Source organism: Larimichthys crocea, chromosome II, assembly GCF_000972845.2.
Source record: "Larimichthys crocea isolate SSNF chromosome II, L_crocea_2.0, whole genome shotgun sequence".
Taxonomy (NCBI): Eukaryota; Metazoa; Chordata; class Actinopteri; family Sciaenidae; genus Larimichthys; species Larimichthys crocea.
In genome coordinates, this window is record NC_040012.1 from 12,724,414 (window position 1) to 12,868,592 (window position 144,179).

At 40.2% G+C, this 144,179-nt stretch overlaps 1 protein-coding gene across 1 annotated transcript; it reads left to right on the forward strand.

The window, feature by feature from the left end:
- The first annotated feature begins 41,300 nt into the window (after positions 1–41,300).
- Positions 41,301–98,922, forward strand: cdh2 (cadherin 2, type 1, N-cadherin (neuronal)). The gene is made up of 16 exons (XM_019262207.2): positions 41,301–41,666; positions 43,504–43,612; positions 76,408–76,628; positions 80,219–80,386; positions 81,354–81,509; positions 82,771–82,915; positions 83,231–83,403; positions 84,718–84,855; positions 85,333–85,518; positions 86,122–86,375; positions 87,219–87,361; positions 88,430–88,663; positions 89,470–89,703; positions 89,940–90,079; positions 94,468–94,632; positions 97,360–98,922. Exons 1-16 carry the CDS (start codon positions 41,607–41,609, stop codon positions 97,564–97,566), a joined length of 2,733 nt encoding a protein of 910 aa, XP_019117752.1. The 5' UTR covers positions 41,301–41,606; the 3' UTR covers positions 97,567–98,922.
- The last annotated feature ends 45,257 nt before the right edge of the window (positions 98,923–144,179 follow it).

Genomic DNA, 144,179 nt, shown 5'->3' on the forward strand with positions numbered 1-144,179 from the left:
AGGGCATAGATTTGTTTCTCTGTAACGAGAAGTTAAACTCCCTTCCACATCACTGTACTTACAGCAGAGTTGTGTTCATATGGAAAAGCATTGGCCAAAGGTGTGTGGTTCTGCTGTGTCCATGGAGCAGCTAAACTTCAGAGTAAACTGTCCTTTACGTGAATGCTAAATGATCTGTTAACCATTATCACGCTGCTCCATCTCTCCTTTGTAGCTCTCGCTTCTTTTTGAACTGAAGGTGCGATACAAAATGTGTGGTATCTGTCAAGGAGGAAGGTGTTTATCTTAAAAGGGATTGTGCTGGGAAGAAAAAAGGTTTAAACTCACAAACCTGAGGCGCAGCGTGAACTTTACACACACATCTACACTCATCCTTTGAGAACTGTATCAACAAAAAAACACTCTGCTCTTGTGTTACTAAAGCCTGACCCTTAGTCTTATAAAAAAAAAACTAGCCAGGTGGGCTCAGTATGAAAGCAAAAGAGGATTTTGTGTCCTGGAGTTGCTACAGCAACACTGAGCTTTAGTGATTAGTGATTAATATACCTCCCACGGTGTGCTCTCATTTATCAGACAGCTTGTGAGAACCGTGGGAACCTCTGTGATTCGGTGCTAAAGTACCGCACTCGTCTGAGTGTATTTTTACGCTTACTGTGTTAACGCACCTTAAGTCCACACTGACTAAGACTTTAAATATACAACTTTTTTGAACTGCGTCACACACAGTAACCTGTAGCTAGGTCAGTAGCTGTGTCAGTTTAAGCAATAAGCCCCAAGAGGATGTGGTTAACACTGCTTTTAGGACGTTGTTAAGCATGGTGTAAAACTGTTTTCGCAGTAGTGTAACTGACAGAGAGTCTTGTTTTTTTTCACTGTTATGAATTTCTATAACATCTATTTATCTTCTTTCTTTTTTTATATTCCTCCTCCGTCCTTTTCATCTCTTTCCACCACTCATTTAAGCTCAGCCCACTCAGAAAATCAAAAATTAACAACATTTTCCAACAATTTGTGCTTCGAAACACAGCTCAGCCAATCTTAATCAAGAACCAAAAAAAATTTATAATTGTAATTTTCAGTGTGATTACACTGGCTGAAACTGAACTTAGTCTAAAATAATCGCATTGGGAAATGTATTCCTCCTAATTATATGAAAGTGATGGAAACTGTAAGTCAGTGATTCGCACAGCGGACCTAAAACAAAGGTTATTACCTTGGTAGGATTGCCAAACGTGGAGTCTAAAACTAGGAGCACACCAATCTGTACAAGGAAGTTTCAGTGAAATGGAAAAACACTTGTTGGCTGGCTGCTTGTGATCCAGCTGACATCTGCTGACAAAGAGACTCGAGCTGACACCGGACGTCCACACATTACACACCAACACTTACTGATAGCACCTGATAAACGGCCAGGAGTTTTCTATTCTAGCTGTCTGAAGGAAACCGTTGTGGTTTGTATTATTTGTGGTGAGAGCCTAGGTTGGGTAATTAGAGTAAGATGGTGCCAGGTAATATATTGTGGTATACCCATTAGAAGCCGCTGGTAACTGATTGTCTGATAGGAGGCTGATGCCCTGGAGGACTTCACTCCTAATAGGATTGGCTGAGTTTTCTATACCCTCACAATGTGTGTGTGCAGCCAACACTCCACAAGCTAAGGACAGCCTTAGACTTTTGCTCCTTCAAATACACAGCCAGTTGACAGGAACGGAGGTTAGGGAGGGAGAGATGTAATTAAATAGATAACCATGGATGCAAAATGTGGAGGAGCAAAGGATGTTCGGGTTTGTTGATTCATTGACTGCCCCTGAGTTTGGTGTGTGTGTATGTGTGTGTGTGTGTCTATGTATGTGTGTGTGTGGGTGTGGGAATGTGTTGCCCCTGAGGATGATACAGTAACATAATCTGTGATTAAAAGTTCTCTGAAAAGTTACTTTATGCTTTTGATCAGAAATATAGACAAACACTTAATCCCGAGAAAATGAAGCAAAAATTTTAGATTGTATTATGGAAATATTCCCACACCTAAGGGGACATAGAGCTAATTAAAACACAGCCACGTTTGGAAAAGGCGACAGAAATGCATTTATTGCGATATCAGTGTGTGTGTTAATTTTATACCCCATTTACATGAATAGTTATGATATCAAAAAGCCAAGTGTAAGTGCAACTAAAAGTGTTTTTACAGACTGAAATCCACCTCAGGATGTGGTTTGAGATAAATTCTAGCCAGATGTTTAAAAGCTGTCTTTTAATGGACCCATATTTACCCATATTTATGACCCCCAAATGTAACTACAGTCCAGTAGGTCAGTAAGCAGAAGGAAGCTGAGGAAGTAGCCACGCAGGCCCATGTAATAATGGCAATTGAAGTGACACTGAAATTACACTGACATTAGCTATGATTCGTCTTCCCGTAAAGCATCAGGAAAAAAAAGCAGCCTCAGTGATTTCAGCACATGCAAACACAGACTGAGTTGCTGCTTAAAGTGCACAGGTTATTCATCTTATGGTGTTCTTCACCACCCTAACCCAATCAGAGTTTTGATCTGTCATATGGCGATACATGTAGAGTGTGTTGAACATACATAAATCTTAAATCACATATAAAGCTCAGTTTAAATTTAAGATTAAATGGAGTAAAAACGGTGAAATGTTCCGTTCTCATTTCAGGTATTGCTGGATTACATAACAACCTAATTTAGCCTTTACACAAGACTGAAAACGTTTCACACCATTGTTATTAAACTGTTATTACACTATTATACTATGTTAATAAGTATCTATAAAGCACCCAGAATCCATCTTTAACTGAAACCAGAGACACTATTACTGACACATCATAATAACATGTAATAACACCTTACTAAAGCCTGCGATGAAAGACTATGTCTTCTAAACTAATGTCAGAACGTCATAACAGGCTTTAATGAACTTTGCGCTGAAAGTGACGCTGATAGCCATCATAAAGTTTAATTTATGTTCGTGTCAGTGTGTCAACGTAATGACAGCATTGGCAGCTTTATGCACGTCCCTTCAACTCAAGTGTTACCCAACAGTTCAGTGCTTAAAGCTAAAGGCTCCCACCTGAGCCAGAATTTTTATTGCAATTCTAACAAATCTTTTCCACGGCGAGAGAGCTGTGTGCAGTTTGTGCTGATATATTTGCATTTTCATACATCTTCTGACAAATCCTGGGGGATACAGGCCATTAGGAACCTGGGCTAAAGGTACTATACATGAATGCTAAATGAGCTGTTAAATAAAATCACCCTCCTCGTATTTCCTATCTAGGGAGCTTGGCAAGCCCTGTCCTACTGCTAGTAGTGACATATTGCTACAAATGTGAGTGAGTGGAACATATGTCTCACTTTTTAGAAAGCAGGGAAGGTATCGCTTGTTGTCTATGTTGTGCATACATTATCTCTTAAAGGTACAGTGTGTCAGATTTAGGGGGCTCTACTTACAGAAAGAGAAGAAATGGAAAATAATAAGTACAAATACTTTTTATTGAGGGTATAATCACCAGAAAATAAATATTATTATGCTTTTGTCACCTTAGAATGAGCCTTTTAAATCTATTGATGCTGTGGGTCCTCTTTCATGGTGTCCACCATGTTGTGTTGGCATGTTTCTACAGAAGCCCAGAACGGACAAAATAAACACTGGCTCTAAATAGAGTTCTTTGCTCCTTCATGCTTGGAATAGGAGGGCGAGTGGAGGGGGTTGCAATCTGCAATTACACACACATAACACTACATATCCCTTCCTATGATCAATGTATATTAAGAGATAATGCTTGAAGTGGTACTGTACAATTTCTCAACCAGCCACATCTCTGTTAGAGGCTATGTTTTTTATAAATAAGATCCATGTTTTTCTTCTCTATCAAGAATCAAAGCATCAGAGAATAGCTTGCACTGCCTGTTGCGTATGTATTATTACTATTTTGATGTAATATAAATATATAAAAGAAACATGAATTTTGTCCCGCACGTGACTTTTTAAAAATTCAGCACATTTCTGAACTCTCTGAACTCACCATGAATCTCCTGATCAGCGTGACGTGAATCTCTGTGAATCCTCGTCCAAACTTCTGAAACAAAACACACATAACTTTGGTTCAGCCCTGATGCATCCCTGTGAGCTTGCCCTTGTTTTCATTGTGATCAGTATCGGTTGCTAAACATCAATAATTAAAGGTTTATGAAAACGACCTTTGGCGTGATTAGACTTCCTTAGTACTGATGCGATCTCCAGCGCGATTTCTTCAACGCTGTTCTCAACCTTTTCCTGAGCATAAAAGTGTAAATTCTAACTAACTTGAACTTGCTTTCTCTCTCTCTCTCTCTGTCTACGTCTCCTGTCTACCAATCTAACCACACATCAAAGTGCAGGCTGGAAAAGCCCCGTGGTGAGCACTCAAGAGGCCCAACATAGTTCATGTCCACTGAGGTGTCTGTATGTTCGATAAGTTTAGAGAATCACAAGGACTTTCAAAAACTTAAAATCTTGTAAAAATGGGATTATGATTCCTGATTCTCTTTTATATCCTTGAGTTTGACAGCGCTGTTGGCCTAATACCAATCAAAACAAAGCAATTGTTGAGTCAACGGACAACTTCATTCTCTAGGCGATATCACAGCCTACTAAGGAAACTGCATTTGACAGAATTTTCCACAGAATAAAGCTTTTCAGACACCACTGCCAGGGGATGCAGGTTAATAGTAGCCAGGTTTATATCATTATATTTGTCAAGGGGGTTAATAAAATATTTTTCCATCACTTCACATCGGCAGCTTGTCTTTTGTACACACATTCTGTACAGGTTGGTGCAGGGTTGTGTATTGAGAGGTCTTTTATTCTTTTATTTTGTCTGTTACTTGCTAAAAGAAATGTCAAACCCATCTCTGCTTGAGGCGATTCAGAAAGTGTTTCGGGAGGAAAGGACCTCAAGACAATTGCATTTCAAAATTGCATGCAGATACAAGTAACCCGGAGGCATCAGAACATAGTGTAAGAAACATACAACAGTATGAGGCAGCATTATGAAGATGGAAAACAGGATATTTTCTTCAACAACACATTTAAGAGCTGCACTGATCATAAATAAGCCAACATGCAGGATATGTTATAGTCTTTATTATATGGATGTTGACCATTATCATACAATGTATACTGCACAATAACAATGTAATGTTTACATTTTTCTAATTATTGTAATAATCTTGACATGGTGGGTATGAAAACATATACAGGGTAAAACAAGAGAAACAAGGGAGGTGTTAAAGCCCTCGTGTGTGCCTTGAGGCTTGCATAATTTTCATCCATTTTGAAATATTCTGTTAATTGTGTTTCATAAGCGTTTTTCTGCCGGCCACACACTGGCAGAAGACAAGAGGAGATTTAATGTATTCGCTATAACATACATTTCCGCTTATGACGCATATTATTGCACCATATTCCAAATAGACACATAATAGCACCTACAACGCCTACATACATGCGATGTTTTGCTGGATTAAAGCATATAGTAGGTTACGTTATGATGTTATAGCGATAGCAGGTAAGCAAAATACAAAATTGTGGAATATAAAAATATATGCATGCATGGTCTTCTGTGTACTCTAAAAAGCATGTGTTTGCTGACCTACATATTGAGTTGTTTTGCTACATTTGTAAGAAAAACATCAGTTAGGATTGCATTTGCTTGTATCTTTAGACAAAAGTAGCCAGAAAATGCCTTTCAGACCTTGAAAAGCCCCCAGGAATAGATTTTTTATTTTTCATGAAATATGTTTTCTCTTTTTCTGAGAAGCAAGAAAAGGTAAATTATCTAAAAGATACCAAGAGCGACTGTGGTTGGCTCATATATTTTTCATGGTGGTTATCTTGGGCTTGTGTCTTAATGCTGAGGGCGCTGCTCTTGTAGTGACCACAGCAGGTTTTTCAGTGTCTGTCCATGTGTTTTATTGCTATGTCTTTTGTGTTATTGATGTTTTGTTGCTAAGATAAGTTCCCCTAAAAGGGATAATAATAGTACGGTGGAGTAAAAAAGAACTACTTAACAATATCTTTAACATTTCATAATGTTATCATGGTGCGATGATAATAACATGATGAAGTCACAACTAAAATAAATTTGAATTCAAAGCCAAGCTCTGTATCAGATGGGCATCTCTCTACTCAAGTTTAGTTTTAATGAGCCAAAGTACCGTTTCTGACTTTACAACCTGAGTGTGGCTGTTTGTTGTGACTTATACAGTTTATTTTTCAGTCCATTTTCTCAAGATTATACTTAAATTTTATCTCTATCTCAATATAAAAAGTAATTGTGTGTGTGTGTTAAAAACAAAACCACTTTGCTCCATCTTCAACAGTTCCTTTATTCACCCAACAAATTTAAGTATTTAGGCCACATTATGCACCATATTCCCAAATTTCCCTGCAGGGATTGTTAAAGTTTAATTGAATTTAGTCTCAGATGGTTAGGGGAAATCTGTGAGACGTATATAACACAACAAAATGTTAATCTGCCTTTCGAGTATTTTAGAGTTTTAGCAGTTAAACTTTCAACATGTTGACTATTAAAAGTCCTCCATTAATAGACTGCATTCAAATGGGCATTATATGTTCTGTTAACAACTCTGGACACAAAATAAATAACTTTGTTGTTTCTTTGTTTCTTTTTCAGCAGGCATAATGTTGTGTGTACTGTAGCATGAAATACATCACAGAGCAGATTGCTGAAGAAGACAGATATAATTACCATATAATCCCTTCTTATTAATTCATTACATTAAGACTTTTCATGAGCCAAAAGTATCACCTGTGAAGCTCAAATCAGATTTTTTTCTGATGCTCTCATCACACTCAAAATGAAGACAGACGGATTCATTTATTTGCATAATTTATTTCCTATACTAATTTGTTATTCGTTGGATACAGCAAATTGGCATGTGTGTTTCCTCCTCTGTCTTCTTCAGATATCGGCATTTATAGCTCAAGTGTTGCAGATGTCTTTCACATCTTGACAGAATGAGTTTTTATTTTGAATTTCTCTGAAACTGACAGGTCTGTCATTGGTCCACGTTGGTCCATTTCTACCAGCATTTTTACTGAGAAATTATGCAAAATGCCTGTTTTTAGGTGCTCCCCAGCTTCTAGTTCATGAACCTCAGCAGAGGCGGCTCAGATGTTTTTTTTCCCCTCTGATATTTTCTCTCCATGATTCCAGGGATTGAACAGAGTGAAATGATAGCTTTTACTAAAATAAGATTTGACTGGAGATGTGCTTGTCATGACTCAATACCAGTAAAAATCACTGTGCTTAAGGGGTGTCAGCCACCATGACTAAATCACTATGACAGAGAGAAAACTGTATTTAGCAGTGTTTATATGAAACAGATCTAGTCGAATCCTTGTGCCTTTTGGAGAAGAACTTAAAACATTTCCTAGAAAATGAAGTGGGGGCCTTTAAAATTAAAATTAAAATCTATAACAAGACCTCTTTGGCGAGAAAAGGTGTTACAGAGTGCATTATAATTTAAACAACAAAACACAAGTGAAATGGATGCATTCTGCTGTATGCAACATATTTGTGTTTCAAGTTTCAAAGGTTAAAAAAAATAGGCGAACAAGTGTGAAAGCATATGCAGAGTCACCTCAGTCTTTGTGTGAGCTTATTTTCATCTGTTAGATTTGGTGCTAGGTTCACACCAAATGAATTATCCAATTCTGGGAAGGCTCTGAAAACGTGGGTTTGTGTGAGAAAAAGAAAGTCTTCTTCTCCTTTTCCTCGTGTAATGCAGATAAATACCCCCAGAAGGATAAACAAAATCAAATGAAATCCAGGTACAGTAGGCAAGTGCCCATCTTTTCACAGTTATAATTCTTCACTTCATCCACATCAGAGCACTGCCTCAGGGGACCTGGATGGGAAACACAGACAAGTGCCTGTGTAGTTCTGTTAGTGATGGGTAGAGAGAACCTGAAACTGACACATAAATCATGGCTTGTTTTTTGTGCACCAATATGAAGCAGTAAATCACACTGTTACCTTTCAGGAGAGACAGGCTTTGCACTTTTATACTAACAATACAAAAAAAAAGATCACCAGCATCTAATATCACCATGATACTCATGGTATGTATTCGACAATGTAACACTTGTCAGTTAAAAGTCCAGTTTGTACGATTTAGGGGGCTCTATTAAAAAAAAAAAAAACAGAAATCGATAATAAACTAAGTTTTCATTATAATCACACATCCTACCACTAAAGCCGCTCATTGCTTCTTCAAGCAGGTCTTGTTTCAAGTATTCCTTGGTTAAGACTCATCAGTAACTTTGTCATTACAACTATAAATAGTGGATACAAACTCTCTAGCAGTCAGCCGAAGAGTCAATCACAGTGGATGGCAATAGGAGGTTGTAACACTGTCTGGTTTGAAATTGGTTTAGCCGACACTCATCACCAGAGCAGAGAGCGTTGGAGCAGCCAACAGACTGGAGTCACGCTTCCCTGCATCGCTGTACATCGTCACGCTGCCCTCCGCTTTTTATCACCTTTCTGCGCTTCCATCACAGTTAGTGTTGAGGTTTGTGGTCATTTTAAAACTTGCTGTGTAAAGCTTACAACCTGCTGTGCTGTTGCTCCTACATCGCACTGTGAGTGCACTGATCTGATTGATGAGTTGACTCAGTGTCTCTGCTCAACTGATGACTCCAATCATTGACTTTAAGGGCATCAGCTTTAATTTGAATGACTAACTAAGTGGGCGTACTTGACTAATGTCAAGTACACTGGTAACATTTTAATAAATGTAGTCTAAATTGCTAAATAATTTTCATGAAAATGAGCCAAGTTAATAGTGGACTTTTTGTAAACACATGCAGCCGCACTTTTATCTACGATTGTTCCATCTTTCTACGGATCATGTAATTCATTTTCTTCGATGATTTATCTGATTCTATTCTTGTTTCTACATAATTCTATTTATATAGGCATTTAAAAAAAGCTTGAGTTTAATTGAAAAGAAATAATTGCAATCATAGCCTTCAGAAAGATCACAGTGCATGCAGCTTGCAAGTTCTTTGATACTCTTAAATGAAAGGTCCACTTTCTGGCACAAAAGATTTCTATATCTATAACAACTATTATATAATAGAAACTGTATACTGCAAGGTAACTGCGTTAATATTATGCTAAAGCTTTAGTTCCTTTGTGCTGCACACACACGTCTAACATATACAGCTTTTGAAAACTTTTTCCAGTGTTTTAATTTTCAAACTATCTGAATAAAATGTTATTTTGTTTTAAACGCCTATCATAGCATCGATGAAAGAACACAATATTTGACATTCGAGTGGTAGTTTTTTAGCATTTTAAATTTTGGTGTAATGAGTCATGATCAAAAAGAAAGAATCTGTCTCTATTCTCAAGGATTAGTGGTGAATAAGAGTTTTAATAAGCTTTTGTTGCTGCCTTAAGATTTCTATCCACGTCCCACTCAGAGCAATGGACATCATCAGCACTGATTCAAGGATAATTGTTCCATATAGTCATCTCTACTACTGGTTATACAGACCAGTGGTTTAATATCTAATCAATCTGAATGAATTATGAGCTCCTGTCAGCCTTATTACAAATACAGACTTGACCATTACATTTTTAATTAACCCCAAGTACAACATATTGGAGAGCTGTCGCAGATGTCACCATGTATAACTCTGGGTAATAGAATGAAATGGCTTCACATATTTCACATACTGAATTTGAGATCATATTGGAAAGTGAATGACTTTGGTCAGACAAGAGCAGAGTTTGCACTACTTATCAAGTGATTAAGGCAATCTCTTTATTCGACTCTAGTTTCCATGGAGACGTGGCTTGATTTGAAGAGCACAATGTGTGTGTGTGTGTGTGTGTGTGTGTGTGTGTGCGTGTAAATATGTTTATGTGTTTTCTTTAATTTGCACAAAAGTCTAAAGCAGGAAAAGAGATACAGATGAAAATAAACCCCAAAATATTTTCTTAGTCTAAAATGCACATTCACTACGAAATAAGACTTTAGGGTCTCAGTAACCATGGAAACTAGATATAATGAACAAATACATACTCTTTAAAATTAAAGGCAGCATGACAGGTCTAAAATAGAATAGTTTGTTCAACTATTTACCAAACACTGCAATTGATTGAATCTAAACACAATCTGAATCAGCCACATGGCGTAACTCGCCCCAGGCGATACACAGTGTCTGGAAAGCCAGATGTGTTTTAAGTGATAGAGATTTTCAGGGGTACACAAACAAAAAACAACTCTAAAAGCTGCAGGGAAGAGAGTTTTACCAGAGGCGAGTCTTGTTTGATGAATAATGCAGTCATCTATGATCAAGAAACATGCAGAAATCCTTACCGCACATGTTTAGACATGTTTCTTTCACCAATCCTCTCCAGATCATAACCTCCTCTTTGGTTTCTGCTCTCATGCCAGTTCACTAACTCTCCTTTCATTTCACATCCTGCCTCTTCCTCCTGTCTGGACATCACCCCAACTCCCCTCACCTGGTTTTCATGTTCATCTCCTCTCCTGTGGCTCCTTCCCCCATTACCCCTCAGTACACATATCAGTCCCCTTTCACTTGCTCCCTGCCAGATTGTCTCGTGTTTTCAGTCTAGCTATCCAGTGTTACCTTGTCCTTGCTTGACCAGCTGGTTTTGAACCCATTTGTTGTTTCCCATGTTATGGATTTTCTATCCTTAGGTTACACAAGGTCACGTGTGGGCCTTGAGGTCCTCAGCAGTATTAGTTGTTTGGCTTTGGTTGGGAACAGTAGGTGCCAGCCTATCTCAACACTGTGGTGTCCAGGGTCGAAGAGACCTATTGCTGCCTTCCTAAACATAATAGATAGCTTGCCATTGACGTTCCAATCTGCGTAAACAGACATCTGTGTCTCCAGACTAGAAAATGCTGACAATAACACCTGCATGAATAAAAACATTCTCTTTGACTTATTCTGGGCGTATAGTATTCGTGGTGTTATCTTGGGGTTTAAAGTCTATCCACCAGGATGAGTTGGGCAGAATGTGAGACGGATTTTGTTGCCATCTTTGCCTGCCCTGGAAGAAGCTTGGGCTAAATACTGGACTGGACTTGTAATACCACATCTTACCTCTAGGTGTCACATGTGACTCAGCCACTTTCAAGACGAACGCAATTATGAAAGTCCTGAACGAGAGCGGCATTGCAAGTTGCACACAGCAGGCTATCGCAAATATTTCACAATAACGTTTTTTTTTTAAATGGGACTAGTGGGCTTTTAATTTGAAACAGAAAACTGTGCTGCAGACAGAGAGTGTTGGGGGGCTTCTTATCACTTTTTAATATGCCAGAATGACTCGTAATGATAAATAATAAATGCAGTTCTAGTCGACCTGAACAAAATCAAACTGTTGGTAAAGTCGTACACTGTACCAGACTGGTAAAATTGGGAACAGACCCAAACATTCTTGACCAGTGAACTGAACTTCATTGCACATCTCAGTGTTGTGCTCCTGGGTTCATATCTGGCACCTTTCTTACAGTTTCTCATGCTTGTTGTTGATGCAGGTCCATCACCATTTTCATTCACGGGGAATGTGAAAAAAAAAGTGTTATCAGTGTGTTGGTTGTGATAAATTAGATAAATTTTTCATTAGTTTAATCAATCAAAGGATGTTTTGTTGTTAATAAAACAATGACACACCTCAAAGTAAACCATATATATTCATGTATAGAACCATATTCATGTATATACATAGCAAAACAAACTTTTTCTCAGACTCACACACAAACATACTGTACTTGGGCTCACATGCTCCGGACTGGCTAAAGGACTACGAGAGAAATAGGGGACTGCCTGAGGAGCTACTAAATTCGCCTGATCCTAATTGCACTGTCCTGCTGGGGAGAAAATGTACATCATTATACCCATTAGTTATAATCATAGCCGATTAAGGCCAGAGCTAGCATGCACACGAGCCAGCACATATCAGCTAACATGGATTGGAGCTGGTTGTACAACCATCATCACCATGTGATGAGCAGCGGCACCTTGGCTACTTTCAATGCCTCTTTTTAGATGCTTCACAGCACCCAGTTCAGTGACCATTGTGATATACTTCTGTTACTTGTGCATTATAACAATTCAGAGGTTGATGAAACTCAGATGTTTGATTCCACATAACAAGTGGTATTACTTTTGATTTATACCCCCAAATGTTTTCTTAAAGCGACCTGTCCAGAAAAGGAAGGCTGTGTGTTATACAAGTGACATGTAAGACCGACATAGACATATTAAGCTCACCCAGAAGTGAGCCACTAGTATTGTCATTTAACTTTAGGGAGCGAGGCTTGTTATGAACTTAACATTACCCACAAAAGAGATGTAGATTTTGACATTAATGCTGGCCCACAGACAGGTAAGACAACTAAAAATTATGCATTTTTTCCTTACTTCATCCACTCATAAAAATTGGACAAGGCTTGCCTTTGTTATCCTAGGGGGAAAAAAATCAGCTCGCAGAACACTACTGAAGGATGTAAATCAGAGAGGATTCAGAAGCGGATAGAGCCAATTCTGACTGAAAAATAAGTAGGTTCCAGGAACCGGACAAAGAAAAATTATAGTGAAATGATACGCAGTAACTATGACAACCAGAAGCATTTACTGTGAAGAACAAATCCATTCAATGCAGAATTTTAGCCAAAAATAAAGGCGACTCCTTGGTCGCTTTCACTGGGCGATGTGACCACCTGCTTTCTTTTCTTTGCTCCCATCATGTGGGATTGCATTGTCCAGAAATGGCATTGTTTCACGGGACAAAGTGATTTATGACAGGGGATGATTGGTAGATGGTTGCCACGTGTCACAGGTTAATGACCACGTATGATGGATAGCGACAAAGCTGGGTCACTTTTCCAGAGCTTAGAATTGAAGAGCTTTGCGGCCATACCGATTGGATACAACCTTAAAAACACTGTATCTTTTCTTTACCGTGACCAGGTGTTATCTGCAAAAATCACATGCCGGCTTTAGTTGCAACAAAAGAGCCTCGACTAATCCTCTGAGCACATCCTTCCTTCCCTGGTACATCTATTACACTCTGTTCTCTCGGGGTATACACAAACTGCAGCATTAGAGGTCATCTGCAGTTCACTCTGCAATTAACTTTGTGCAATTAATTGCTGATTTCAGAAGAATAAACTGCTCTGAAAAATAAGGCACACTGTGGAATTTGGAAGGCTATGGTTTGATTGGCTTTCATGGCAGCTTAGGCTGAAACGTTTCATGCATAATGGCTAACACTGCGCATTAGTATGCCATTAGGTCTCCTTTTGCATATGGGGATGAGTATGCATTTGGCAGGAATATGTAATCAAATGTGCCTTGTGTGTTTGAATTACTGTGGAATAAGAGGGCTCTTATTGTATTATTTGTCCAGGTTGCCCATTAGTTATCCTTGACTTTCATACAAATTAATTTAGCCTTCAGCACCCAGAGGAAGACATAGCTTTTCAGTATGCATTGCCTGTTACATTATGATCGTACAGTTTGTGTAATAGCACAGGTCAAAAGTGTAGGGCAATTAAAACTTCTAGCGGCCAAGTGTTTTTGCCCTGGGTCAACCTGGGTTTGATCTCTAGAGCCATGGGAACGACAGGGAAGAGAGAAGCTGCCTGTCACAGTAAGGTTTGTGATCCAAAAAACAGAATTAATCTTTAGTCTATTGAATGGAAAAGACTTTGAAACGAAGCCATCTCTTTACAATTATCCCAAGGTCTGGACCTTTTTTTTTTTTTTTAGCAGAAGAAGAAATGACACTGTTGATTAATTTAGACAGAAAAGAGTTTGCGGCCTATGAACCATTTTAGAAATGACATGGAAGAAACTAATCACAGAAAATCCAGCAGCCTCAAAGACAAGAGAATAGAAATGACAGGCTAATTAGTTTGGTTCCAGCCTGGATCAGGATAGAAAGTACTGATGCTGTGCTGTGAACCACGGTGTAATGATGAGAGAGCTGGAGTGTGGGGCCCTGAGACCTAGACGTTTCGTGGGAGGCAGCCAAGCACTCCCCCCATGACAATGTTTGTTTCTCTATCTGATATTTGACGTAATGAGCAAAAAGTATGTGTGCTGGTTTACTTGTGCATGTGTGCAGGCTAGTAATTATTAGTAAGCATAGCTTAGGAAGGTGGTAACAAATGGGAAAAAAGAAACTGAGTGCTACGTCTGGTGCTTGGCACTGCAACTTCCCCTATCAACAATCCCTTAATCACTGGAGACAAGCTCTATTAAAGGACACAGACTGAGATGTCCAACCCTCACCAGAGCCCCCTCTGAGTGCAAATCATACTCTGTGTGTTAAATAAAGAGATAGCTGCGCCCCCTCTCTCATCAGCACAGGTCATTAGCCAGTGTAAATATGTAATGCTGTGACATTTAGGCTGAGGGGTTGGGTGTAACAAACTTAAACATGGATAATTAGGAGTAAGAGAAATGCTGGAAAAAAAATGTAATGAAAATGACCAAATAAATTCATGTTTACCGGTTCAGTAGAGAGAAGAAGCAAATCTAATTTAACCTTAAGCAATAATCGTCTTAGAAAGATCTGAGAGGTATAATCAAATTCACAAAGGTCAAATAGGATTCATAGTAAGTATTTAATTTCTTTTTTTTTAATAATTTGTCACATACCTTTAATTATGATAACTGGTGTCGAATCATTAAACAACAAGAACAAGAGAAACAAGGTTTGTATGTGGCTGCTAATTTCACACTGGTATAGATATTGCTGCTTTAATTTGAATATTTTTGTGATTAAAATGATGTGGCTACTTTTTTATAATACGTAAATATTATAAATATTGACTATACAGAAGTGCATGTGATAGCTGTTTGTCAATCATCATGTCATAGATAGAAAGAAATGATCTCAGCCAGTCCATAAAGAAATGTACAAAATACCTTCAGTGTTATGGGAAAGAAGGGAAAATATAGCTTCAACCTCTTCCACTCCACAGGGATGTCAATGTCCTCGGCCGACATTACAGTCTGCCAGAGGCTGGAGCAGGCCATCACTTGTACCAACTAAGTAACACTCCAAAGTTGGGCAAAGTTGTGGAAAGGTAGAGGCACGGTCATTTAGAAGGGGCTGACCTCTCACCTCAAGATATCTGAATGAAAATGGATTCTGTGAGTACCCCATGAGTCTTGCCTTTACAGACACTTTATACTAATCCCACACAGCTTTGGGTAAAAAACACACACACCTTTTTACATGCAGTATTAATGTGCTATTTTAGCCTAGGGTATTTGAATATTTCTGCATACAGGGGTCCCTAAACAGTATTAGGAGTGCATAAATTGGGTAAGAATGGAAAGCAGATTGGATTCAGTGAGCCAGCTGTATTCCTGTGTGATGATGTCCCATAAAGTAGCCATTTTACTGTAGTGAGGTCATTTTATTTAAAACTTGACCTGACTGTATAATATGACCTATAGTGACCTCTTGGATAGTCACAGCCTCACAAACTTCACAAACAGCATTTAGAGGCCATGTGGCTTTGCTAGATATGTTAACAAAAAGGTTTTTTTTCTAAAAGCAATTCCCACAACTCACGATCCAATCACAGAAAAATGCAATTTCCACAGAAATTTTGACAGTTTTTTATGGTGTTCCTGAGGAGTTTGTGATAATTTGGGGGGATATTTTAACCATTATAATCAATTTTTCAAGAGGTCGCCAAATCTTGTGGTGGGGGTGATATCAAACTGCTGTAGCAACTTCTGAGGAATTGCCATAATATATTTCAGCCATAATGTGCTAAGGCCTTATATACTCTAAACCTTCAATATTTGAATAGGCACCTAAAAAAAACACAATTCTATTTATTTATTAGTGCCAAGAAAAACTGAGCTGCATCTCTAATTAATCATCAGGTTCTCTCACCACACTTCTACACTGTGTATACAGTTGACATGCAACCTCCCCCTACAACATCCCCTAAAAAATATGGGTTTATTTTAATCGACAGAGTGAAAGAGATAAATATTTCCTCTGCAACACATGGACCACAAGTCATTCTGTGGATTTCACATCAGACACAATGTGCTGTTTTTAAAATTTACAGAACAGAAAGCAGGAGACAGCAGGAGACTGAGCCAGAGGAAGAAAAAAAAAAGATTTGATTGCTTTCCCTAAGTTGGAGTTAAACTGGGATTTAAAGATCTGGTAATCAGTCATTCACACACATACCCCTCACTGCTTCACAGCATACTGCCGATGGCATGCAACCGTACGAGAACAGACACCGAAAGCAAAATGGAAAAAAACATTTCTCTTAATAATCAAGGAAATATACAGAGCTGGCAAATTCTTCCCAGTGACATTGTACAATGCAAAATCGTTCTTGATAAGGAGGAACCATGCTGTCATTGTACATCATTCCTCTGTAATGTTACGTACAAGCTAATGCCAATTTGAAATCTAAAATAAAAATATATATTTGATTGATTGAATCTGATATGATCAGTGAAGAACTGTACTTCCAAAGCATCAGTATGGGTTTGTGTTTTCTCCTCTCGGTCAAGTCTTCCATTTAATCTAGAGAGCTTTTACTTCAGGTTAATGTGTGTTGTTAAACGTAAGAGCTTATTGGTTTATGTGTAAGTGGATTTGGCCGCGACGATGACCAAAGCTCAGCACCAGAGACCTTTCAGACAACACATTTGAGCCCAGCGAAAGCCAGCTCCGACCGCCTGTCAACTTAAAAGCCATTAAAGCAAACAGCACGGTGAGAGATGCAGGGAGAATATTGACTTGTACTTTTACCCAGGGGATGGCAGAGCAGAAATAGAAGAATGTCAAAGAAATCTGAACAGGAGAGACACAGGTTGTTTCCACCAACTGAAATACTTTGGTGTGTTGTAAGACAGGAGGAAAGATAGTTTCTTCTTCTGAGAGAAAACTGCCTGAAAACCTCATAGTTGCTACAGTTTGCGGTAACAGAAACCTGCACATTGTAGTCCAGAGGATTTTGTCTATTTCATTATCGAGACACTTTACCGACACACAGCATATTTGCTCTTGTCCTTCGCTCCATCCATCATATCCTTGTATCTTAGCTTTGCGGGATAAGCAATTTAGGAGGACAAAAAGGGCAGCCTGTGTTAATTCCACGAAGCTCCAAACTTTTAATTAGGACAAGCCACGAAACAGCAACAACATAAACAATAGGATACAAAACAATAAAAGGGTAATTATCGTGAAACCATACTCTGGCTGCCAAGAACACCATAAAACTAATTACCAATGTCTGACAGCAGATGGTTTGAGGGTGGCAAGTAAATCTGGGAAGGTATATGTACATCACAGGCTGTGTGTGGAAAAAAAAAGAGTTGCTGATTCCAAATAGAGTCTTATTTGTAGTTCTCCTGAGTCCATGTCTTTATTGCAACAACAATGCACTTGGAGTGACAGAAAATCACAATGATTGACAGCTTCTCTTTAGAATTCAATTAAGGCACCGGGCTGGCAGGCTGTTCAGTCAGCTCTCACAAAAAAGAACAAAAAAAAAAAACTCCATTATTCGTATAGGAGACGATAAAGTAGACATTACAGAGCACCTACAGAACGGGACCCTCAAGAAACTTCCGACTTCACTAACTGTTCTTACCCAGCACATTTTTAATTGCCTTCAGATGTTGTACAAAGTGACCGTCGCCGTCTGTGGGACCAGGCAACACGAGTTCAAGCGGAGGTAAAAAGTTTAGGAAAGGTCACTTTTTCTGTCAATTAGGGAGCAGAACATGCAAACATAACCGAGTCAAACCAAACATCCTGGGGCTGATTTCCAGCTGACATTAAACAGTTTGATGTACACTATGTCAAACTATTAGGCCGTGTCCTTGTGACCCACACAGCTCAAACTCTTATCTGCTGATTATATATTTGTGTATGTCAGAGTAGACTAATAGCATATTGGCAGTCATTTAATGAAAGTGTTTCATTTATTTTAATGCTGTTGGGACTATATCTATCTTGCTTTTAAACATCAGTCTTTGTCCCTTATATGGCCATGTGTGGGCTGCCTGTAGATTGGAAGAAGGCACTACTTATTGAATTTCAAGACTGATCACTCAGATGCATTTAAAAGGCCGAACCTGGAACATGTTGAGGACACCACTTTATATTCCTGAAAGCATCATGGCTGCATTCCAAAAGTGCTGGAATAAACGTAATTAACAATTATGGGCTGCCCTGCTTGACATCTCATTATTTGAGCTCTTTCTCTCAGCCACGGAAATGTTAGCCAGTCAAAACACACAATGACAGCTGGGGGTGAGACAGACAGGAGTCTAAGGGAATGCTTGTGTTTAAGTACATTTTTGGCTTGGGCTTCAAAAACTGGGGGTTGAAAGAACTTCCAGCAAACAAGTGGATTAGAAAATCCATTTGTGAGCCCTGACACTGTGCTGCCTGCTGATATTCTGACATAAAAAGAGTAGGTGGGTATGTGGTATGCACACATCAAACACGAAGTCGAACATGCCTGTCTGCTGCAAGCCATTAGACCCAGGTGAAGTGGCTGATGGATGATATCTCTGTCTGCCTCGAATCGTTCATGTCCAGCTTAGTCCAGAGCGTGACTGGATGAGGTCTTGTAGAACTTCTCAAAGTCACACAGAGAGCTGTCTGTCTCAACTAGCTCACCTCTGAGCACGGTGACCGCATAAACGTATCTTTTTTATGAAATTCTTGCGTAAAATAATGATGCGCTAGAATTTTACATATCAAACATATTCAGGAGGCAATAAGTACATTTCGGCAATGTGGCATCTACATGTAAAGACATACCTGCGTTCCAGTATGTAACTTAGACGCTTCTTTTCATTTAAAATATGATTAAAAAATGTTATCCAATATGACAAACTGTTGGACTAGTGCAAAAAGATGAAAAGTTATAAGGTTATCTACCTGAAGTGTCTGCAGGCAAAGAGTCATGTGCATCAAAGAAAAATTATAGATGACTGATGAAATGCTTGCAAAGTTATATTTAAGCATGTTACGTCGAGTTGACAGAAAGCAGCTCTAAAGAATGGTCACACAGAAGGCCCTTCAGCACTCCACACCAGATGACACTTTGAATTTTGGCCAATCCCACTTACAACCTAAGTTATCCAGTCTGGAAAAAATGTGAACCATAAGTGGGCCCCAAATATGGCACATATAGCAATTAAAGAATAGTTAAAAGAGTAATAAATTCCCAAATTAGCCCAGCATGCTGCATGAAAACATTTGCTAAGAGTGTAGTTTCAAAAAATGGCAACCAGCTGTAGCAGCTGATGTAGCTGTTGATCCGATGAGCAAGTACATGGTGTATGAATTTAGTGCCCATATGGAGTATTACACTAGAAAAGTACATCTCTTATTCTGTTCTGAACAACTTTAATTAGTGTATGACTATATATATATTTCCATACGTTCTCTTTAACTCCACATAATGTGATCTTATGTTTTGACTAAAGTCTTCAAGTCATTGTAATTAAATTGCTCAGAATCAGAGGTCACTGAGCTTTTTCTTCTTTTTTATTTATTATTTTCTTCTATTCTGATGCATCACCAGCTCTCCTTTTTTTCTCACCTTGATAAACAAGCCAAGTATAATTACTGAAATCAGGGAACTGTATGTTTAAATCCAGCATGGCTGGAAATCCATCTTTAAAGCGACTTTCTTTTTTTGCCTACTCTGTTTTATACCAACTGCTGACTCCTCACCAACTGGGACTGCAAGTGATCATCAACCGAGACATCAAAACAAGACTTACCTAGTCTGCTGTATGCCACGTTTGAGGCTTTTTTCATGGCTCAAAACTGACACGTATAAACATGTTTGGTCTCAACTTCAACCTAGTGCGAGTAAAGTTAGACACAATACGAGATGAATAAATCTGTTGTAGTGAGCTTCTCCACTATCTTGCCCTATTCTCGATCTCATGATTGCATGTTTTTATTGAATATCGGGCAATAACAATCAGTGACCAATGAATCTGACAATCCATAACATTTAAGATACATGTGAAAAGGGTGTTTAAGCCTTACATTTTTAAAGAATTAAAGAATTGTGGCTTATTTGAATGTCTTAAACCAATCAAAACCATTAAAACAGGCCTTAACCTCACTGGTGCACATTTGTCTTAATTTTATATTTGCTCATAAGGATAAGAACTTATGAAGACTTCACAAAAGTAATATGAATATAATTGGTGATTTTATTATCCAGCATAAACAATCTTAACTGATTTTACATGTAGCTGAAGAGGCCATGTACTTTTATATCTATTAAAGCAAATTCGTAAAGGTAATAGATAATAGGACTTGGTATACGAGAAATGTATGGCTTTTGTAATTTCAGCTATTCACTAGTGAGGATAGTCAATGTTATTTCGCTGTTGTATAATGCTGCCAAAATATTTATTTGCAATATCTCTGTTTTTTTTTACCATTCTGTTGTACCATATCAATGTTTACAGCCTGTCTGGATAGAGAATGTGCGGCGAGTGTATCTCAGATAAGTAGAGAAAGAAGTATTTTTCTCTCAGGGCTACAGAAATTCCTGCTGAGAGAGAAAAAGAAGCTACACTTAGGACATACTGTATCAATACCGACTCTGACCAAAATAAAATGGATGACACGTCTGACCCGCTGAACTTGTTGGAACAAAAAGTCATCAGACTGTTATCAGAGCATTCGTGCAAGATGCCCACAACAGCAGAGAGAACAAGGACCTTCAAGAGCAGCGTGTTCAGGAAACACACTCAAGTAAAGAAATGTTTCAGGTAGCCGGCTAGAAGCACTGACATTTTATATTGTAATGTGCTCGCAAAGATTATACATATCACTGAATTACTGAATAATGCTCATGTCAGAGGAGAATCAATGCATATTGCAAAAAGTTGGATTTTGGAGTGAATAGTTTTGTTATGCGACAAAGTTATTAGCATATTATTAGACTAATGTATTGTATTGCTGCCAGTCGAATAATTGTGTCTTAATTGATTTGATGAAGCCTGTTCATGTACCTTTTATTAAACATCCTCATTGTATTGATCAGGTGAAAATGTACAATTGCCTTGCTCTTCCATAAAATAGGAATCACTCAGGGGAAACTGTCCTATAATTAAGAACCTACCCCAAACCATTAAACTGCTCAGTAGCTCAAGCCTCTTTAGTTTGGCATGCACTGCTTCCAATAGTCCATTACTTTGATCTACAGGTCACAGAAGAACAAAACTCAATACGCAGGCTTAGATGGTGTTATGAGCTATATCAAGTTCAGGTGGTGTCGGTTGGAAATCCATGACTTTTCTACAGTATATCAGCTGTAATTTCTCAATGCGATGGGGAAAAGAGATAAAAATAGCTTAAGACTGTCACAGAGCATCAATTCAGTAATACAGCTGAGCGGCTCGATGGTGACAGAATAAATGAACAGGGAGCCCCAACTCCAAACAGCTCCATCTAAATCCCCATAAAAAGATAACTGCATTTCACCACATTTGAATTTCAGTGAAGTATTTGCTGATGGCGTGCCATACTTCAAACGATAAACTGAGGTTCTCGAACAGCGAGGACATATTGGCAGAGCTCTCTGTGACGTATAAAAAATTTATCACCAACTTTGACCACGAGTGTACAGTGCAAAGCCAAAATCTACTGTGCCACACTGAGAAAACATAAAAACACCAACAAACTGCTGCAACGACCGGATTTCATTTTATAAAGTATTAGTTTAACTGTCAGTTAAGCATAAGTCAGAGGGGAAGTATTTAATTTTGTGAATTGCAATAGTGCAATAAAGCTGCTTTCTATTGACAGATTTCATCACCTCTCTTCCTTGTATTTGATTTACAATTTACAAGACTGCTGTGTCTGGAAAAGGTAATTTCAGAGATAAATAAGCCCAAAAATGCACAAATTGGAAGTCTCAGCGAGGGCCCTGCAAATACCTATCCTTCTTATTTGGAACATCAGGTGTGAATCTCTTTACATCCTGACCACACACCTCCTGCATATTGTCTGTCAATCATTCTTACACAGCTCAGTTTAGTCCAAACATACTATGTTAAGGTATTAGCGTATTGTCAGGATATTGAATATATCATCCAGTTTCACTTTATATGCAGCTGTCGGATGATATGTGACCTGACAGTATCATTTCCCTAAAAACCTGTTGCACTTGACAAATACTATAGTTCACATCTGCTAAAGGATAAACAAGGCTGTCCTAAAAGTCGCTAAATTACACCATCACCTAATTTGCATAATTGCCAATGAGCATGTGATTGTAATGGACGCTGTAGGAGAGAGGAACCGTGAGAGAGACAAAAAGTTATGTTATATATGAACTACTAATGAACTTTCTTCTGCTCGACATTACATAAATGTCTGAATATTTGCCAAATATAGCAACAAAGTCGCTAAGTTGGCAACACTGGAGGGCACATCTTCCTGTAGACAATGATTTATTGCACATGTGTGGAACACGCTCTTGGAGTAGACTTCAGAAAGTACTATAAACAGAACTAACATGTGGCCATTGTGTCCACAGCTGTCCGTGTGTGCATCTGTTTCAGGGTACATTCAGGCCTAAAGTCTTTGTATTGCCTTCCACACTGCAGAATTCATTTGCCCCGTGGTAACACGTTTGAGATGCTAAACAGGCAGATTTGGACTTGAAAGTCTGCATCTGGACAAGAACTCAAAGCTCGCCTTTTGTTTCAATGGCTATTACTACAGCACACTCAAGTTCCACCGTTCTATGATGTGTTCTGTCCAATATGCACCATCCTACTCAAGCCCTTGTTGTGTCAGGTTTACACCTGTGGTTGCCAAAACTGCAACAAAAAAAAAATGGTCGTGCCCAAGCATGCACTTGCATTTGAGCTCATTTACTTTCAGTTAAACTCACCTCAAGCGTTACTTCATATATGGTTGGTCTGCTTATGCAATCTATAGTTGTTCTGTTATTTTGCTTCAAATTTCAATGGAATTATATGAAAAGGATGAGTCATAGTTTAGTGGTGAAAAACCAAAAAAAAAACTACAAATGTTCACATAAATGTCTTGCGAATTATCACACCTATGACTGTTGACAAAAGTGGCTCCTAGCAGGAATTCACTTACACTACAGACGACTTACTTGAGCTGGTTGTTGAGTCAAAGAATTTAGCTTTCACAAACAGAGGAATTGCTGTTGAAGACTCACACACACACACCTACTGAGTTCCAGAAATAACATTAATAACAACCAGAAAAGCATTTAAAGACTGTATACATGTTCAAGGTTTTCACAATTCTGAAGAAAACTGACTCCACTGATAGAGAATTCACGAAATGTCAATATGTTTTTGAGACACCATGCTCACAAACTAATAAACAAAGAAATCATTACGTCCTTGGTGGAGGGTAACAGAAGGAAACAAGGAAAAGATACAGCCGGGACGCAGTGCGGATTCACAAACTGAGTGCCAGGAGGCCATAAGTAATGACTGAGTGGTATAATTTAGGCTAATGCTATTTCAAGGCACAATCCTGCACAGTCTAGCATGCATGTTTACACTTAACGTGCTGTCTGATTAACCCTTGATTTTAGTATTTTTACAGGAAATCTACCATGAAATTGCTCTAGATTTAGCCAAACATTCTAAAATATAGTGTTTAAACCTTATTGCCTGCTGTTTTTCTCGCATACCAATGAGAATGATGTAATGCTTCTTTTCAACCTCTGAGTTCTTGCTCTCGCTTGATGGGCAAGCTGATGCTTACAGCTGTACTTTGAATTTGAACATGAGACAAGTGTCCGAGCCAATTATGGTCTAATAAAGGGACAGCGGTTTGTTGAATTGTACTGAATTTAAAATAAAATACTCATCTTTAAATACAACAAATGTACACAGGTGCAGCAATAATAGTACAGTAAGAGTGAGTCATGAAACTACCAGAGAAAGACCATATTGTATTGTATTGTAAGTCATATTGTATCTCTAATGTCTCATAATACTACAGCATATCCTCCAACAGCATTGCATCTGGCTGAGATATCAACATGCAATGTGTGTACTGAAACTCCTTTAATGTGTTCAGAAATTGGTTTTCTTCTTTTCCCACAGTTAGGATAAGCTCAGGTGATTTGTCTCTGTAATTACCACCTTAATTCTGCAACGGCAGTGTGAAAAACCTCCTTGGCCTCCTGTACAGAAGTACCATTATAATATCTGATTTCAATGGTTTTAAAACGCAGGTACAATAAGTGGTAAATGATGCAGAGTTAGTCTCCCTACAGAGAGGAATGCCCTGACTACAGCAATGAATTTTCAAAAACCCCCGTGAGCTAATTGTGTTTTATATTTCAGGGTAAATTCATCTAAATCAATCAGCACAAAAACAATTGTATCTAAGGCATAATTCCCCTTCTTGTGTCCCATTTTTCCCAGACTATAAAAAAGCAAAAATGCCTCCCATCCTTTGAGTTTATCACAATTTCTGCAGAAAAATAAGAGTCCAGGGTAATCCCCCTTTATCCCCCTGTCTACTGAATGTTTAATACTTGCAAAATGCTGCTCCAACCTTTTGATGAGACACAAAACTGCTTTATTGTTTTAGAGAACTGGGAACTTTTTATTTTCAAGTCAAATTTAAGTCTTGATTGAATGTATCTTTTTTTAGGAAATTCAATCATAACATCTATTAGGTGAGCAGATTTCCCATGTCAGGTGAACAACAATATCCTTTTTCATAAAAGCTCCCTCTGGATCCCAACTGTCATTGCATGTGACAACAGTGGCACTACCCACATTTTAGTCTGAGAACAATGTTTTTTCTAATACCTTAATCAGTGTCGTTCAGTGACAGTTTGACACCAAAAGGTGCCTCGTTTTTGATATCAAAACGTCCTTTTCTACAACCAGACTCTTCTTTTTGTTTCCTAGTATCAGAACAGCTTTGATGATAATAATGCTCGGCTAAATTTAGGCATCAAAATGCTTCGCAGCTTCTCTGAGTAAGCCGTATATACCCATTAACTATACCGAACAGCGGAGGTGCACACTGCAGTATATCTCTTGTATCCAAGGGTGGCCAGTCCATTCTCTTAAATCTAATTCATTTCAAGTCCTGTGACATTTTATTAACCCGAGCCAACTCTTTGTGAAAACTGTATTTTAAACAGTATCTTTTCTCAGAGAAATGAGTGGTCATAATCCCCAGAATAAAAATTAAAACTAGGGATCAAATGGAAACGTCTAGTGATTTGTTAATTAGCTTCTTCTGGCTGTTCTGCTGTCTTTGGAGTATAATGAGTATAATGTTTGGTGTGGGAACACAAGTAAGGCATTTTCAGATAATCCTTAAATGGGAAATGCTTCAAAATACCACTGTCTGTATCAGCTTAGTGTTGTTGTTGTGTGTGTGTATATATATATATATATATATATATATATATATATATATATATATTGTTTGTTCATGTTTTTCATGAATCTTTGCTGTTTTATCCCACTGAGGTGTGATGCTGGTTCCCCCTTTCTTGAAAAACAAACGCTGCTGATATTGCGTTACCTGTCAAATGACTATATAATGATGTCACTAAAGAAGCTCCAGCCTTACAGATGATTCACACATTTATGACAAATATAATTAATAGATAACACGTTCAGTGTTTTCATCACCACTGTGGCCATACTGTTACTGCCAAACCAACAGAACCGAGAAACAGAATGACAGAAATCAAAAGCCTAACAACACATCTCTGACATCAATTATTCAACAACTTGGACCATAGCAAGGTGCTGTATGTTACATTATGTGGGCTACATACATTTACCCACAGCAAAGTGGCACAATATTGTCAAAGGGGGAAAAATAAAACCTTAGATTAGCATAACTGAAGAGTGTGGGGGTCGGTGTAGAGTCATTAGTGCACTTGTAGGGCACTAAAAGTGTCTTTCTAATGACAGCTGGCTAGCTAAGCATTTATTTACTAGCTGGCTTTAGCTGACTATCTGTTAGGTGCCGAAGTGTCGATTTAAATCAGGGGTCTCCAAACTACGGCTCGCGGGCCACATCCAGCCCGCCTAAACATACAACACACTTAACGATCCCAAACAATTCCTCTAAACATAGCCTATTTTTCAAAATTGCATTCCTATTATAAAATATTCACATTTAATGATTAAGCTTGGCATTCTAATTAAAATCTACCTTATTTATGAACCATTTACAGTACTAGCTAATTTTTATCCCCTCACCACCCTCAATGGTATATTGACTTTGCTCGTGATCATCTTCTGTGCAGTCTGCCTGCATTTCTTCCGCGGCGGTGCGCCGCAACCGGCTCTGGGTCGGCTTGGAAAGACTCAGGGGGTGAAGGTGCCCTCCTGCCCGGACCTCGCCGCTTCCCGGGGCCGTGGACTTAGTGCTCGCTGCGACCTCTCCGCGACTGTCGAATCGTAACTTATCGCAACTTTCATTTCCTCCCGCAACAAAATCGCAACAAAAATGTAAAAAGCACCGCAACTTTCACCGCAATTTTTTTGCAACATCAGGCATTTTAGGCTGCAACTATTTCAAAAAAAGGCCCGCAAAATCCTGGTGGGACTGATATCATTTCCAGTTATAGACTGACCCCGGCCCCCCATCACAGAAAGGCAAGTTGATGTGGCCTGCACCGAAAAAAGTTTGGGGACCTCTGATTTAAATAAACCTAACTGACTTTGTTCACATGTTTTTGTTCATAACTTTAATTCTAAAACGGGCGTAATGACGTCTTCTTCTTTGTTCTTTCTTCTTCTTCTTCTTCTAACATCAGCTAGCTAACCCTGTTTTGCTCGTATTAAGTGCTGTTACATTGTGGACAAAATCAGCATATAATATGAACTTCCACTCTGTAATTCTTTTTTTTTATTATCATTTATTAATTCCGTCATTATTTCTGTATAAAAATTGCAGTTACGTGACATAGATTTGTGGGTGTTGCTTATATGAAAAGTGTAGACTCCTTTTCTCACATTTCATTTGGAAAGGGCCTTCACCATCTGTTATTCTTCACCAGTTGTTTGAGCTATCCAGATAAATGATTTATTTGTCAAACTTTGTGACCAAATGTCATGTTGCAAAGCTATTAAGATAAAGATAAAGACAGATAAAGATAAAGGAGACTCCCTTTTTTCCCCTGAAGAATGAATAAAGAACTCTGGCCTTCATTACTGTACTTTGACTGCTTTTATTTTTATTTTTGCACTCCCCCGCTGTCATTACACTGAGCTATAACACATGTGACTGTTAGCAGGGCTCGTGCCAGGTCAGGGAGGATGTGTCATTGCCGGTCCAAGGCATTTTTAGTTAGGCTCTCATGCCAAGGCCTTTAGAGATATCTCTGGGTGAAACTAAAGTGCTGCCAGCAGCACAGTTAAATCTCACAATCACTGAAGTAGTTTCAGAAGAAACCTGAGTCGCAGGCCGGTGAGTTACTTAATGTGTTAAGTGTTTGTTCAGCCTATCGCAGATCACTTCAAGACTGTTTTTATATATATTCCCAAAAGCTCCAACGTTTAAAGGGAGGAAATCGTGATGTGAGACTGATATCAACTATTGACATGTAGAGCTTGTGAGTATAAGAGCTACAGAATAATAAATACATGCTGTAAAAGAAAAGTGCTTGCAGTATCTTTGTTTGTATTCTCCAATTTTCACTATATTGCAGTGCAAGTGGTCATTTCAACTTTACATCTAAACAAAGAATGGAATTGTTTGATTTCCAATAGGCCTGTGAAGTCCAACTGTTATTACGCCCCAACTGGGAAATAATCACTTGGAAGTTTGCTGTGGAGGTAACTGCAGTGCTCCATCTTATCTTAGGGCAGCTATAACAGCTAAAAGGGGCCAAGCATGGGGGCACCTAACTTCTCTATTTGTGGCATGTTTTACCGAGAGAGCTTACAGAAGAAATGGGTTTCACTCAGAGTTTAAGCACCCTCGTTCAGGAGCAAACTTTTGTATTATTCTCTTATATATATGCAATGTGCCAGACACATTTTCATCAAATAAACAGTAGATCTAGCAATTCACTTGTGTGCCTTTCAATTAAATGCTTTTATAATGTCTCCGAATGATGACCACATATAATTGCAAAAATATGGAGCGATGCTATTATAGAGGTCCCTCAGAAAATCAAGGCTGGTTACTGGAAGGATACTTACTGGATGATGTTAGTCGCAACAACAGTATGCAAATTCACCATGTAATTTGTTATTGTGCCAGCATTAGAGATATCCCATTTAATGGAGCAGTACGGAAGAGAACAACAAAACCAACAGACAGCTGCAAGCTCCGAATGGACAACGATCAACAGATCTGCGGGATGTTGACGAAATCTCAGCCACATTCCGACTAACAAGGACGCATTCATTTGTTTTTATCGAACGTGTGGCAACATTGTTATTCCTGCCGTAACTCTGAAAAAAAAATTCACAAGATAAGAGGAAGAGCATGGACTTGGGCGTGCATGGGTCGATGATTCCAGAGATGTTGACAAATCAATACTGCTGACAACTCATTTTTCAATTTGCCTCATATGTCCTGTCACCTAACGGACTGTAGTCACCATAGAAGATTTATTTTTTTGATGAAATGCTGGTTAATGGTGATTAGAGGCAGGATTTTGGCACCAAATCATCTGTGCATTTAAAGACAGATTTTAACAAAGTATAAATGGAATAAGATGTGGTGTTTTGCCAACATCAAGCATCATTTAGTAATCTAGAGCGTGCTACAGCATTTACAGATGTTAACACCGCTGGATATTCATTAATACATCTGTTCAGCCTGACTAGTTTAACAAACAGCTTTGTTTACTACTGGAAAAAGGAAATCAGTCCTCACTGGGAAATAACTTCAGCCTAAATGCTCAGCATCAATAGATTAACACAAATTATTTTTGATGTAATTGAAAAGCTTGATGGCAGCACACAGAGAGCAAGATGTTTCTACTCTGTTTGCAGGATTATTGGTGATCATAAACAAGAGTATGGCCCATGAAGGACACTGGTAGGAGAACCCTGTTTAACATGTCAGTATTCACATGAGAAATCTAATTAGCTATTATAAGATAACACGTTTTCCCCTACTTTGCATGCAGGGAGATGTCACATTGTCCTTTCAAATTGTAGAGTGGGAATACAAATTAAATTAACATCATGATATTGCAAGGACAATTTCCAGCATCCTATTCATAGCATCTGTTATTTTTACCCAGTGACGGGCTGAACACATCTGAGTTGTCTGATGTGTTTGAGAAGCAGATGAGACGCGGTAATGAATGACAAAGAAAAAAAAAAGTAGGTTTTCGTAATAGATTTTTCAAATCTTCAGCCTCATTTTTGGCATACTTTTCCCCAAGCGAAGGTTGGGAAAGGACAACAAAGATGTCCAGCTTTTCAGCTCAGAGCTTTGGCAGGAGCCAGATGATGATGACAGGAAGCCACAAAGTTGCTTCTTTGCCTGTGTGACTAAGAGGCATCATTTCATCGGTGCACTTCAACAGAAAATCATAAAAACAGCCTTCAGAATAGAAATAACACGCCTTGGAATCATTTTAATCCTATAAGAAATAATGCGGATTGTAACAAGGTGATTCACTACATATAGAACAGCACATTAATGGAATACAATTGAATAGCATAAAACAGCTAAAAATAGATTTAATTAACTGTAGTTAATTAAATCCAGATGGTAAATTTGGACATGAGAGCAAAAGCTTGATTTAAAATTCAGTAAAGGATGACCAGAGTGAGAGAACCTTTCAATAAAACACATAGAGATTTTTAAAAAAGTTCAAATGTTACAAGTTTCCTTCTAAAATAAATTCCCGGTGATGGGATGTAATAAGTCTCAGCTGGGTTCCTCCTCTATTCTGCCACTATATTTTGTGATTCCACCAGGAAGCCGTGGGGAGACTGAATGTCAGACTTGTTCAAAGTTTATAGCGTGGATGGGGACGTTTGATAAGCACAGGAGCTTTTAGCTTTTATCTGATTGTCGCTGTGTGCCATAAAGGTGCTCTGAGTTAGTGTAGATTTCAAGAGCATATGGCACAGAGATTTGAAAAAAACAACAACAACTGAAAGCTAAAAATGGCACTGCTGAAATGGGAAATGTGGTTCACAGTGAGTGCTCGAAACTAGGCTCTCCCTCCCGGTGCTTGTACAGTAAGCGTTAACAGTCTCATGAGCTGACTGCCTCTCTCCACCTCACTGCCACCTTGTTTTAGCTTGATCCGCCAATCTTCGGCAAGCTAATGCAAGATGACACTTTGTCACCAGAATCCTAAGCTCTACCCACAATGTAATTTGTCATCGCATTCAGGAGCCCATGACATTCATAAGAGCGTCTCTGTCAGTATCAATTTCTGTCTTATTTTAAGGGGTCTGAGCCCCGGCATTCTTACCAACAGATGCTCAAACAATGTCCCCAAGGTTCATTGCCGCTGAGTAAGCCAAGCATGCCCATGGCCCCGACTAACAGCTGGTCATATCCATGACATAATATCTACATTTCCTTTGCATGTTTAGTTTGTAGCTGATTAAAAGAGTCATTTTAAAACAAACAAAATCCTCCTGTGGTTCTTTCACACAATGTCAATAATTCACATCAACACATGCAATTATAATTGTATATTGATTCCCTCTGCGTAGTGACCTATGAAGCTGAAAGTTTGGGAAAACGACCTCTAATCATCCAGTCGTCTGTCTAATTGGCCCTAAAGGCAGAACTAAAATACCGACATAATGATGCATCTATGAACTAATTTGTGACCCTCAGAAAACAAAGTAAATTAAGTAACAGGGCAGTAGGATTTCAGCTCTTGACCTAGCCGCCATTATAGTTACATTTACATTAGTGCTCTCTTTACAGTTTGAGAAATGTGAAAAAGGTTTTAATTGAAGGTTGATGTAACCTTTTCATGTGCAAGGCTGGACAATCAGTCTTAATGTAAGGGTTGCAGTGCTCAATTAACCTACTCAGGTTACATCACATCTAATATATTTACCGTTTGCGATCTGCCCGCATTAGAAAAGCCACGTAATGAAGTGAACACGGACATTAAATTAAAAGTTGACTGTGAATCTGGATGTCAAAGGGTCAGCAGTCTCTCTTACTGCAAGCTGGACCTCACAAAATTAACCCTGTCAAGTTAAATTAGGCTAAAATTACTTTGTGGCAAATACAGAAACACAAGTATAAGCAACTTTTCAGTGAAATCGATGTGACTTTAAAAAGGTGAAGTTGCAACCCTCTTTAACTTACTCCGTCCCACAGCGAGGCCCGGCAAAGTGATTAATTTTTCTATTTTTAGATCAGTTTCCTATGTATTTATTTCTTTATTTTCTTAATGTAGAAGGCAGACGGCAGCTCTGCCAACAGAAATACTTTGTCAGCAACTTGATTGCATTTACATGGTAGAGTGAAGCCAAAGCTGGAGCAAATTAGAGAGCTAAGCCATGGGCACTGCTGAAATAACAGGCACTTCAAGAAATGCCATGTGAGGAGACTTCGTAAAATCAACACCTCAAGAACGTACTTTTTTTTTTCTTATCATGTCTACAAATTATTACTCACCATGTTTGTTTCACACATCATCTCTCTCTTTTTGTTTTTTTTACCATCTTTGCCCTTTAAGTTTTTTATACACAAGCTCTATACAAAAAAAAATACTGTAACAGAAGCAGACAACGGCATGATAAGAACTATATACAGCAGCAGATGGTCCATAATACCAACTAAATATTCGAGAGAAAATACCCCAGGTGGATACTTTCAAGCTGCAGATCTTCAATTGTGATGTTCAGGAATTTTAATAGTACTGTGAATACAGGTACAGCAGCCTAGGCGATGAAAACTTCGATGAAAGTTTCTACATTTAATTGATGTTTTTAATGAAGCTGTTTTTCAATGATGCATTTTCACGATTATAAATGCAGCAGCTCTGAAAATTTCTCAAGGTGACCTCACCTCACTTCACTGAGTTTATAAATGAGCAGTTCTCCACAATAACATAAATACACCACGAAGCAACAAAAGAAAAAGGGTATCTCGTCTACTTTCTGATTGCGTTTTTTTGTTCATGGTGGATTTTTTCTTTGAGTAAAAACACTTGGCAAACATGACATTGACATATACAGTATGTACCTTGCAAAGTCATTATGACTAATGCATTAGCAAACAGTTCCTTATTTACACATCCAGTAGAGACAGAGCAACATTAGCATTTACCTGATGAATGTAACTCTAATATTTACTCGTTTTGGTCTTAAATGCTTCATTGTGTTCACCAGCAACCTTTTCTGTCAGCCGTTTGGTGCTTTGGTGGGCAGGTACTCTGTTCATCAGACCCTTTTTTTTTTTTTTTTTGCTGCCTGCTGCGACTTTAAATGAGGTTGATGAGAGCAATGAGACTGCATTAACAGTAAAGGTGCAGTTGATGAGAGCAATGAGACTGCATTAACAGTAAAGGTGCAGGCCGTAAGAAACAAAACGATGACACTTAAACTCTCCGTGGAGCTGAGGGGAACTGTTGAGTTGGGTGATAATTGTCCGTGGGTCTGTCACGTCAAGCGACCCCTTCCACATTACACAGAGTCACATAATCAATTGTTAATATAGGAATATTGATTAGTGCCGCTCTAAAAATAGAAATATTCCTGCATTTGATGCATTAAACATTTGGTTCACATCCTTTAGTAGAGCCCACATTAAATCATTATCTAAGTGGAATATACTGACATAAGGCATTTTTGCAATTACTGGAGTGTAAATTATCATTTGACATGCCATGTGGCCCCCATAGTGCTCTTATAGAAAATGTACTGCTGTGAGGTCTGGTTTTAAGTTGCCTTTTTGCAGTGCGCTCCAGGAATGCAAATCTGCCCATTTTGTCCGCTAAAATGTAATAATATCTCCCAAATTAAACAAATCCAAGTTCATGAAAACACCAGTGGCCCATGAAAACCTAAATCAAGCAACAAAAGCCCAATTTAAATTGTAAGTTTGGATCATAGCACTGTGAACACAACAGTTGTGTGAGGCTGATTCATGTAATATCCCCTTCTCTCTGGCTCCAGAGTCCCGCTGACACAGCAGCTGTGAGCAATACGTACACGCGTGGGTGTATGTGTGTGTGTGTGTGTGTGTGTGTGTGTGTGTGTGTGCTGTGCAGGTGGTAAGAGGGAGGGACAGCAATGCCTGTGAGCTGAATAACAAATCTAGCATACTGCACACCTGAGGAGCTGTCACTGTCATAATCAGCCGTTTATAATGCATGGCAGAAGGGGGACAGGAGTGGAGAGAAGGAAACGAGGACACAGTTGGTATCAAAGCTCTGTCTGTGTTAAATCTTTTTTTTCTTCTTGCCCTCTCTATTGCTTTTATGCAGAATTGAAAGGGTGAAGGTATTCTTCTTTTTTTTATTTTTTCATTTCCACTCTCTGCTCAAATCTCCTTCAAGTTATTGCTTAGCTCTTTCTCATCCACTGAGTCACGGTTGTCGCTTAGGAAAGCTGGACAGCCAGCTCTGTTTCCTCTCTGCCTTCATCCTGCCTCCTTCTTCACACCCCGTCTGGCCCAGCAGGTTCGTGTCCGGACACCTCCTCCAGAGAGCTCAAGGTGACACATGGTTGCTCAGGCACAGATGAGCGGCTATGTCCCCGGGCCTCTTGACGACCGCCAGTTGGCCCCTTCACTTTTTCCCCCTCTATAGCTGCACTAGAGTCCATGAGCAGTGGGTACAAACACCTCCCCCAGAGCCTTTTGTTGTTTCAGCGCGACGCTAATCTATGGTTCTGCTGGGAGGGCCACAGGAGTGGCAGGTTGACTCACTTCCAGCTCACTGACACAATCATTCACTGCTTATATTGGGAGTGGTGGGCATGTGTGTGTGTGTGTAGCCAGAACAGTGCCTGTTAGACAGCCCGGCTGATATTTTTCTGCAGGGTCAGCAGAGACTTGGCCAAGCCAGCATCATGGAGGAGTAAATCAATGAAACCCAATTAGACACAACGAAAGGTGAGAGAGGAATTGAGAAGCTAAAAAAGCACAGACTGAGACAAAAAGTGATCCTCATGAGTTTGTTTTTTTTTGTATTTTTGTATTTTATGAAAATACATGAGAGCAAATCAAACATCTTCGCCGTAGTAAAACATACGAGGGCGATCTTTATGTTTACCAGCGCATATTTGAAGACAATATGTGGGAACTTCAAAAGTATTGTGTGAGACATGATTTGTGCCTCTGAGTGTGGATTGTGTGAGTCACATTGATGCATCATTCTGCTTCACTATAACCAAATAAAGCTCTGATATGACCAAACATGAACAGACGTTGGGAGACACCTGAAATAACTCCACTAAAAACAGTTCACTTCATGACCCCTTTGATGCTAGTCTTGCCGAATTCCCCAGCGGGTGCAGAGAGCAGTCATGTGTCTGTGTAGAGGGCGAGAGTAAAGGCAATATGTCTCATGATCACCTCCTGAGCGAGCCAAATGAGGCACCCTTCTCTCTGAGCAACCTGCCACTAACATCTGCTGCTTTGGCCGCAATTGCCCTTGTAAATTGTAGAAATCCTGTCTGTGTACTGGTTTGATCCATTGTCTATGCTACAAGGATAAAAACCAATCCGATAAAATGTATGCTACTTTCAAACAATCTATCTTTTCCTAATTTTAATTATTCATGCTATAGCTGGCAGGACTTTGCTTTACTTAAAGTGAGGACAACTCAACAGTGGAAAGTCCATCAGTGGGTGTGATGCAGTCAGGATCACTACAAGTGGCAACAATGCACTTTAAATGATGCATACCGTTGTTGACGCAGGTGATTCAGATGAAAAATGTAGCATTATTTTCTGAATTAATGCAAGAAAAACAGCATCTTAAGCATTTGATAACCTGCTGACTGCTAATGAGCTGTGGAGATATCATTATGCACCAGATAATAATCCTGTTCACTTTGACAGGAAAAAAAAAAGATACTAATACCCACAGGCAAATGTGTTAGAATAGATACTTTGGCAATTACCATGAATTAGGATCATATTTTAATCTCATTAAAACAGAGTATGTTGTGTCAAATCAACAATACTGTAACCGCAGTGTAATTTAGCTGCTGTCTATTAGATGGTTTTTCATCTACAATGTTTAAATATCACGCACTTTTTAGATGAATTGCTATATGCCACCATGATAAAAGAAGCTAATAATAACAATGCATCTTAATATTCTGTGTTTCATTCATAATGAAGGCATATTAACTAGCTTGCCTTATCATACTTTTCATCATGATTTTAATTCTTTTAATGAACACACTCTACCTCTTTATGCAATCTAACAAACTCGGAGAGCAAGCCAACCCTTTGCCACCTTCTTAAACCCACAGTAATTATTACCAGATTTTTGTAATCAGCCTTCGCTTCCATTTGCATGAAAGCAATCGAATGAATGTGAAAACTAAACTCTGCCTGCTGAACACATTAAGATAAAAAAAAAAATCAAGCGTTTATGGAAGTAACCTCTTGATCTCATTACCCCTGTGATTACAAAAAAAACTGTGTCTCATTCTCCGACTGCCTCCAAAATTAAGCTCTTGATAGGAAAGCCCAGTGTGAGGCGGAGGGCAGCACTCGGGTGAATCAACAGCAGAAACAGCCATAAATCCATCCAGGTCCCTGCACTCAGACAGGCTGTTGGTCCACTCCTAAATCAGACAGGCCAGGCTGTCACGGCCAGAGACCTTGTCTTCTTGCAGATCAATAGTGATAAGGGAAAATAAATTTCAAACTGCAAATACTGAAGACGCCAAAGAGGGTGCCAGAAGCTCCACAAGCTTGTATACAGAAGTTTTTAATGTTATGGTGGGAATATTGCACACTGGAAGCTGTGATGATGATGATTTGGTCGACTTAACAGCTACGGTCACCCTGCATGAGATGAGCTTGTCATTCAGGTGATTGATTGTGTTGTGTGTGCACATTGCAAATTTTCTTTATGTAATATAATTCAAAATATTTGACCGATGATAAAAAGCCATCCCAAACAACTCTAAATTGTTTACTGGTGGGCTTACTTGTAAGTGCAAGTGACTGCGCGTGTGCAGTCACTTGACCAACTGACCTGTCATATATAGACGATAAAGCAATTTATTAAAGGAAAACATTCCAGTTTCAGCCTGAAAACTCAGATAAGAAAACCACAGCCATTTATTATTTTCTCATTCAGTGCTGAGGAGAAGAAACATTTTTAGTTGCTTTTGCTGTGTCTCAACACTTTAAAGCGAGTGGCTCGCTTTTATGGATGGCAGTATTGGTCTGTCAGTTGTTTCACCACTTAGGTCCAGACTAAAATATCTCAACAGCTATTAGATGGATTGTAAAGAAAGTTTGTATGATGGAAATGCTGAAGATAAGGACTTCTGTGATTCCATACAGACATTCATGTCCCGCTGAGTAAATTGTATTCACTTTGGGGATCATTTCCATCTAGAGCCACCATGGAGTCAAAATTAGAATTTGTCCAGTACTTTGGTTTATGAACAACCAACAAAAGTAATGATTATGAAACAATTTTATTTCCAATTAGCACAACCTAAGCATGCTCACAGTTTTAACTAAATGGTGGTCATTATACCTGCTAACATCAGCAGTATGTTATGGTGCGAATATTATATTTAGCCCAAAGCACCACTGTGTTTCATTGCAGCCTCACAACATTTAATTTAGTGCAGACTGCTATATAATTGCTGTATTTTAATGTTCCAAGGACAATAAACACATTATTAATACTCAATACGTATTCATATAGTTTGAATTCAAATGATAAATGAACGAACAATAAACAACTGACATGCAAAATAACCTTTTAGGCATGGTTTGATTGAATGGAAAAAAAAAAGGATAACAAGTGAACAATTAATAATTGAGACAATTGCCTTTTAGCACACATGTGCCATTACAAATCAATAGCCACACTTTTATTGCATCACTAACTAAAGATGCTTTCTTCTCTCCTTGGCTTGCTCTGGAGTTCAACACAATTTGCCTTAATCAGGCAATCAATCACTATTAGATCTGTGTGCCACACCAGCACACAGCAGGCAGATGTGGCCCCCAGCAAAAACTACAATCCCTAAATTGGGGCAGACACACACACACTTGTATGAGCCGTGTGACTCAGTAGACGTTGCCAGAGCTGCTGCCAGAGATCGCAAAGCAGCGTTTTCCCTTTATTTCTCGACAAGGGGGTGGCACCAAGCTGCTTTACTGACATGTCTTTTCACAAGAAATTACAGAGAAAACACTCAGCGGAAATGTTCTTGCATGTCTCTGTCACTGTTTGTCACTTTGCATACAATACAATATAATCAGATCCTTTGTAAGCTTGCAAAATTTCAGCAAAGTAATCATGCAACATTTTTTGTCTAAAACACCTGTCATGCGCTACATTTGTGGAGGATGACATGCTGTGACCTTGCTTATAAAGTACAAACAGCTTCAATTAACCAGACATGATTTACTCATGCACAGCACAGACATAGTACACAGCATATATTTACACAAATGTGTGTGTGTGTATGTGTGCGTGCGTGCGCGCCATAATACATGCACGACTCTATTTGGCTTCATTGTTCAAATGGCATAAAAGATTGAATGAGCCGATTTGGCACAAGAGAAGAATAATCAGAGCATTAATGTGGTCTTTAGAGATCCTTTATTGAATGCATAACAATGAAGCTTGATTGGAATTGATAATGGCTTTTGAGGACTAGGTTGCTCCTTTCCACTCACTAATTTGTTCCAAAGCGACCTCTGACATGCACAGGATTGCCAATGACAAGGTAATAAACCAACAGGTTCAGAGGGGTTGAAATATTTGTTTATATCAGAAAACTCTCTTACTGGTGGAATACAGAGGCTCAGTATCATTTCAAAATCTGATTGTGTCATTTCCCATAAGCAAGCAATGCATTCAACAGCAAGAGACGGCATGTATGTGTGTCACTGAATATTGTTATCTATATTTGGCTTTCAGTAGAATTGACTGAGTTCTGAATTACATTATGAGGGAGCAGTGGGTGGACCGTGTGATATTCCTGTATCAACACAAAGTCAGCATGAACGAGTGCTGCAGATGTGAAAGTGCTGCTGACCTCGTCCATTTTTCTTCCAGTGCCATCAAGGCCACCGTGCTGCAATGCTCCACGCTGCATCCAAGTGTGCACAATAAAAAAAAAAAAAGTGGAATCAAGGGCTCCTACAGGCCACCAGCCCTCGGACACCTGCGTTTATGAGAGTCAACCGCAGTGTCAGCACCGCGACCAAAACATGCATCATACAGCTGCCTCGCACACGCCTGCAGAACAGCGTTATCTGTCTACACACAGACAGCACAGGCCAGGGAATATATTAACCATAGACTGCACAGTGACCTTGATAATACATTTCTTTTTTGATTGCACATTTTAACCTATGCCAAATTCAGGTATATGCTGTACACACAGTTCTCAGGAGGGAGGGTCTTAGATTGGTCTTATGAATCATGTAACACGATAGTGTTTGATTGAATGCTCCAAGTCCAAATTGGATTCCCACTAACGCCTCCTCCCCTCCCTGCCTAGACAAGTACTGATGAAAGATAACCGCCTCTGCATTAATCAAAGTGACGGGGCATTTTGATCCCACTCTCAATTAGATGAGATTACATAAATTTAACAATTTGTACAAAATGCGATATCAATTATCAACAGGTCATTCAGTTTGATCTCTTGCCCAATCCTGCCAGAGCGAACGAAAGAAGAGCGCACATTGAATCTGACAGACTTTGGTGAAAACATGATTCGGTCGTGTTTCTTAATAGCTGTTGCTGCAGGAGACCATGACCACAACAGTCTGTCTTTGATGGGTTAGCATGTTATCTTAATTTCATTGCACTTTCTTTCTTCTTTTGACTTCACTCATTTCCATTCTTTTAAAAACATGGACGATCAGGCATGCTAATCAATGGCGAGAGTGTGAAATGACATGCGTCACTTATTACAACGAGTGAGCACTTTCAAAAACCTATCCAACCCTCACCTCCTGTGTGTATGTGTGCTGACTGTAGGTGGGATGTAATAGCGCTTACTTGTTTGTTTAGGATTAGAGCACACTCACAGGAACGGATGGTTTGATTTGTAGGAGGGAGGGTGCAGCATCACTCCCATCACATGCACCTCAGAAAGCCAATAACTTGAAAAACAAAAGACTGCCCAGGAGGAGGTGAACCAAAAGTCAGCCCTTGTTTATTATTTTGAGATAGAAAAGTATTTTTCCCGTCTACCAAACTGAAATATCTCTGTGTCACAGATGCAATCTATTCCACGCAGCCATCTCTTGATAGTTAATTAGGTGTCAGCAGCACAACCGAGGTAATTTAACCTTCATCAGGCTGTATCACATGAGAAGATAATGCAAGGGAATTATTCATTGCATATTTCAGTGGAACATGAAAAAAAGCTTCACTTACGTACGTTAGACTTAAGTGAGGATGAATGGATAGAATACAAAATCCCAAATTCCACAGTGATAGAGTAGTTTGTGATACAGTGAGCTTATTCTTCTGTAGTGATGGAGACTATATGCATGTATGTGTGTGTGTGTGTAAGAGAAAGAGATAGAAACACACACACAGACTTAGCACCAAAGCATTGACAATTAATAATCATTAAGATCAAATGTGCAGTTAACAGCAATTATCTAAGGGCAACGTGATCAAAATCTCCTACCTAATGATCAATAGAGTCGGAGCTACTCTTTATGCAGGCTGAGAGACAACTGATTGAATCCTGGATTACTGATGCGCATGACATTTAAAAAGCATATTTCTCAGAGGAGTCTGGAGCTAATAACCATAGAGTTCAAATGAAAAACAATATAGATTTACGTGCAACCTGGTGTATCATGATCAGAAACAACAAATGTACTTATTTGATAACTTCAAACTTTAAAACATTACGCTAACTACTACTACTACATACTGACAATCCCCAGCAGTAAGTGTGATAAAAATGTCTAAAGGGTTGCAAGATATTCACATTGAACAATGTCCGGTTTGATCATTTATTTGCTTTACAGCCTCAGGTGAGAGTCTCATTTAAATACAATGTGCATGAGTAAGTGAAACCAGACGGTAAGCAAATAAATGGTGACCTCAAACTGACCTCAAAAAGAAAGAACTGTAGGGTGTTGTAATGTGAAATAGTGAAACATTGTCTTTCGAGTGCTAATTTGATTTGGACTGGAAGGAGAGCTTAGTGATATCTGGGAGAGGCATACCAAAGCCTTATCAGCAGTTTTGCACTAACCTACCTTTTAGGCTAATAATGTTTTTAAGTATCACAGCCACTTTTAAAGTACTTTACAGATTAAAGATAATAGGCAGTGCTGGAAAGTACATTTATTTAAGGGCTGTATAATTGTGACGTACTTTCACTTCACACGAGTATCTCCTTTTTTTCATGCTATACTTTTACTTCCACTACATGTCAGAAATATATTTCTTTATTCCACTACATTTTCTTGCAGATTCGGATTATGCAAAATATCAAAAATCATGATGCATTATTATAAATGTATGTAAACTACCCAGCAGTATATAAAGTAGGTGAAATCAGCCCCACATTTGGCAACTAAGACATTCAAGGGATACTTACACATAATTTATATACACACAGACTTGCAAGAAGTAAATAAACACCTTCATTCAAATTCAAATTAAAGGTGTCTATTTATTTCTTGCATATCTGTGTACATTTATATACACCACAATTAATAGTAACTTTGTGATTAAAGTATACTTTAAAGCTAATACTTTCACACTTAAATAACATTTTAAGTGCAGGGCCCAGGTGTTTTTACTCTGTAGTATTACCACTTCTACTCAAATAAAATATTTGAGCATTTACTTTCATCTCTGATGACAGACTACAATAAAAAAATCACCACCACACACATTGAATGAACATTTCTTTTATGTGTGAACATCATAATACTCTTGTCATTTGGGATGACTGTTAACATAGGGGACCCCGCTCCTGTCCCAGCAGTGAAATTGTCTGTATGACCAGTAGGGAGAGACAGTGAGATGGGCGGTTTATAGACTAGTGGCTGGGGCTCTTTTTTTTTTTGTTTTCGTGTTGGACTGGATGGGAGGGAGCAGCAGCCTCAGTACCAGGCACCGCTCTCCCTCAGTACTGACTGGATAGATAGATAGAGGAGGAGGCTGCTACATGCTGCCGCCGCCGCTCCTGCTCCTGCCTTTTGTCGTAGAGGGACTTTTCTTACCGCGGCTACACTTGAGCCAGACGGATATTCTTCTTTTTTTTTAATTTTTCCCCCCCTTCTCCATTTTTTTTTGTGTTTTGTTTTCCACACGGATTCCGAAGGTGGAAATTTAAGCAGTTAAAAGCGGGGCGTACAAATGTACTCACTACACGAGGGCAGCGGTCTGTTCCTGCTGGCGGTCTTGGCAGGACTGCAGGTAATGTGGTTTCCGAGCCGGAGTTACACCGGGACAGTTTAGGTGCTTGTTGGGCTTTAGCGATGCTGTTTGATGAGTTAGGAGCCCGGTCGGGCTTGCTTAGCCTTCTCACATGCACTTTACATGACGTGTAGTTTGGAAACAATGCAATGAATGTACCTAAAATTCACAATAAAGTAGCTTTAGCACGGGCTATAATTATACTACTTACGCTGCTAGCTAACGGTTCTTTTTTTGAATTTATTTATTGGAAGCGCACGAGACGCTAACCGTTCCCCTTTAGAACTGCGCACGTTCGAATTAACGTTCGATTTCAGTTGGAATTCAAATTCCCAATGACGTCGCCTCGTTTAAAAGAGTTCATGTTAGCCGAATATTTTTTTATTGTCTTGAAGTTGGGCTACACAGGCCCCACAATAACCTACTTCTCCCTCTCTTCTTCTTTTTATATTTAGTTTAGAATATTTATGTAGATTACTGCAGCGTGTCCCTGTCCCCCACCACCACCACCCGGCGAGTTAATTGCTTCTCTGGTAAAAATCCCTTATGAGCAACAATGAAAAGTAGCCTACTGTAACATATTGTGGCACACTACAAATTGTTTATAGTCTTACTATATGTAGAATAATGACTGTTTTATGATTCATTTTTCCTCACTGTGTGGCCACTTTATTGAGACTGTGCCCCCCCTCCCTACACACACTTAGTCATAATGCAGCTGAAATAGTTAATAAGTGAAGAATTTTTGTGTCTGTGTCAACGCTTCAATCTAGAAATGTACATCCATCCTGGTGCCTTTTTTTTGCTGTAAAGTGCTAGAATTCCCCCGTCTCTGCTCCTCCACCTCCTCCTCCTCCTCTTCCTCCCCCCTCCAGTCTGCAAGCATTTTCCATTTAAATTCCTCTGATTAAGAATGGCAAGTGGCACGGATAGCCACAATGCTCTTTTTCAGCAGAGGACTCCTCTCGTTTTACATTCTTTTGAGAGTGCATGCAAAAGAAATAGGAACAGGCCTCATGTTCCTGAGAAAGCTGAATCAATGCTGAGGTCTGTGTGATGGGAGTATATCCGGACATGCCTGGTCACCAAGAGTGTTTCTGTGTGCCCTGTTTTTGATTTCTCACACCGTTTGTTTGGTCTTTTTTTCTTTCCTTCTTTCTTGATAAATCCATGTTTTGCGGGAAACACCAGCTCCAGTGATTCACCCAGGTTTTTCCTTTCCTTTTCTTCACGACACCCTCCCCATTCTTCTCTCAATCTTTTGTGTTAAGACCCCTAAGCGCAGAGTTTTCCTTTTTAAAAAACGAGGAGGGTGGGGGGGAGAAAATAAAGCACTATATTGATCACAGTCACCGCCTTGCAGTCTCTTTAGACATCAAGCAGTTGTTATTTCGTGCTTTTTCAGACATTTACACAGAATTGTTCATTCCCACAACAGTGGGTCGTTAGCATTTACTTTTTATTCCCTTGTTCCTCTACTTCAAAGCTGGATGTTTGTCCAGAGTAGTGTGTTGATCAGAGGGGCCGATCCAATGGAGTTGGTCATAACCCTTCCCTGTGCTTGGGCCCCTCCAAGGGGGACAAATGGAGCTTGTTCTTGCCTAGCCATGCTTTTTGGCTAATGCTTAACCCTTTTGGCCTCATTATCCTAATTGCGGTCCCTGCTATAAAAACAACAGATGCTTTTGTACAACTGCGGGGACTCCAGAACGTGACCAAGAGGTTTTTTTTTTTTTTTTGGGAGGCAACAGAGTGCATTTTTTTTAAAGGTTGATTTATGACTCATTGTCCCCCACCCTCCCACCCCCTTACCCCTTCTCCCCCCTACCAATCACAGATTACAGCAGAGGGCAGGGGCACCCCACCATGCAGGCCAGGCTTCTCTGAAGATGTATACAAGGTTGTGGTGCCAGATATCACGGAGAAAGGACAGCCCCTTTTCAACGGTGAGTGGAGAAATATTTCCTAGTTCTGCTCCGTGCTGGATGCTTGTTATGTCTGTGTTCGAGCGGTGTGTCTGTGTCGGCATGTGTATCAGTCGTGCATGCTTGCCTCCATGTGTTACATTTCAGGGAGGATCAGAACAAGCCTGACATATTTAAACAATTAGCTTCAGTGTAGCTGTGTGGTATTGCAAGCCGTGTAGTTTGCCTTGTAAACCAGCTAAAATGTGGTTCGACTTTATATAGCTTCTGCCCGTTTCTGCTTACACGCTGGCTTTTCCTTCCAAGCAGACACAAACATAAGCAGGTTCTTCCTTTTTAAATGCTAGCTCATACATTGTGGCTGATTGTTTTTGTTTTTGTCATTTGCATTTTGTTAAAACGAATATTAACCGGCTGGCTTTGTCATTAAAAGTAGGATTTGTTGATTGCACTGGGGGCAGTTCTTGTTGCAATGAATGAAAATCAGTTACACACAGATTTAAATACTTATGCAACTTTAATCTGCCAAATAGCCTCGCCATTAAACATTCAGTGCCTTGTGTTGCTGCATTGAATTGTTTCTACCATCATGTGCTATTATTTTGCATTTGTCTTGTCCTTATTTAATATCACTTCAGTACAGATTTATACCTGCGGGAAGGATTTCTGTTACTTTAAACACTTTTTTTTTTTTCCGCCAAAAGGTTCCTGCTAGAATAATATGGTAATGTGTCCAATTGCAGTGTCACACTGCTAAGCCCACTCAGTGGTGTAGTAATAACAGCAATTTAAGTATCTTTCAAAATGTTTGTTACAGCAATTGTCCTTCTGTTGGAAGCCAAGCAGTAGTAGTGTGTGTTTTTTTTTCTAACATATTACCTGGCGCAAACTAGAAAGTGAAAAATAATGATTTTTTTTTTTTTTGCACTAGTCCATTACACTGCAGCAGGCATGACCAACACTGCCTCTTTGGTGTTTAATATAGGCAAAATAAAGATGTAGCTACTGCGAAACGGTACGCAGGCCTACAGACGGTAATAAAACTGGAATATATCACCAGTGTGCCATTAGCGAGGTTAGAGCCTTGAGGTCATTTAGACCAGAAAACATTCTCACTTGTGTTGGATTTCACAGTGTGTGCCTAAAACTTGCACGCTGCCGTCGGTGTGAGTCAGAGACGGGTTAGGGAGGGGTAGCAATGACGAGAGAATAAAGGAGAGAGGGAAGAGAGTGCTTAGATGGGTGGGTACAGCTTTCACTGCGCTTTACCTTGTGCACAAGTTTCTGTTTGATCCTGCAGGTGATGGATTTCCCTCTGTTGGCTTGTGGATGAGCCGTGACCGGGGGTAATCAGGTTCCCTTTTGTTTGCCCCCCTCCGCCCGCCCCCTCTGCACTACCCCCTCTCCTCTTTTCTCTACCTTCCCCTCCCCCAGTGAGCTGTTGCTCTGTGGAGATTTCCTCAACAGAGAGGGGCACTCCTGTGTCATTGTAATGCAGCAGGGCTGAACAGCGTGGGATGATGTTAATGAAACTGCATTCTCTAATGAAAAACTCCTGTGGCATGTTTTGAAAGACAAAGCCCCCACAGTGTGGAGAGTAAGCCTAGAGTTTTTCAACGTTGCTTTCACCATGCTGTTTCGGGATATTGTTTTTGACCAGGAGCTTCTTTTTTTTCCGCCAAATTGATGCTTCTATAACCGCATGTAGCGGGCTAATGCTTTAAATTTCCTTGCATTTCATTAACTTTGTCAATTGTGCCTTGAAAGGCTTTAGATAATGAATAGAAAGGCAATGAATGAATCTAAGTGTTGGAGTCATTTTTTTAAAGTCTGAACTTGTTACAACACAACACACATGATTTGTCATGTTGAAAATAACCCAAACAGTTAATTCCAGTAACTTTTTATTAAGTTATTGGATGGTGGTTAGCTTATTTGAAATACGATCTGCTCGGATTTCTTTGTAATACCATCAGTACATTGTGTAAGGTGTCAGTAATATGAGTCATGCTCATACTGTATTGCTTTTGACCCCAGAGTATGCAAGAGACGCAGCGGGGGAGAGCTGTCATATATCTTTGTCCCATCTAATTGCAGTCTCTTCTTTGTTATTGATTAAGAGAATACACATCCTGAGGTCTGTAAAAGCTGGAAATGGTGGCAGCTCACATGTAAACAGCTGACATTGTCTGCGGTAAATTGAAGATATCCTGTGGATTTGATGATGGCAATTGTGGCCAACCATTTAACATAGCTATTTGATTGTAAGATTAAATCACAGTGTGTGTGTGTGTGTGTGTGTGTGTGTGTGTGTGTGTGTGTGTGTGGAGGGGGGGGGTCGCCAACGACGTCTTTAACTGTTAGTTGGCCAAGTGATGGTCGCCAACGACGTCTTTAACTGTTAGTTGGCCAAGTGATGCCCCATTGATTTTCATTGAAATTTGTTAAAATGCATTACTTCAAAGTTGCTTGGCAGAGCAGCACAGAGAAATGCCAGGAAGGACAATTATTCCTCTATGTGCAGTCCTCTCCAATGATCCGTTAAAGGGAGGTTTAGGTCATTGTTTGCAGATGCAAAACCACATCAGGCTTAGAAGGTAGCCAACTGTCTACACTCTGGGGCTTATATGACCTTGCTTTTAACGCTGCGATATTTGCTCTGGCCTGATACTGAGTGGAGAGAGATGACCAAACATGGTTATTTATTATCAGACCTTCATATAGATGAAAGCGGCTAACGTCTTTAAACGTTTGGGCCAGTGTTTCCTCTTATCTTGTTTAGTCACTTGATAAAGTGACTTGTTTTACTAAATTGCATTTAATTTCAGGTAGGCTGCGGCTGCGGGTGGTTTGCCCCTGGGTGTCTAATGGAATTCTGGTGGCTTTGGAGAGCTGACACACATTGTGCAGTTTTTTTTCCAGATGAGGCCTTTTTAAAGCAGGGTTGCAAAGTGAGTCAGTCGCAGCATTATTCAGCAGAGGTTTCCCTCCCTAAAAACTGGGTTAATGAAAAGCCCGAAAGCCTAATTGAGCTTAATACATTCTCTTATGGTACTGTTCTGCCGTACCTACCCCCAACCATCTATTCTGCTTTCATTTTTCTTTTCTCCACCCCACAGCCCTGTGTTTTACTTCGTCTTTCTTGACAATTATGTGAGCTCTGGCGAAGAAAGAGAAGTATGTCTAAAGTCTGCTTTATCCTCGGTTCAAGTGCTTTAAATGTGCGCGTGTCAAGAGGGTCCAGTGAGCCGGCTACAGAGATGGGTTTGTTGGGGGAGGGGGATTTACAGTTGACCAGTTTAATAATGTGATTGAAGCAATTAGTGTCAACGTCAGCAATGAGAACACTCACTGGAAAGCTCTCCTGGGCTATATATATCTCAGAATTTTCCGTTAATCTATCATTAAGTATAATTACCCCTCTTTGCTGTGTTTGTTTAAGGCAAACCTTTTAAACAAACTAAATTTCACCCTTTTGACAAGAAAAACACTGCATTCGCGAAAAAGCTGAACTTCGCACTGACTGAACTCATTTTTATGTTGTTCTGGTTCTCTGCACTCTGTTAAGATTCTGATGGCCCTGGGTACAGCTGGGGCCACTCAGATGTGTTTAAGGGGCCCCAGTGTTTGGTGAGACGTGACCCTGCTCGACCCTCTCCTGTAAACTGGGCCAAGTGCTCAGCAACATACTCTTTTTTTCCTGCCCACAGATTTGGGATGAGGCTGGTGTGGGGGTTTCCTGGTTAGGTAGAGTTGAGTGAAAGACCAGCCAAAGAGGTCCTGACCCATCACCAGGGAGGCCGCAAATGAACGGCACCCCTACCTCATGTTGTTGTGACCTGCGAAGTCAGTCGTTCATCACTTGGAGAGACAAAGGCACATTTCCAAATGTTTTTTTAGGCAGTCTGCTTAGCAAGTTTGTTAGCGTTTTTTCTTAAGCAGCATGATGGACAGTAAATAACGATTCCGGCCTTTGTGGTACGAGCCAAGGACTATAAGGGACTGTCTCTGAAACATTGCAGAATTTCAATTTTATGTAGCTCTGTTGTTTATTGAAATATTCAGTACAGGTTCATAACTTTAAGGAATAGCCTGGAACAGAATATCTGCTGAAGCCCACAATGTCAGAAAAAGAGCGTCTGCTGTTCAGATCTTTATGTTTGAGGTGTATGAGGTCTGCATTGATGTCTGTGCCAATGCTGAATAATTCAATAGTCAAACATGACTCTCTTAATATTCAAATCCCTGTTCAAGATGAGATCCTTGAGCACAGAGGAGCCATCATGCAGCAGATGAGAAAAATGAAGAGCAACATGAGACCCCGTGAAGCTGTTTCTCTTTAATTGTACAGCAGCTGCTGCATGTTTCACATATTCTCTTTGTCATCGTGGGACATCAAGAGCGAGCCCGTGACCATCTTTCTTTTTTTGGTGAGATTTCAAACTCCAGTCCGGCTTCGTTTTTATAAGCTAAGGCAGCAGTTTCACTATAAGTTTCTTTGTAAGAGCAGTTCATTGCCTCCATCCCCCCTTCTTTTTTTTTCTGGAAGTGGATCAATGAATCCAGGGTCTTTGTTTGCAGTGATCAATATGTTGTAATGAAGGCAGCGCTCCAATTCCCAGCTAAAGCTTCACTGGCGGGTTGGGTTGGAATTTGTTTTATACTTTATTGTTATCAGTCTGCATAAATTTATTTTCATCACCCTGTCGCTGTCTTTTTATATTCCTGAGAGCGCCATGGCCTAGATAACCACAATGTATTGTGACGGCAGATTGAATCTTGGCAGTGTATGGTTTTGGGAAGTAGTTTGCCTACAGTTTAACAAGGAAGCAGAGTTGGTTCGAGTGCTGGCGGTAGGGCTGCCTCAGCCATTTGTCAGAAGATCACAGCTCCATTTCAGTCCTAAGGCCATATCGTAAAAAATGAAATAATAATGTTAGCGTATTAAAGCAAGCGCGCCCATCTGTGGCTAATTTGTGGGTGTGCTTTCTGAACCTGCTGGGTGGCATGACAGGATAGGACATATTTTATTTATGTCTGACCTTTTAGGGCTCTAAGTTCTTCACCAAACCGAAGGGTAGTCTGAAAATAATCCCTACATATTAGGAGTCAGACAGGTACTTGAACAATGTCTAAATGTAGATAAAGCATTTTTTTAAAGAACTGACATTATCCTGACGCCTTCTCGTCACCTTTGTTCATATCGCACTTATCAGCTATAGGGCCCGCCCTGTGCTATTGGCACTTTAACAGTGTGTCGCTCTGACATTGGGCAGTAGTTAAGGTGTCCCTCTATCGTGCCTGCGCGACTATGTGGGGGGTTTGTCCTTGGCATATAATTAGCTTGTTCAACCCAGACGGCTCTCACAAGTGTATGGGCAGCTGCTGGCAGCGGAGAGTTCTATAACTAGCTGTTGGTAAATGTTAATTGACCTAGACTGCCTCTATCAACGCAAGATTTGACTGAAAATCAACAGTCAGACCATGCTGTATAATGTGACGGTGTTAAATGTACATTGCCATTTGTTTCTCACAAGGTTACGCGTAACGAGGTTTGCTAAATCAAAATTTCATTGTCTCTCATGATCTTCCGGGACTGAAAAGCAGACCGTTCGCTGTATTTCTCCCCCACACAGTCATGTGAAGGTTAGAGGGGGTTTATGGGTTATTTGGTTCTAGATCACACCTGGGCCCCTCCATCCGTGATACCGTATGACTAAGGTTTTAAAATTGATGTGTGTGCTTCCATCTAAAAAACTGTCAAAAGAGGAAGGATTTATTTATTCTTCTAAAACACCTCCTGTTTGTCATGACATGAGAGGGAGCTGGTATCATTATTAGCCATAGTGGTGTGGCGTAGTTTGCACACTGGTTCTGATTTGTCTTATTTAATGTGAAGAACACCCAAGTTGTGCATAAGATGACATCGCTATGTAATGAGGCCGTGTATAAATAGCTGTATTGACCTGACTTTGTGCATATATACCTCCTTATAACTAGGCTAGTGTTATTTTTCACAAGTGAAATGCTAGAGCCAGTGTGGCAAAGAAAATGCCAGCTTGCACCTAGAAGACAATACATCAGCACTATGGAGTGGACTGTTTACTTTTCTAGGGACTGATTTGTGGATTTCAGTGCCATTTTTCTTATGTGGGACAGCCTTTTTTGGCCGGTAGAGCAAACAACTCCATATCTTTTACACTGGTCCTGCCTCTACAAAGAAAAGCTCTGTTTGCAGTGTTGCTCCAGCTGTTTATTGTGCAAGAGCTGCGTTCGATTTTGCTCACAGTTTTTCTCTCTCTGCCGTGCTTGCTTTTCTCTGTACGTCGAGGTAGATCACCTCGGCTTCACGTTTTCCATCGGCAGGCATGTGAAGGGGAGCTGCTCCCAGTCCCCGCTACTCTCGTTAAATCTTTTGTTCCTAAGGCAATGCATTTAGCTTCAGCTTTGTTGCTTTTAGACCAGAGTGAATTCACCGGCTGCACGGATGTAGATTCAACACCACTGAACGACTGACAGCAGGCAGACACAACGTCTTTGTGCGCAGGGTCAAACAGGGAAGCTAATACTCAAATGAATATATTAATGAGATGAGAATGAGTTTGAGCAAATGTAGAAAACGGCAACAGAACCAGCCTCATGTTTAGCCTTTTTTTTTCTTCTGTATGCCAGTGACACACAGCTCACATTTTCAAACCTCATGCTGTGTTCAAGAGGCTACATGAATTGGCATACAATTATTCCTCTGACAACAAAAGGGAAATTTGAAGCAGGGACACGCTAATTGACCCAGATACTGTAACCATGTTCACAAAGGCCAATATCCTGCCTGGGAAGAGACGTCTACCTCCTGCGGGCCACGCCAACTATTGTGTTCCGGCAGAGGCTCCAATTTCAACGCACCAGCTCCTCTCTGGACGCTAGCCTCTGATGAGTCGTTAGGTCGTATCTCGTGACATTCTCTTCTCCTTTTTATCCAACCCTCCATCACCCACCCCACCCCACCCCCACCACATGTGAGCCGTAAGATGGAGGAGCTCCCGTGGCTCTATACAATGATTGATGGGACTTAATTGAGTAACGCAAGGACAGTACTGTAGCGTTTATTCCTTTTATTGGTCAAGTGAGTTTGTTCCTTGGACTGACCTTCGGTTGCTTCATAGTTTCAGTCATGAGTGTGATGTGCACTTTTAGTAGTGTTGGTAATATTTTTGATAGATAGCTGTCTGAGTGTTTGTTTTACATTAACTAATAAAGTCTCATTCACTTTTGATTGGTCATATCATTCCAGGGGTGACCATATCATCCTGGGTGAGAGTTATTTCTCATTTTTGCTTGCCTTTACAAAATGAAGAACATCATTACTTTTATTTATAGTGAATAAATCTGTTGGTTTAATCTTGATTGGGAACATTGCCTCCCCACCCTACTCCCCACTGCCCAAACTGTTGGCTCATCAGATAAGCATATGTAGCCCACAATATTACTTGTCTCAAGTGATCTACTGTCACCAAGCCTTGCTGACACCAGTGTCTGCCATCACCACACGGATATTATGATTGACCTGCAGCAATTTCTTGCTTCCATTTGAGCGCACACTATAGCAGTGAGCAACATATCGCTCTCCGGCCTGTGTTGTCTGAGTTTATATTATCTCTGCCTCTGTCGATATTTACTGAGGCATTAAAGAGCGTGCAGCATGTCGCCACTTTATTTCCTGTAGCACTGTCTGCTCAGCAGGACGGGCTGGAGGGGGTAGAGTCTTACTGAAGGGTATAACTGCTGCTACAAGATGAAGGTCTGCTAATTTCGCCGAACATGTTGAGTCTAGCCTGCATAAAATAACCTTGTGTGTTCGGCAAATTGGCACCAATGAGGTCGCTCTGATTAATGCATATGGCATAACAGTTGGAATATGATTTTTCACTCAAATGTTGTGCATTACTTTCTGCCTGAAGTTGTACAAACAATGAAATGAAAATCAGTTGGTACAAGTGGCTGAGTTTATTAGTCATGTTGCACTAAATCAATAGATCTGTGAGTGCGAGCAAGTGTTAGCAAGACTCCATCACAAGTGTCACAGTTGTGCTACTTTTTAGCCCTGACATGTCAGAAAAAGAGAGCGTTCCCAATAGAGTTCTCCTTCTCACCACCTGACAAATGTGAGCCAAATATTCACAAGATTTTATTATTATCTATTATTCTAAGTCCTGAATAAAATATCTGGTTTCCTAATGGTTTAAACGTCTTCACTAGTTCCTCATTTTCCCTGCCATTTTATCCTGAGCAGGTAGAATTTGCTTGTGTGGGGTTGTGAGATGGGGAGCTGCTGTCCATTAGAGCTACACGATTAATTGTACAGAAATCAATATTTACATTCATAACCGAAATGTCGTTTGCATATAACAATGATTTTCCTCTGTTTGGATTAGCGGGAGATCAGCTGCATGAATCCAAGCACTCCTAATTTCTCCCTAAATTGCGATCAAAATGGAAAAAAGGAACCCTGCTGGTGATGGCAAGGAAGAGGAAATCCATTTATCCAATCCAATCCATGTCTGACATAAACATACAGAAATTATGGTCACATTCTTTTGAAAACTTATAGATAGATAGATGGATAGATGGATGGATAGAAAGAAAATGAGAACGACCCTCAAAAGAACATCGCAACCAAATCCTCGTTGCTGCACTCTACAAACTCAACAACAGTGACAGAGGTTTCCAAATGCTTACCATTACCACCTACGTTCCATCTGATTCCATCAGTGCTATGCATTCAATCTTATACTGGTCCTGTGTCAGGCCTTCACTCTCACACTAAGTGTTCTAAGCACTGTGACCTTTGTAGAAGATAAGCTTCCTTCGGCTGACTCGAAGAGTTTGGAATAACGGCCTCAACCATTAATTTATGGCACTGCTAACCATATGAGGGCTATGAGCCAAGGTTATTGACCTTTCACGCCTGTCACTAGTGATAGAGGGAGCTAGATCCAGGAGGAAAATGAATTGGGCTTATTAAAGAGCTCGGCTTTGAATCAAAACCTAGGGGGGCAACTTTATCCTGCAGATTTCGCTCTCATTTAAATCATTATTTTTTTCACACAGTTTGACCAATTGTCTTCTGCCAGTACATACGACAGGAGTTACACTGAATTATAATGCTCCCCTGACGTGTCTGGGAGAGATCAGGGTGCAATGCGTGAAATGCCTGAAGCATTAACACTTGGAGCACAAAACACATTACAGCAGCACATCTTGAACTAGGGTCATTATTATCAGATGAAGGATTCTGTGGACTCCCTCGTTTCGAATCCCTAATCAAAGTTTTTTTTTTTTTTTGGCACATGCTGCTAGACAGGACTTTTACAGTTTTCTTTTCACTCACAAATCTATTTGCTTTGTGGGTCTCTGCTTGTGATTACTGGTACCTTTTGTAGCTGTAAGACAAAGGAGGAAAGCTGAACAGGCAGAAAAGCATTTAAATAAAACGAAGCATGTAAAGAATGTTGTGGAGAAAGAGAGACACGGACAGAGAAGATTGAGTACATGTTATTTTAGCCCAGTCCTCCCTCAGAGCTCCCAGTCTGTAAAAACCTGGTGGGAGGCAAGGGAGGCATGCATTTATATTGGATCAACATGCTATGATGTTATTTTTCCAGCTCCACTACTCGTGTTTATAATCATACCAGGTCCCTTATGGGGTTCAACTAAAACCATTTTTATTGACTCTGGAGAAGCTTATCTCTGTCTGATGCATTGTTTGTACATAGGACCACAAGCACATCCCTGTGGAAATAAGCAATAGATGAAAACAGAGAACTTGTACCATAAATGTGTTTTTGTTATTAGAGGATGTCCCCAGTGAGGTCCAATTTAAAGTACATTTTTAATATTGTACATTTGTTCGGTTCATACATATACCTCAGATATTTTAAGTGGGCTTAGCTATGACATCGTTTAGAGAGCCACAACAGAGACAGAATCATCGATACTGCTTCAGCCATCCTCTGTAGTATTAATTTAGAGGAGCTTGTTGAATTTTTGTATTTTAAAAAGCGTTTGTTTATTCGAGATAGCCAGAGGATGAGGCAAAGGGACTAATGCATGTGAATGTTGTGTGCTTGAGAATGCTGTTTGTAAATGCGGATTTGTGCGTCGATGGGACTTATTTGCGCGCTCAGGTGGACTACTTATCAAAATGTACAGTGGGTGCAAAATGGGATGAAAAAAAACAACCATTATCTTTGCCTGTGGGCAACAGGGGTACGTATGAGTGGGAGGACTATTTCGAACCTGAAAAGCTCCATATCGCAAAAAGCTTATACCTTGAGCAGAGACTGTGGACAAGTGGGTGCCAGCTGATGGGGGGGAAACATGCACTTAGGGTATGATCGCACTGCAGCCAAATATGGTTGTCACTCAAAAGCTGGAGGTTCACTCAAAGTTCAGTTACAGAAAGAAGACCAAGGCAACCAAATACTAAAAAAGCAAAGTTGAATGCCTAAAATTTCACAAGAACCAGCTGAATTTGAGCTTGGATATGTTTTGTATTCTGCAGCACATACTGTAATCTCATCTGACAACTAGAAGTCGACAGCATAATAGTTTTAGGTCACTTTTTTTTTTTACACTGTCCTCCTCCTCCACCTCCTTTGTAGTGTGAGCTGCCCTTTTCCATTCAAGATGCCAGTTACTCATAGAGATGAGATGTAACATCCTCACATTTTTCAACCCAGACGCTGCCTTTCAACTGGTGTTGCTCCTATTGTGGGCCATTTTGTGGTCCGAGACCAAATGCGGCACTTTTAACACCGAGCAAAAAAGGTACTAAATTTGTCAGGAAGAAAAGCACACACAAGTCACTGTTGGTTTAGCACAACCTGATGGATAAAATCACACCTTTGGTTGTTTGAGCAATCAACGCAAGCTGAAAAAACACTTCAAAAGCTTCTGGTGGCACCATTTCTGGTCTGTACAAGTGTTGCTGTGGTTACGGCCATTAGCAATGGACAATGACATGAATTGTATTTTACTCAATGGCCGATGAGCTGACAGTTTTAAACACTGAGCCCCATGTAGTCCAATATTTAGACTTATTATGTTATATTATATCATTATTATAGATATTTATTGAGTTTCAGGCGACTTCTTTAGTCAAAGATTCTGTTTTGATAGAGAATGAGCGATTAGCCGTTAGTCATCCCCGGAACATCTGGAAACCTTTTAGGGACAATAATGTGCGAGAAACATTTTGACAGATTTTGCAGTTAAATCAGCTCTAAAATAAACTTAAGAAATCCTCTCACGAGCCGACAAAGAACTTCTTCCGCCGAGAGCAGTCCTAAATAAAGTATGCTCCAGACGCCTTGCCAAGAACATAAACCACCAGGTTGACATGGCATTATTACTTCAGTATTTAGTGTTTGTTTAAAGCAACTCCCCCACCCCCAGCGCACACACGCACAAACAGCTTGTCTTCTAAAGGGGATCTTATTGGATAAATAGCGGAAAAACAACTATGGTGAACCCGTTTTGAATGTTTCCCCCTCTGTCCTACCAAGAATGTGTTGTCTAGGAGAGTGGAGGTCAAAAGACACAAACATGCCTTTGTTCTGCATTCACCAGGCTTATTCTGTGCACCGACTGTAGTGGGCAACACTAGCACACATTGTTCTTTTATACGTCCGTTGAAAGATTGGGTAGTTGATTGAAAGATAATATTTATTCATAAGCCATGATGCTGTATATTCAATTTATTTCTGTTTGACTGCCAAAGATAGTCACACGTTCTTGTCCTCTGAATTGGAATAAAGTGAGGTTGTGCATTTTGAGGTTTTTCATAGACATAAAAACATTAAAAGGTATGTGTGAATCATGACCCACAGGAGGCTACATGTCGATGTGTGGAAGCGATCTGCGGCTTTTCAGTAATAGATATTTGATGATACAAGGTGGAGTACAATAAAATCCACTTTTGTCTGAGATTTTAGACGGCGGATATAGTGTCTGCAAGCATGCGATGCTGCAACCTTTTTATGACTTCTGACTTGAATACTACCAATAATTCACAGTGCTGAATCCAGGGCAGGAAAACTAAAGTATGATCGCGTAAATGAACAACCTCCTGAGTGATATGTTTTAATATGTTTGACAAATCATCCCATTGTCAAGATGGGATGATGCATCCACATTATTGTGCCACTCCAAAGTATAATCAGTACTACCTCACAGGAAAACAGTGTGGCCGTTGTTGCTTTTAATGGTAGACAAACTTAACAACCCGGAGTGCTCTCACGCTGAGCACCTTATGAACAGGGCTGTCGCAGGCATTAAAGGGTATGTGTGAGTGCAGCAGTAGGTGTTGGATCCTGCTGACAGCTGGAACAGCATTCTGTGAAACAGCCAATGCAGGATCTAGCCCCTGTTCAGCCTGTGCTCTGATCCCCAGCCTTCATTTATTGGTCCGTCTGCAGTGCGCTTGGAAAATGCAATTGCACTACCATTGATTTGTGTCTGTTTGAAATAAGGCGGTCCAGATACTAGGCACATGCATAAGAGTTTTTTTTCTCTCCTCTCTTTAGCTCTTTTCTCTCTCATTCTCTCTCCATTTCCATCCCCGTCCCTCTCTCTCTCTTTTTCTCTCTCCCTCTCTCCTCCACTTCTTGCAAATCCATTCTCAGCGTGCTACACGGGTGAGACGATGGTTCCTTAGCCGCTTATCATGCCTTCCACCAGACCACCAAGGGGTCTAAGCATGTGTACACAGGCAGCTGTGCACCACTGTTAAACTCCATTCTGTGCGGGATAAGTGGGGGATTGGCATGTTCTCTGCCCGTCAGAGCGGGTTTCATCTGCTCAAAGATGTGACAGCTGGGCAGAGTTTTTTTTTTTTTTTTCACTCCTCCCATATGAGAAAGACAGACAGAAATGAGACATAGAGAGACAGAATGAGAGGAGGGACATGAGAGTCAGAGAGCCACAGCTTACTGACTGTGGCTTGGAGCAAAACAAATGTTGGCACATGTGCTATGAGTTAGCGCAGACATAACTGTTTTTAAGAGTGGCCTAACACATTAAAGATGTGTGGCTGGCTCCTCCACTTTCTTTCTTTACTCTTTATGCTGTAAACACTGAGCAGTAATGGGAGGAAGGGCATAAGAAGAGTAATTTATGTGCGGAGGAGAAGCCTGAGATGAGCCCTCCCTCCGGGATTAATGGGAGTCTCTGTCTCTGTTCACAGGAAATATGAAAGGCTCTTTGTTGGTAAAGGGCTTGCTGCTGCCAGCAAATAACTACCCCCTGTCATATCGAAAATCCCCCAACCTCTAAATTCATTGCCTCCTCTGCTGCTCATCCTTCACCCCTTTTTTTTTTCTTTTCTATAAGCCTATGTGTTTTCTGTCAAAGTCGCTCATTTATGATTCTGCACCGTGCCTGCTGTACAGAAGCCCAGGAGACACTAGCTTGCATTGTTAGTATTCACTGTCACTTCTAAGTTCTGGCCATTGGGCGAGTAGAAGGAAGAGTGGGAGAAAGTGCTGTACAGGTGGTGATTCATACTTTTCACCTGTGATGCCACGTTCAGTCTTCTCACTCTCCTCTTTTCTGGCTGATGTGTTTAATTCCAAGACCCAACACGGTCATACCAGGGAGGGAATAAGCTAGTTTTCTGTGGTTAATGTGTGTCTAGTGGACTGTGCTGGTGGCGATGGTTTATTTTTAGTGTCGGTGCCGGTGTGTGTCGGTCTGTGTGGCGGCTAAGCATACCTCCTTAGGCTACGCTAAATAAAGAATGGCCTATCAGTGAGGGGAAATGACTGTTTGGCACTAAACTGGCAGTGTGTCTTTCATCAGGTCACACATTGGTCTCCTCACACCTGCGGCTCAGGACAGGAGGGCGAAAGGCTGTTGGCAGGTGTTAATTGCTAAAAAAGACTGCAGAAAACAAAGCGTGATACGCTATTTTTGTGGCATCTTTTTTGCTCTCTCCTGAGCTGATACTTCACACAATGCTAAGAATAATTTCTGAGCAGCATTTTTATTTTTATATCCAAAACCCAAATGGGAGGAATAAAGTATTTCACAACAGATTGTTCTGTTCTTTGTCTGCCTCGCATTTGAATTTTCTCTTTGCTCAAACACTTCAATAAAGTACGCAAATTAATGTGTTTGTACAATAATCCCATTTTCAGTGACTCTGAGCACGCTGTCACTTTGAAAAGAGTTTTATTCTTCTCTCTCGTGTGTCCAGATTTTCATTTCAGCAAGAGGGCTTTAAAGTTCTTTCACTTTACTTATACATTGCTGGGATGAAAAACAGTTTACTGGAACATCACTGTCACACCTGAATAAATCTTGATTGATTGTGTGAAGAAATATATATTTTAATACCAGCTTTGACCCTAAAATATATTCTTGCCCGTAGATATAAATAAAAAAGAAGAAAAGAAACGTTACAGTTGTTTTGAGCTCTCCGTGATAGTTTGAGCTGTGTTTGCCTTCCCTGCCTCAGGAGTTCCACAGTGAAAGCAGAGAATCTATTGGCTCCATATTGACTTCCCCGGGCTGTCTCCAATGGATTTGACATGGATAACGCGGTTGTGTTTGCCACGAAAGGGGGAGGGGACTTAATAAAAGCAGGAGAACCCCCGACTGGAAAAAAAGAGGGAAGAAGAGTGAAATGTAGAGGAACTTAAATGAAGAGGGCTCAACTTGGCAAAAGCCATAGGTTGTCAGGGGCAACTAAAATGGCTCTGCGTAACCTGCCTCTGTCTCAGTCTCCCTTCAAGAAAGCTCAGATCCCGGCATGAAGTAGGACTGAATATGAGCCTGACATTGAAAGGGTGAAACAAAATACACACATTGGATGTCTGCCTTATAAATGATTTATAATTGAGTTTTCCCGGGCTCGGCTTGGAGTGTAGATAGAGTAGAGCTTTAATGAGCTTCATAGTTTCATGTTATTCTATGCTTTAATTGTTATACTGAGGACGCCATTCATTTGTTTAATTTACTAGACTGGGAGCTGATGGCTGGGCTGGCATGGTAGGGGGGAGTTTAATGGCCATCCTCTGGAAAGGATAAGGCTTATTAGGTCTGATGGGCCTCCTGTCTCATATAACCTAATGTGGCAATGATAGACAGACGATTCTGGGTTTGGATACATTGGAACTATAAATCGAAGCGTATTCCCAGGCCCTGGACTTTGTAATTGCCCATTAAGGGCCATGTTTGTAGATGGCGCGGCCAGATGTCCCTGATGTGACTGAGGGTCCAACGTGGGCTTTGAGGCGGCATGCAGTTAAAGTGAGGAGGAACATGGGCTGGACATTGCCACTCATTAAAATGACCTACTCTCTGCTAGCAGACCTATAAAAAAGCCCCTTAATGTTCTTACCAGAGAAGCTCCACAATTTTGCCCACAATTCCACAGCCGTAAAATAAAGGAATTGAATTCCATATGAATTCTCTGCTGTCATAGCTCACGACACCAGCTGTCTGTCCGTGTTATAATCCGACCCTTTGGCGCCACTCCCTCCCAGTTTGGTCTGTTCCATATGCTACATTGATCTTAAAAGCCCGGGCTCCCACTGGTCTACTTGAGCAGAAGACCTTAGCGTGATTGAGTGGGACATATGCAAGGACAACATCAAACATTTCAGTATTTGGTGTAAGATCACATGACCCTGGTGATGTTATTCTGATTGATTTATGATGCAAATGGGGTTTCTCATGTTACCACTCTCCTCATTTCTCATCCTTATGCCCTCTTACTTTGTAAATATACATAAATGTGTAGTTGGTTCGATGGAGCTGGCTGTCATGAAATGGTAATTTAATTTACTGCAGGCACACTGTCAGGGATAGGGTGTCAGCGTTGTACTGTACATGCATGGCAGCACCCATCCCTCTCTCAACACCCTATCGCTTGTTTGTGTTTGGGCTGTAAACGCCCGTGCACAGCTGCCACCGCGTCACGTCTGGGGGGTTCTGTAATGCCGGCGACCTCCTAATGTGGATTCCAGTGAGGCAGAAAGGCAAATGTTTGTGCTTCCAGGTCTTCCTGGTATCCCGGGTCGCTACAGCTGTCATGTTATCCCCTTCCTGCCCGAGCTTTCCAGTTCCGAATGCAACACAATATTTGCCAGCGTCCCAGCGTAGACACTTTTCAGATATCTGCTGTTATTTTGACAGGAACCTGCATACTTAATCATTAGGCTTCCAGGCACAATTGCCCCTCTTTGGGGCTCAAGTCCCAACCAGAAAACAACAACTGTAGGTTTCATGGAAGGAGTATGAATAAATGCCTTCATAATGCCATGCTCTTCTATTAAAGCTGAATGAACTTTATGTGAACTACACATTTTTACGTCACGATAAGAGGTAGTAAACTCTCTGCTTAGCTCCGCTTGGTTAGTGCGCAGAATTTCCACCCTCCCACCATGTCTTTAATTTCATTGTCTTTCTTTGCTGTGGAATGTTATGGCCTTGTTTGTATGCCGGTCATAATGAGTGCCAATGGAAATCTTATTTACACTAGCTGGGCTTAGGAGTGTTGGCCGGCTCAGTGGAAAGTGTTCCCTCTTTGCCAGTCTGCAGGGACTACACTGAGCTCTGTTTCTGACGGATGGGTCTTTTTAATGTGACAATTGAAAGAAGCCCCACAGTTTCTGCCATGGACCAGGATACAATAAAAAAGCTACTAGTAGAGCTCTGTTTCTTTTACCCCCTCCTCTTTCTCTTTGTTTCACAAGCCTTTTTTTTCCTGCCTTATTCCGTTTCCTCTCTTCTTTTCCGCAGCTCGTCTTACTCTCGGTCGAAAACTGATATGCAAACCGCTTCAGGTTACAGTGCAGCCTGTAAGATTTCTTTCAAACGGTAAACTGTGTGAATAACGGGATGTAGCGGAGGTGCGAGTATAGGGATGGAGGAACACGGCACCAAGGGAGGAGCCGCTCTCCCCTTTGCCGCAAGGCTAAAAGCATTCAGCTCCTGCCCATTGTGAGTCCTCGCTCAAAGGGATTTGTGATGGGGATGATCTTTGACCCCTTTACGCCCACATTATGCAAATGAGTGTACAAAAGGGAGGGATGATACAATTATTTTCCTACACACACAGTTTATTTTGAGTATGCGTGTGCTTTGATTTTTTTTGCGTGTTCGGACACAGTGAAGTGACTGAATCCAATGTAACACTTATACTCCTTTTTAAAGTGGACATAATGTCTTTGTGAAAAATGCAAAATTGTACCACTGTACCGCCTTAACCCTCTCGCTTCTCTCCTTTATGTGTGCTTGTGTTTACTGTTTACCACTTGGTGTCCTGAGGCGTCTAAACAGCGTAGAGAGAAATATAGGAAGATGGACCTGTTGTCATACAACTGTAGCTTCCTCCATATGTTGTTATGGAAGTGGTTGGGAAGGTAACCAGACCCCCCCTGTCAGCAATGCTGTTATTGTCCCTGTGCACAAAGGATAGAGGGGTGGAGGGGAGGGTGTGTAACACAAGATGGAGCAACACGCTGAGGTTCATGGACAACGCCCTTTCCCAGACTGTATCTGAGTGTATCAACTGACCATTTCTGGCCGTAGAAGTTTTACATTTCACACCAGAGAAAGAATCTGGAAAAATACTGTGTCATCAGCTTCTAGTTACTATAACCATATCGCAGTATATCGTGGCGACAACTTCTGTTTATTTCAGCCACAAAGGGAACAACTGATGTGGAAATGTTTTTTTTTTCTTTTTTTTGTATTTTGGTTTTTAGTGTCAAAAGGACAATGGTCTCCAATCAGTGGCTTATTAGTTTTTAACATCCTCCCAAGAAAAGTTAACATTTATTTACCATTTCGCTGCGTTTGCTTTAAGCGGAGACTGAAAACCAGTCACAGCGCTCTTTGTTTGCAGGGTTAATGAATAGAACAGCGCTGTTGTTTGACACTTCAGTAATGGAAGTTTCACAGTTGGACTTAATGGCTCTCAATGTTCAGTTTTCTTTTTTTTTTCGTTTGTTTGTTTTTTTTTACACCTTTTCTCAGCTTTTATTTTGATTATGCTCAGTATAGTTATGCACTTTATAACAGAATAATAGATTTTAATAAAGATGGCCTTCATACTCAGTTAAGTTTTACTTCTGCATTATTAATAGTTGGTGTTTAATGCGTGTCTATGTCTAAACACAAGTGGTGGGGAGATTTGATGGGGAGAGGTGAAAATGGACCGTGGTAACCGTATTAGTGGTGGGAAAATGTGTGCACCACATTATACAGTCAAATCCTCGGTTTTAAATGCATGGGAGGGTGCATATACAGTGAAAGTCACTGTTAGATTCTGTTTAGATTTGAACTTAAAACAGTTGTTGGATTACATTGAACTAAGTGGGCCAAGTATTTTTTTTTTCTCCCTCTTTTGAATTGTGGTCACATAAGTTCAGCGTCAGCATTTCTCCATGTCAAGATGCATTTTATGATGTGCTTTTCAGCGTTTTAATTAATCCAGCATTTGCAAATACATGGGACCTTTGCTTGTTTTTAAAACTCAGTATGACTCCGATGCACTTGATTCGAACCATATGCTGAAGGGGGGCTTGAAAGGGTGTCTACGGCATCAACAGACACAGCTGGCCGGCAGTCTGTGATCTCATAGCATGCCGTGTTCGCCATATTTTGCTCTACTCGTCAGCATTGCCAAAGCCTTTACCTCTGCTCATTAATGATTTGCCCTCAGACGCCAAATCGCACGCTGATGAATAACCTTCAAAAGCGGTCAGCGTCATGCTTTCATGAGAGAACAATCGGGGTTTGTGAATCAGACAATGTGGTTACTTTTAGGAATCAGCAAGTTTAGCAGTGATGTCACGGGGCTGTGAAAACGCCAAACGGATGTTATTTACGGGCGCTGTGGAGGGGCATCTCTTCAGCGTTCACGTATAGTGTTAGCATGAGAATTACTGTCTCCATTGGCAGCGAGGTGGCTGTGGACAGTGAGTTACAGCCGAACTGCCCTCAGCGCTGATCATTAACAGTTCTAACACACTGGGATATTAAAGTTTGTTTTACAGCTCCCATCAACAACCATGTAGGGCTATAGACATGTGTTATTGAATTCATATAATGTGAGTTATTAGGCCGTACATCTTGAGCGTCCATGTATATTGCTGGATGTGTCCTGTGTGGTCCTGAAGGAAATAGAGTAGTAGAAGAGATCATATTGGTTATTAAACAGCTGTGCCATACCTGACCACAGAAGATATGAACAAAAAATAAAAGATTATTATTATTATTATCATCACCCCTGGACTGCTTGCATTCATGTGAGCATGCTCAAACACCTGGTGCAGATAGACATTGTTCAAAACAATAAATAATAAGCTCACTTTTAGCACAGAGTTTTATCAGCCAATGAAAGTAATGAGATTAAGCTAGTAAAAAAAACAGAAACATAATTCCTGTGTCCACTCCAGTGAATCAGAGGTATTCGGATAAGTGAAGAGAGCAGCCTTAGATGAGAAGCTGTGTAAGTAATAAAACCAGCCACAGACCAAGTGATGCAGCTCCTATCATTCCTGTTGGTCTGTTCTTGTGCTTTAAAAAAATAGGATCAATTCCAGTCTAGGGAATTGCTATTCTTATACCTGCTGGCCTAGCAGATGAGTTTTAAAGAAAATAGGACCCCACCTGGAACAAGTTAACCCTTCCAGCTTGACCAACAACACGAAGCGGTGCCTGCGTCATGTACCTGCTGGCTAGATGTTGATAACTTAAAATTCCTCCCAACCTCAGTAATGAAAAAGCTGCCAATCAAAGCCAAAATTGCATTTCATGATCATGTTAACGGTAGCTCTACTTATTGTAAATAAACTTTAAAAAAAAGGAAACTCCTAAACACAACATCTTAATGTGGGATTAATTCCGAATAGGTTTAGTAATCAGCTCATCTCTGCTTATGCATGTGAAGGAAGAAAAACAAACAGGGTGGCACATCAGGAATTGGGTGCTGGATTAGGGTGCAACAGTGCGGTTTTGATGTTTAATCACTCCTTATGCATAAGCTGTTCTAAGGGGGATAGAAAGGCTTTCCACTAAGCCCTAATGTGGGGTGTCTTCCCGGTGAATTTTGCCTCAGTTGGCATAACATGCTGTGAACCTGCATTTTTTTTTTTGTTTGCCTGAGAGGTTCCACTAAAGCAGAACGACAGCACCGACCAAACATAGCATCTCACTTCTCCCCCTCCCTCCCTCTTTTCTCTCTCTCTCTCTCTCTCTCTCTCTCTCTCTCTCTCTCTCGCTGTCACTTAGGGTGACTCAGGTGGAGGCACTGTGACCACTTGCATTTATGACGTTTAAAAGCCCATTTCACAACCACGTTGATGCACTGTCAGGCCCGGCCTGAAAGCATTGTATAATTGGACAACAATTACACGGTTTAATAACAGATCGGGCTGTTATTGTGACATTTTAAAGCAAAGAAATAGACATATGGACACAGCAGGGAAACAGCACGTCACTCACTCTAAAAAACAAAAAAACAAACTGATGGTTTCCTTCAGTCGCATACAGAGACCGCCCAACAGCACCAGCAGCTGTCCACAGTGGTTCACATGTTTGTGCCACCAATGTCGGTGTAAGCGTGACCCTCGATGAACGTTGCTATCACTGCGAGGCGACGCACTATTCCCACGAGTCCTCGCGTTTAAAAACCGAACGTCTGGAAACATTTCCGCAGGCGGCCTTTCCAAGCGGAGACAGATTTGTACATGGCCATGCTTGTGGTTTGGTGTTATAGCTGCAGACAAACTGAGGACAGATGTGTTTGGAACCTCCACCCCCTCCGCCGCTCCTCCTCCCCCATGATCCTCCATTCCCTCCCTCCTTCCAGTTCCCCTAATCTGGGACTCATTGTGTCTGTAATAAAGCACAGCTGCACAGATCCTTTTCTGAACCCACTCAGTTCAGCTGATTACATGGGAGTAAGAGGGCTCTCCTCTCAGAGTCCAGTCACACAGCCATGCTCCCCACATGGAACCGCTCGACTGGTCCCTTAACACAGATAATGCATGTGAGAGGAGAGACTTCCTTGTGCTGGACTGATGCCAAGACTAATTGTTCACACCTGATGTTGCGTTTGCAACTGTTACACTTCAGGGACCATTATATCCATCGCTATTTGTAATGTCTAACACAGGTTTTGCACACAAAAGGAAAACATGTTTGTTTATTTTTTTTTTTATCTACACGCTTGAAATCTGTTAATTCAGCTTTGCAGATTGCAGATGTATATGCATAGTTCTTAGTCTATAGGCGTCTTTAAATGGAAAAACTTTTTGGAATTAACAAATAGTTTGTGTAGTTTTAATGCAGCTCACACTGCATTATGTGAAGACGAGACTCCAATGCAGTGTGTCAATTTGTCGGGTTGGATTGTGTTAAATTGCTTCAGCTCAGAAATAAAAAAGAACTCATGCATATGAAAGTGAGCAGTCCTAATAGAAAGATGTGTCTCTCTTACAAATTGATGCCGCATTGAGTGTCAGAGGCTGAAATTCTGCATTAAAGACAAAAAAAAAAACAGTAACAGGGATCAATAACGGCTCTGAATTGTGCACAAGATGTTTCCATGACCCAACTCAGATGAACAACTCAAATTGTCAAAAGTCCAGAAACTGTCCGCAATCGGAAAAACACTTTTAAATTGATTTCTTTGTCTACCGCGAGTACACAAGTTTGTGCTATCAATTTGAAAAATGTGATTCCTTCCTTCCGAGATAGAGACATTAATTGCTTTGCACAGACGGATCTTTATACCATCATCCATCCATAGAATAACCTGCCTCCTCCCTTTTGATTGCAAACTATGTGGGGGGGGAGGTCAAAGCTGTGTTCAGCATCTCCGTTGTAGCATGGTATCTCGAGGAACCGACGGTGTACAAAGAAACAAGCTCGGCTGACACATTAAGACAGCATTTGTAAATTCACACAAATGCATGCTTTCCTTTTCTGTTTGCTTTCTTCGACTCGAGCAGCACATAACAAGCTGTCATGCATCTGAAAGGCTGTGTATTTGTCGAATGTGAAAGCTTTTGAGAGGAACATTGGGCTTGTCTTTAATCTTCCCTCTGTGTATTTTTCGTCTTTTTCTTTAAGCACGGGCTAATTGTGTTTCAAGCAGAATTTGACACGTATTGATTCAAACGTGCAATGGCAGATGTGCACACACCCCGTGTATTGGCAGTTGCCCTAATCCCCGTCTTTGAAGAAGGAGCTTCTTTTTCCATGCTGTCATTGTTTTGAAAATGGATTTCTTATTTATTTATTTATTTGTTTATTTTTACATTTTTCTCTCCCCAAGTTTCAAACCCCATTTGGCTTTGGACATCTGTTTGTTTTGCTCTTAAAAATGGGTTCAGGGGGAGAGATCTTTCATGTGTCTTGTGATGTGTGGCATAGGGCAAGTGAATAAAATGACGATAATGGTTTGTAGCTGTGACTGTGATGCCCTGCCTAGCATGATGACTCATTTGCCCTGTTTACCTTGAAAGAGAAGCATTTTAAAGTCCTTCAACAAAAGAATGTCTTTTTATATACTAGATATTTTCCAGCTGTTTTGGTGTATGCAGCATGGCAGAATATACAGTTTATTCTTTCTTTTTTTTCTTCAGTAAATCATTTTTCTTTACTTCGAGAGAGATGCAGAAGAAGCCCTTATCTTACAGTATAATAGTCTCCTCCAGAGGCTGTCAGCCTCATCTTCCCTTTGTCTGCCGCTTTGTTTCTCAGCCAAAGAGGATTCACATGCCTTCTCCTTGTTTCTCCCCGTGCCCTGACTTCTCCAAAGGAGAAAAAAAAAGCAGAGAAGCAGGAATTCCATTAGCTTTGTTCTCAAAAACTCAACGTGAACTTGTGACTGTGTGTTGCACATGACATAATGGCCCTGAGAACTGGCCCCAGTTCCCAATGCATTTTTCTACAGCCTTTATTTTACCTCTTACACTGTAGGTGAGTTCATCGCATCCTTCTATGTCTTTTCTTTTTTGTTTTGTACAGACACTCTGCTTTCTATAAAATCCTGCACTCTTTTGAATCTGGCTCCGATTGTTGCACTGAAGGATAAATGAAAACAGTACATATGTGTGTGAGAGTGTGTGCCCACACGTCCATGTGTGCATGTTCAGAATAAAGGGGAAGGGGAAAAAAAGCGAACAGAAACAGCATGTTTGTGTGTGTGGTTAGGTTTGTAATTGGATGCACTGGACCACATCAGTCTTTACCTGAGCTAGTCATTTGCATGGGTCTGATTGACAACAGAGCTATGCAAAGCAGGTGCAAGTGTTATGCCTTATGAAGGCAGAGAGGATGCACAAACCATGCCTTTTTCATTAGCTATCACATTCTTGTTAATTAGTATTGAGTCATTATTGCTAAGAAAATGGTTGAAATTTCATTTGCATAAAGGCATATCAACTCTTATCCAGTCACGGTCCATCTGCCGGAGTTTATTTTGTCTGATTAGGTTTCACCTCAGGCTAAACATAGTGGGAGGTTTTTATACAGTTGCTAAAGTCATCAAACTTAACGTACTCAGGAGAATCATAAAATTCCACCTGAATAAGTGCAGCAAAGTTTTTTAAAAAAAGGGGGGTATCAATCAAGACTAAAGACATCTAGTTAAAACCAAAAACGAAAACCTTGAAAACTTGTTTTGCTTGTGATGTGCACAGAGTCTTTAAAAATCAATAAATATGCCCTCCTGTTTCACCTTGTACTTAATTTTTTGACATAGTTCTAATATATAACAGTCTTTGTAGGAGAGTTGGGAGTTTTTTTTACACTCGTAATAGGTGGCCTTGACTTCTAGTCGTCTGTGAATGTGTGAGTATCACTCTTTAAACAGATAGTGGGAAGTAGTGCATGTAAATTGGAACATTATTCGCATTACTTTGCCTGTAGTGTCACGCGATGTCCTTGCTTTGTGTTTGTTCTGGCTGGTCATTCGTGTGGCTTATTCACCACCGTGTAATGAAAGTTTAAATGTGTTTGAATTTAGTGAGGCGACCGAGATAGTTACATTTATTACAAGACAGAAAGCCCTTGAAGGCCCTGGGATTAGTATCCATGGGCTGCTGTATAGCTATGCATAGGGTGGTGTCACATATGAAGGGAGAGCGCCCACCCCTGTCACGCATGACGGTTAGCATTTATGGTGGCCGGATCTGCCTCTTTTCAGCATTAAATTAACTCCAGGTCAAGTAATGACACAGAATGTTAGGCAATTTTCAGAACGTAATCACGTCCTAATATACAGTAATTTACGACTGTGTTAATTTGATGAAATCTGATAGCATACAAATAGCTTCAAATAGCTCTGTGATCAATCTCCTGAGAAATGAGCATTGTCTTCTCGATCTGCTCTTCCTTTGTCCAGTGCAAATCAAAGTTTTAATGAATTGTCTGGTTTGTTTTGGCCTGATAAATGTCCTGCACATATCATGTAAAATCTGATATATACGATTAATATATTCTTATGACTGTGTTAAGATCAAATGATCATCTCTTCATTTTTTTTATTTTCAAATGGAAGTAATTAAAAGTGATACTTAATCCACTGATACGCATCCCAATAGTGATACTCTATCCAATATTCTAGAATAAAATATATTTTCTATAAATAAAATGATATATTTAAGCCTGTATACCCTTGCCCTTATTCAGGCGGTACACTTTTGATTATTTTTATCTTCTATGTCGACTGTTGTTACTGCAACTCGTGCTCTTAATGCCGGGCTGACCTGTTTTTCTCGTCCACGTTTCATTGTACCCTGTGTTAATCTATATTTGACAAATAAAACGGAAACTGATAAACTGAACTGAAACTTAAATGCTGTGGACTTATAATAAGGTGGATGTTAAAGGTCGCTAGTTCTTAATGCTTCAGGGGGAACTCTGGTAACAAGCTCTCCAAGTAAAGAAAAATGATGAAACTTCTCAAATCTCTCCTGTAGAGTGATTAATTTCTCAGCTGTCCACCTGTATCATCAAATGACATAACATTATGTCGTAAAATACACTGTTTGCTACTGGTTCACCGCAAGGATGACAAATAATGTGAGTTGGGAGGATTTGATTGATGCAATATGTTTTCCACCCTTTACTTAAAATATGCAGTGTTTGCACACAAACTGCTGAATTTCGGTCTGGCACCAGACATCCCCAACCACAAAGACACCAATAGTGTGTTTCCTGCACTGATAACAGTTCTACTAGCCTCCCTAAAATAAGTGGGTATCATGTTGCTCAACCTTTAAGGGACTGTTGATTATAATTTTCATAAACATGCGCTCCTGACTCAGTTAAGATGGGAGTAGATATTGTGCCAGAGCTAGTGAAGCTGGACCCTGCAGCCTGATTTCAGGATTTACGATTAGTTTTCCACTCGATGAAAGAAGAATGAGACATTGACATCATTGCATAAGTCACCTATTCTGCTTTTTCCATCAGAAGCGCTGAGTTACGATTGTCCCCGTGGAACAATGACTGGTACAGTTCTGTGCATATAGACAGGACCCACTCTGCTGCTGTGATTAAAAAGTCTTACAAGACCGAGTGAATATGCCAGCAGAGGTTACCTCATCACTGCTTACTGCCTCCTCCTTTGTCTCTTTGATTTTTATGATGGTATTTTGACAGAAATGATCAAGGGAAAGGGCTAAATAGTTTTGAGTCTGTACTCCTGAGATCAAAAGGACCTAATAATGTCACATTACAGGTTGCAGTGAGGCAGTTTTAGTGCCCAGCCCTCGTGATCAGGCTTTTCAGAAAACATCAGCTCAGCTTAAAACCGGAGGCACAGCAGTCAGCTGATTAGCTGTTGGCAGCTTTACTTTTTTCTTTATACTTTTCTGTTTTTTCTCTTGGACTTTTTATGAACATTAACCAGTATACAGACAGCTATTTTATTCAATTTGAACAATCATTACATGTAATGCATGGAAGTGAAGCAGCAGCAGCTTTTTTTTTACTTTAATGAATTCAGGTTTCTGAGTGTGCATAATAACACACGCACAACACTTGAGCTCTTTCTTTTAAGTAGCGTCTTTGTTTTAATCACAGTAGATTTATAATAAATGAAAGCGATTAATATCTGATCTTTATTATTCATGGATATTTCTCACCCAACGAGAGCCTCAGAGAGGATATAACTTTCTGTCCAGCTGCAAATGCCACAGAGAGACAGCAGCGCTGTGACAGCACTATGGCACAGCAGAGATGGATGTACAGAGCAGTGGAGCATTCCCTAAAATGTGTATTACTGTGGTGTATGGTCACAAGAGAATGACCTCTATAATACAGAAACAATAAAAAGTGATACATGTGGACACCTTAAATGGATTATTATTCACAGTCTGATTTCCAGGAGACACCTCAGTGTCTCAAACTGACTCTGGCCTCCAACCCCACATAGATTGCTTTATTTTAATCCCACCCACTTTTGTTCCTCATTTCTCTCTCTCCTTCTCTCCTTTAATCAATTAAAGCCTTAGTAGATTGAACAAAACAGCCAATGCCGGCAGTTAGGGTGTAGAGCACAATTAAAAACCTGTGACCTTTTCATAAGAAAGCAGAAGTAAGTCAACGAAAGAAGGAAGGAAGTCTGTTTACGGACATGAAGTTCAACACCTCATTTCATAGAACTCTGATTTACATCTGGAAGGTTCTGCCAACTCACAGCAGGGTGTCTACAGGCTTCAAGATTTAGAGATACGTTGGTATTATATTGTTACATATACCTAACACTTAGCCCCATTATACTCTACAGTAATTATAAGTTTCATTCTTAAAAAAAGTATCAATTATTGTCCTTTTGAACTTGGAGAAGAAGAAGGGCAGTGAAACCTACTGGAAGGCACTTTTTTTTAAAAAGAAAAGCTATCAGCTTTTGTCGTTTTAGCAGTTTGATTTTTCTGGCACATTTTCATAATAAGCTTCACCTGTAAGCATTCACCAGGGTCACGGAGCTTTTCTGAAAGACGCCATAAAGAGAGTTCAAGTCTGACGCCCGGGTAATGTGGTCAGTTTAATACCCCACTAAAGCCTCTGTATCAAGCTGCTCGTCTCAATAACTCACAGAACAAAATCCCAGTAGCTATGCGCTGATAACTGCAGAAGGATGTAGCTTAGCCTTATCGGCTCTTGGCTCCAGTGACACAGTAATCCACACAATGCTCGGCTGTCATTGTACTGGAAAACACAGAATCATTTCATTTACCCAACAAAAGCCGGAGAATAATTGTGATGTCCCCATGCGCCTTCCCGTTACTACTAACCCACTGAGATTGCTAATTTTCAAAGGTCAAATATTACTTATTCAAAAGAGCTGAACTGTCATCATGCATTTTTTTTTTCCCTTTGCCTCTCGGATAAAAAGCCTCTTCCTGAATGTCATTGTAGGAAGATTGCAGTAGCATGTTGTGTTCGGCTAGCTTTTCCCTCAGCAGGTATCTACTGAGTTCATGTGTAGGCCTGGGACACCCAGTGGAGAGAGTAATGGTCGTTTCCTTAAGGCTAATCATTGCTAAGACACTAAGCGAACCTTTGTACCTTGATTCCAAAGGAAATGAAGGCGACTCTCTTCTTGGTGGGGGTTTGCTTACCTTGTAATTTTCCTTTAAATACAATGTTTCCCTCTCCTAAGGGCCAGTTTTCTTTCACCAAGGGAACTTAAAAATCTCTCCATTTGAGATTGAGCAAGCTCACATAGCTATAGCCACTCAGACGCCAATGCTACTTAAGTTTCTCAGTGTGTACACCAATGTGAGTGTGTGTGATAAGGGAAGGTAGTATCAATACGTTCTTTCTTTGAGGGCCTCTTCATGCATCTCTAATCGAGGCAGCAGTTTTTAGGAAGGAAATAGCTCTAACAATATGCATAAACTACACAAACCAAGTGTTGGGGGAATGGTCACTGCAATCAAGCTAGGAAAATGAGCCAGCTGCTTGTTAAGTGTGTTTATGCCTCGATGCAATTCCTCTTTAGTTTTCTTAATTGCTAGAGACACTGAACAGAGTACAAACACTGCATGTTTTTTTCATGCAAATCCCTTACATATTTCAGGCCCAGCTATAAATGCATGGAATGCTTTGCGCGTTTGAAGTGCATTGCATTAGTAAAACGCCTTCGAGGGCTTAGTCTGGCAAAAGGCAGTATCGTCATTTCCAGATCCAAGCTTCAGCTACAAACAGTTTACTTTCTCTGAAAGAATACCCTATTTTCTCAAAAACAAAAATATACCGTAGTCTCATCTCTGCCACTCAGCCTCTTTTAAATGAATGGATTTTTAGAAATGTCTTGATTTAGTACCAGAACATTACATCCCCTCAATTACCACAAGCCCTGTACCACTGCCGGTTCTTTTGTTGTAACGGATTGACGATGCCTTGACACAACTGACTGTTGTTTTCATCATTAATTATCAATGTAATGTTTTAAATGTGCATAGTTTATATATCTGTAAAAAGCGCAAATGCATCTTTTATTAATTGCATTAGATCGGAGGCCAACAAACAATTATTTTCTACATTTTAAGCACCTACATGGAAATAGGCATGGGTGTAATAAGTTTGACAATAGCGTTTGTTTACTCACCAGCCTTGAAGCTGTAGAATATGCATTTGTAAAAGTAGAATAACATATGCATGCACAATTATGCATAGCGAGCAGCCATCTTAGTACTAAAAACATTAGTGTATACTGCTTTTAGCAGTTTGTGCAATAATTGGCCAATTACAGAATGCACTGTGAAAGATATTTTTGTGGTCGGGCAAAAAGTCTGTATGCTGACCTTAATTTGGCATGTTCTCCCCAATTTTTGGACTGGATTAGAATTTCATATCACAGCAGTTTGAATTGAGGTACCAGCGTGCGAGCTCCACTGGGGCTTAACAGGATCTTATAAACAGTGGTGCTGGCATAGATTTCTCACACAGCACATTCAGTTGGAGCCTCTGCTTCATATTGCATTGTCTCATCGCCAGTGCAGGCCACTCTACTAAACCTGGTCACATTCATTTGTGAATAATGCATTTTGTCAGGGGTGTTGTACCATTTGCCAGGGTTGGATGGTGTGGGGATTGCCACCAGGGTATTTGCCTGGGTTTGCATTTATCCACAGCTACTGATGAAACACCTATGCTGAGTATTTCTCAACTGTCAGTGACCTCACTTCCCAGAAATGAGTGATGGTATATTGGGATGATCTCACATGAGAGGTTTGGGTCTTGTCACATTTACAGCACATTAAGAGGGACTTCCAGCCAGTGCATTTGGCAGGCATGCGTAAAGGGCTGAGATTGTGGAACAGTTTCTTTGCCTCTGTGCAGTCAAGAGTCTGCTTTCCACGTTCCAAATTAAATGTATCTCCCTCTGCCTCTCCCTATCTCGCTCTAACTATTTGTGTCTGTCTGAGTTAGAGTTATCACGTGATGGAGCAGACAATAGAGAGGCACTCTGGCACTACGGAGAGGTTAGCTCGGGTTTTTGTGTTGCTTGTCAGTGAGGGGGGGCATCTAAGCTGTGAATAGGATCATTGAGTCGGAGGTAATTTTGGGCCCCAGTGCAGGGCATTAGTTGGACAGGCCTTTCTGCTGACAGGCCTGTTTCTCCTCTCTCTCTCCCTCTCCCCTCCCCCTTCTTTTTCTTTAACCCCCAACCCCCAGTCCCCCTCTGCTGCATCGGCATTTCTATCCAAACCAGAGGCCTTTATCGTTGTGCTCATGACGACATGTCTGATAGGGCGTGGCAGCCAAGATCTCTTTTAGCCCCTGCACCTTGGGGAGCCAATACATCTAGATATAGATAAGTTGCAGCAGCCAGGGTTTAAGCGGTTCCACACTACACATTTCTGTGTTTTTTTTAAGCCACCAGAGTGTGTCTGATAAATGAAGAGACACATGCTGGACATTCTCATTCATTATCATTGGAAATGGTCGTGCCTGCTGGGAGTTTGTGATTGCCGTGGGGGCTGACTGTTGAAGGGCCTCTCTGAGGTGTCCTGATGGCCAAATTTCAGAAGACGCTGAAGTGCTGGAGCTCAGCTCAACAAGAGGCTTGGGCTAAAATAACTCACATGGGGGAAACGCTGCTGTCAAATGCACTACTACACATTTTCACAACAATGAATAGTCAAAACTGCCAGAGAGAAAATAAAAACACATGGGCTGCAGCTTAAATGTATCAAGTCATGGTTTAAAATAGTCATAAATAGTGTCATAATGGCATAAAATTACTTAAAGATTTTCAGTCAAACAAGCTGAGCCGGACTGACATGTAGTCTATAAATGACTTTTTTAAAGTCAGGCAAGTCAGTGTTCCACTACTGGTTTCCTGTTACTATTTATTGACATAATGCTCACTGGAAAGATTTTGAATACAGTGACGGGGAAGAGGAAGTGAAGTAACAATTGGTTCCTTTTTAGTTATTAAAAAGCATTACCCACACATGTACCTACAGGCTTTCGTTTTTGTCAAATACAACTAATGTATGGGTTTTTCCAGATTAATGGAAAATTTCCAAGAACCAAACATGTTATCTATAAATTGTTTTGTCCAACCAACAGTCGGTATTGCAAAAAACTTTAATTTACAACAATAAAACAAAGCAAAGCAGCAAGAGGGCAACCATGAAATGTTTGGGTTTTTTTGTTTTTTAAAAGAAGAATGATTCACTTCTGAATACTTTTTTTATTTTTTATTATTGATTATGGCTCTACTTACATTTGCTTGATAACATTATATAGACTTAGCACCTTAGTGGGAATAGTGTGAATGGGACTTCACTGACCTCCGAGTGAAGTTCTTAAATCTACGGACTGTCTTGTGCTGTATTGTGAGTTATTTTGACAGTCCCATGCTCTGTATTCTACCTCGGTCTGAGAATCTGCTGACTTGGGCTGGCTGGTGATTGCCTGAAGGCTTTGAGTTTACAGACGGCTGGCTTTAAGGCAAAATCTTCAGAGAGAGAAGGTCATCTATCTGATGTCAGCTTTGCCAGGTTGAAAGAGGGGGAGAAAAAAAACCCTAATTGGTCTAGGGTAATTTAACAAAGGTAGCCAGGAAGGAGATGGTCAATATCAAGTGTATTCTAGTATAGAAGAAGCATCTCGTCATCTTTTATCTTCATTATTGGAACTGCTGGCTCTCCTGAAATGCAATTTTACCTCGTGGGCTGTTAAGCAATATTTAGATGAATTGCAATTGTTCAGGTAAAAAAAAAAGAAAAGTCTAGTTTGCGGTGCAGTTTTCTTATTTTGTCAGTGCTGAAATCTTTCAGCAGTAGCTGTAATAGAAGGCATCACATGGTCCTGGCAGACGATTTGTTCTCTCTGTTTGGGTTTTGATAAAGTAGAGGAAGATTGCATTTTCATTCATCAGGATGAATACGTTGTGATTACATTGCATGTCAATTTCTCTGGCTAAAGAAAAGAGGAGGGGAAATCCAAATACTACATTCACACTTAAAAAAAAAAAGAAAAACTATTATTCACGTAAGATTTGCTTCCCCTTTCAGCCATTCTGCTTTTAGTTGCTCACTAAGAAAACATGTACATCTCTGTCGGTGCTGACAAAGATGAGAGATTTATTGCTACTAGGGTGTGGTGCACTTGAGGAGAATGGATTGCATGTGTTTGGGTGATACTATTAAATTAAGCCCGGGGGTTAAACTTATGACTTCCTTTAGACCCCAGACTGATCTACTGCATCCTCTCCCCAAGCACAGAGGGACTCGACGTGCGAGTGCTGATGATGCTCTGAAGACATCAGTAGGTCCCTAAGGTAGCAGCACAAAGGAAGATTAGACACCCTCCTTGAAGGCTTTTGTTAAGTAATTCCACATCTCCTTTTAATAATTCAAAGCAGCACCCGCCCAGCCTCCACACAAACGATGTATGGTAACGTTGTGATCTCCGTGGCCAGGAGGAAATTTTATCTTTCCCTTTTATTCTGTTTTGTGCGCTATAAACACAAGGGGTGGGCTGCCAGGGAAACATATCCACACAAAAAGATCACACAAACTCTTAGGTTTTTGAGGTGTGTGTCTACATGTAGAAGCTACGCAGGATGTGCTGTACTGTCACTCACGTGTAACGTGAACTGGTGTTGTACCTCTGCCACTGAGGCACCGGTGGGACTCGAGCCCCCCATGAGCCACCTGTCTGCATTGTTTTTGCGTGCGCGGGTTTTGTTGTGTTTTCTGTGTGAACATGCTGATGAAATAAACATCACGCATGCTTACTTCTGTCTCCCGAGGAGCCGAGGATCGGTAGTCATCCGTGGAAGGCATCACCGTATGTCATGGGGGACAAAGCTAGCATGCGATGGCCTTAGCTGGAAATAAGACTTATCTTGCAGAATTACACATAAATGCTGTATATATTTTCTCAAACACAAAACACAGAGGCATTTAGGCAGTCTAATTAACACATCAGGTTTTAAGTGTAATGGTTTGGGTTTTGGGGTTCTTCTTTATTAGCCCTTAAGGGCCACACTTCCCTTTTTTTTCTGTAGTTTTTTTCTCTCTCCAACTCTCTCCTCCACTGCACCTGTTTTGAGCAATACCTTTGGGGCACAGCTTGAAGTGAATAATGTATGAGCGCGAAGGAGAATCTGAAAACCTTTGTGGACCCTGTGTCTGTCTGTCTGTGTGTCTCTCTGTCTTCCACCTCCGTTGACTCAGTCTCTAGTTTTTCTTTTTCGAGGTTTCTCTCTCACACTGTTGGGCTAATTCATTTTACTTAAATCTATCTGTCTCTGTCTCTCACAGTGAGGTTTGTCGACTGTGGCCGAGGTGGTCTGCTGCGGTTTGAATGCAGTAACCCATCAGACTTCCGGATAGAGGCCGACGGAGTAGTTTATGCTGCCAGGAGTATTCAGCACTCTACTCTCCCCGCATTGCCGGTGTTGATCAAGGCCAGCGACACCACCACTCAGCAGGAATGGGTGACTCAAGTCAGGCTGATGCCCTCCACACACTCCAGCCAGCAGGTGAATATACATTAACCACTTCCATAACGTCTCTAACTTGTTTTTCAATTGCCTGACTGATGTTACTGCCGTAGAAAGGTGGAATGATCAATTCTCTCCTCACAACAAATAACTTACGCTTATTAGGCATACTGCACATCCACAGATGACTAGTTCTCTAAATTGTAGCAGGTGTTCCGTGAGATTGGATGGATGCTTGCTAATTAAAACTTAATGTGTCAATTTACTAGGAGCACAAACATATACTCAGCACGGTCAGTGGGTAGCAAGAGCAGATGCAAAATGGCTCCTCATAAAGTTGATTTCAGTGAGCATGCCTTGTGATTGTGAGGTTATTGCCTTATCATCCAAAAGGGGACATACCTCTTTCGGTGCTTTGGAAGACAGGAAGCATCTGTCTGAGCCGTCGAGCGCCGCTCTAATCGTTCCGCTGGACGTGTTGCGCGGTCATCTGCAATTAGTTAAAATGACCATGTGCTCGTAAGTCAACATTGTGGTTGGCTCAGGATCAGAGGAAGTGCACAGAAAAAGCACCGTGCATGTCGTATCCGTCTGCATCGTAACCAGGAAATGAAAAGAAGCTCTAAAGGCCATGTTATTGTAGAGGTTTCAACTTCAGTGCCAGTGGATTATATGACCCTGTTCAATTAGATAATATCTGTTGCTTTAAACTGACGCTACACACACACACACACACACACACACACACACACACTACTCTCAACTCTGAGCTCCCCTCTATCCTGACCAATTCTGTAGGGGTATAAGCCTTTATGTGAATTTGTTAATAATCACTGCTGTAAGATTTTCAGTCATTAGCCTTCTTGTGTCTTAATGAACACCACCACACCCCCCAAATGCAATAAGTGTGTTTACTTAACTGTATTAGAGGGATAAAAAAGAACTGCACATTGATCTTTGTATAACAAATAGTCACAAGTGGCCATTTCCAAATGTGCAGCACAGCAGATAATCTCAGGAAAGGCAGGCGTCATATTTTATGTTCGGCGCAGATTAAAAGTTAATACCGACTGTTATGTGTAGTTACCGTCTGTACTCTGGGCGCAGTGGTCTGCTGGGCCGACATTAAACTTGTAGCCGGTAATGGTTTCATAGCTTTTCAAAACACCATCGTTAGCCGCTGACACTCATTTGCTGTAGGGACTTGTGCAGGTATGTGATTTTAATGATACCATCAGTCATTGCTGTTGGTTGGTGAAATGCAAATGCATACTTCTCCCAAACAGGTACACACAGACTTTCAGTAGGTTGTTTTTAATTAAAGTTTTAAGATTAAAGTCACAGCCTCACATTGGCTACAGATGTGTATTCAAATTAACAGCTGTATCATTAGCAGCCATATTCTGATCTGCATCTACAGCGATGGGGTGTTTTCCCCTTCTTATTTAAATCAGGGATTGACTTTTTCCCGAATCGTGCCCGTTTATGAGGTCATGAACAGTTGTCTTCCTCACAGCATAATCATTGTCATGAATCATCACGCATCTCTTAATCACATCAGCGATTACATTTTTCATTAGTTCGTGAATGCGGCAGCCTTTGGGAAACATTTTAATCAATGACAACCAAACAATATCCTCATTAACATGAGAGGGTCCTCACCCACTATCTCCACCTCTTTGAGAACCTCTGCTCAGCCACAGTCCGTGAGGAGAAAACGTTTTCTTTGTCTGAAAGAGAGCATTTTTGTAAAAGGGCAAATACACACATGCCTAATCCTTCTCACACACACCCAGGCCATCACTCAGCCTAACACTCTCCTGGACTGAGGAAGTAGACTACTAGTCAGAAGATGGAGGTGGTTCAGAGAGTGTGGATAGGTGCAGACCTCCAGCGCAGCAGAGATAGATGGGTGTTAGGCTGAACAAACCCACCATGCCATTCATCATTCCAGACACAGGTTGCAAATAATTACTGCTCTCACTCGCGCCCGTTTTAATAGGGTAATAGATATTTCTGAAGCATGCTCCTTCGCTATCTGTGCACTTGCCTCTCTGCATTTCCAATGTGTGAAAGCAGTATAATCGGATTTCAAACATGATTAGTGGAAGCTCTTCGACAGCTCCCCAGATGTCAGAGGAGGGGAGCGTGGGATGTGGGTCACAGTATAAGGTGGCAAAGTGGTAATTAATTTCTGTTTGCATAGGACACTTTGTCGTAGTTTGTAGGACTCGACTACTTCACAACCAATCAACATATAGATGATTAAAGGCAGGAGCAGGGAAAATACTTCAAGGGACATGACAGTTCCATTGAAATCCCAGCTATCATTCATTGACATTGACAGACTTTACATATTGTTTTTCTGTTTTCCTTCCTGCCTTGTTTTGTTCAAGGTTATTTTAAGTTTTTCTGGCACTACTTCAGCCTCCCCAGTCTCTGGAGCGGCATCGGCAATTTGAGCCATCTGTGTGTTTAGTGTCTGGCTTGCAGGTAGCATCCTCCTTTGTTTCAAATCTCATTCATTACAGGCGAGGGAGGATGGCAGATCCATTATGGAAGCTGGTCTGTCTGTGTGGGTGCATTTTATCAGGACATAAGAAGAGGTCTGCCATTTAAAAGCAAACGAGCGCTGGCGCTGTGCGGCCTGCTGCAGTCGCCAAACAGTAGCCACCCCAAAGAGTTTCAAGGCATATCGTCACACGCTGTGCTGTAGATATTTTAAGCTACAAAGAAAGTGAAAACTAATGGATCGTTTGATTGAACACACATTCTGAATAGGTATTAAATGACATTTGGAGGTGTTTATTAGATTTTTCTTTTTGCTCACCACATCAATTCACTTTTTGTGTAATTTAAAAAAAGGAAAGGTCATTGTTGTCATCGTCACTGCCCACAGTGCCATTTGTTGCAGTAAGGTGTCACTTCATTATGTTGGTTGGCGTGTGGTGCTGTTGATTGTATCTTAATGGTTACATGATCAGGATTAAGGCTTTCATTTCTGCAGGATAAACATAATGAGAGTCTCAGCAGCCATGCTGGCAGTTATGCGCGGCACAGCAGTGCTTTGAGCGAAAGGCGGTCAGCATGCTAACCCTTTTTTTTTTTTTACAGTGACAATGCTAGTAGGGTTCAGCAGATATAATGTTTACCACCATCTTATTTTAGTGTGCTAACTAGCTAATAAACACAAATGCCTTGACATCTCATTAGTTTTCCAACTACTAATCATGAAGCAAAGTACTGGACAAATTAAAATTTGATGATGATGATAGCTCAAGATTTTAAAAAAATGAGAAATCAATGTGTGTACCTAATTTTAGCGCAATCCATTCAATAGTTGTTGAGCCATTTATGACTGTAACGCCAAACCACAAATGTGAGCCTTATGGTGCTTGAGGAAAATTTAGTAGATCACTGAAGCCATCATACTCTTGAGAACACGAATGGACCGTGAAAAAATTAAACGGCCACCATCGAATATATTTCAATCTGTAGTGGGACGACCAACCAACATTGTCATACATCGAGCCATGCCGGTAGCGTGGCTAAAAATGCGTGTACCTATATTTTACTTCATAAATGCAATCACTACATAGTTCTTGAATAAATCATTTTCCTTTTCACAGGTCGAGGAAGTTGCTGTCCCTCCAGTCATGTCCAAGGATTTGAGGGAAATAGCATTTCCATCACGAAACACAGACAGCCAACTGAAACGCATGAAGAGAGACTGGGTCATCCCCCCAATCAATGTCCCAGAGAACTCACGAGGCCCATTCCCGCAAGAGCTTGTCCGGGTAACGTAGCTCACCCAAGCACATACATGCACAGATGCGCACACACGCACACTCAAACCCCCGCCCCCATCTCACAGCTTCAAAGAAAATGCTTTTTGCTTGATATGACAACCTTGTAGGTCCCCGTTGCCCTGAGCTCTCACTCAGAGGGTCACAGACATGAGACTCATGCCTTCAACAAAATGCTTCATATTTACAGCACTTTGCTAAAGGTCAGGGCTCTTTTTTTCCCGCTGTATTATTTATCTTTTGTTTCAGGGGGCGGTCTGTACCAATGTAACCTGGCATTATTTAGAAGTAGAGAGAAATCTGAAGAGCTCACCATCGCAATTGTTCCTTGGTTGCCTGTTGAGATTTTACACCCCTTTTATCTTGGCTCAAGGACACACAAGGCCCAATCCATTTACATCAATTCTCTGGTCAGGGCTCAGTGTGGGTGGCAAGCAATACTCGGGACAGCTAAGAAATGGATCCTTTTTCAGCATATTACGATGACTTCTTTACAGAGTGTTAAGCCCTGGACATTTGTATGTATTATATTTAGTTCTGCCATATTAGAAGGGATGTTTCAGGGCTTTAGTGGATGATACCAGGATGAGGAAATACTCTGTTTGTTCAGCATGAATCCAGGTTGTAGGCACAGAGGGTCTATGCTTGCATGGCAAACAGAATAGACAGCACCGCCAAGGCAGACCTTCAATACTAAACTGACACACACACACTTTTTTGTCTAGGAACATGTGACAGGATTTTTTTTTTTTTTTTTTTTTACTGTTTTTAAACCCTATGGGGTCCATTGTTAACAGTTAGTCATTGAGTAATTAAAAATTAAATATGAAAAATAACCCTCACTGTGGTTATTTGTTTGTTTGTTTGTTTACACAAAGGAACAACCTCCAGAATCCAGTTTTATTGAGGGTCCAGTTATTGTTTTCAAGCTTTCATTAACAAATCTTTACCCCCACAGATCCGGTCTGACCATGACAAAAGCCGCTCCCTCAGATACAGTGTGACAGGCCCTGGAGCTGACCAGCCTCCCACCGGCATCTTCATTATCGACCCGATCTCTGGAGAGCTATCTGTCAACAAGCCCCTGGACCGAGAGCACATCCCCAACTTCCATGTAAGTCAGACACAATAAATTATTTAAAACCGAACCTCTTTAAACGATATCATTTAGAATTTGCAAAGAGTGTTTCCAGCCTGCTTTATCAAGAGAAATGAGTCTGGTGGTGCTGTACATTCCTGCCAGTTGGAATGTGCTCAATGGTCACGTGTAAGCCAAACCGTGTCCTCGGACTCAATGAAGACTGAGATCTCCTTGGAAATCTGACTTGTTCGTCTGGGAATTCAAAGGATTTAATGTGATGTTTTTGAAAGAACTGAGTCTATGTGCTACGCTTCGATAACCTCTAGCTCCGTTCTGCCTTATTCTTGCTGTAAAATTTAATGCTATCTATTCATGTGCTTTAACAAAAAAAAGGGAGGCAAGCAGAACTGTAGTTAAAGTGAAATGACAGTGATCCTTGAAGGTCATGAAAGTCTTTCACAGAAGAAAACCTTCATGGATGTTCATACATCGAATCAGGCTGGGCTGTAAACGAGCTGTAAGCTATACACTTGACACTGTAACATGCAGTATAATTCACAGATTAATATACACTTGAATTAGTTTGTAAGGTATAGCACGCAACGACATGTGATGCTGTTCATAGCCTGTATATTTTCAATATATACTGCTGTAGATGTATTTATTCTCAAGCTCAAGATCTAGATAATATGATATAAATACAAAATATAAGTGTATCAGTGTGTTAATCTTGCTGCGTGTGTGTGTGTGTGTGTGTGTGTGTGTCAGTGTGCATGCAGGAAAGATGCACTTGAAGTTTAAAAAATAAAAAATGCATCAGATCAGAGTTGTTTTTGTAAAACAGAACTGAACTTGTTCTCACCCGGTGTAGACAACGGTACTGAATAAAATCAGAGTGCACCTGTTTCATGAGACGACTCTAAAAATGCAGCTAAAAGGCTTGTGTGTGTGTGGTGGTGTTTTTTTTTTTGAGCAATTCAACATTGTTCTGATTAAATCCAATCAGTTGCCCTGCACATGCTAGTTATTCGTGCGAAAAATGTGTTCTTAAAAAAAAAACAGAATTCCTCTCTCGGTCACGGTAGTCTGAATACAAAGGGTTTTTTTTTTTCTGAATCGTTTTCTCTTCTACATACAGTAAATTCTTTTCAGTGATGAGTAGCTGGGTTAATTATCTCAGCAGTTCAGCGCGTGACACTGAGTGAGTGTTGTGCCCCAATGTAATGTTTGAACTGTGGTGAATCATCTGAGCTTGAACAGTGTTACAGTCCAGATGTGTTTGTGTTCCCTCCAGCTGAGAGCTCACGCAGTGGACCTGAACGGCAACCAGGTAGAAAACCCTATTGACATTGTGATCAATGTGATCGACATGAACGACAACAGACCAGAGTTCACTCACCAGATTTGGAACGGCACTGTTCCAGAGGGTTCCAAGCCAGGTAATAATATACTACACAATATACTATATGAAGCCTAGCACAGCTTGATATTGTATGAGCAGCTGATGAGCTGTAGTCTGAGCCTCATGCTGCTATAATGTTAGCAGATCAAACAGCATTGATGGCATTCCTGGGGTGCACTCTTTGTTAACTTTGCTTTTCATGTGTTTGAAGTAATAGGTGGTATTCACAAGAAAGAATATTGGATGTCTATAATAAAAAAACTGTAAATCTAACAGTGTTCTATGCAGTGCTATTAATTTAGCTTCTAACATAAAGATATTTGCATCTTGGCTTGGTCTTTATTTCCCACAGGAACATTTGTTATGACCGTGACATCTGTTGACAAAGACGACCCCAAGACAGCTAATGGGATGCTGCGCTACAAGATCCTGTCTCAGAACCCAGAGAGTCCAACCTCCAATATGTTCACCATCAACAATAAAACAGGAGGCATCATTACTGTGGCGGCAGGCCTGGACAGAGAGGTTTGTCGTTGCTTCTTTTTGTTGCCTTGCATTAGTTTTCTCTCTCTTTACCTTCTTGTATCTCAGCTTTCTTTCTTTTGATTTTATACAGCCTAATCCCTTTTAAGTGCCTGTGAATGTAGACTTATAATAAACAATGGTATCGTCATTTAAAGACTTTAATTAGCAAGGCTATCCATTGTGTTAATGAATTTTCCTTTCCTGTTACAGATGTAGAACAACATGCTCATGTTTATACAAATAGGCTATACATTTTTTTAAATATGGTGACAAAACACAGCATGAGTGTATTTGCTAATATCCAGAATGTCTGAAAACTAATGAGGCAAAGTGAATTTTTCTGATTACCAGCTAAATGAGAAAGTAGAAATGGACTTGGCTGTTTCACACTTATTTACTCCTACAAGGAGGCAGTGTGCATCACCGAGCAGCTAAATGTTTCCCTTCCTTCATTCTCGCCTTCTCCGCCGTTCTTTTTCTAAAGCAGAAGCATTCTCTTTCTCTCTGTTTCCTGTGCTGTAAATGCTTCAACTCTCTGCCATTTAATTGGACCTCATGGTGGTTCGAGAAAATAAATAAAATAATACAGAAAGCTGGAGCCAGTTGGTGAAATTCTAGTGAGGGCAATCTGGCTAGGTGGCCGCTCAATCACTTCCACCCTGGGGCTGCCGTTTTATGTCCACCAGTTGCCACCATGAAAGTAATTTGCCCGACTCTCATTACCTAGCAACTGGTCTGTCACCTGAGTGGCTTTTAATGTGAGGAGTCATTTGTTAGCTTCATGGCAGTGTTCATAGCAAAGGTGCAGGTTTCACACACACAAACTCCCCCATAGAGAATAAATCAGATTTATATAAAACCCACCATTAGTCATCATAATTAAGAAGCCAGCGAGTTCAGATTTGTTTCATTTTAGGTGAACACACAAATACTGATGTGCGTTGAGTACGCAGCTTATTAAGGACACTTGTGAAATCTGCAGTAGTCCATAAATAAATAAATAAATCCTTTTGTTGTTAAAATGTTCAGTTTTTACTGACAATTTGTCAACTCCATGGTCATTTTAAAGGCTGTGGTTTGTGGCAGTGTAGCGTTGAACTTCATTGTATTGACTGTTTTTTTGTTGTTGTTTTTTTTTTTCCAAATGATTTACATAAGATAAAGGTAGATAAATTATTTTAATTATTATTATTGGATCAAATTAAATGCTAATTCAGTGAGTAAAAACACATTCTACGTGGCAAGAGAACTGATGACATTGTTTACAGAAGTGTGTTTTAATCCTGCTATTTCTTCTCTTCCCTTTCCCTGCAGAAAGTGCCTCAGTACACACTGATCATCCAGGCCACTGACATGGAGGGCAACCCCATGTACGGCCTCTCCAACACAGCCACTGCTGTCATCAGAGTCACTGACATTAACGACAACCCACCAGAGTTTACTTCTGAGACGGTAAGAAACAAACTCATATCTGACACATCACAGTAATCTTAGTGCAAGGAAAGCACAGCAAGGACCCCTATTTCACCTCATTGTGGATATATTCACTCAACCGTCACTTCTGCTCACTTACCTAGTTCTGCTTGCCCAGCGTTTCTGAAGCCATACAGATATACAAGTAGCCAGCCACGCGTAAAGTGTTATATCCCCCTCCAAATGTTGACACATGCAACTACGGGGATGTCTACTGGAGTGAAAGAGGCACTTACTGTGCCTGCGAATCACTGAAATTTGTAATGCCACCGTTGTGCTATCAGGGGAGGACAGGGAATGAGATGACCATGACGACATGATAAGTTACCTTAGATGTCTATTTACCCTGGATTGGTCCTGCTGTGCTGTGTGTGGCGGGGCTCCGTGTATTTTCTGCTGCCACAGCAGTATCACTAACAGTGCGCTGCTCTGTACGTTCATGGTTTATTCATGCAGTTTTTCGGCGAGGTGCCTGAAAACCGTGTGAATGTCATTGTGGCCAACCTGACGGTGACTGACAAGGACCAGCCCAACACGCCTGCCTGGAATGCTGTCTACAAAATCACCGGGGGCGACCCCACCGGCAGGTTCTCTGTGCCCACTGATCCGACCACTAACGAGGGCCTGGTAACAGTCGTCAAGGTAAGGCTTCCTCTTCAAACTCCACCCCTTTAATCCCTTAGAGATGCATAGTGAATGTATGTTTATTATACTGAGAAGTTTGTGGGTGGCATTATCTTCCTGTATCCCCTTATATATATTTATTTTTTTATTTGTTTGTTATGCACCGAAATAACAAGGCAAATTTCAAATATTTGGACACCTACTTAATAATCATTTGTTTGAAGAATGAAAGCATACTGTACTGATTAAACTGAAGATCCCTGCAGCAGATTTTTGTCTGTTTTGTAACAGCTGTTAAATGTTATATTAAAACACACTTTTAAAATCCAGAACACATTTTGTATTGACATTGGTTGGCTGCACAGCTCTTACCCCGGCGTTCATGCTGTTGTAGATCCATCAACTGACCACAAAAGGATACAGTCTCTTTATCTCATCTCTTTGTCTATTGTGAGCTTCCACAATAAGGTTTTCTCAGACAAGAGGAAGAAAAAGCTTTAATTCTTTTAGTTGCTGTCTCACCAGTCTCAGATTACCAAAGACGTAATGTTATTTCCTTTTGGGCTCTTTTATTCCGCATTTTGATACGTGACTCACAGTGCGTAATACTCTCTTTTGCAGCCTATCGACTATGAAATCAGTAGGACGTATGTGCTGACAGTGGAAGCAAGGAATGAGGTTCCCCTGGCCAGAGGCATCCATTCTCCTCGTCAGTCCACCGCCACCGTCTCCATCAGAGTGATGGATCTCAACGAGAGTCCCTACTTCGAGCCCAACCCCAAACTCATTAGACTGGAGGAGGGAATGTTGCCCGAGTCAATGCTGACCACGTTTACTGCACAGGACCCTGATCGCTTCATGCAGCAAAGCATCAGGTAGCTTTTACAGTAAAAAGGAAAGGGTTGAGTGCTGCATGATTGAAAGTTTACTCACGAGTCTCAGATGTGGAAAATTTGAAGAATTTGCCGAGCCTATAAAGTTAGCTTCATTTCCTTGAATCTGTTATCCCCTGTTATCCAGCACAGATGTTTAAATCACACGTTTTATCACACATAAGGTGAAATAATTGGCATCAAACCAGCAGTGAGAATGCTGGTAGGTGTATCACTGATTACACAGTGCTCTATGCATGAAACAGGAGTGACATACTGGGTTAAGATGACTTGCCATCCTCGCCACGTTCACTCTTTCTCAAATAACACTGTCGCCAGCATGTCTCCATCTCATTCTTGTTGAACAAGCTCTGTTTTTTTCCTTTTTGTCATCAGACGTCTTGCCTCACAGCTGTTTGGCTCTGGAAGAGTTTATCTGCCAGAAAAACAGTCCATGTGAAAAAAAGCTAGTTTTGTAATTCCACGGTTTGTCCTACAAATTAGTTTGAGATACTGGTAACAACAAGCCAGTTTGGCCTCCCCTGTGAGGCTGCTCTCAAAAGATGGAATAATTATGTAAAATGCATGACGGCTGAAATATTTATTCCGTGTAAATAAATAAAAACAAAAGCATTGTTAGAAGAAAGACACGCCAACATGGAAATTGAGACTAAATTCAGCAGCAAGATTTTCTTCTGCAGAAAACAGAATTGAACATTTTTAAACTTTCTCACTACATTTATATTTTAAAAAAAGAACTTGCACATAATGCCAGGCTGAAAATTCAGCTTCATGTGATTACTCAGGGTTATTAATCACTGTGTAAACTTCTTTTTTTCCCTTCAGATACTCCAAGCTCTCAGATCCAGCCAACTGGCTAAGGATTGACCCGAATACTGGCCGTATCACAACAATTGCCATTTTGGACAGAGAGTCACCATTTGTGAAGAACAGTTTGTACAATGCAACATTCCTGGCTACTGACAGCGGTATGTAACCATTCAATTGGTACTGCAGTTGCCAAAAATACCTTTCTGAGCTCCTCCTGATGCACCAGTTACATGGTCTAGGTGTTTTAGCCAGGCTGTTACACAAGCACTCTATTCCAGGCCATTATTGTTAGAGCATTCAGGAGGACTTAATGCCACCTTTTCAAAAGGAAGCCTAGCGAATGTCTAACGTAGCCTACCTCTCAAAGGTCAATCTTCCACCTAGAATCACTTTGACTCCCTCTGTGATGTTTTTCACCTGAAACAAGTGCACAAATGCGCCGTATCTGTTTAAAAAGAGAGAGAGAGAAAAAGAAAACTATCTCAGTTACAGCGACAAAGACGTCCTCCATGCTTGAAGGTCAACCTTGTACCAGGCACTTGGCATGTCTGGAACACTGACCACCTTAGTTGAAGGTTAATGTGCTAGCCATCCCAGAACCATCCAGCATGTGGATATATTCACCTCTTCCTTGCACTGGCGGGATTTACCTCTGTTCAGGTTTACCCTGTTCTGCGGAGCATAGCTTAGGCCAATAGGCTTAAAAACTCTACCAATAAAGAGGTTTCTCAGCATTAATGGGTCAGGATTGGATGACTAGCTCCTTTGAGCGTGGCCTGAATGGTAAAAAAGCCTCTTAGCTGAGTGAATACATAGAGGAGCCTGAGAGGAGCGACAGTGGGCTCTGTTTGTCTGCTTTAGTATTCCCATCCCGCGTCCTTCGTCAGGAAGACGTTCTTCAGGCGCGTGTGCACACACACACACCTACACACTACCCAAATGATTCTGATATCTTTCTCTTTCTGTCTACCTCCTCACTTGAGATTAGATTCTCAGATCAGTATGCAGTTTGGAAGGGTCTTCTCCCACTGGACTAAATAGCTGCTTAAAGCATGAGACTTAGAATAAAGTTCATACTTTACTTGTGTGTTTTGACTGCATAATGAGAGACAGCATTTCAATATTATATATTCCTATCCATATATACATTTGTTAAAAATGCCTCTTTTTTTCCCCCCATAAATATGTATATGCTTAGTGTGTGTTTCATCTTTTGACCCATGTAGGTGTACCTCCAGCAAGTGGCACAGGTACTCTCCAGATCTACCTGCTGGATATCAACGACAACGCTCCCAAGGTTTTCCCACAGGAGGCAGAGATATGTCAAAAACCAGAGCCAAATGCCATCAACATCACTGCGGTTGATGGAGACCTGAACCCAAACGCTGGGCCTTTTGCCTTTGAATTAGCCCACCGGCCCGCTGATGTTAGGAGAAACTGGACCATCACAAGAATCAGCGGTAAGTTACAGATCACGCACACAATTTTATCGTCTTGGCATTGATTCAGCTGTTAGCCTGTATTTGTTGAGAGGGGAAGATGGCTCTTTTCAGCATTTTTTTTAGTTCGTGACATTTAATAATTAGAAAGAAAAGAGCAAAATATCTAACAATATAACATTTAGATGACTGTTGTTTGGTAATTAAAGCCTGAGACTTTGATCTGTGATCCTTCTGAGCAACCCTCAGGAAAACGTGTAAATAACACACTGCAACAGGGGTCAGGTAGCACCGGGACCGACACTATAATCTGTTAACATTACCTAAATGTCATTAATTGCTTATGCTAATTTGAACTAAAACATTACTGGAATATCTAATTTGTTGTTTGTTAGCTATTAAGATATTGCACGTTGAAAAGCAGTGAATATATCTTAATAGGATAATGCATTTGGATTATCACTGCTGGGAATTTAGCCTAAGCAGCATTATCAAAAAGGTATTCAGTAGATTTATAAGCTCCGAATGTAAATCCTGACCATGTTTTGGATTAGATGTGCTGATGCAACTTCCAGGTATGAATTTATGCTGCATATTTGTGGTAATAGGGAGTGTAATCACACTGTGAACACAGTCTGTACAAACACATATTCAGAGTTTTGATCTAATCCCCTCTCAAAGGCTCTTCTTCTAAAGCAACATGCTGTTATATTGTTAAACACACTGAACAACTTCATTTCTTGTCCCTCTACATATGTATTTGCTCTGATGAGGAGCCAGTGTGGATCACTCTCTCACCTCGGTCTTTTGTCCTCCTCATCTCTCAGGTGACTATGCTCAGATGAGCCTGAAGATTGGCTTCCTTGAAAGTGGTATCTATGAGATCCCAATCATAATCACAGACTCAGGCAACCTGCCTATGTCCAACACCTCCTATCTGCGGATTAAAGTGTGCCAGTGCGACATCAATGGGGACTGCACTGACCAGCAGCACATCATGGCTGCCGGCCTGGGCACTGGTGCCATCATCGCCATTCTCCTCTGTATCATCATTCTTCTCAGTGAGTGTCTCAGTGCCTCGCCTCAAACAGCACATCACACGAACACAGGCGGGGATTATAAAGAGAGCTAAACATTATCCGAGATACCGCTAGATTACTGTAGGATTACCAAAAAAGATAGCCTTGATCAGGCCCGCATCCAAGCTCTAAAACATCGGATCCGATTACACTTGTATGAAAATATGTAAGTTAATATGTTTTGTAATAAGAGATATCTCTCTCTGCCTGTCTGTCAGTTCTCGTGCTGCTGTTTGTGGTGTGGATGAAGCGTCGCGATAAGGAACGGCAGGCCAAGCAGCTTCTCATCGATCCCGAGGATGACGTGAGAGACAACATTCTCAAGTACGATGAGGAAGGTGGAGGAGAGGAGGATCAGGTAAGAATGATTTGGTAAACACAAACGGGGCAGATTCCTTTACAACAAAAAGGCGCGGAAACAACAAAAAAAAAATTTTTTTTCCTCTAAGCGACCGTTCTGCATTAACGCAATTGTTTTACCAAAGCCTGAATCCCAGCCAAGATTTAGCAACATTTGAATCAGAATCTGATCACACTTGCTTCCTTATCTTGATTGTTGTCAAACCTGTGCAATCCTGACATCCAGATAAGCGTACATGTTTACGAACTTTAACTGAGTATTACTTAATGGGACAAGAATATTCACATATGTGAAGAAACTGTAAATATTCTGTTCTGGACCTTTGTGGCCACACAGACTTGTTTTTGCACTGCTGCTTCTGTTTAGATATTATTTATTATCATTATAGGACTTTAGCGTGTTAAATTATACAAAGGTAGGGATCATAAAAAGTATTATTCTGGTTTCAGCAGTGGAATTTAGTCGTCCATGCTGGTACTAGTATAGAAAAATGTCCCAGCCCTACATGAAGATGCACAGTGTTTTTAAAGGGTGACATCAGGCCAGTGTGGGGTCTTTGTTACGGAGAAACATTCAGGTCACATCTGCAGTATGCAGCAGCAGTTTCTGTATAACTGAAGCAACATAGGGACAAAGAGGACCACCTACAATCTTCCAGCAAGCATACAAACACTTACAATGCATTCTTTCCAGTGTTAGTCCTGCTCATTATGCTGCTCCTAGACACTTTACGGCCATTCACAGCATGGCACTTTCATTGTGGACTGGAAATAGTACCATTTTCCTAGAAAAGGGGGGCTGGGAATCAAAATTTGGAATCAATAAAGCAAACACATTTTATCCAAACAATTCTGGAAATATTGGAAGTGTTTCCTCAACTGGAACTGGTTCCTGCTTCACAACACTAACACACACACACGCACACAATATAAATATAGTGCCACAGGCATCAATAAAGGCACATGTCTTTACCCCCCTGCACTGATCACGCACACAGACACAAATTCAATTGTCCTAATGACCCCTTGTTAACAGAACAGAACCATTTCATAAAAAACGGCAGTAATATACCAAATGGGCTATTTTCTTGCCACTGGATGAAGTGCTCTGGTGGCTTAGGTAGAGCAGAAATGAGCAGGAGACCCCGGTATGACCCAGCAAAGTGCCAAATTAGCCTCGGAGACTTGTAATTGGTAAGCTGATGTCATTTGGAGATAGACATCTGCTGTGGCACTATAATGAAGCTCTGTCCAACGTAACAATATGACTGGAAAGCCATTACACATCAGCCCGGTGATTAAGCAGGAGGGATTGCACACACTTGTGTATTCACTTCCTCGCTTTCACACACAAAATGCACAGACTTGTGAACCGGAACGTGTTGAAAAGGAAACATGATATAACACCCCTCAAAGGCAAACGAGCGGCCGCAGCAATTTATTGAGGGAAAACAAGCTTCCATTTTTGAGTGGTGCAGGGGAGGGAAGGGCGCCAGGAGAAAATGGTCTTGTCTGCGGAATCGGGGGAGTCAGTGTTGGGTAAAAAATGGCCCTTAGTTTCCCGGCGATGTGGTCTTTATAATGCCCACCTCTGTTCTCCCTATCTCCCGCTGGGGAGGAAATTGAAGTGTCAGACCATTGGGCGCTCTCAGAGTATATGATTTTAGTTGCTCCTGCCATTGCCCTGGTTTGTATTGGTTTGTGAAGCACTCATTTCATCAAAGGCAGACAGCTGATCAGGCTGCGCTCCCCGGACATGGAAAAAATAATGCAGGAATAACAGCAAATTGAGAAGTTGTCGTGCGCAGGTTTGCAGGTGAAAAAGATAAAATGCAAGAGACAGATGAGTCATCTGCTGCTTCAAATAACCTCTGAATAATTTGATGCACATTAACCTTAGACAGCGTGGCTTTGGAGGCATGCTTTGAAAAATGTTTTGATTTATTTTTCAATCCCATGCAGTAAGTGAAACAAAATGAGTCAGACCTGTTTACACACAGAGCATAAGTGCCTCATGTATTTGTCACCGGAGACAAAAACAGGTTAAACATGTCAGAGGAACTGTAACATCGCTAATTTTATCTCAGTCATCGCAATATGGGACTTATTTTTTTTACTTTTGGCCATTATTTAAATTATAATAACAATATATACATATAATAATAAGAATGCTTTCTTTATATACCATCTTTACAAAGTGCTTTAACAGACAAAGCACAGGATACTCAAGACAACAACAGAGAGCCAGGCACTGCCAAGCATCCAGACAAAGGCCAGGCAAAATGAAGATTTAAGAACACAGCAGAGGGAAGACACTGATGATGAGCGATAAGGATGGCGAGAGCAGTAGCCATTAAGAAACATGACAATATAAATAAATGCCAAAATAGAAGAGAATAAAGGCCATAAAAGCATTAAGATAAATGAATGCATTAATAAAATAAAGCAAAAACAATAAAAAAAAGACCAGATTACATAAAAGCAAGTCCATAAAAATGAGTTTTATTCAAAGTCACTGATTCTTCTTTTAAGCTTTTAAGCCTTTCAAATGTTTATTCTCCTTCTTGCCAAGAGTTATGATATGGTAAATATGAAGCGTAGCTTAGCATAAAGACTGGGAAACGTGGGAAACAGCTTTGTCCAAATCTGTTTACTAGCGCCTCTACTTCTATTTTTTTGTGCTAAGATGAGCTAACCCGCCTGCTGGCCCCCGCCTTACATTCAACAGAGCGTCAAGAGAGTTATAGAAGTGAGTCAGGAGAGTGATCTTCTCATCTAATTCTTGGCAAGATGGCAAAAAAGCAAATTTCCTGAAATGTCAAACTTATTGTTCTGAGACATTAGCCAAAAGGGAACTCACCCAAAAGTCAGCAATAATCCGTCATTGTACAGGAAACCTGCGTGTGCTCGCAACTAGCCTCCAAACAAAGGTCAAACCTGTACCTGGAAGCCTCTATAAAACAAAATATGTGTATAAATATAACCTGCATGATCATCAACATTTTCAGTGTTGCTGCTTTCCCAGATTCCAGGAAGAAAAAATTGCATATACAGTTATTTACAGTCTGAATTGTGGCAAAAACCATTAAAATAATGACCTCAGCTCTGTTTTCAATTGCTCAGCTGTGTCTCACAAGGCTTTGCGATGCTCAGCCTGCCATGTTTTGAATGTGGGTCATGAGTGCCACGGGCAGCCATTTCACCAGGCCGGTGTACGTGTGAGGAGTCAATTCCCTGAAGGGGGCTGGTATGTCATTAGACCTTCCTGCTTAGTTCAGCCATTATACGGCTCTGTTGCAATTCCTGTCACCAGCTCCTGACCCCTCCGGTGTGTGACCTCAGAAGGTCGAATCAGGAGTCAAACTGAAATGGACCAAAGATGATGGATGGCGTTGTTGCGTGATGTGCGATGACCGGCGTTCTTTTCCCGTTTGCCTCGAGGGTTACTGTCATTCCCTGCGAAATCAAATTACACATGAATAATCAATGTGTTTGTCTTAGATCTGAGATGAGACCTATTAGCATGGAGTCGAGTAGGTGTTTGTCAAGTTCCCACGTTGTGTTTGTTATTCTGAGTTGTTTGTGCATCATCACAGGGTTTATATTTATTCTCATGTTTATTTTTACATTGGAGAGTCTGCAGCCTCTTTTTTCTCGTGTGCTAGGGGTGAGTGTGCATGCGTCTGTGTGTGTATGTACATGTGCAACTGAGCAAAGACAATTTTGAAGGGGGATATTAGAGATGGATGGATTACTGAAAATCTTCTAAAGAGGGACAATCCATCATGCACGCTTATTAGGCACACACCCTGATTCTCAAACGGCATTTTCTCCATCACATCTGCCGTCACCGTGATACCATCCAGTCATTCAACTCACCGCAGCTTCTTTTTCACTCCCGACTCCTTTTCTCTCCTCACTCTTTCTCCTCCTCCTCCTTCCTCGCCCATGACTTTGCACAAACTGCGAGCCATTCAGGTTGCCTTGGTAATGTTAATAGGATTAGCAATGGCTTATGCATATCCACCATCCCGTGTCTGGGCATTGATTAGAGCAAAACAGTCGCCTGCACATCCTTCGTGCAGCACGCCGCAAAAGTACAAACACTCTGCAGCGTATGATGTGGTCCTCAGCCCGGTCCCCCTCAGTGCTGGCTCTTTTTAACGTGTCAAATTGTCCCTGGGCTTGTGCTTCACAGACAAGAAGATTAAAGTTTCCCATGTGCTCCCTCAACTCTTCCCGCTGCAGTCTAACTTTAAAATCTGGTCCACTCAGTTGAACTTCTCTTACTCTGTACAGCACAGGATATGTATTTAAATAAGCACACTCGGTGTGAGGCCTCATCACGCTGCTCAGCTGACTCCCATCTGTCTATGTGTTCCCTAGGATTACGACCTGAGCCAGCTCCAGCAGCCGGACACGATAGAGCCTGATGCCATCAAGCCGGTTGGAATCCGCCGTCTAGACGAGAGACCCCTCCACCCTGAGCCACAGTACCCCATGAGGTCAGCAGCACCCCACCCCGGAGACATCGGAGACTTCATCAACGAGGTAAACTCACCGTCCAGCAAGAGCGTGGAGTTATTACAATAAAAAAATACGATTCTTGTGATTACGGTGAATCAAATCCTAGAAGAGCTGAAATGAAAAGGATCAGTGGTGTCAGAAAGCTTGAATTTCATTTTCAAGCCGAATGACTTTCTTATAATCAACTTGTATCTAAATAAACAATTTGGTTCATACGACTCGGTATTAAGCAGTTGTGCGCCGCCTTGTCGTGCGAGTGAGGGGAAAAAAAAAATACTTTAAATTAAATCAATTATTATTGGAATTGTTTTCATCTCTTCCCAGCAGAAAGTTTTCTCATCTCACATATATCCGCTCAGACACGCAGAAAGCCCAAAAAAAGTACATGATGCTAATTCACTTAGATATAATTGTTTTTCTCCTCACTTTCTGCCAAAGTAGAGTTATAGATGTGTCAGCATAGAAATGGAAGATGAGAGAAGCAATACATTGGCTTTCTATCGGAGTGCACTGTTCAGAGTGCCCTCATTTGCCTGAGGCCATCATTGACTCCAGCATGAAGGGAGAATGTAAAATGAAAAGAGCGGTCATGTATTTTTCACGAGCTCCAACAGACAAGAGTTTCACAGCATTACAAATGGAGTTCTCTCCTAGTTTTTTGGATGGCGCCCATGTTTTTAGATTAGAACTCGCTCTTTCAGCTCTGCTCCGCAACCATCTATCTCTCAGATCCCTTAACCCAGGCACCGCTCATGTTCACCCTCGCCACGTCTCATGAATACACCTAATATACACTTGACTTAACAGCTGATATTGAGTGGAATTTAATTTTCTTTTCTTTTTTTTTCTTTTTGCGCTGCTCAACGGAGGAACCGTTTCTCAGTGCGCACCGTTCGTCATCAGACTTGTCATTTTAATGTTCTCTCAAGACCTCAGAGAGGTTTCAAGTGTTGAACGTCCTGACCCAGAAAACGCTCGCTGCAACCAGGCAGCGTTGATCTGTTTTTAGTCCCAGATTTGACTGTCGCTGCAGCTCAGTCATGGTAGCTCCAGAGCTCACACGGAGCTGGAATCTGACCCAACTGATAAGGGATGGCTGCCAGAGGAGCACAGAGACAGGGAGGGAGGGAGGGAGGGAAGAGGAAGGGGGTCTGATCTCCATCCTGTAATGTGCCCACGCCCCGGGAGCTTTTGGCTCTTAATTAAATTACAGGGACAAAAAAAAAAAAAAAAAAATTAGGTTTAGCATAAGGACTTTAACCTCACAGTCAAACAAACGTCAATTAGTCAGCTACTGGTCTGTTCCCACAGAAGAGGGGGGGTAACATTAGATACATGACCTCTGTTGGTCACAGGTGGACACAGCTCCACAGAGCTGAAGTGATTGCCTTCATTGTTTTGCATAGTGCCTCGTTTCAGCCCTGGCAAGGTTGTCTCTGAATAGAAATACCAGTGGGTTTTTATTACCGTTCTCTTTTGTTATCTGGGACAGAGTGACTCCAAAAAGTGGGGAGAGTTCACCATTTCGCTGAAAGTCGTGATTGTCTCACGCACAGTGGATGACTCAGTTATAATGAAATTACGAGGCTGAGTTCTGTGATTGACTAACCTTATGAAACTGCCAGCGTTTTGGTTGTAGATGGAAGGAGGCTATAACCAGCAGAGCAATTATGGTTGTAATTGTAATGAACGATCCATCTGTCATATTTCCCACCAAATGATCAGCACCACAGCCCTGAGCAAATACTTAACGAAAGCTAACAAGTGGAAAATAATCACTAAGTGCCCAGGCACTTTAATTCAATCCATCTTTTTATTTGAAAGCGTTTCAGCTCTATAATAGCAGCGCAGAGGAAACTATAAATCTTCGACAAGTTCCAAATGAGCTGAGGTCTCGTTTCTGTGTGTTCTGCTGCTCCACTTCTGTTAATTCATTTATTATTTGTTATTTGTTGGGTACCTAAGTTGTGACGATAAGAGGGAGAAACCAGGCTTGCATCCAATGTGGTTCATAGCCAAAGCACATCTCAACTCCTAGATTAGCAATCCATCAAGTCTCCTGAGTCCCGTTAGGGTATGGGGCTGCAAATCAATAACAGTCCATGAGGACCTCTCATGACGCTGTGAGGATTCCTAGGAATGCCGAGCACAATCTTCAAAATAGAACCAACCTCACCAGCACCGAGAGATAAAACAGAGAGACACGCACGAGTGGCAAACACACGCACGCTCCTCATCTCCGCCTCTGTTGAGCTCAGTGCTTACTGCTTGGGTTTAGGCAGGAGTTAGATAAATATGATATATTAAACATACTGCTATCTAGATTCTAGATGGCAAAGTATCAGTGCTGGAGTTGTACTGGCTGTCGAAGGCCGTTGGAAGAGAGACGGGCGGTTTGCGCAGGGGTCAGCGGGGAAAGTGGAGATGATCCCAGTCTTCTGAGGCTGCTGGTCATGCTCAATCTTGGCTTTTGATCAAGGAGCTACAGCTAATCCTACATCCAAGAAACATCAGGAGACTCCCGACTAAAAACACAGAGGAAACTCACAGGAACACTCGAGCCTGATGAATCTTATTTCCTGAACAAGCGGAGGTAGAGCCACTGGCTGGTTTCCGGATAGATTACTTAGTTTGTGTGCAGCAGCAGGGGAGAGCGAGTTGCGTTGACGTGGGCTCCGTCCTTATTGCAGATGGTGTGCAGAGGTGGCTTAATTTTCTCAACTAACTGTGTCTTCATTTCCTTCTGTACAGGGACTGAAGGCAGCAGACAACGACCCCACCGCTCCTCCCTACGACTCCCTGCTAGTGTTCGACTACGAGGGCAGCGGCTCCACAGCCGGCTCCCTAAGCTCCCTCAACTCCTCCAGCAGCGGGGGCGACCAGGACTACGATTACCTCAACGACTGGGGCCCTCGCTTTAGAAAACTGGCAGACATGTACGGTGGAAGTGATGAGTAGGACACACAGCCACTCCTCGAAGGATGAAAAAGATGAGGAAAAAAAAAGAGGAAAAAAGAGAGATTTCCTGTTGATGGACATGGACAGCTTCTGATATTCCCTGAGAGACGGAACTGTGACAGAAAAGAAACAAAAAAAATAAACAATGATTCAGAAATTTTTTTCAAAAACAACCAACCTAGGCTTATTGTTGTAGTCTACGCATACATATGCTTGTTGAAAGCTTAGGCATAGGCTGTGGTCCAGTTATGGCGGATGTGGGAGGGAACACTGGTGGACTGTCACCACTTGGATTGTTGGTATTGAATGCGCTCAGTTACACTTGAATTTCACAGTACAGAAGCACTGGGATATAATGTGCCTTTTTGTACATTTTTTTGGATCTAAATGATTAGTTTTATGTTCAAGGCTTTAATGGTACTGACTTTTGGAGTGATTTCAAACAAAGTATGTTACACTCTGGTATGCTTCTACATGCTTTTTTTCTTTGGTTACACAATGCTCCTGTTTGTTGAAGATTATTTAAATAAACTACAAAGACGAAGAAATGAAGGATCACCTGTTAGCTTGGATTGAAGGAAAAACAATTAAGAGCAGCACTGTACAGTACGCTAGACTTCTAGACTTTTTCACTAAAAAATTAAAATTATGCAGCTGGTTGCAAATAAAGGGAGTTATGAATCATACTTTTGTAGCAGATTTTTTTCCTTTTTTTTCTGAAGTGATGTAGTATTTTACAAAAACAACAAAAAAAAAATGTTCTGGTCTAATCTATGTACACTTCATTTTGCCTTAGTCATCATCTGATATTTTCAAGTTTTACTTCACTGTAAAAAGATGTGTGTACATAATGTTTTTGTTTTTTTTTCTTTATCTTTTTTTTTTTCTTTTGATGTAGTATATGAAAAAGTGCAAAAAGTTCCAAACTTGTAAATGTATAATTTGGACTACAAATTCAAGTTTTTTGCATGTTTTTATCTTTTCATGACGGCAAAAATGGAAGAAAAAAAAAATGTTGTTTCCCAAATTTATTTACAAAGTGAAAAAAAAATAAAAATAAAAATCTGGGTGACATTAAATGTGTAGAAGTTAAGAGAGTTTTTTGTATAAAACATGAAAAAAAAAAAACACATAGATAAAAATTGAAAAGTAGTGATCTTGTCAGCACAACTGTTGAATTTGTACCAAAAAGGGGGAGGGCGGGGTGGGATGACACGCTAGGCACTAATTACTGAATCAGCTTTAAGACTGGAAAAGGTTTTGGACTTAAGCCTTGTGGATAACCATGTGTACTGGAAAACAAATTATACATCTCTGACCCCAACCATCCAAATAAAATGCTAATTTTGGAGCTAAAAAAACTGCCTCTTTATTTATTTGTTCTTACTCAAACGCAGCTCTGTTGCAGAGGCTTAATTAGATTGCGAATTATGCAATCTATCTCTCAAAGGACAATAACTTTAAATAAAAAAATAGTTAATTGTACAACGCTTTACCAGAGGGGAGAATAAATCATTTATACGCTTTATTTATTTGTTGTTTACACATATCGCGTAAACGCTTGAGGCTCACACACGTCCGTAGATGATAAGTTGTGTGGCTTGCAGGCAAGAGAGTAAACAATAGCCTCATTCTGTAACACTATCTGTGTTCCTAAGCCAAGACAAGGTCAAAAGCTCATGGAGATGCCAAATCCATCCAGCACCTGTTTTCTATCGGGGATTTGTACTGTAAAGTACTGTAGGTCAGATTGGACTTGACCTCGAAATGAAGAATGCCTCCAAAAACTGCCCTAGGGACTCCGCCTGTATCTGTACTCGTGGGACAAATTCAAGGATGAGAATGTGTGTGTGTGTGCTGTGGATGGTGTTGGTAGCAGATCTGTTCACCTGTCACATGCACATTGAATCTGGATGATGAAAGTCACGGGACGTCCACCGTTTAGCCTTCACCCGCCCTTCCTTTTCCTCTCTCTTCTCAAAAAGATTACACATGGGACCTTAATTCGCAGAGCCACCGCTTGCACCTAGTTGAATAAATGCGGACATGGCTTATTAATTCAACCAAATTAGACAGGAGTTTGGTTTTTCTAGTCCTCACACAAAACGCAATGAATGCCTATTAGAGAATGACCAGTGAACCGTACCTGCCTTTTGTTTTTCAGCTGGCGTAATCAGTGTCGCTGTTAAGTGTTAATCAGTTTCACATCCTGTTACCTCTTAAGAACACCGGTAGTTTTCATACGTCTTCCTGCATGAGGAGAGGAGTTAGTCTTACGCAGTTGTTTTTACATGACCTTGTCTGGTTCGTATCACTTATCTCTGAGTATGCATAACTATGCACTGCATCTGCCAGAAGCAACAAGAAATTTTTACATTGCCCCGTCGGATGAAATGTTAAAAAACAAACCGTCTGACCTTCAAGGTGTTGTTTCAACTGCAACTGAGTCAGATTTGTTTTACCAAAATCATTTCCTTTAAACTTTGAGGTTTTTCAAACCAGACGGCTGGTTTTAATGTATTTCCTTTTGTTTCTGCTTTACTAATAGAAGCATTACACCACTTAAACCTTTGCCTAACTACTTTCCTCGCTTTGATCTGGAGCAGGCCCAGATGTGGTTCATGACTCAACAGCTCAAAGGGACTTCATCAAATTCTTTTTATTGCTTAACCCAAAGTTAACAACTGTGCAGCCAAAGAGGACATACTTTGAGAGGAAGGAGTGCATTAAACATTAAAGGAGTAAGTTAAATGTTCTTTTTTGTTGCTTGTCAGATTGAAGATCGATAACATTCACTTATCTGTCCATTGAACTGCTTGGCCTAGCGCCGGACACATTGGGAAAATCTAGCCTAGGCTTCTCCGTGACAAAATCTGCCAGATTTGAACCTTCTTGCACAAAAAAGACAATTTGTCGTTTTGCTGTAATCAATTAGCAGCCTATTTCTCAGCTGAAAGAAGAGTAGTGGATGTTTGCAGCTAATGGTCTTCTGGTTGTCGTCATACATTTAACGGACAGATAAGTGTATTTCCCCAAAATGTCAAACTATTCCTTTAATCCATACACAAAAGATGAAAAGCTTCATAGCTGCAGCAGTGTACATTCGTCCAGTCCTTAACGCTGCCTCTTCCCTCGGCTTTAACTCCTCTACTGACTCTCCCACCCTGCCGTATTGTCATCTTGATGTTAAGATTGCTCCAACGGCTTCATATCCACCAAGCAGTCGAGTCCTATTTCATGTTTTAACCCTCAGCAAGGGGGAAAAAAAAGAATTGATATTCCAGCTCTGCACTTCAATTTCACAACATGGATTATCCCCGAAGGAAAGCTGGCAATCTAAGAGAGCCCAGGACATAAAGGCAGCCGCATAGCTCCTTCACTATCCACACCCAAAACACGCTGTGTGCCATTTAAAGATGAGGCGTTAAGACAACGTAAAGAAAAACAGATTAGTTAGAAGAACAAATGTATTTTTCAGGAGTATAATGAACTGACATTGACTGACTGAGCAGTCGCTGGAATGACTATTGTGTGAGCATATTTTCATCATTTATTTGTCATATGGTAGAACAAGGATGGTTGAAATAATTGCTCAAAATAGGATCTCATTTGCACATTTTAGCTTTAACTGACAAATGGATAAAAATAGTAATCCGAGGGAATTTTTAAATATGCAGAAAAATGATTTGCAAAGCTAATTAAGCTGGATGGAAATGACAATGGTTTCATCTGCCAGTTTATGTGAATGTCTTTGACATATGCACATTTAATAATAATATAAAAAAAAAAAAGCAAACACCTCAGGAATACAATACGACAAATAAATAATGAATGTGCTATCATTTTTTGGCTAGCGTTGTGGGCTTTGTTGTCTTTCCTGGAGTGAATTCTGGCTCGCATGTGAACGTTGCATTCCATATCTTTTCCCATTAGATACTACAATATGTGCTGGGCACATTATTGTTTTAGTTTTTATTCGAAATATTAACTCCAAATAGGAGGAGGGACTCAACTTATAACCCTATAGTACTCCCTGGATGTTCTATTTGGAAAGAGGCTGCAGATTGCTGTTCTTACAAGCACCCCAGGGTCCTTTTTATTGACTGTGAAACAATGCTTTCACCGACACCCCCTCACCATCGCAGATTTACAAGACAGCCGTCCTCAGCTCCTCAGTGTGCGCGTGGAGACGGCTGAGCAAGTGTCACAGAGCCACCCAGCCTCTGTGGGGGGACTGTCGGTAAACATGCAGAATACAGACTAGAATCCGATGCAAAACCAGCGTCTTAAGTTATGCTGCTCCTGACCTTTGGTGGACTTTGGGAAGATGGATGCTACCCAGGCTATCGATAGAAATTTCTGGCCTGCAGCAGCAAGAGCATATTTCTTATGGTTTCCCAGCCCCTGCATGCTACCTTCGAATGAATAAGTAAGTAGGCCGGATGACAGAGTGTGCACACACAGGGCACTTGCATCTTTAATGTATTTGTGTATAGAGCCAGTCACTTGTGTGAAATCAATCAATTTCATTTTCTACACTGTCGCCCTCTAAGTGCAACGTTCATATTCGATCAATTTGTCCACAAAGAGTTGAAGGGACTTGTTCTTAAGTCCCAGGTTTTTTACGCACACCAAACATCCAGCCTTGATCTACGACTCCCTGTGTTCTCGCTGACTGCAGGCAGATATCTCTCCTCTGGCTTCCCTTCTGTTTCAGCAGATATTGTTCTGCCTCTGTTTGTGATACTGATTTATCAGCTCTCATTTATCAGGCCTCCATCCTGCCATTATTCTCTAGTCCACACACACACACACACACACACAGCCATGACACCGTGGTCACAGAATCAGGTTGGGGTGGGGGAGAGAGACTGGAGGATTGGCTGGAGCGCACTGAGGAGAAAATGATTTCGTATGATGCATATCGGCTGAGCATGAGATTTTCAGCTTGTATATGAACGTTCAATGTCACTTTTTTTTGCTGCCTGCGAGAGTGCGGAAGGAATTTCTCATCTCGGCTGTGGTTCCTCTTGCATGAATGGTTGATGTGCTCCACAAAGGACATGTAATCATAAACCATGCACACACATTTACAGACACCCGGGCCATCTCTTTCTCCTTGTATTCTCCTCTCTCTCTCTCACTCTCTCTCTCTCACCAACATGCACTTTCTGTCTTTATCACAACCTGACAATAACTAACAAAGAAAAAAAAAACAATTGCATTGGGCAACTGTGCTCTCTAGAGAAATAGGTTTTGATTTTTTTTTTTTTATCCTCCTGTGAAATAAATATGCAAAAAAGGAGTGAGGGAAAAAAGAGCGGCGGGGAAAAAAAAGAGGGGGAAACAAAGACTCCCTCAAGAGCCTTTAGATTTATTCATGCTTTTAAACACTTGACATTCCATCACCCTCTTGTCATTAAGGTTTTATGTCCCTTGGTCACAGCCACACAATGGCAAGATAATTTCCTCCAATGAGAACAAATATGTTGCTCCTTCTTGTGGTCTTGCTGCTGAGTAGTGAGGGACTTCTACGATCAGTGGCTAATAAATGTGCTGAAGGCTAGACTGGCCCTGAGATCAATGTGCTGCTGATTGTACAACTGGGTCGTTATATTATGGTGTATATGGAGGAGAAAAGAGGCTACTGGGTAGGCCAGTGTTTCCCGTCTACTGACTCTATTGTAGTCACCCATTCGTATGGATAGCCGAGGGCTGGAGTGACAAGCCATCAGCCAGGCGGGAACAAAGCTCCAGAGCAGAGTCGGTCTAAAGAACATCAGCTTTCATTCACACATTGTCAAAGAGCACTAGATGTGATATGAGAGCGCACATCAATTTGAGTATGTTTTAATCAGCCTATTATTTGTTTGACATCCGCAAAATTCATACAATACATGAATTACAGCTCTTTACTGTAACGTGGCAATGAAGTGGTGACTGAAAATCATTACTCAGCTCTGACATATACGTCAAACCATCCGCCTGGCTTAATAGTGATGAACAGAGTGATTATAAGCTCCCTTTAATCCTTTTTACGCTTAAAAATTCAATTGACAAAATTCCCGTGCTATAATAAATAGCTCCAACTTGCATTTCATGCTAATACGACATTGCCCCAGCCACTCTCAAAAAGGTGTAAAAACAGATTTACACGGCGACTGGATAATGTTAAATGAGTTTTCACCCCTGCGCTGACTAATCTCTCTCTTCAGGCCATCGTCTTTACAAATGCCTCCTTCTCTTGATTTGACCCTTTACCCTCAATTCTAAGTGGAGAGGAGGCTTCAAAAGCAGGGTGGCTTATACTGGGAGCGTCTTTCCTCTCTGTCACAGGAAGTTTTTTACAAGCTGTGTCCTTTAGAAGTCCAAAGTCCAAGTATAGATTTTACTCAGGGGAGATTTTAGAAGTGTCACATTGGGCCTTATTGCCATGGAGTCCTTGGCTCATCTGCATGTCTCTCTTGGATGTAAGAGATGATAAAAAAAAAATAAAATACGTTCAGTTATTGCGGCACTAGATGAAATCTTCGGAGAGGTTGATTTATGTTGGTATACAGTCAGCACATTATGGAGCTAAATGACTTTTTAGGTCGCATCCATGCAATACCTTTCTGTAATGTTACAGCTATAATAACACCTTAATAACTCCAACACTGAAGGGAGAATGAGGATGGAAATAAAAAAATAAAAAAACTGCGGCTGCTCCACAGCCTTGAATATTTCAGAACATTTTCTTGGATGCTTCACGTCTTGCAACAGAATATGTCCTTCTCCATCTTTCTTTCGTTCTCTTTTCTTTTTACTTTCTGTTTGTCCAAGATTTTTAGCACGCAAAAAAAAAAAAAAAAAGCCCCAAAAAAGAGAACAGGATTGACTAGCAGCATGGAGGGAAAAGGATCTTCAGCTAAAGCAGTGAGAGGACTGCCTCATTCCACTTGTTTATAGCACGGAAGAATTGTATTATGGGCAAACAAATACACAGACAGGCCAGATGTGGCCCAATTCCACAGTGCTGAGGTAGGTGTGCTGAATGATGCTGAGAGTGAAATTATTACAGCCCTGGAAAATTCAGGTTACCGCGTCATTCACACAACTTGAACCTTCTCGCTGTGGTAGGTCATCCATATTTACAGTATGTGCCACATTATCTAACTGGTCAAACAGTTTATAGCCTCTAGATACAACAGCATTAAGATGCAATGTGTAGATGTTCTCTTTCCCCCCGCAGTGTAGAGACTATTTCGCCTGTAAAAGAAGAGCAGCGTGCCAAAAAAACCCAAACAGATGAAGACAGCAGTGCCAAAGCAAAGAACCCCATAAACTCTTCAGTTTATAAACAAGCAGAAATGTATGCCTGCCAAGATGGATAAATCATCTTCATGGCTTTAAAGCCCCCAAACACAGAACTCAAAACTCCAAAACCACTTTATTATCAGTATGTAAAAAGAAGTCTGGAAGTGGTTTTGGTCAGGTGCACGTACAATAACAATGCACAAGACAAAAAGAGACGACAACGCAAGCGTGTCTTTTCATATTACTGTTTGAATATTGTTGTTTCTGGCAGTAGCAAGACAGCCAAGAAATACGAATACATACAAGACATTAAAGTGTGTAAACAGAGCCAGCTCCGGAGTGAGGTAGCTAAACGTTAAATTTACGGTTAAACAGAGTTAAATAAAGAAATAAAACCATTTATTATTCTGTTAATTAATTTCATTCCCTGCCTTCACATGTTTTTACGACCTCATGAATCTCTTTACATCCACAGTTCCTTGTTCAATTACACCGCCAGCTTCGTAACAAGAACACAAATTCATTCTAATTAAGTGTAAAATATGGCGGAGATGATGCCCACCATTAATACAGAACATAACAATTTAAGCTCATTATCCTCATATATTGGCACAACAGATGAGGCGGTCATTGTAAATGCAACGCTGCATGTATGTTTCATTGATTTCCCTAATTTCAATACGGACTACAAATTGCATCATTGCGGCTTTCTGTACATGTTGCGTGTCTTCTTTAAGCTTCACGGCCCGAGCTTCAGATACGCTTTATAACCTGAGCGAAGATACATCGATAACAAGGTATCAAAGGACTTAGACATCAATTGCATATGGGGCTGAAATCAATAATTAATTTAATATAACACACCACAGTTTGAGATCCGTGAGTGCCCATTAGTGTCTTAAATAGAAACCACAGAGATGTCATTAAGACACGTTGGTCGTGGAAGGACTATGCAAAGCCAGTAATTCCTCAGTTGTAGTTGGATGAGGCGAATAATGAAGCATTCATATGCTAAACAGACTTTCAAAAGTATTCCGACCACATTTTTATATAGTTAAAAAAAAAAATTCTAATAATAGCCCACGTCAATCTGAGTGAAAAGATTTTGAAATGTGAGCCAGAAGTGGAGGATATTGCCACCCTGTCGAGGAATAGCACTGCACAATAATGTGGTAGCATGACCTTGTTATCCTGGTGTCTCGATGTGAGCTCCAACACCATTAATGGCATGATACTGTGATCAATCACGCCTTATAATAAGAAAGAGGTGAACCTTGTCTCAGTCCTTCACCTGATTCCCTCCTTTACCTGCATCTCTGTTCTATTTTTTCTGTCTGCTTTCTGACACATATGACTGGTTTTATGGTTTCATTATACTGCAGTGGGTTTTTAGCACTGAGTCGATATTTCTCACCACGCATTTCTGAGTTTGTCGTGGATTTCTTCTTATGGAGATGCCGATGTCATCTTGAGTCCTAGAGCAACCTGTCATAGCTCTTCAGACTCGCTGTGGCTTCCAGGTCTCATAGATTTTGCGCTAATGAGAGCTTGGAAGGAAAGATGACAAAAGATTTTGTAGGGGAAAAAAACATGAATATTTGGAAAGAAAGAAAGGATGAGTGAGCTAAGTTCAAAGGATATTTTGGAGGGTTTTAAATTATTTTTATTAAACTTCAAAATATCCTTTGAACTGTACAGTGGAATGTGAATGCATCGTGTTCAGCTGCAAACTGCAATGAAAATTACAAGTTAGGGTATCTAACTTTGGTCGATTTTCCTTTGAGGAAATGATCCTGCATGTTCTGTTATCAACACACAGGCAGAAATGTGTATATTAGGTATATAGTGTATTTTACCTAAGAAAAAAAACAGGATTACTCGTGTAATCATATAATCTCTTTTGACAAAATCTCCTTCAGCTCTAAATCGAACCATTGTACAACACCGCGGATAATCTCATCTCCAACTGAACACACAATAAAAAAATTCCTTTAAGTGCACTGAAGGAATTCTATTTAATAAAACACCCTGCATGCATGAATGATCCTGAAATGATTACCAAACAACATCCAACAGGTAGGCATGAGTATTTCTCTTTATTTATTTATTTGCATATGTATTTAATATTTTGCTGAACCTCTGTTTCCTGTCCTGGCACACAGAAGAAGGACCCGATAAGAATGGTAATCTGTGCAGCTTGATGAGCACGGACGGAGCGGTGTTGAATAACACAAGGGTGGATCACTGGTCATCTATCATCATTGCGGGACTTGTGGGCACAACCTTATCAAGGACGACATCCATGTTTACACATTGGAAATTACCTCAGATGAATATCTGATATGGCTTTCCCTGGTGTATTGCCCCGCACGCTTCACTGATAATAAAGTGTTACGGCTGTAGATTACATCAGAGAAAACATTCTCCTAAACCCATGACACAATGTCCTCAGGAGAAAAGTACACAATGCGTCGTTAAAACTCTTCGGATTGCTTGTGAAAAAAATCGACTTATTTAGATGCTTTATATATGTGCATTAGTTAAACGCAAATAGTAGGCGCGATGTGAGGGATATGTTTGGTATAAACCATATGGAGACGCCCACAAGCTTTCCATCGAATGAAGGCTATCGTGACAGGTCACTTAGATGGATGCTAATGATGGTAATGCCAGAGCAAAATAAACATTTCAGCATGTTTTCTAACGTCTTACATCATGACTACATGATTCGAACGTCCGACTTTAGCCTGTTAGCTCCTATTAGCAAGACTAGAGCAACAGAAATGTCTTAAGTAATTCTGGTTGAACTAGATAAATAGGCTGCTGGTGTAACACGCAGACAGTTTGTTTAGCAGCTAGCTAGGTTGTGTTGTAAGCTTGATTTATTACTGGGCATAAAAAAAATGAAGCGCCACTGTTTGTTGGCGGCGTAACGGCAGCGTAGCGAGCCGGCCGTATTCACGCGAGATCACACGAGAATCCTGAATGTACGCGAGACCCCGCGATAAACTGTGTATAAAGAAAACAAGTGTTTTTTGGGATGTTTCCTTTTTTATTATTAAATAGCTAAAACCCAGGACAGAATTAAAGCAAAGTTTATAATTAATAGAAAATGCTTTATTATCAAATTTTCATGATTTTGTCACATTTCATGTGACGTGACGTGACGGCGCAACATCTAAACACGAGAAGGGGTAAAAGGAGCAAAGTGTGGCTGCTCTGCGCTGACACAGGAGAGGCGAGTCCGGCGACCTGGCTGTTTCCTCTTTGCAGAAACCGCAGCATTGCAAACAAGAGCGGAACTTAAAGTAAAGAATCGATCTCACCAGGCTAGTATCGATCCGATACCGATACCGACTTGGTATCGATAATATCGATATTTGGATCGATCCGGCCACCACTAGTGCACAGTGTAATGTGTTTATTCGCAGCCATGGTGTGTAGTCAGTTCATCCAAAATTACTTTGAAAACATTGTTGCTGTAGCCGAGCAAAACTTTGTAACAGTCGTTGAGCCCATTGTTCTGACGGCCCATTATTCCAAAAACCCCCCAAAGTCTGCAAAATGTCCCGTTGGACCATAAACCCGTAAACAAAAGCCCACTGCCCCGAGGGTCTGTTTTTCTGAAAATAGTCTCCACACACTCCCTTGAGTTTTTTGCCCTTAATATCACAGAGTAAGCTATTTGTACGTGCAGGAAAGGATGAAGTCAGGTGACTTTTGTTGCCATGGTAATAATAGTCAGATAACCTTCACAACAATGGCATGGCACTGAGCTTTCTTGCTGAAAGGTCCAGTGTGTAAATTGAATATAATATGCAAAACTATATTTACTACTACTACTATATTATTATTTTTAATCAGCTGAAAATAAGAAGTTTTACCTTTGAATGAGCTGTGGGTCCTTCCTTCTTCCATGGAGTCTACCATGTTCCTATAAGTATGAACATTTCGTGGCCACGTATCGTAGTTATGTTTCGTAGTTCTCCTGCGTGGAGATGCAAGGGGGCTGCAATCAGCAATTGCACTGCTAGATGCTACTAAATCCCACATACCGGGCATGTGGGATGATAATTAAGGGCAACACAACAGTCATGAGATGTGACGCTATGAAATGACATAGGTGTATGTAGAGAATTTATTCATGTGATTATTCTTTTCACATTTATTTATCTAATATTGACCATTTTGGAGTTTCATATGCAAATGCCATGATTGGACATCAAGCCCTGGTCTATTATCCGAATGGTTTAATTGATGTGAGAATATGAATGGCTACATTCCACCACTACCTGCAGTGTTTGGCAGGAAAGAGCCATTGTCTTCTGAGCACTTGACTTAAATCATCCTCTGAGGTTTGATCACCCACCATGAAGAAAGAGGAGTACTGGAAGGCCCTTAAGCAGAGGCACTCTTCTCATTTTGCCAATAACAGCATTCTGCATCTCCCCGCACCCAGGGACAGTATTAAGGTGGACACGTTTCTTTTGTGTTTCGAACACTGTGCGAGCTGCCAAGACATGCAGGGACTGATTGGCGAAGAGAGGGGAACCTTTGGAAGTGTGTGGGTAGGATGCAGTAGGAAAACCAATAGGAGCTCCTTCTACTTGAGCGGACACCCACAGACTCCAGTGGGAGATGTTCTGACTGAGCTGCCTACAAAGCTGGAGGTGGAGGAAAGGAATACAATTTAAAAAAACAGCAATGGAAAAAAAAAAAGTAAATTATTTGCCCAATCTACAGAGGACAAACTGCGGGATACTGGCTGTTAAAGAATCTCCTTATATCCCACTTAGCTTTCTCAGAATAACCCAATTTAGACAATGTCATACTGCACAAGGGAATTATCTGTTCCCGGGAACCTGCAAATTAGTGGGGGGCTTGTACCAGCATGGTAATGCTTACAATGATACAGCTCAGCATTGAAAACACAGGGAAACATTAAACAGTTAACAATTTGTGGCTTTGGTGCAAATGCCAGTTTTCACTGACACTGTTTTCTTGGAAGAAAAAAAGAGTGAAAAACACTGGTGAAAGGCATTTTTGTGAAGCTGGATATATATACACCTCTGCTTCCTGGCATGGTGATACAACATAATACAAATAATGCTTATATGTTTAATCATTTAGTGTTGTGATAATTAGCAGCAGTCATTGTACGCCTTGCAATGTTTACCAACATTTGTTACAATAATAATTTCATGCTGCAGCTGCTGTTTCTCTAAAACCTTGTCTACAAGAATAGTGGAACAAATGACCACCTATAATGTTTATAGAGCTGGTTTCCAGGGCAGAAACCAAACATAACCCTGTATAGGATGTGGTTGGAGAAGGTCCTTGCTGCTTTATGGGAGCATTAATATTTCAGGTGTCTCTAAACCCATATGTTTTTCTACAGGTGAGCAGAGAGGTGAAGAGGCACTGACCCACTTCAATAATGAGGAACAATGAGATCCATCCGAAAGCAAGTGAGGGAAGGAGTTTGACCATCTCTTGTGCACAGTCTATATTTTATTCATATGGATATTAACGCTGCGCGGGAGTGGGGATAAAGACAATGATTAATATCAATATCTTGACAAAGGAAGTGTCTCTAAAACGCTTGGCTAATTTGTGTCTTCAGAAAGACTTTTATGGAAAAGACAAAAAGCTGGGTGATTAGTTAGGGCTCATTGGTCTCGGAGCTTGGAAACAAATGAGTAATGCTTTATACACCCCGTCCGCTCGTAAGCTCCCAACCCCCACCACCACTTACACACACACACACACACACACACCCCTCCGTCCCACACAAGAAGTGGTACCAGCGATTAGAGCGCCATTAGTTGAGCACATGGGAGGTTCAGCTCCGGACTGCACCAGATTTATGATGGCGGGGGCCCACGCACCAGTGACCCTCTTCAAGCTGGCCCTTTGTAAGGTTCCGCCATAGATACAGTTAATGGATGCACACAATGAGCCTCAATGGCCCTGCAATGATGGATCTAGGGCATTGTGAAAAGCTCTACAGACAAGCCAGGTATTTCAGATGCCTGTCACCCAAACTTAGAAGTAGGAGGAGTGGGAGAGGAGCGTACACTGCAGAAATGTTGCCAGGAACATTTGGAGAAATATAATTGGGACACAGAACAGTATTCCTGGGTGGTGTTTTAATTGTACATAGAGGGAACAGATTGGATTAGGATCTTGCTGAAGAACTGACCTAGAAGTGTCCGCTGATTCGAGCTTATATGCATATATGTCAGGACCGGTATACACAGAGTGTATACCCGCACGCACACACATGCTGTACATTCAGGAGACAACATAATCTTTAACTGAATTTAAATTAGACCAGGCTGGATAAAGAGCACAGAAACAAACAGGTTTAATCTTTAGGTCATAGGTGTAATTCATATTCAGATTAACACTTTTATTATTTATATACTGTATAATTTCAGATTCCAATGCTATACTTAGTTTTAGTGCCCCATGTGTAGTTTTCTAAACTTGCCATGACTCAGTCAGATCAATATTCTGAAATACTCTTTTGCCTTTAGCATGAAAACACAAAATCAATGAGCACAAAATATTGACTATTAATCCCCAGATATTTGAGCTCATATTTTAGGTATCTAAAGTTTAACCAGAAATATTTGGCCATAAAATTTTTAAGCTGTATTCACATTTATATTTTAAATAGATTCAAAATAAATGTGTTGCGGTTTGCAACAGCAAATAAAAGCCTGTTTTAGTGCAAACTTGTAAGTGATATAAACAAAGCTTTACTGAGATGATTAAATACAGAACCATATTAGCCAAACCGTAATTGATATACTGACCATAGCTGTGGCTTGTGCAATCATCAGAAAAGCATGAGCCGCTGCATTAAAAAAAAAAAAAAAAAAAAAGGATGACATCACACTGTGTAGGATTGAAATCAGTGAGTGGTATTTACAGCTTTGCAGCCTCCAGCGCATTTTGGCCAAATCACACCCAGTTAACTGCCTCCATTTAATTCCATCAGCCCATTATACTGTATGTTTTTACTTGCCCTGTCTCCATCAGCACCTCGTCCCAATGTGTAGCCATTAGGCCGAAAAACAGGCGTCGTTTGCTGAACTTTGCCACCAATCAGTGTCTAATGACGCTGTTTGGCAGGTATGGGTGTCTTTCTCACTCTATAGATCCGGTGATACTCACTGCAGGGAAGAAATGTGATAATTATGGTACAAGTAGGCAGATTGTGAACATGATACAAAGTGAAGTTTGTTACCTCGTCAGTTTGATTATAATGTACAGCGATGACCGGAGCTCACATTGTTACATCTGTTTTGTTGTTATTGTTGGCGCCTGTTGTCACGCCTCGGGTAATAATAGGATAACTGAAGAAATGAAAGCTACTGTTTAATTATGCTGCAGTTACAGCTATCACATCCCTGCTCGCTGTAAAGTTACACAATAGGCTACAAAGCTAATGTTTGACATTAGTATGGTAGTTATGATTAATGGTATGTAACCGCACCCCCTCGATTCCATCCTGTGAACTGCAGTGTCAGAGAAACTTTGTGTTGAGGTGATCTGTTTCACTCCAGTGCCCTCCTCCTGCCCCTTTCCAATCATTGTACACAGTGTTCTCTTCCACTCAGCAGCTTTGATCATGCTGAGATTGTTCGCCCGAGCCTGTCACTGCTCTCTTTCCTTCCTCCGATCATTCTCAATGCCAACATTGTTGTCCTGAACTCTGGTGACGTGGAGAAAAAGGAAATCAACAGTGGGCCTCATTTGCCAAACAAGCGAGACACACACACACACACGCAAAATGTGTGCTGAAAAAGCTGCTAATAATGCGCAATCAAAAATGATTAAACTGCCAGTTAGACTGCGGTTAATCTTCATAAACAATTGGCATGAAGGTTTTGTGCTATGAATGTGTTCCGGCTTCAGATTCTGATGTCTGTCAAGACACCAAACAAATGTTTGTCTTCCAAAACATTATGTAAACACAGATAAATTGTGTGCAATATAACAGTATCATTATACTACCTTGGGTATTACATTATTTATCATTTGTTATTTCTGGTCATTCGAAGCTGTGAGATGTTCCAGGGAACCAATTTTTGCATGAATCTCATATTTTCTTATCTCTTCTATGTTTATTAAATTTCGCCACGCAAGGCTAAAGCAAACAAATAGTACAAAAGCTAGGTTCACATTTTCCAATACGTGATTCATATTCCTGTGTCATGATAAGAATATTTTTTAATCAGGTTAAGTAAACACCGGCACCAATCAGCTCTTTCCTAGAGCCATTCTGCAAATGCTCTAGTCCAAGGTTCTGGATCAAGTTCTGGTCTTTGTCATCGTAAAAAACACCACTGCTGCCAAGGACTTTCCTTAATACGGGTTCACGGTTACTTCGTTTGAGAAAAATACCAAAGCTGGGTGCAACAGACAGTGTGGAAGAAAGCTGAATGACAGATAGAAAGGTCACATTGACTCCACAGCTAATCTCCATCCTCTCCAGTCAAGTATACATGCTGACAGACAAATGAGCTCCTCTCAGATACATTAACACCATAAATAAATCCACCATTATGCATCCCATCTCAATGCTAAGGCGCCACTGTAACCCCGCACAACAATATCTCTCCTTTGTATCCCACTGGGCGATCACTCCATTAGCTCCTGTGATTTGGAGTCTGAGGAGTCTATCACAGGTGACAGTGACAAGGAGGTCCCTCATTATACTTCATATACATCTGATATGAGCACAGCTGTGCACTTCAAAAGAATTCCTGCATGTCCTTTTTGCTGCTTTCAGTCACTTTATCATCTAGACACAATGACACCATGTGGCCAATGAATTACAAGCCTTGGCGGATACTAAAGAAGTGTGTCTCATGAATTATTCTTTACATATATTTAGCCTAAAGAGGAGAAATTGTTCCATTTTACAAGGAAAATATTCTCTCCTTATCTTATGGGGCCAAGGGAATAGACTGCCAGAAACCGGAAAACAAAAATGTAATTTGTAATGCCATAACTATCAAACACCTGGAGCTGGAAGAGAGATTCACAAGCTACTCATCTGAAGTTAAACATCTAAATGACCTTGATATTGATATTTATAGTGCTAAAACTGTGAGAAAAACAACCTAAATATTGTCAGCCATATGTTTTTTTTTATTCCACATCAAGCTGCAGGTTTGTCCGGCATTACAACTAGGGGGCGTGAACCAGTGCGTGTTCACGTTTAAAAGCAGGAAATCAATCATAGTTCCCCTAAAATAATTTGTGTGTGTGTGTATGTGTGAAGAACTGTTTGTGTAACAAGGAGGATCTGGCACAGAGCATATGGTTGCTCTGCCAGTCCTACTTTCACAGTTTGGTAGATGCCAGAGTAGTCAAACTGATTTCTAACGTGCCATGTGTTCCAATTGTTCTCAATTTGCAGCTACTCAAACACAATGAGCAGAGTAAGAAGGTGGAAAAAATGTGTGGACAGCACATCATCCTGTTTAGTCTATCTTTTCTCCACTCCAGATTTGTGTAGCTAAGCATCTTAAATAGCGCATATGGGAAAAACGTGTCCTACGGTATGAGCCGTTTGCTTCTGAGGACTTCTGACAATCCATCTTCATCTCTCCATTTGGCTGCTGCATTGTGCTGACCTGATGCCTCTCCCCGCCGCACAGAGACCCAGTAGAGATGAACAGTAATTCTCCTGCAGTTCACTGGATCCGCACTTAAATTAAACAGCTAATGTTTAAAAAGAACTCAGTGGAGTTTCTGCCCTGCAGGGATCCTGAGAAACTCACAGGCCCAACTTAACTTCTGTCAGGGCTGTTGCTTTTTTGTTTTTTTTGTTGGATTGATTTTTGTACCAGAGAGACACGGCTGCTGCCCTTTCCCCCGGCTGACATGTAGTCCATTTTAGCTGTGTGTGTGTGTGAGTATGTGTTTCATGTTTACTAAAGAAGTTCAGCTTATTTCCATTGTGAAGTTTCACCGTAAGTGTATGCACTAACTATAAATGCCACAAAAACATCTCAGCACTTAGAACTCACACTCGCTTCATATGTTTGTGTAGCTCTCTGCCACTATGGCCATGGGAAACACCCGTTATTTACATTCTTATCAGGAGTTAGATGAGAAGATCAATGCCACTAATGCCTGTACGGTCAATGTGAATCTACCTTTACTAGCTGCTTAACTTAAAGCTGGAAATGGGGTGAAATATCTGTCCAAAGGTAACAAAATCTACCTACTGGCATCTCCACATTAAGCTGTGTTCATGTTGATTTTGTTAGAAGGTGTCACAACTATGTAAAAAATGATTTGGCTCGCTGAACTGTGTGTTCACAACTTTCCAAATGCTTGCTTTGATTGCCAGCTGAAAAGAAGGTGAGGGCAAATGTGGGTTTCACACAAAAAGCTGGTTCAAATTTTGATGGCTTAATGTAGACATCTAGAAATCCTAACCCTAAAAACTAAGTTTTAGATCTTTGTGAGTGAATCTATACAAAACCCAAAGTATAAAAACTGGTGGTTCCCTCCTTGACAGTGTCTTGGCCTCTAGGCAGTGACTTCCAACCTCAAAGTGACAACAGTTACCTTTGGACGGAGCCAGGCCAGCTGTTATCCCCTTGTTTCCTGTCTTTGTGCTAAACTAAAGTAACTGGCTGCTGTCTATAGTTTCATATTTACCGTACAGACATGAGAGTGGTATTGATCTTCTCATCTAGCTCAGCACGAAAGCCAAGAAGTGTATTTCCCAAAATGTTGAGCAACTCAACGATGATAGATTTTCTCTCCTAGCAGGAAACATGACACACAACTGATTCAATAAACGTTTGATCATGTGTCCAAATGATAACAAAGCTAATATCAGCTCAACCTCAAGGACTTCTGAAGTGTTTTTTTAGAGATGTGTGAGGCTAGCACATTGCTGCAGTGATAACGTTGAAGGCTAAGACCCGAGGATCACTGACTGAGCACTCTGAGCTGCTATACTGTCTCTCTCAAAAAATTGTTGTGTGTGCACAGAATGAAATTTAACAATGAATGCGTCTACAACAAAGTATAGTCAGGTCATATGAGAGTATAGGCTGTGTCAGAGTGTGAGAGTATGTGTGAGCAAATTTATGTGCCTATATAGCAGTTCGAGTATAGGTGCTTTTGTGCAGAAGTGTATGCATAATGATTCTCTTTCTCTCTCTGGCTGCTCAGCGGAGATCAGCCGAGTGTCACAGGGGAAATAAACAGCAGCAGCTCAGCAGGATAGGCCTAATTAAACACAACGCCTCAGCACTGCAGCCAGCAGACTACTGCAGCTTGGACCAGTCTAGACCTGACTGGCCCCACCAAAGGCCCGCCGTTGCCATGATCACCGGGTGCCACCGCAAGGGAATGCCAGGGAGGAAGAAGAGGAGGAGGAGGAGGAGGAACCGGATGGCACCTACAGTAGCTCATCTCTGCTCTGTGCAGCAGCTGTATAGTAGAGGGCTGGACAGATACTCAGTCAGCACAGCAATGAAGTAGTCCTGTGGAAATGGACCGAAAACTTTGCTTTTTCATCCTCAAAGACTGGAAAAGAATTATTTTAGGCAGAAGGATAGCCGATATAGGCTGAGGAACCTATAATGTAACTTTGCCAAGTCTTTCAAACTTTAGGAAAGGAGACAGGGACTTGTTCAGATAAATTTAAAAAAAAAACCTTTATGCTGTGGAAATGTTCTTTTACTCAGTATACTTTTAAGAATTCTGATGTTTCACTTCACTTCACAAATTATGCAGTCGCACCTCGTCTAAACCCAGAGGAATTTACTGACATTTCTAGTAGAGATCCTATAGCTAGAGATAGCAAATATGTCAGTCTGAACTGTGAGGTTATATGTACAAAGTCCTGAGCTGGAATATATCATTAGTTTAAATGTGTGAACTTTGAGTGGAGTGGAGTCAACTACAAACTGCGTGATACTGGGTTCATTAAAACAGCAGAATCACGATTTAGAAGTTTATTTCAACTACTAGTCACAATTAAGTCAAAGTACAGAAGTATATGCAACAAAATACAGTGAAGTACCAAGACTAAAACTTATTTAACAAAGTTAAACAGAGTTATTTTACATATATTACATTGCTAAATTATTAATTGAATGGATGAAACAGCATTTAAATGTAAGGTAGGTAAAGCTACTACTACTGCTACTACTGAACATATAACGGTATATATAACTATAACAGTAAAAATATGCTATACAGTTGGTTTTCTATGTTAAATATTAATACTGCAAAGTGTTACTATAGCTGTTATATCAGTGTGGTGGAGTAAAAGTAAGATGACATGCGAGGGAGTACAGGTATGAAGTTAAATAAACATGATATACTGAAGTGAAGTATAGTGAAGTTCCTGTAAAGTACAGCTCTTGAGTAAATGCACATTGATACTTCCCGCCTCTCTGTAATACCTTTGAAGTCAGGGAATTCTTTTTTAATAAGTATAAAGCTATTACATCTGACAAAGTCCCATTTGCAGTACAGAGTTTGTGTAATACGTCATGAAACTGGAGAAGATGTTTCACAGGCTACTTTCTCCCACCGGTCGATGAGAAGAGAAATGTTTGGCAAAAATGAAATATCAGAGCTACACCCGTGTGATTTACAATACCAGGCTGCAGTGAGAGCTGTTCCTCGCTGTGTTTTTTAAGGTCTCACAGGAAATTACGACAAGCTTGTGTGAATGTTTGTGTAAAGGTGTTATTTGAGATGGTTGTAAGCCAAGTCTTAGCTTAGTCCTATTACAGGGTTTCTGCAGCAGAACTAGTTCAGAAAGCACAGACTCTGGGTTCACTTCCTCCCTGTTTCCTACAGACTTGAGCCCTTTATTGCAGAGTGCATATAATAGAGGATGACAGCAGATGTTGGTGAGACAGAATGACATGCAGCATGGCGTTTGAATTAGAGCAAAACCCGCAACACACCCTTGTATGCGCCTCGGTCATCTGATCTACTCAGCGCTGTTTTCGCCTGTACTAACCTTGTATATTTCATTTGACCTTTTGACTCTCATGGTGTCACTTAAAATAAGCAGCTCCATCTCTAGTGCTATTCTTAAACCACTTATACTGCCAGAGAGAGAGAGAGAAAGAGGGGGAGGGAGGAAGCTTGTTCTCAGTGTGATGTTTATCTGACATTTTCCACTGGTCCGTGACTCAGTGGGCTGTGATTGCGAGCAGAACACATGGGTAGCTAGCAGGGGCTCGCCTAAGGCTGGCTATAGGGCGCTATTTACTTGATGCTGCATTCCTGCATCCTCGCTCACACAAGAGCCAGTAATGACTAAATATCCCACCGGGATTAGGGTGAATATTTGGAGCCATTCATGGTCCTTGTTTCCCCGCATCTGCATATTGTGTGGGTATTTGTTTTGAATGCATTCATGTGCATCTGTGCTTTTTATTGTCCGGGAGAATGCACTGTGAATTCTGTCTTAATCTAGGGTCAAAATGACTTCTCTTCTCTACATTAATAATTCACATCATCAAGTATAAAGCCCTCCTTGAGCACGGAGATTAAGGAACCAGTAAATAAAAAAAAGTGGCCATACAGTAGAGTACAGCTCTCTCTTACATACTAACTTTCACTTGTGTGGAGAGATGCTGACAAGTGTGAGCCTCCGCTGCAGAAACTTAAAAGTCCCAGAATGATGATAATTATTCCAAGATTTTAGCTTTCATTCTAACTCTTCTGATCCTCTCACTGCTTGCCTGTTTAATGATGGGCAGTAAGAAGCTGTACAGCTCCCCTGGGATGAAAAAAAAAAAAAGTATGAAAAACAATTTTCCTTTTTTTAAATTATTATTATTTTCAGCTACAGGCTTCAATGGAAAAAAAAAACACACACACAAAAAAAAAACAACTGAACTTAGCCGTGAAAGTGGATTGCAGAGAATATTATGTTCTTTATACTTTTAAATGTTTCATCCTCAGGAAAGTAGGTGACAAGCTGTGCCGTATTGTATAAGATAAAAGCCATAGTGATTATAAATGCTAAATGAAGACGTGCAAGCTGAAAGTGTAGCAGTGAAGCAACCTTGAAGCAACTTGTGTAGCAGCTTTGTGGCAGCGTAATGGCCAGGTGTCCTGAAACAGCAGGTGTGGATGGCACCCCTCCATATTCATATTTCACATCGATTCATGTTTCACAGTGGAACAGAGATTAGCATACATATCATGTCACATCCACCTGCCAACTTATTTCAAGTTTTGTACCACACTGGTTACTTTAGCAATTCTTTCACCAACCCCCCCACCAAAAAAAGTGAAATTTAATGATTCCAGATGTTGCACATGAATGTATTTAGTAACTGTATATACTATGTGGATTTCAGAGCATCTTGATGGCCATATTAAGATATTTTAGAGCAGGCAGCACAGCGAAGGCAAAATAAACATTCTGGGAAGGACATTTCCTCGACCCTGATTCAGAACAGCTTTTAAACAGTTAGGGTCGTTGCGTTTTAAAAACCACAAGGCCTCTTCTAATCGGTGCCACATGTGAACCAGGGAGCAGAGTCTGGTCACCAAAATCAGCAGTGTTAACATCCCAAAGCATTAGCCTTGACACCTTTTCCATCATTTTGTTTGTCTTCTTTCAAAAGAATGTTCACAGACAATTTTTCACAGCAACGACCTGAAGACAGAACAGAAAAAAAACACGTTTTTTTTTTCTCCCTCATTCCTGTGGCTCGTTCTCTGTGGGCATAAATTACCAGACCACATCCGTACAGGTCTGCCTGCATGTACTCTGCGTCTGTGATTATACTTTCTAGAGTAAGTCAGTGGTGACTAGACAATACAAATAATACACTGTTTAGCTTGTCTTTACAGCGACGATGACAGCAAAAGGAATACTCAAAGACTAGGTATGGGTCAGACCAGATGACAACAAAGCAATAATCAATTGAAAACAGTGGGGGAAGTATTGAGGCTGTTTTCTTCAAGATCATGATGAAACTGTTGCACACACTTTACTCAGTGAAAGCTCAGTACTGGAAACATACAAACATTCCTAATTTTATATATAAGTCTGTATACATGTCCGATTCATATTAAATCTATGAAATCACCTTCATCATCTCCCTCTTCACAAACAGTGTGTTCATCATCTTTGTATCATATGCTGTACTCTGGTCACTTTATTTCTAGCAAAATAAGAAGAAGAGCTTAAGCTGTCAAATTTTATGATATCAGCCTCATCCTATGCTTTTAATGGATTTACCTAATAATTTATAAACAGCAAAAAGCAAGCGTGAGTGCATAAACCAGATAAAAATATGCATGCGTTTCGTTTTTAATTATGCATTTGTGAGAAAATGTGAGCAGTACTCATGCTTTTACAAAAATGTTGAAATGAAAAGAGTCAGTCTGAAAGATGTTCAATATGCATATAGATATATAGATATATGTACTGTTTATCCATCTTGTTATTGTGGGGTGAAACTTGTAATTACTCCTCATAATGTCTCTAGTGTGCATTGTTTTGCATTACACTGAACTCCTGGTTGTGCTCCTATGACATTTGCTATCTCGTTTTCTGTGTTTAATTTAGGAAGAAGCAGCGTGGCCTGCTTTCATCTCATCTCTCGGCCCAAACTCCACCTCTACTTTTCTTTTGTGGTGAATTTCCATTTATTCATTCATGTGGCTGCAACAGAGACGTGCACAGCACGTACAGAAAAAATAAAGAATAAAAAATGGAAAGAGAACATATCCAACTGTTGTGTGAGCTAAAATTCAATTTATTCATTTTTTGTAGATGTTTAAAGCCATCTAGATTATTTGAGTCACTGTAATAGTTTATGTCACGTTTGTCTTATACCTGACAAAATAGATGAATATGCACAGTCCCTATATAATACACTAATTATAGGGTACGTCTTCAGTGAAGATATCCTCACTGATCTGATCTAACACCATAAGCCAGTCCGATTCTGCAGAAGTGTATGATGAGAGTTGTTTCATCTTACCAGATTGTATCTTGTACAGACTGTCCCTCCCATGTTGTATAATGATCCTTGCAGTGTTTTTATATTTTCATTTTCAGTTTTTATTGATTTATTTATTTTGAAAGCCACTATGACAGGAATGATCTGATATGATCAAAAAAAGCACGGGAAGCCTCAGGTCCTCCAGTATTAATCATAGTGGTGAGGAAGGTTTTTTGGATTGCCTTTGTCCCCCCGGCTCTGGTGCAATCAAAGGGTCAGGCCTTGCTGTTCACAGCCTGAGACACAGCTTTTAATGAGGATGTTGTGTCCTGGCTTCTTTAGTCCCACTAACACTGTCTTCAGTGTCTGCCACTGGACACATAATTGTGCTGATTATAGTATTTTATTTGGCACTTTTTCTTTGATTTAATAATACTTGGGCATTCCTCACATGGAGCATTGTTATACTGCAAGAGCTGGCATTTGAAAATAATTGTTAGTAAAAGCACACCAACAATATTTGACAAAACGTCAAAAAATATCAAACCCACTATGGATAAAATGACCATTTTAGCAAAGAAGTCAGTCAGAATCATGTTGATCATAGTTTCCTGTTAAAGCTATGTTTTGAATGTGGACAACATAAAGCTAAATAACAGGATGGTTGTGACTCATGGGAAATAAATACACCCATAGCCACAGCAAATTGGTCTTTTTTCCTTTTCTGTTTTTAACTAAAAAGCCTGCAAGCAAGTTCAGGCAGGCTACTTAAATTGCGTTTGCACACTCCCATATGACATACTGAAATATACATCCAAAGCACCCTTAGCTACATTGTGATCTATATAAGCTCTCAGGTGCTGCCCTGCTCATTAGCTTTATGCTCATTAGCGATGGCTCATGTTGCTCGTCATAAGAAACCTTTGCTGTTATGAGTCATGTCACTTCTGGATGGCTTTGTGGAGGAATAATTGTGCTTGCACCTTGCTCGCCATTGCTGCTCAGAGTTCCTCAACTCCATTTGTTGGTTGCCTTTTTATATCAGCTCTCAGCTCGAAACATGCACTTAAAACCAGAAAATGGTTTGTGGAGTGGCAATTTGAGGTTAATGCAACTAACATGTGTTTTTCTGCTGAGGTGCCAAGGATCACTACTAGACATTGCCAAACACACTTCATTAGACTATTTCTTGTCTGTGCTAAAATGCACATGTCATTGTCTTGGCTCTATTGCAATATTCGTGTGCTTGGCAAAATCTATTTTGTGTGCTAGCTATTACCAGGACATGTGTGCATTGTTTTGTTTTTTTTAAACATAGGGCACCAAGGGTGTGTTTACCAGTGCCCTACACTCTAGTAAGAACAGATTGCCTGTCATTCTCATAAGAGATACATCCTCTCTCCAGGGAGACTCCACTGCATTCAGTCATCCATTCATTTTCCATACCAGCTTATCCTGTTTAGTGTCCCAGTAGGGTTGGATCCTGTCCCACCATGCACTGGCCAAAAGACAGAGTAGCATATACCCCGGACAGACCTCAAGTCGACTGGAAGGTTCTAAAAATATAAAGGTGAACACAAAGCAACAGTCACGGACATATATGGAGAAAAACATGGCAAAATATGGCAAGCTATCCATTTACCAGGTCACAGACAAACTTTATTTAAAGTTGTGATGTCTTTTCCGACATACTTTTTCCTTTTGCCTCTTGGCAATCCGTTTTTTTTTTTTTTTGCAGATTCACTCAATAATAGTAGCTGCATTATATTATGACCTTGCCATGTTAGATTAAAATGTAAGACCTGGTAAATTCACACAAACTGCTTCTTGGCTTGAAAAGAGTGTGAAAGAAATGGTTTAAAGAGCTCTGCACTGCAAAAAAAAAAAAAAAACTGACAAATTCAGATTTAAAGGTCCAATGTGTTAGACATGGAAGGTGTTAGAAAATGGAAGAACTAAAAGCCACAGAAAGGACCTAGAGAGGGTGATGTGAGGTGGTAGCAATCACTGCTAGATGCCACTTAATCATACACAGCGATCCTGTAACGCCTAGAACAAGAAATTAACCTTTCCATAGGATTTCTTCCACGTTTTCACACTAAATTAATCACCTTATGGAAACCATGATAATAATTAGGAATGCTGTGACTGAATATGTGAAGCTAACGATTTAATATATTCAGTCAAGGCGGAGAAAACTGATAACTTGGCTTGAGTAACTTTTCCATTTATATTTCTCAGTGTACAAATGCCATATATTCTCGAGGGCATGGTCTCAGATAAACATTTATTTGAGGATCATGTGAAGTTAATTTTATTTGTTTATTTATTTATCCCCCCATCGTTAAATGCACCATATGTTCACAGAGTCCCAGTGGATATGAAACTGATGCATCTCAATAGAGTTGCATATCATATGTGGACAGGATGGAGGTGGAGATATTGGTCTAATGAGTATAATTATAATTGTAATAACCTCACTATTGTGCAGTGTTAGTTAAGGTTCAATGTTCTATTAATTCTGACCTCTGTCTTACTCTTCGTCTTTCTCATTCCCTCTCTCCACATCACCTCCTTCTGTTGTTGTCCTCACCATCTCGGTGCAGACTGTGTGCACACATACATGTTTGAATAATGAACTTGTGCATACATATGTGTAGGTGTTTAGTGGGTGGATATATAATCATTCCCAAGCTGTACCCCTGGTGACCTGTCTTGCTAATACTGCCATTAAGGAGAATTATTATGACCAGCATTATGGCAGTTTAATGATTTGCATGGAATGCAAATGGAGAAAAGAAATGGACGGAAAAGCATCTTTAAAGTTTATTATTATAATAAGGAGTCACAAACACAAAGAAGAATGCAAAACAAACCATGAACTTTAAAGGAATATTAATTACGAGTAATAAAACATTATAGACCATTTAAAGCATTGAAGTTGTGGCTTTAGTGCTACTCACTTTACAGATAAAATCCTCAATTCAGTTAATTTGATTTATTATTTCTCACATATAATCATACAAGAACATTCATAGTGAAATATATTTCCATGAGCTCCTGTAATGTGCTTGATTAAAGTGTAAAAGAGCAATTATAAAAGGAAAAAATGTTATTACCAAAGTGGTTCAGATCCTTCATGATTCTCAGAGCCTTACCTTTGCAGTATCTGGTATACAGTAGATGTATTTTAGGCAGGGTGGAGCACCACCTATTGTGCACGTAGCTGAATGCCTTGTGGTATTGTGGCTGTTGTCACTGTACCAGAGTGATCTTTCTTTGGTAAATGGACTGTACTTATATAGCGCCTTTCTAGTGTTCCGACCACTCAAAGTGCTTTACACTACATATCTAATTCACCCCATTCATACACTGATGGCATTGGCTGCCATGCAAGGTGCCAACTGCTCATCAGTTTTAGGAACTAAACATCACATTCACACACCGATGGCGCAGCCTTTGGGAGCAATTTGGGGTTCAGTATCTTGCCCAAGGACACTTCGACATGCAGCCTGGAGGAACCAGGGATCGAACCGGTTTAGTTAGTGGACGACCCGCTCTGCCTCCGAGCCACAGCTGCCCCTGCTGTGGTTGCTCAGTATTTAAGTAAATACCTGGAATTGTGCCTGAGCTAAAAGTCTCTGCCTTGTCTTTCTTTCTCACCCAGGAGTCAGTATGCAGCGCCGAGGTCAAGCCCTTGATGATGGAGACACCAAGGTACTTGAAGCTCTCCACTGAGGACCCGTTTATATTACGGGGAGTTCCTTCCCTGCTTGTTCCAAAGCCCATTATCATCTCCTTAGTCTTGCTGGGATTCAGGAGGAGGTTGTTGTCTTGACACCAGTGGGTCAGGTTATCTACTTCCTTCAGATGGACCTATTCATTGATTTCAGGGATCAGGTGCACCACAGATGTGTCATTATCAAACTTGATGATGGTATTGAAGTCACAAGTGGCTATGCAGTTGTGTGTGTACAGCAGGGGGCTCAAAACACAACCATGGGGTGCTCTGGTGTTAAGGATGAGGGTGGATTAGATGTGTTCAACAACCTTCACCACCTGGGGTATGCCTGTCACGAAAATCCCAGGTACTTGAGATTTGTGGCCAGCCTGAAAGGAACCATAGCATTAAATGCTGAAGCATAATCAATGCACAGCGATCTCATAGCTCCTTTACTTGTCCAGGATAGAGTGGGCAGTCGGAGTGAGACAACGAAATGCAGGGACAGTTAACAAACTGTAGTCCAGCGTGCTGGTAGTGAGGAACAGATGTAATCCTTGACCAGTTGCTCAAAGCACTTAATCTCTACAGAGGTGAATGTCACTGAATGGTTTTCTGGGGTGCAGGATTGATGGACTTTTTGAAGCATTTGGAAATGACAGACTGAGCCAGTTGAATTTTGTCGTCAACATTGGCGCTAGTTAGTTGGCACAAAGTTTGAGGACCCGCCCAATCATACCATCTGGTCCTGCTGCCTTCCTGGTGTTCACACGCTTGAAAGCCCTCCTGACATCATGCTCAGAAAGAGTGATATATGTGGCATGTGCCTCCTCCCATCCAGTAACCTCTGCTTCAGCTGCTTGTGCTCAAAGCGAACATAAAGGTTGTATAACTCATCTGCTAGAAGCGCATCAGCGGGCGTCCTTGTAATCATGTATCAAACCTCCATTTTTGATATAATTTATGGCCTGCATTTTTCTGCATTAGTCATTCAATGTATTCACATTTAATAGTGACCAATCTATTTGGTCATTGGGAGTGGCGGAGTCCACCATTCCCTAGCTGGATTCAAATTGCCTTCACTTGCGCGAAAGCTTCATGGGACACGATGCAGCATGTAATCTGGCGCTTCACTGATTACTGTCACTCGCTTTACATCAGAACCAATAGAAGTTACTTCTTATACAAACGCTACATTTTCTGCTGCTGCTGCTGCTTCACATTTAAAGCATTGAACTGTATTTGTATAAGAAGTAACTTCTATTGACCCTAACCTATTGTGAGGCAGCCACAGTGTATTGTATTTGTCACAGCGGGTAGCACTCATCATGAATACATCTACAAACTCACAGGCATTTTCTTTTTTCTTTAGGAAAGACTTTGCACACAGCTATGAAACAAAGATGTGATAGCCACAGTCAGCTAAAAGATGAAGAGCTGCGGGCGACAGGCTGCACACCTCCAACTCATCAGCAATGTAACCAACTTTACTGACTTCTTGCTGTTACGTGGAAAACTTCTCGCTCACTGTGCAGAATGAAATCAGATCACGGTTGTAGTGATAATGGATGTTTTTTTCTATTTTAATTGAAGTTGTTTTCAGTTGATTTACATCTATTTGTAAAAAAGCAGTCCAGTGATGTTTTCTTCGAGTGTTAATGTTCCAATCCTGGACTGAAATGTGGGTGGATATCAGGAACATTCGACAAGTAGAAAAGAGAGAGAGAGGAAAAAGACAATGTGTACTCCACCGTGATGCCCATGTTGCTCCGGATGTGTAAGCAGCCAATTTTCTACAAATACTCCAGGTCTTAGCTCTTGATAAGCTGATGGTGTATCAGGGCTTTGTTGCTGTGAATTTGTTTTTGGAGTCTTTCTTCTCTCTAGTGGTAAACACTTAATGCAGGTTTAAGAGACATTCATTAGTGCATAACAGCATATGACAGACTTTCCTGAGGGGCATCTTATTTGTACTCTTAAATTTCATGTTTAATTCATCATTAGACTGGAGGCATTTTGCCATAGTGCTACTGTCAACAGAATACAGTAACTCCAAACACACAAAACTGAAAGCAAAATTGATCCTGTTATGTCCCTGAGAGTACTGCAGAAACAAAATAAATAAATAAATAAAAAGACGAAATTGAAAACCCAGCAAATGTTGGGTTTTATAAAGTGCAAAAACTTCATGTGTCAGAACACTTATGATTTATGAAGTCTTCACTGTATTGGTCCACTATAGTTCATGACAGCTAGCAAAGCCATTAATCATGTGATGTGTATCTTTCACTTCCCATGGGGTTGATCTACTGTCATTGATCATTTTCATGTCAACAGCATTGGGCCGGAGACAGAGCCTGGAGATATTAAACTTTAAATAAAGATGATGGGGACATTTCCTAACATGGCTTAGTGGGACTGACTATTATGACTTGAGGCTAGACCACTGTGTACCTCCACAGGCCCCTCTGAAACTGAGTCACTGTACCTGTGAGTTGATTACATTAGTGGTCACTCTGAGTCAGTGGAGATAATCCCTTCTTGGATTAACCTGGATGTTCACTGATGTAGCAAATATAAAAAGGCATCCGATTGTGCTTTCATCTTAATTAAAGATGGGGACTCTGATTTTACGTAGATTAGATGGAGGTGACTCTTTGGAACACATCACATTTGTCATGATGACCATATCCTAACTTTGGTAATCAGCAGCATTGAGAAAGACATACATGCATAATCATAATGACAATAATAATTGCTGTTTGATGTGTATATCAAAAGGAACTACATTTCCCTTTACAAACTGCACCGCAAGGCCATTTGTCCAAAGCAAATAATAATTTCTCGTACATAGATAGGCACTTTGCAGCCTATGCATTCAACAGACTACCAATTATAACAACCTTACTCATTATAACCACACTAGAATTAATCAATGTATGCCATTAAACTACAATAAATAAAAAAAGGCCAAGCAGGTCCAATATGCATGACTGTAAATCACAATGTGTAGAGCTCGACCAAAGTGTACCTCATTACTTTTGCTGCTGTATTTAGCAATGCAACTTCTTTTTCAGAAAATAATGTGTAATGAGTAATGGATTACAGATTTTAAGTAACTTGCCCAACACTTGCTGCAATCTATTGCACTGAGAAAAAAAAGACCTCCGACATGGAAAAGTGCGATGGAACAGTTAATCAAGTTGGAATTTCAAGTAAATTTTTGCTTGATAGATATTCATTAGAATACATTACTAGCCTACTCTTCTCGTCTCATTTAAAGTGTGCTAAGCAGGTACTTTCGCAGTTCATTTAAACATAAGTTTTCTGCGGGCGTCCACGTTTTCCCGTGCAGATGCATTGGGAACGGAAGTCGGGAATACGCACTCAGAAGTATCGTCTTCCAACTTGCAACAGATTGCAGCATTTGTGCACTATGTAATACACACATATAATGCTTCATTGCTACGCTATGCGTAGATTTCTGATGTTTTCTCATGGAGAGTGGGCTGCAGCCCATCAAGAGAATTAAAGTGTAAACACACCTATTTCATCAGCACTCTTTGAGTCTTGCACTTCACATAACTCCTGGTTCTCCACAATTTGCCCTAAGCCTAACTTCTTTCCCCATTCATTCTTTTATAATTTACTTTTTCAAAGGGACTCAGTATTTTCCTTTTTAAAATTACATGCTCATGTGAGCAGCAGCTGCACAATCATGCATGCATAGGTTCCATTGTGGATGTGTTCACCTCGGGTAAACCGGCATGCTTGATTCAGATGAAATTGAAGGGGCAGCTTTATAATTTTCATGTATCATACCACATTTGTAGTACTGTTAATGCTCAGCATTTTCTGCAATAGTCATTCAATGTATAGATTCAGTAGCTATAGGTCAGTCCACTACTCCCCAACCGGATTCAGATTCACGTGTACAAACTGTCACTGCTTTTACATCTGACCTAACCTTGTTGGCTGCGCAATCCCATTGTATGTGATATGCATAACCTGGCATATTTGACAAATAATACATTTAAGATGAATTAAGTTAACCTTTGTTACCTATGACAAGGAATACTAATGCCAACTGTAACCGCAAGCTATAATCAAGTCCTTATCCTTAAAGTCTTTATTTTAAATTCTGTTTTATACTGCTCCCAAACTGACAGTGATTGAACTGAACACTTCAAGAACAGAGACTGTCGCCGGAGACTCGCCTCGCCGCCCTGTTGAAGTTCAAAGAATATCAATAACTTGTAGAAACATGGTAATCAAGTTTCACGCTGTACACACTACAGAGTACAGACTGCAGTTAATTTTCAGAGGAGATTTTGAGTAAAGCCTGCAGCGCTCAATGGCAATAGTGTTTTAATCACTCTGTCACAGACTTGAGGCCAGCTTTAAGAGCACAGAAAGACACGATGAATGATGGCTTAGGCTCAGCACCACTGGTGTAGTCTGCAGGATTGCCATGATGCTGCAATGGAAAAGGCTGATTAGTGGCATCTGGGGCGATGATTAATTGATGCAAACACATTTCAATTTAACGGCTCTTTGATCAATTATTAATGAGCAGACCCCCTTTTGGCCCCCCTCCTTCTTTTATTATGTACAACGTCAATTAACAGGCTCTCTGCTCTGACCTATCACTGCCCTTTGCCGCAATTGTGAAACGCTGGAGCTCTGCAGGCAAGTATGTCTGAATGAACAAAAACTTAAGAATAATTGACTGCGGATTAAGAATCCAGAACAAATTCATGCTGAGGGAGAGGGGCAGCCATTGAGTGCTGTTCAATATCAAGCCTAAAATCTTTTTATGAAGCAGACAGTTACTCTGCCAATGAAATGTAACAAAGAGCTTGAATCTTCTTTTCAGGACAGTTATTTCTCACATTCTTGTGAAAACTGTAAAGTGGAACACAGCTTTCTCTGAGGACATTTAGGTGAGAGAGTGCTCATGAATGTGCTGCCAGTAAGTTGGAAATTGTTCCCCTCAAGGCATCACTGCCTTTATTCTTGTAATCTTGCTTGTCTTGCGGACTGGTGTAGTCTGAAAAAAAGAAAAGAAAAGCAAATCAAAAAAACACCTTTTGAGGTTTGTCCTGAGGCCTTACTGTTAAAATGCTTCCAGTAAAGGTTTTTATTGGTGTTTCTGATTGCCAGGTAGTCATGGGTCGCTCTAAGATTGGAAAGAAACTTGCAATTCGATTGCCATGTTTGCATGTACGCTATCATGGAGGTCAAACTGCATTAGAAAATGTAATATTTAAGAGAATTGAATCATTTCTGTTTATGCAGCAGACAGGATTATTACGGTTAAGATCAATTGTTTGTGCATCACAAATGCATTATGATGGAGTTTACAACAAAGGCTCCTCATTTCCACAGTTTCACTCAGACCACACGTGCTTCCTGAGAGCCATGTTACTCAAGAGTTTTTGAAGTTCAAATGTGGTGCTTAGCTCATAACACTTTGAATCTCATTTTAGCAAAAGGGCAAATGATGCTTTCCATATCATTTTATTGAAGTCATCTCTCCTTTTATTGGTATGTTTACTCCGAGGGGATATGCTCTCTAGCCCTTCACTCTCTACACTATAAATAATTCATTAAGAAGCCTGGGATAACAAGGGTATAAAGAAAAATATATGTATTGCTAGTGATCTGGGAGAGAAGCCAAAGGATATGTCAGACACTATTATGGGGAAGGGGGAGAATAATTCCTCTCATGTACAGCGTTGGCCCCACTTGTCCCTTTGGCTCTGTTCTCAGCTCGTCTAGCCAGTGTGGATGGGTGCTTTAAGACACACAGGTGGACTGATAGGGGTTGAAAGTGACCCTCTGCTCTCAGCGCTGGCACAGAGCTGTGGAGCATCAGGCTAAGCCACTTTGACTCGCCCAGCTCTCTTAATTGCTCAGTGAACCTGGCTGCAGCATTGAGCTGCCTGACTTACTGGTCCCCCGGGAGTGTATTATGAGTGCTCTGTCCAACTAATCGCCTCCTTTGTCCCCCATCATCCACACACAGTTTGTCCACATGTAGTGACAGGCCAGTCATGATGATACTAGTGCCATCACCTCTTCTTCTTGCTCCTCAAGTCCCCAATCACTATCTTATTTCCTCCATACACCATCAAACGCAGATACAGCAGAGTCAGCTGATGAAAGGGAATTGTATTTTTTTTTTTTTTGCAAACAAACACTCTTGCATTTATTTTACATTCTCCCTCTCTGTAAAAGCACCATCGACACTCAAGGACGCTGGGTAATTCGATTTATAAAGACTACTGTTGGTCAAAGTGCTCTTATAAAATATAAAGAGGTTTCTTACTAAAAGGTGCACCGCAAATAAAACATTTTTTATGTATGTTTACCCTTGGAGAAGAGATACACTACACAGAATGCTCTTGGGCATTCTTTTGATGTGTCAGATTAGCACAAATGGTGAATTTGTATGGCAAGAGCCAACATGTTTCATCAGCATCGTAAATATTTGAATGTCATTACTTGATTCAGATCAAAATGTACGAGGTTGGAAGTGCATGCTCACCATTAGGTAAACTAACATCCTTTATTTATGAAAACATAAATCGTGAAATTGATTATGAGTCTGCTCAAGTGTTAATCAAGTGGACAAACTGCCCAACAGTCACAGATATTTACTGTAAGTGTAAATTATTTTATTACTTAAGGTAAGAATCTATACAGCAAGAGCTAAAATCCGAACAAGACTAGGAGTAACTTTTTTGAAGTTATCATAAAACAATATTTTATGGTATGCTGACTTTGTGAACAGGCAGAGGAGTAGAAAAAAATATATATTCAGAAGTTATAGCTGTACCTCATTATCTATAAAGTCAGCATCTCTTTCACTGCCAAGACCTTTTCATGGCGTGACCCTTTCTTGTTGTTTTATGATGGGCATTATGGCTTTGTATCCTTGGTTTAATGTTTTGTGAAAGACTTTTTCATGCACCAACTTTGAGAAGAACTTTAATGTGTGCTTTTAATCCTTCATTTTGCTTTAAGATGGTTAAAATCAGAGATACAGTATACATTTGACAGCACATAGATCTATCACTAACAATGACATTTAGATGAATTCAATCTATGAACTGAACATACTATCACTAAAAACCCAGCGTGAAAAGAATAACAAAAGCTCACATGCGTCATATTCATCCACGTGGTTTTTCTAGGTTTTTTTTAATATACATGTTTACAGAGATTCTAAGTAAGCCGGTAAACTAAAACATCATTAAAGGTGTCACAGCGGGATCTGCAACAGCGTCCATCCAATCATTACTTAGCAACTGTAACCATGCACAGCATGCCTGTCAAGCTTCTTAACATGATGAAGTGACGTGCATGGGGCTATAATAGGAGAGATGCTTGGCATTTATGTTCTAAGTGTTTTAGAGACTGTGTTATGTATGTATGTATGTATGTATGTATGTATGTATTTATTTATTTATTTATCTATTTATTTGTTGCATTTCCAACACCAAAAACACAAAAGTAAAAGTGTGAGGACAGTTTGTATTAATCTCTCACGTAAAATGCAGTTTTTATATCTATCTGACTTACTACCTGCAGTATGTCACTTTATTATTCTACTCTCACATATACTACACTATGACTACAGTACATATATATTACTTAGATATTTAGATACGAATGTTACACACAAATAAGTACCAAACTAAGCAATCTAACAGGAGCTGATCTCACATTTTCTATTATCATACTTATATTAACTAACTCTAAACAGAAATACAAAAACTCATTTCCAAGTCTTCCGCATGGATAATCAGCTCCTTGGGATGCTAACTTTTTTTTGCCTTTGGCGGGCAGTTTAACCTCTTTTGCCTTGTATCAAGTATGTAGTCGTCACTTGCATATTTAAGACACTTTTTTACAGTGCTCTTGTTCAAAACTGAGTCAGCTGGAAACATTAAAAAGTCATCTGAAGATCATGTTTTTCCACCAACTCATGCATAACGTTAGCTTAATTAACTAGCCAGTGAAAGCTGAGATCCAACAGTTGTTTCTTCAGCTGTCAAAGTAGCAACAATAACTTAGTGAACATTCTTTTTTTTCTTTCAGTCGTTGAAATCTCTTTGATTCTTTACTTTTTGCTGTTCTGTTCGTTAGTCATTTTTAAAACAACTCCCCCTCAAAACCTTTTTCACAAACTAGTGACTAATTGGAAAGGATGAATATTTAAATCTATGAATCACTTCCATAGTGACATTTCAAAGGCAAAAGCATTGACAGCACTAATTTGAAGTAATGGCAGTTTGACAGTTTGAGGGGAGCCCAGTCGGTCCTTCCTGTATTGTCTCGATGTGCTGGTGTTAGGTGGCGGTAGAGCTGTAGATGATTTGAGCATGTACTGTACATGGTATAATCAAGAGCTCTACATTTACATCAACAAATTAACAAAAACACATTTCACATGATTTTCAATGACATGGATTATGAGTAGGATTCAAACAGCAGCGAGAGACGAAAGAACAAAGAAATATTTGGTCTATTGCAGTTAAAAACACAAATGCTTCATGACCTGTGGGCCGATTCACGGAGATGTAGACGTATGGAAACATAAAATGCATGGATGATTAGAAGATTACACATAACAGATACAGCGTATAGATGAATACTCTGTGCAAATGACCTTAGCTGCGGTTTCATTCAAGAGCATCTGCCCTTTTGCATAAGCTATGAATCAGTATTTGGGACATGACCTTTAAAAACAATATTTACCCAAAGGAAGACGTTGGCATATTATGAGTGGTAAAGCTATGAGAATAATTTCATACAGTATGAGATTGGCTAAAAGCATCATGAGGAGGATAATGAACGTCCCAGAGGCCCTTTAAATGGTTAAATCTTATAATAATAATGCAAATCCACCATCATATGTCTAATCTGCCAATCTTTTATCCTTCCCCCATATGATCAAGAACTTTATACCCACATTGCATTAAAGTGCCCTCTCATTCACAGTTGCATATATATGCACATAATTCGTTCAGCTATGTTTTCAAAAAGACCCCTCCCCCACTCAGACAAACACCCGCCACAAAAAACACATTTACTGCAGCAGATATGTACAGAATTTTTTTTTTTTTTTTAATTGAACATGATGTCAATGAAGGACAATGCCGTTAAAGAGGAAATGGGGACGTGATTACTGGCAGCTTTTTTATTGTACAATACGTGGCTGCCTCTTTTCATTCCCGTCTTTGTTGAGCTAAGAGCAATGTTGATAATGCCTGCCAGTGCAAAGTGCTCTTTGTGCTTTTGAATGAGGATGTGCTTAGTATCAACAGTGTTAATGAAGACTCTTTCCTGCACATTGCCGCACATCAGTAATACATGGTTATGAGGGATTTGCCTCTCCTCATCCCTGTGTGGCTTTCTGAATGTCTCTTTGTATTTCTTTCTTCTCCTTTTCCTTTCCCTCCCTTCCCCTCTCTTCCACTCTCTTACTCCTCCTCTTCATCTCTCGCCCACTCCATCTTTCCGTCCGCCTCCTTTGGTCTATCTCTTTCTGCGCTGGCATCAAAGAGGTGCATAACCTGAAATGAATGCGTGTGTTAATCACCATCTCCTAAGCATTAAATGATCTCCAACCGGTCTGACAATTCATGTGCAAAAGAGAGCTCTCAGTATTCATAAGCACTACACTGAGCATTTACATGGATAACAGTGTCAAAACATTAAGTGGGAGGTTCAGAGAAAATGGCTCTTGCTGGAGATCAAAACCTTTCAGTGTTCTGTGTGAAATGGTTTCCCCCTATGTCTCTGCCGCACTTTGTAACCTAGCTGTTTATAAAAATATACTGTTTATACCAAGTTTTTTGAGTTTATCTTTCCTTCTCTTTCCCTTCTTCACTTAATGACTTTGTATGCGTCACTCACAATAAACAGCAAACAATTAGACTGATGAGCAGCACTTTGAGGAGTTATGAAAAAAAAATATAGTTTGGTACACTGACATTAACAGGCCTCTACTCCCACAATGATGAAATGAAAATATTTACCACAAAAAGAAGAAGGAGAAAAAAAAGACTAAAATAATAATAATAATAATAACAATAAGAAGAAGAAGAAGAAGAAGAAATAATGTTTAGTTTAAACCTGCAATATAAATCTTTTGGCCACTTGGGGGCAGCAAAAACAAGCTGCGAACGCATTTGTACCGTCTTTTTAAACTGATGTGGCAAACGTATTGACACACACACTGACCACCTGATGAATGAATTAGTCCAACATTTACTGTGATTTTACCTGGCAGGTAGTGTTAGTTGTTTTTTAAAGGTTATTTGCTTAACACAGCTGCCTACTGTAACTAAAAACAACACAACAAGAATGACAAGGGTGAACCAAAACAATTAAGTTGTGGGTTTATTAATACTTATAAACCCTTTTACATACATGTTGCCATGTGATCTATTGTTAATGGAACAATGTTGATATTTTAACTTAATATTCATTTGCAAATAATACTTTGAGATCCGCAATTGACTACGTTGACTCCTTTTGAAGAATATGTTATATTAGCTGAGAAGCCTATAACACACCGTATGGAGGACATCGACATTCTTACGTTTTCACGTCCTTTTGATAGTGCTGCCCATGACAGCCAGTCCTATGGACCATTGTGTGTGTGTAGAACTGCTGAAACCTTTTCGATGATCATCGACCTGCCTTCAAGCTCCGAGTTTATATGCATCAGACTTTTTGACATTTTGAACATCCTATGATCTGTAAGACAGAGAATCTTCACTGACTGCCGTCTTGCTGTGCGTGGAGATGCAGGGATGTGAAGCTAGAGTCACTACTTTCTTTTTAGGGGCATAGGAGGAGATTCTCACCACAGGGGTCAACTTGTGATGAGTTATGATGATGATTAAAACACTCACTCTGAAGCAGGTAAGTATAAAATGGGTGATGTTGATGTTTTAGCCGCTGGGTTTTATGTTGTTAGAAAGACACTTACAACTTTGTATTAGCAGCAGTGGGTAAATAATTAAAAGTGTTTATCTGATTTATGTAAATAGGCTGTAAAAAGGGCAGATGTAATTGTGCACACCAGTGGAAATGTTTGTGCTGCATGCTTTCAAATACGCCATACTATTTTGAACCTGAAAAGTCTGTTGCAGATGAGTAGTTGAAAACATTATGTCAATCCATGACATAACATTATGCCATCCTCTCTATATGGCTGAAGTGGTTTCATTTAGTCAAGGCAGGGTTTTTTGTTGAAGATAATTTCATTTGTAGAAGGCGCAAACGCATCAAGAGAACTCAAGCAAGTGCTGTCAAAGCAATCAACAAACTCTTTAGAACTGAGTGCAAGCAAAGAAGTAGTAACGGAAGAAAAAAAGAGCTCTAAGAGCATTGATAAGCAAAAGCTGGTAGATGCAGGGTTAAAACTATAGGAGCAGGCAGGTGCACAACAACTGGGAGTAAGCAACGACCATATGGTCAGCTATTAACTAATGTGAGTCCAAATGGCGTTTCTATCAAAGATCTTTGTCTTTAAAGCTATTAGCTAAATGAAAAGGCAGTTAGGCAGTACAAAATCATTGGGAAAGTTAATAAGTGCAAATGTTTAAAATATGAGACTTACTCAAGAATGATCTGAGTCTTAGTTTTAGGGGTCCAGGACACTGAACAGAACATTTTGTCATTATTCAATAAGCCCAATTACTCAAATGAGGAGCTTAAAATGAGGAAGAAGAAGGGATACCATTTGAAATCAATTTGGTGTATAACTGCAACTCCATCAAGATAAGCCTCAATCAATGGGGCAAATCCTCCATCACTCAGATGCAATTCAATTATCAGAAATCCATAGTGTAAAAGATCGGAGATCGATTTGACGCAGACTCGTGTTTAATTATCCAAAGTTGGCATTGGCAGTTGCAGCAACTATCTGCAAAAAAAAGAAAAGAAATGAGTAAAAAATCAGAGTATGACAGAAGTTATAAAACACACTGAAAAGGAAACACAGAAACTTAAAGGAGTTTGAGCGACAGGTGTAGGTAGATGTTGAAGACCACAGACATCATGTTAATTAGCGAGGGGGCAATTTAAGAAAAAGAACAATGCCAGACCAAACAAAAGGTACTTTCTTTTTAAGTCCATTTGTCATTTACTTTTTAAACAGAAAGAGAAAAACTCCAACTATAGCCATTTAACAACTAATGTGTAGTATTACATTTACACTTACTTACTCTTTGTTAGCACTATGGTTTACAACAACATCCCAATGTCAGATACAATCAGCAGATTCTCTGATAATCTCTAATATGAGTTTAGTCTTCTATAGACAAACAATGACAGTGTAATCTGGTCTTTCTTTATTGACATGACTCATCATGACCACCACTGCATGGTTTCACCAAAACTACCAAAACATTAGGAAATCTTCTAAAGCTTTTTTATGGTTAAAAGGTTCCATATTGTGATATATATCTACGGCATGGAGGCTGCCTGTTAAACATTATTTGTTAGTTGCAATTGATTCCAAAGGTTCTCACAACCCCAAGGAATAAATAACAAAATACCTATACAAGCATACAGTTTTGACATATGTTTTGTACTTGCCTCGAGACAACCATGTGGGAAAAAACCCAAAACAGATCAGTCAAACGTACAGATAGACTTGATTTTTCAAAACTTTCTTTGGTGATGCATTCAAGGACTCTTCAATACTCCAGAACAGGCTGTTGACAGCTGGAGAGTATTGCACTGATGACCTATACTGTCGGTCCAACTTCAACGGCTAAAACAGGCAAACTGTTGTGAAGAGATGAAACAACTGTTCTTGTGTGTGTGTGTGTGTGTGTGTGTGTGTTCAGCAGCTGACTTGCGAAATGTCATAACATCAACAAGTCGAGTTTTCAGAACAGTTTCTTCTCCCATGTCACAAAAACTTTGCACCCACCCATCCAAAGCACATTCAAAAAATCTTTAAAAAGTCTTTTCATGCTGTAGTGAAATGGATGGAGACCAACTGATTCTTTGTGGGAACTCATTCATATGCTTTGGAAAAGACTTAATTACACAACTGTAAACATAAACCCCAGCTTTTGTCTGTTTAGATGATCTGTAAAATGTAGTGATTCATCTACAATAGTTATTTCTCTTTGTGTCTCTTGTATAAATATTATTTTGACCTGACTTACTTTTTACTTTTTAACCTAATCTCCAAAGTTTGGCAAGTCTGCCAAAGTTTGGCAACATTAAAATGAATAATCGGCTGTTGGAGCTCACACAGTGTCAGGCTCCTCAGGCAGTGTGTCTGTTTATTTCCCAGAGTGCAGTTTGTAAAGGAAATTGGTTTATACTTATGAGCCATTGATCCACAGAGAACAGTACAGTTTGTCATTCAGTAGGCCTCTTGGACAGAGGATGGAGAGATAAGGGAGAGTCCAGGGAGAGATACATCCAGATAAGTTACTTCCGCAATCACTATCGGCGCAGTCTTGGAGGAGATACTGTTAGAGAGGAAATGAATGGCTTACTGTTAAAAAGATTTGCCAGCAATGCTAAATACATTGGTTTAGATGCTCAAAGGTCAGGACACAGCTTTCTAACCATTTTTTATTTGTCTCGATTTAGAGAACAGATTTCTTTTGGTCTGTTTTTTTGTTTTTTTTTTGCAGTCCACCATCAAAAGTTATGACACCCTTTATTTTAAATTTTATTAAAAGCTTTTGAAGCTCACTAGTTATGTAGATCACATCATTTAAAAGTCTTCCCTGCTCACTTGCTGTACTAACGATCATTTAACCATAAATATTTAAAGGTTATGTTACTGCAGCAGCTTTGTTAAAAGATATCAGACTGTTGTTTTGATGGGAAACAGTTAGATTTTGTTGTATATAAGCCAATAAAGGCTATATTTTGGCGAGATCAAGACTGATTGAAACATGGACAGTGAAGAAAGTGTGCAATGCTGCTGCTGCTGCTGTTTGAAATGTTTCCATGACCTTATGATACCTTTTTTCAGAATGAAACTTTAAACCAAATTAAATTATTCATCAGTTACTGTTCTTTACAAAGACTGACTTCTTACAGCTTGAGCCATTCAAATGGATATTTGATTCTGAAAAATAAAAATTAGTTTCACCTAAAGATTTAGGGGGCTCTATGCACAGAATGTGGCAGAAATTCAATAAAATATGCATCGTTTTGTTTTAATTGCTACAGTAGGTCACAACAGACAAACTAAATACAGGCTCTAGATGGGGAGTTTTTTTTACCCACTTTGCATCCTCTGTAGTTTCTTCTTTATGCTAGGAAGAGTGATTTGTTATTATTACCCATAACTAGATGCCACTAAATTCTACACACTGCTCCTTTTAAACCAAAACAAGCAATGTCATCATCCTGTTATTGTTCAAATTCAGGTTGTATATATTTGTAGCATAAAGTAAAATGCTTGAATTATGAAAAGAGCAATAGTATCAATATGAATATCACAGAATAGTAATAAAGGGATAACCTACAGAGTGAGCTTCAATGACATTCAGACACTGGGCAAAGATTACTTTCTAATAACAGAGTTAATACAAAAATTCAATATCCAGTGAAGGCATATCATCTTGGTATATTACTGATTAAAATGCAGCATGCATGTGAGTCTTCTGATGCTTGTGGAAGGGGGCAGCTTTTTTTTCACCTCAGCTTACATTTTACCCGAAAGGATTAAGTTATCTCTGCAGATATATTTGATTTTTGTCCTATGATAGTGGTGAATTAACTTGATAAATGCCTTATTTGCAGGGAGGCAGTGCAGCCTTTTGAAGGAGAAGATTGCAGAGCCCGCAATGCTCATGCTCAAACTATCTGCATTCACATTATGTCATTACATACTCGAGCTTTAGAAGAGCAATTCATGCTAATGGAAGTAATTACACAGAAATTATAACCTGTCTGAGTGAAAGACTACAAATGAGCAGGCATGTGACTAAAATAGGTGCTTCTCATACAATCAACACATCTACAGTATGTACGACATACTTAAACACTGCTCGCTGTGTCAGTGTTCTTAACTACTAGGGTTGAAAGGAAGGGAAAAGACTGACATTTCCATAATCTTACATGAACACTGAATTTGACCTTGTGTTACTTAATACCCAGCACGGCTCAGCACTTGAACGAACTCTTATCTCCATTTTGATGAAGTTCAGAGCGGTGGAAGTGGATTCATCCCCTTTCCCTGTGGAAATCCCGAAGGTTAAAATCTCTCTCGATATTTAATGTATGATAGTGAATTTGATGACGCTGATAATAAAGCTATCCTTTTTATAGTATTATCAAGCTCAGACCATGTTTAGGGTACCAAAATCCACTCCATTGGTACCACATTGGTACTATATTTTAGGGCTGAAATGATTGCTCAAAGATTTAGATTTTAAATCTCCTATTTAAATTCACAGCTTTAAACCTTCATTTCATCTTGGCTTGGTTCTACAGCACAAGTGCTGACGCTGACTGTGCAAGCTGAAAATTGAGAGAGGCTGGAAGGCGGGAGAGAAACCCACGAGAAAGTGTCACAATTTGCATTTTGGTTTTTGAATGCTAGCCGAGGTGTTAGGTTGCAGCACCACATGAGTAGAAGAGCAGAGCAGTGACCAACACATTGTTCCAAACTAAATGACAAATACAGTACGTTTGTTAATGTTTTCAAAAAAGAACCAATATATCATTTATCAGTTTCAAAAATGTGTATTCAATGTGTTTAATATGACTTTTATTTTCTTATTGGCCATAGCTATATTACAGGTTTGGTTAGATTCATGCACAAACACTAGTTGGTTAACATTAGGGAATGATTATAGTCTTAATTAAAGACGTTGACTCATGGTATGAACACCATAATAATCAGTAGAAGTCACACTGCAATGATGATCTGATGATTTCCCCAAACCTCCTCTCCCCTTAAAGGTTTTTGTAGCAAAAAACAAAACAAAACAAAAAAAACTAATAATTTTCCTTTAAAGTGACTTGGCATCTAATTTCTGATAGACACTTATTCATATTGTCTGTAACAACAAATAAATTAACAAAATAAAAAGTAAAATATACAAAAAAGTGATAACGCACCTGCATAGACTGCATAGAAATGGTTCCAGTGCCACCCACATTTCCTCCTTTGGTTCCTCTGAATATTTGATGGATTACTGTTTTAGGTCAAGAGGGTGTTTTGGTATTTATAATGAGCACAAAAGCCATACATCCACGTGGGATTTACCCATTCATGGAGCTCATTATAATAAAGAAAAATGCTCTCATACTATGTCTAGGTATATATCATGGCTAATTGGAGCTGAGGATACCTTTACTGTCACTAAATTGAACTGTGACCCTGGCATTTTCAGAGAGAACAATCTCTGAACCTAATCCTAGACCTTTTTGGCGGGGTTATGCAGTATTTTAAAGAGCTTCATAATGAGTGGTTGGGTTTAAAAGCTGAGAGACCAGGGTACCACAGAACCCCCAACCCTGACTGATATAACACAGTTAAATTATTCATTTGAAGTAATAGTCTTGGTGATGAAATATTCATCATTCTGTAATGAGGGATGTATTGATTTAAATAGCAGCACTTTGTTGAAAGCCTCTGCTTCAGCCAGTAGAGCAAAAAAAAAAAAAAAAAGAAAAGCAGAACGAATGAAAGGTATTCTGCAGATCATCATTTTGGATTTTATCAGCACTGAGCACTTGTACTGATTACTAATTAGGCACTCTTGTGTGGAAACTGTTTGGAGGAAATCACAGTACCTTCACAGAGAAGATTAGAAATCAGCAGTTTCTGATAATGAAAACATTGTTACGTTTTATTGCATCACTTCATTGTGAACTTAATTTTCCTGAAGCACAAAACTGCACAGACTACTTAATGACCACTTGTTACAGTGAATCTACGCTGTATTTTTCCTGTCTCACTAATATTCGGCCCATCTCCTGTCTGATGAATTCAAATATGCGTTTTCTTTTTCTGTGTTCAAGGAAATTCAAAAGGGATGTGATAGATTCATTGTTAAGCAAAGCGATGACAAATGTGTGAACAGTGTACAAGAGTTCACATGTCACTGTGTGTCACTTCATTCAAGTTCAACTCAAACTCAATGAAACAGGAAATGCATGCTTCAGTTCATCAGCTGGGCTTTAGTGGTGGAAAGTAAGTGATTACATTTACTGAAGTACTGTACCATTTGCACTTTATCCAACCTACAATGCCACTTCGCTATTCTTACTCTTCAAATAAATCATAAATATTTTAACTTTACTAAATATGATCCAGTGTAGTACCAAAAGTATCTGAAAAAGAAACAATTAGCCACTTTGACAGACAACAACACTTTTACTTTTAATGCTTTAAGTACATGTTGCTGATTCCTTTTGAACTTTTCCTCAAGTGAAATTTCGAATGCAGGACTTTTTCTTGTAATGGACTAAGTACATAATTGAATACTTCTTCCACCTCTGACAGGCTTCAACTGAAGTGAACATGTGATGGAGTGAACATAAGCTGGATGGAAAACCATAAATTTAGATGTAATATCGCTCTTGGCACTGAGCCACATTCAGTTCATTGCCAGTGTTTTATTAACTTCATGTTTTTTTTTTCTGTAGCTGTGAATCACTTTCTGACGTCTGCGCTATATAAATATATGTCACCTGAGTGTCAAGTTGCTCTTTTCTTCCTGTTCTGAGATGTTCAAGATCAGGAAGTCATACAGTATGTAGGTCTGAAGCGTCTTTATACGTTTGGAAAAACTGCAGGAAGCGAGGATGAGACAGAATGGGGATGTGACCCAGTCACTTGGACGGAAAAACTGTATTAATCTGTTTCATAAATATGCATGAATGTTTTACTAGACCTTATACTGCTATACTTACTGGTTACTACCTGTTTAAATCTTCATTTAGATATATTCAGCACTTTATACCTGCATACATTACAGTATATTACTAACTGTTACAAGCTGTTCAGCCATTACAGTATAAATATTTATGAGTGCATTGCTCATTCTTACCTACATTACAGTTTATTCATACTGTATTATATATGATATTAGATTACAATAAAACTATTGTTTTAGTTAAACAACTTCTGCGTTATTGTCTGTCTTCGATTGTCTTTTTTATTTGTAGATGATTTTATTTTCATACATTTTCTTTGAGCATTGTTGGGAGGGAGCCTGAGAATTAGGAATCTCAGAGGAGAGACAGTGTTTATAAATCAGTGAAATGTTTGTCTGCAATGACTCAACTGATGTATCTCAAGTGTCCCTCTGGGGGAAATTGTCTATAGGGAATTAAAGAAATAATTGAAGGACAATCAGAGAGTGTGTGACTTGAAATCTAAGCCCATTCAACTCAATGGATTATTCTTTATTCTTTTTAATAGCATTGAAGTTACAGCAGATACTTACAGTGGGGCTATAACAAGTTGAAATGGCTACTAGTGAGTTAATTGAGGCATTCATTTTCACGGTTCAGTGGTTTTGTGTTTTCAGGACTTGAGATAGGTTCGTTGTCATAGTAAAGTACCAATCTGTTTTCCTATCATCGAAAACAGTGTTACCTTGGACTGAAACCCTGACAGCAGCTTCGATCTTTATGCGGTATGGCTGTCATTGTAAGCAAGCTCTGTCAAAAAATTGCTGTTTGTGTGAAACATGATATTGGACAGATTGTCAGACACTTTTATGGCAGAGAACAAATGCCTTAGAATCATTTTGTTTACAGCCGTGGAAAAAAAACATGGAATAGCTTGGAATTGCAGCCTTGTGTGCCAAACTTAGAACATGTAAGTTAAGGATGTAAAGAGGCACCATTTGTCTTAGGTAAGCACCAGCCTACATCCTCTTCGTGGCATAAACTGCTGATTAAACATGACATATTGAGGGGGTTGAACGGGGCCTTTGAGACTTATGGCACAATCATAAACAAGTTAGAAAATGCGTCCCTGCTGGCTAGAGTTAATTAAAATACAATGCCGCTGCATTTTGTTATTTGGCTGAATCATACATAATGTGCAAATTTTGTATAAGCATAACTAATGAAGAATTATTAATATTAATACAGAGATTGCACATCTCATCAAACTAGAGATATCAGCAATGAATGAAATGTCATGATGGCTTGCTCCTATTTTAAATTAAAGTTGTTAGAGTTATATTGTGCAAAACTGGATATATGGCTTATGTGTTTTGTAACAAGCATTCAAAGAATTTAGGAATTTTTGTCTTGTGATGAATAGTTGGAGACAGAGATGATTTTACCTTGGTTCAGATTGAATTGAAGTCAAGAGAATGACTTTGAAATATAACCCTTGCTAACCTTCAATATAATCATGTAATCTTCTATAAAAGTCTAAAGTTAACTCTGTTTGTCTATCGTACATGTGAGTAAACTGTGTTTTTTTTTCTTTTATGCATGTGTTTTGACCTTGACATGAGCACCCACATGTGGTCCTTCGTCTTGTGGTTCAATAAGAATACAAGAATGAATGCAGGCATACTTGCTTCAGAAGTGGGTAAAATAAAAGATGTCAGGACATTCTCTTTTACTGTTCTGTACAGCTTTTG

Coding starts and splice junctions, on each gene's coding strand:
- cdh2 (XM_019262207.2), top strand. CDS start 41,607: ATGTACTCACTACACGAGGGCAGCGGTCTGTTCCTGCTGGCGGTCTTG. Junction 83,404..84,717: donor CGGCAGGCCTGGACAGAGAG/GTTTGTCGTTGC, acceptor CTTTCCCTGCAG/AAAGTGCCTCAGTACACACT. Junction 90,080..94,467: donor GTGGAGGAGAGGAGGATCAG/GTAAGAATGATT, acceptor TGTGTTCCCTAG/GATTACGACCTGAGCCAGCT.